We start from the raw sequence: 144,179 nt of genomic DNA, 5'->3' as shown, positions 1-144,179 counted from the left end.
GTTATGTTCATTTTACTGACTAATAATCTAGAGTTTAAAGAGGTTAGGCAAATTGGGAAGGAAAGCTGACACAGAGTTGGTTGAAGAGCTGGGGTTCTAAGATTTAACTGTGTGACAAGAAGTCCTGATTCTGCACTGTGCAGTACTGCCTCCAAACCCTGAATTTAAAGTGATTTAAGGTGTATAACGAACTTTCACAGGTTATTTTTTATTTAATCTTCACAATCTCCTCTCAGAGAGGCATAAACATTCTGCATTGTGTGCAGAGCCCAGACTCAAACCTAAGCCTACAGCTGCCTTTATCTCATCCTGATTTAAAAGAGACAATTTGTCATATAAACACCATTTCCTGAAGTGACAGCTAAAATCATTTCTAAAAAACAGCCAATAGTAAAAGAGGTTACTATAGTATTTGTAACATACTTGATATTTAGATATGTTCGTAATATATCTAAAATATAAAAATGTTTTTCTTAATTTTCTAAGTATTTTTTAAATTTAGCCCACCCATCTTCCTGCCATGACGTATTCTTAAGTAAAATGGGGGTGGGGGGGATTTATTTTTTCTAGTTAGCTAATAAAAAGCATGACTCTTGTTAGTGATGATCATTTCCAAGGTGGGAGGTGTTTATAGACATGTCATAATGGGAAAGTAAAAGTAAGGAAACTATAGCAACATTTCCAGTTTTGCTTTTCATTAAAATTTTAAGTATTCTTAGTAGGTCATCCTTTAATTGCCAGATTTTACTTTATGCTTTTTCAACTTTAAAACAGAAAGGAGATGACAGAATTGAGAATGTTCACAAGCAAAGCTCATAGATCCCATTGTTGACCTCATCTTTTCAAAGCCACTGGGTGGTTTTGTAGAGCCCTGAGGACTGCCTTGCTGAGACCAGTGGTTAAAGCTTAATTAATCAACAAACTCTTACTCTGTATTAACCACACCAAGATAATGTTTATATTCTGTACGTTCCTGCAACACTGACATTTTCCTTTCATTTTATCAGATAATTATTTGGTTTTTCTTGAGAAAATAGTTTCTTCAGATGCATATTTAACTTGCTCAAACAATTTAACAATGATAATAAGTTACAATTGAAATTTTATATACTGTGCAATTATAATTTACATATTTGTTAGGTATTATATTTTAACGTGAACATACATACTTATAAGGGTGTTTACATAAAGCCAGGTATGCTTGCAGTACCTGTGGAGCAGAGAGGAATTTTCAAGCATAATTTTGGCTCCCTGTGATTTTTGCATGCTCAAACTTGAGAAATGAGCCCCTGGTAAGTTGTGGCACCACTGCATTCAAAATTTCATTAAGATGATCAAATTCCAGTTTTAAAACATCAACATTTATTATGAAGAGCCTAGCTTTCTCCATAAACATTCAAATAGAATAATATGCAAATATGTACCCAGTTTATACTGGCCACTTAGGTCACTTTGTATAGAAGAATCAAATGTCATGTATTCAAAAAATTCTATATGCAATTGTTACTCTCAATTCAAAAAACTGAAAAGTCAACTGTGACTTTGGATCTTCTCTCTCTCTCTCTCTCTCTCTCTCTCTCTCTCTCTCTCTCTGTTTTGTTCCTAGAATGTGATTGAAGTGACTGAGGGTGTTTAACATCTTTAACCTTTAAGGGAATCCTAAAAGCATTCCACGCCCTGCGAACATCTCATGTGCTGCCATAAGGTGGGACACCTTGCATCTAGACCACATCTGATTTCCAGCCTACAACCTCTTACTCTTAAGCTTTAACAGTCTCAGAAATTGCAAAGAAAACAATATAAAAGCACCTCATAGATTAACAGACCATTACTAGTCCTCGACACTTCAGCAGATGAAACCTCCTTGATCCCAGACTATAAAAACGCCTTCTGAAGGCTATTGAGCTCCTCTTTGATTCTCGGCCCAAGTCTTAATTTTTTCACAGTGCCGAAGCTCTGTATTTCATTAGCGATATCTTCTTAAATCCCCGTGTGCCCCTACTTGTTTTAATGGGGTTTCTCTTCTACTGAGTCATCTGTATTTATTTTAAAGTTGAACTAATAAATATCAAAATATATTTTTAGAAACTATTGATTATAAAGATTGGGTTGGGTTTGTTTGTTTTTTAGACAAAACACAATAGTTAGGAGCCTGACCTTTTCCCAGTCCAACCTTACAATCACTTCATATGGAGTCCTCAGGTTAAAAGCCCACCTATTAGGTCCAGATTTCATTCCATAGTCATCTAACTTTTCTTGCACTTTCTGTCTCAATTAAATTTATAGAATCTCAAATGGTAATAATCAAAAGTCATAAGAATCTTTTCACTCCCCACAAAATAAATAATATTATCAACAGAATTGGGGTTCATAGTTCCCCTGTAAGGGCAAAATATGAAAACTTGAATTTTAGTACAAGCGTAACCCTTAGTGTGTGGAATGTTGTTTATTCTGTATTCAAAGCTGTTGGTATGTGGAGGTGTTGGTCAAAGGGCACAAACTTCATTATAGAATGAATGAATTCTGGGGATCTAATATACAGCATGGTGTTTGTAGTTAATAATATCATATTATATGTTTGCAAGTTGCTAAGAGAAATGATCTTAAATGTTCTCACCACAAAAAAGAACCAGTAATTATGTGACATGATGGAGGTGTTAACAGTAACCATTTTGCAAAATGTAAGTGTATCAAATCGACACATTGTACACCTTAAATATATACAATGTTATATGTCAATTATATCTCAAAAAAAAACTAAAGAAATTAATTGCAAAGGATGGAATTGGAACCTGAGATTAAAAGAGACTTAAGCATTGTATCAATTAATCACAATGTGTTAAACTTATTTGGGTCTTGAGTCACATAAAGAAATTACAAATATAAAAAGATATGCTCGGTTTGGTATATCTAGCCTACTCTTTAGCAATGGTTACAGAGCAGAGTAGTTGAAGGCATTTTTGTTTTATATATAACTTTATACAATAACTTATTTAATATAAAACAATATACTTTAGTTTAACATGTTGCTTTTCAAGTATCTTGAACATCTGAGAAAAGAACAAATAATTATATTTTCAAAAGAAGCATTGAAGAACAGTCTAAAAGAAAAAAAAGAAATTATCTCAAAAACTCACAATTCAACTAACTTCCAAACACCTATGAGGCACATAATGTTCTTTAAAGTTTACTTGCCTATGAAAAACAAATTATAGTGTTATTTTTAATGATATAAAAATATTGCAGATTCGTCCTAGCCGGTTTGGCTCAGTGGATAAAAATATTGCAGATTCGAGTGGAGCAACATGCATACGTGCTTAAACACATTCACATTAGACTTCGCAATTGCAGTAATAGATGCACTAGGCTTAGCAGTGCTTTATGTTAATACTAGAGGCCCAGTGCACGAAATTCATACATGGGGGAGGGGTCTCTCAGCCCAGCCTGTGCCCTCCCAAAGTCCAGGACCCCTCATGGGATGTCTGACTTCCAGCTGTGGCTGGATAGCCTTCTATTACTGAACAGCCTGCTGCTTGAGGTTCAGCAGGTGTTGCACGTGCACGGACTGGGCCACCACGGTCTGTCCTGCAGACACCATCGAGTGGGTGAGTCAAGCTTGGAGGCAGGCTCACCCTGAGTTCCCTGTGCTTCCCTGAGTCACTGAGTTGTTTAGACTGACTGCCTTCTACAGAGAACGGCACCGGGATTGGGCCTAAGCCTGCAGTTGGATATCCCTCTCTCAGTCTGAGACCCCTCAGGGGATATAGCAGTGTGCCAGATGGCAGGCAGCCAGGGAGGAGCCCGAATCCGTGCTGGGCGCCACATGGCTCGCACTCATCCTAGCCTGCTGCACCTGCTGTCGCCACTCGGCCGTGCTGTGCTCACCAGCCGTGAGCCCAGCTACTGGCTGAGCGGTGCTCCCCCTGTGGGAGCGCACTGACCACCAGGGGGCAGCTCCTGTGTTGAGCGTCTGCACCCTGGTGGTCAGTGCACATCATAGCGACCGGTCGTTCTGGTCATTCCACCATAACCATCACTTAGGCTTTTATTATATAGATGTAATGAAATTCATTAATAGGAGTTGGGATCTAAACTCTATAACAAAGACTGAAACCTGGCTAAATAACCATAATATGCTGGGTCAGCCGAAGGCAGTGTTTAAGATTAGGAAGAAATGCTTAACAGGGTGACCTGGATTAAGAAGTTACATGTCATCTTGACTAAAGTTACTATTTTTGTAACATTCATGATAATCAATTGACCTATTATAATAGAATTGATAGCCATACTGTGAAGGATACAAAAACAAAGTGGAAAAATAATTCAGGATATAAAGTAAGCTCCAATTAGGAGGGAATGCTGTGTTTAATAAAAAGTCGGAAGCAAACATTTATTAAGCCTCTATTGTAGGCAAGATACAATGTTTGTCAGTTTACAATTGTTAACTCACTTGAGCTCACCAATACATCTTTGAATTAGGTTTATTTTCTCCATACTCTTCTGATACACTCAAAAGAGTAAAAATACTTGGAGGAATGGCCAAAACAAAATAACCACAAAAGTAATAGGAAAGCAGACCACACAGTAATATTTATCAGTAGAATCTTAGCACAGAGAATATAAGGATAACAGTTTCTCACCCAGCCAAATTCTGCCCAAAATTATACACACAGTATTCACCAAAGCTGACACACTTGTTTTAGGAGAGTTAAAATTTTTTAAAAAACCACAAAACTGAATTTTTGACATAATGCACACTTCCCATGTGCTTGACATGGACAATTTCATTCAATTATCACACCAACCTTTTTTTTTTTTTTCCCCCAGTGGTAAGATTTAAGATACAGTAAAACTTCAATAACCACACAGAATCCTTAAATAACTGCTCTTACTTTTCCTGAAATTTTGGAAGACAGTGGCCAATCTCACACTTGCGCGCGCACACACACACACACACACACACACATACACTTCCAATTAAATTTAGTTAAAATATATCCTGGGCTCAGTATAAATTTAACCCCAAAACCTGTGAATCCTTTATATTCAGATTCATAAAAATCATCCAAAAGTAAAGCTAGCATGCAATAGATATAGCCTAATTTCTGGAGTCAGAGGCCAAGGTTTGAAACCTGGCTTTTCTGCTTGCTTGTTAAATTATTAGGCTTCAGTGTATTCATCTGTGGGAAATGGGAATAATCTACACTAATAAAAGACAAACATGCAAATTGACCATACCTTCACTACGCCTTAAGCCACGCCCACCAGTCAATCAGAGCAACTATATGCAAATTAACCCAACAAAGATGGCGGCCGGCAGCCACAGAGCTGGAGCAAGCAGGAGGTTTGGTTGCCCCAATGATGGAGGAAGCGAACTTTCCTGCCTGCTGCTGCGGGCTCTGAGCTCCACTCAAAGCAACAAAGTTTCAATTATAGAAGGTAAATAAACCCCAGATACCTGCTTTCAGCAGGCCGTGGCCACGGAGCTGGAGCCTTGAGTTTCCCCTGGCGATGGAGGAAGCCAAGCTTCCCTCCTGGGTGGCTCTGAGCTCCACTCCAGGCTACAAAGTTTTAATTATAGAAGGTAAATAAATCCCAGAATAAAAAAAAAAGAAAAGGAGGAGCTGGGAGCTTCCGTCACCGGGGGAGCTTGGACAGCCTGAAAATGGCCCTCAGCCCCTCACCCAGACTGGCCAGGCACCCCAGTGGGGATCTCCCACCCTAAAGGGGGTGTGGCCAGCCTGCAAACAGCCATCAGCCCCTCACCCAGGCTGGCCAAGCACCCCAGTGGGGACCCCCACCCTGAAGGGGGTGTGACCAGCTGCAAACAGCCATCAGTCCCTCATCCAGGCTAGCCAGGCACCCCAGCAGGACCCTCACCCTGATCTGGGACATCCTTCAGGGCAAACCAGCTGGCCCCCACCCATGCACCAGGCCTCTAACCTATATAGTAAAAGGGTAATATGCAAACTGACCCTAACAGCAGAACCACTGGGAATGACTGGTCACTATGACGCACACTGACCACCAGGGGCCAGACGCTCAGTGCAGGAGCTGCCCCCTGGTGGTCAGTGTGCTCCCACAGGGGGAGCTCTGCTCAGCCACAAGCCAGGCTGATGGCTGCCAGTACAGTGGTGGTGATGGGAGCCTCTCCTGCCTCCTCAGCAGCGCTAAGGATGTCCAACTGCAGCTTAGGCCTGCTCCCCACTGGCAAGTGGACATCCCCTGAGGGCTCCCGGGCTGCAAGAGGGATGTCTGACTGCCAGCTTAGGCCCAACCCCCCGGGGAGCGGGCCTAAGCCAGCAGGTGGTCATTCCCCGAGGGGTCCCAGACTGCAAGAGGGTAAAGGGCAAAGGCCGGGCTGAGCCCCATCCCCCTCCTGAGTGCACAAATTTTTGTGCACCGGGCCTCTAGTGGGAATAATAATTACAGTATCTACTCCATAGGGTTGGTGTGATAATTGAATGAAATTGTCCATGTCAAGCACATGGGAAGTGTGCATTATAATGTCAACAATTCAATTGTTTTTTTTTAATTTTAACTCTCTTAAAACGTGTGTGTGTGTGTGTGTGTGTGTGTGTGTGTGTGTGTGTGTGTCTTAGAAATTTTTTGGTAATAAATGCAATCAAGCCAACACAGATTTTTTTTTAATGAATGTACTCTAATCTGAAAATGTAATTAATTCCAAGACCATATTATACAATTCTCTTTTTCTTTAACATTTTTTTCTATACTGAGAAGCATATGTTATGGTAGAAAGAGCAGCTGTTTGAGAATCAGGTGGGTCTGGATTTAAATTTCATCTGTCACTTATTAGCTTGGTGACTGCAAGTTACTTAAAATTTTCTTATTTTAAATTTTATCTTACTTTGACTAATCCTTGATATAAAGATGAAAGGAGCTTGTTGATACAAAGTAGGTACTAAATAAATAGTAGCTCTTATCATATACAAATGTATGTGGTTCTTTACATGTAAATTTTTATTAGAGTACTAACTATTTAATTTTTGTCATAGACAAGGTTTAACATTAAAAACATGCAAAGGATATTTTAAAATCCTTTAATAAAATGTCTTCACCTTACTACCAGTTTTGGTGACTTAAAAGATCCTGGATTTAATTTGGAGAGACAAATGCTTTCTAGTTTGACAAATTATTGACATTTGTTGAGCCATGTGGCCTTTACTCATGGGTGAGATAGAAGGAACATATGATACCTAGATGTTTAGGAAAATCGGTGTTGTCACAGGTTGGTACCGTGGAGCCCTAGCACCTTCCTGATACTTTTCCCACAAGATGCAAATGTAAGAGTTATTTTTCCATTTGAGTCATGTTCAGGCAAGAAAATAATTCAAAACATAGTAGATGTACTTTTCCACTGGATTGCAGAATAGCAATGACATATTTGGGCATAAGGAATATAAAATCAGCTCTGGCCAGTGTGGCTCAATCAGTTGGAGCATCATTTCGTACACCAAGAGGTGGCTGGTTTGATCCCTGGTTAAGGCACGTGCCCAGGTTGTGGGATTGATGTTTCTCTCTCTCCCTCCCTCCCTCCCCTCTCTCTCTGTAAGATCAATTAAAAATATTTTTTAAAGAATATAAAAATGATTATTATATTGTTTTGGGCTGTTTCAGAAAGAACCAAAAAGCCTGCGGTGAACTCCAGCAGTGATGGAGTTTTGAATCAACAGCTGGTTAACATTATCAGACTGAATCGTGGCGCAGAAGTGACAGCTGGATGGGAGCCAGGTAGGCCAAGGCATACCAGAGATCATGCCTGTGTTTTAAAGGGAGATTTCCTTCAGTGCCTCTGACCTGGTGCTACATACATCTTAATTTAAAGTGACATGGTGTGATAAAAAACACAGCACAATTATAGCATAAACTCAAAGGACCTAAACAATTAGAAGTATCTTAAAGGTGGTATGTTTTCCAACTAGGGCCAAGCGTTCGCTTTGCTCAAGAGCTCCTGGCTAAACGCTAGAAATAATCTAGTGCCCTATTTAGAACCGTTTCATGTTTATTTTTTTTTAAATAAGGAATAAACTGTATCTGTTTTTGTGGTCAAGTTAAAACAAGACTCCTACCTATAAGCTTGACAGGTAAAGCCACACCAATCTTTTCAGCTTTAAAACCAGTCAGGGAAAAAAAAAAATCTGTTTTATGCTCCTGAGACTAGACAACAAAGTTATGAGAGGGTTTCCCCTTCAGATTTAGTGTAGCTGTCCCCACCTGACACAGAAACGCCGAACTATCAAACAGGATGCTGCTGCTGCTGTTCCACACCTGCGCCTTCAGAGCTGCCAACAAAGGGAGACGGGCCTTCTCCTGCCTCCACACCTGCTGGATGGGTGACGCCTTTGCCCCTGCTGCTCTGAAAGCTCCCCCCCCCTCCCGCCCCAACCCAGGTGGAGAAATACAGTCTTCAAAGGCTGACACTGAGAGCAGGTGAACGAGACTGCTCCATTACAGGTTTAAATGCTGATTACAGAATATGCCTGGCAGTGTGCTGGGGCGGGACCATATATTAATAGGAAAAAATTAATTTGCTCCTAATGAATGCTCGAGATAGGGGGTGAGGGGAAGCGGGTTTCTAAAAACACCAGAAGATAAACTATTTAAAGCAAACTAAACTTACAACATCTCAATAGGATTTATGGTAGCCAATTTTTATGTTATTATTAGGAAATGTATCAAGCATAAAGACAGCCTATACATATTACTGAAAAAAATAGTTTTGAAATACAAAGCGATCTCCCAAATGCCAGACATGTAATTTATAGACTTTAAATGGTTGCATACTTAATCAGTGTAATGCCATATGCATTCACATTATTTACTTTTTAAGTGGTATATAATTGTTTTAGTCTAGTGAGTTGATAAGTAGATTAGCATGAAGAAATGAACAAATATAGCATTTGTTTGGGAAAATGTGTAACTCAATTACTTATTTTGAAGAAAGAGCAAAATTGTGTAACTTGAAGTATCACATTATAGAAAATCCAAAAGATTGGACTTTGCAGCACTGCTTAAAATGATAGTATATGTAAAAGATAATAAAGTATTGTGACTTTGTATATGTTAAAGCAATGAGGACTTAATCACATTTAAAAGTATTTTCAAACACTAGGTTAAACACCCATGTAATCCATCAAACAGCAAGATCTTTTAAATATCTCGATTTATACATAGTAAATATATATAGTAATTTTTAATTACTATATATACTTAAATGGTTTTTACAGAACAAGATTGTTGACAAGTTTTAATAGTTAATGGTTTGGATGCCAGAAATAATTATTTTCACTGATAAAGAAGAAAAAACTCACACACAAAAACCAAAAAACGGGCATTCAGGTACACCACCCACATTTGTAACTGCAATTTGTTTCAAGGCTTGAGTGGGGGGAGTGCAAAGGTCATGTGTGTGGGCCCTGTGTTAGATGTGGGCAGGAGCAGAATCCCTTTGGAGTTCCTGGAAGATGAAAGAATGAACAACGTCCTCTCATGCTCTTTTCTCATCAGAGGAAAGTATTTGGGTAGGTGAAGCTCCCACCTACCCAAATACTAGTCTGAGTTCTGAAATTCTTTGCAAAAGTTATGAGTAGGTAAATTTTTAGTTCAATAGAGTAATTTAGTCATTAGTCTGATATCACCGTTCAAGAGAGCAAGTCTACATACCAAACCGGCACATCACTGGAACAACCTGCATTCCCGTGGCCGTCCTTCTCACCCAGGCTTGAACTTTGGCAGTAGTTAAAATTCAAATTGGATTGTCCACTCCCTATAAATGAAGCTAAAAAGTGCTGACAGAGTGAGGATAAGGTTCGAGCAAGCTAATGGTTTTAGTGTCTGAAACTTTTGATAATATGGCTTTAAGTGTCATGGGTCTTTCAAGGTGGATTCCATCTGTCCTGTAAAGTTATGTATTGAAACATAATGCACCCCTTTGATCTCCTTTGTGAAAACCCTATGAAGTCAACAAAATGCCTCCATCGACTCAGCAGCCAGATCCCCAACCTGTTGACATGAAAGATTTTCACACTTGTAAGTGTTAGTAAACAGTAAGTGAGCTGTGTGTTGAAAGCTTCTCAGGAAAATGATTCAGGGATGGGCTGAGTCTTGCACCAGCACAGGCTATCCCACTGATATTTTGTACCAAAATAAAACAAAAGAGCCCAGCTCAAGCCAGGATTAGGCCTGCAATGTCCATTGATATAAATTTTCAAAGTTATTTCCTAGTAAACCATTTATTTTTAAAAAGCATAATATATTTTATTCCCAAAGCACTTATGTTAGTGGGCAAAACTATTTCTACATTGGTGCATGCTATGGTAAAGAACATAAATAAGATATGAGTGTGTGTATTCACTTATATATATGTATTTATGTTTGTATTTATGTTTAGAGTTCCTGGAAGATGAAAGAATGAACAACTTCCTTTCATGCTGTTTTCTGGTCTATATATTTTTTGGTTCCTAATACTATGCATTTGTGTGTACATGTATATTGTATACTCAAGACAGGTGCATAGAGGCAACAGCATGCAACGCAAATTACATTGACTTTTGCAGTCAGGAAGATCCAGGTCCAAATACTGGCTATTAGTGTTGAGTGATCTTAAGCATTTTTCCTGTCTTTAAAATGAGTAAACAAAAGGAGACATATGTAATACTTTAAACAAAAAGGTAAAAAGGAAAAAAAGAAAGAATAAACACAGTGGCCTGGTAGCTCAGCTGGTTAGAGCATCATCCCAACACGCCAAAATTGAGGTTTTGATCCCTGTCAGGGCACATACAAGAACCAACCAATGAACGCATAAATGGAACAACAAATCAATGTTTCTCTTTCTCCCTTCCTCTTTCTCTTAAAAAAATAAGTAATGCCTACGTTGTTGACTTTGGAATTAATTGAGACCAGCTATATTATGGACTCGGTAAATAGTAGCAATAAACACATATTATTTCTCCTGTCTTTTCCCATATCAGCATTATAACCAGACTTAGGTCCAAGTTTTTAATGTAATTATAGGATTTATTTAGTCTGCTTCAGCATTAACATATGTCCTCAAATTTTTGAGTTATTGAACACAAACTCAGTCGGCTCTTTTTGAATAGCAAGGAAATGTGGTCTGTCCGAGGCCTGCAATTCCCTGTTGACATATCTCCTAACAAGGCAAAATCTTGTCCATCCTTCAACAGCCAGGTCAGATGTCACCTCCTCTGCGAAAACTCCCACAATGCTGCAGGGCAGCAATAATTAATTGTTCTTTTCACTGTTGTCCCAGAATTTGGCTCATGCTATTCTTGTAGTACTTATTAAATTGCATTATAATTAGTCCTTATCCTGTCTGCTTCCTCTTTGAGAAATTGAGTTTCATGAGGTCAGGATCTTTGTCTTAGTCTTCTGGCTACCCCCAGCATGTCGCATGCAGCCTGGCAGATATTGGCACATAACAGACGGGAACAGGGAAGCAGGAAAGGAAACCGGAGGTAATATTTGCCTACTTTCTTACATTGTGTCTTTGGTCACGTACTCAGCAATGAGTGAGGCTTAACCAGAAATAAACAGTGGTCATGAACAGGAAAAAATAAAAAGCTGTGCTTTCCGATCTTGGGAATACCATTCTACATTATTTCAGCCTCTCACTCTTCAGCTGCCTTAAAATCTGCTAATTTCCTAACACCAACTAGCCAAGCTATGACAGATGGTTCTGAGATCCACACTGAATTTTTGTGTTGTGAACCAACAAATGTTCTATCTAGTGACATATGTGTACACATATTAACAATGTTAGACGCTTTGAGTTTGCAAACATCCCTGAGGAAATGTGAATTTGTATAAATACATAAGCCTTTTATTTAATTCAAAATTAGTACTTATTTATAGCTGCAATTCATAAGTGTATCCCCGTTTCTCATCTAGCTAGTCTTACTCAGCTTCCTTTCTGGGTATAGCTTTTTTCTAAGCATTTCCATTTACATACATGTGCAAGCACACGTGCACGCACACACACACACACACACACACACACACACCTATGTACATACATATGCATGAGTGCCACTTTTCTCAATCTTCTGCAATGATTGCCACCAAAGTGATATGCCTTAAGCTCAAATCTGAACATTTCACTTTCTTACCAGAGATTCTGTATCACCAATGATAACGTCTAAACTAAATATACATCAATTTTAAATATATTTTTATTGACTTCAGAGAGAGAGAGAGAGAAACATCAATGATGAGAGAGAATCATTGATCAGCTGTCTCCTGCACACCCTCTACTTAACTAAATATACACCAATTTTACCCAAACCATCTTCTCCTCATCAAATATACCATGCTTACTATTGTTACCAATTAGGGTTACCAGCTAGGACCTCAGTTCTTTTCATCAATAGAGAAAAGATTTTAAGATAACAAAAATAAAGCAAAATGGGGTTTATTGAAGATAAATTCCAAAGAGGAACAGGCCAGTCGAGAGAGACAATGGCTGGAGTCAAAGAAAAAGGGCCTTGGAGACAGGTTCAGGGAGTAAGCCCGGGATGAGCTGTAGCTGCCATTGCTCCCCTGGTTGCAAATCTCTTGAGGTCCCTTAGAGGTTGGGGTATACGTGTCTGTGGCGGAAGGGAAGGGAAAAGGGAATGGCAAGGACCTGCTTGCAGAGCACGTGGCCCCCAACTCCTGGGTTTAAAAGAGGGATTTTATTGGTGGAGACTTTTATTTGCATTCAAGGATGATTGACAGAAACTGTATTTCTTCTGGGCATGCCTTTACCCATAATGTATACAGAAAAACTCATGGGGTGTGGGGTCAAGACTGAAATGCAAATTTTGTTATAATTAGTCCAGGGCCCTAGTAAGGTCACAATGGCATGACGTCATGTTGTTTCCTTCTTAGCTTGTGCCAAGAACCGGCTGGCTCCGAACTTGCCTGCTGGCTGCCCGTAGAGAGGGGGTCTGAAAGCAGTGTTGGTCCGACCCCTGTCCAGGACCCCAGGGCAAGCCCCGCTCCAGCCACTCATATCTAACTTCCTACCTAACATTTACATTCCTCATTCCTATGCAAATATTGTATCCTAATTCTAAAATGCCATTTTCGTGCTTCTCCTATTTTAAAAAATATATATTTCCTTTACTCTTGGTTTTAGATCAGTTGTCAACTTTGCCGAAAATCTGCATCATAACACTTTCTCCCCTCAACCACTGAGGAGCTGGGTGCCCATTCACTGCCCCAGGACACTCCATGTAAATGTATGGACTATGACTCATACTAATGCATATACGTGTTTACACATACACTTGCTTCACAGTTCTTGAGAATAAGAACTAAGTTTTGTTCATTAATTGTATATTCATTACCTGGAACACAGCACATGCTTAATTATGTGTTAAACAAGTAAATTACTATATGGATATCGTCCATGAAGGATTCAGAGTAACTTCATATAAACATACAGGAAATTACAAAGTTTAAATAAAACACTGGGAAGTGTATTTGAAACCTTAGGGATCAGGACTGTAGAGGTTAGCAGATTAGAGAGGGATTGGAAATGATGTTTGAAATTGGATCAGGTTATTTTTATAAGATCGAATCAATTAGGAACCTTTACATATCCTTTTACTAACCAAGAATTTCCTGAGAGTTCCAGTTAGTAGAAGACCTGCATTGCACACATTTTCATGGGGTGCATTTTTAAAAATGTTTTTATTGATTTCAGAGAGAGGGGATGGAGGCCACAACTGGACATGTGCCCTGAACGGGAATCAAACCATGACCTCCTGGTTCACGGATTGATGCTCAACCACTGAGCCATGCCAGCCAGGCCACGGGGTGCATTTTTATCATCATAGCAATATTCAAATGCCATAACTCAGGGCAGCAAGACAATGGAATAATCACAAGAGTAGAAGATAAAAGGTTGTCCCATGACTGTGGTCTGGGCCGCTGCTGGCAGTGTCAGAAGAGCACAGCCTTCTCTGACCCTCTGGGAAACCTGAAGCAGCAGCTCTCAGAGCAGTGGGTGTCCTGCAATGCACAGGGACAAAGGTTGGCACTAAACCATGCATCCCCTACTTCTGCCTAAGACACATTTTCTAGGTGTTGATGCATGCCATGAAGTTGTGTCAATCAGTCTTGCAATTACAGGATTAAAGGATTCACTGGATTGCTGTTTTGTCACAAGTTTATCATTTTTGCCTCCCCGAAAACTGACCAGCTAGACCAGAAGGGAAGTTAGGAACAGAGAGAGACAACCCAGGTAGCCAGCACAGGAGCAAGACTGATTGGTTACTCCTAAGGTGTTGCATCTTTGGGGAGTGATAGAGAAAATAGACAAATGAAAACCAGAGCCAGTGAAAGATTATTCCCAGCATGGGATATAGAGTATAAAGTCCAGCATGTACCAGCAGGCTTGCTAACTGAAGTATCCCGACTGGATTATCCTGGTGGCAGTGGAATTCTACATTGCTCATTCCATCTATTCTTTTTTCTGAGTTTCCTAAATTCTCGTGTTTCCTAACTTTAAGTTTTTTATTGGATGTCAAGTTCTGTAAAATAGCCATCATCTCTAGTTGCCTTCCATTTCTGCAAAGGAAAACTCAGATCTCTGTGTCTGTGGTTATTGAAAGGTGTGTAGCCCACAATGATCTGTAAATAGTAAAAGGCTGTACATGTAGTTCAGCCACTTCATTTTCAGGTGAAGGAAGTGAAGCCCATGATAGTTAACTTACTTGTTCTGTAGACCATTGTATGCATTAAATAGGATAGATGGAACAATAGTCTAAGCCTGCTGATCATTTTCCATGACACCTTGCTTGTTCTGTGGGCACTACCAAATTAGCAATGTTCTTATGGTTAAAAGATTCTCTTTATTGTTCTAAACTAGTGGCCCAGTGCATGAAATTCATGCACATTAAAAGGGAATTAATTAGAGGAAATATTTTAATATTGCTATTTGCCCTTTCTCTATAATAGAAGTATCAGAGATGAAAGAAAATTAGTAAAATGTATATGAAAATCTTCCTCCCTGTCAGAGTCTGGGGCACGCCTCAGGACCCAGAGTCAAGTCCCCGCCCACCCGAGTGCACATCAGACCTGGCCGGCCTATTGGACAAGATCCAGACGCGGCTGGCCCCACCCTTGTCAAGCCCCGCCAGGCAGGGGGCACAGCCTCAGGTCCCCCGTCCCAGCGGTGGTGGGGGTGCAGCCTCAGGTTCCCTGACCCAGTGCCAGGCGAGGGACGCAGCCTCAGGTCTCCCAGCACACCCTCAGCTCCCCCAGGCCAGTGCTGGGGCTGGGGGCACAACCTGAGGCCTGGTGCCTGGGTGAGGGGCACGGCCTGAGGTCCCCCATCAAGCCCCACTGGGCAGGGGGCACAGCCTCAGGTCCTCCGCCACGGCCTGGCATCATGCAGCCTCAGGTCCCTGCTGATCGCTCGTTACAGCTTGTTATGGGAATCCCATCTGCACTGTGGGCGCAGCCATCTTATGTTACGGGAACCCTGCCTCCATTGTGGGCACAGCCATCTTGTGACTGCGTGATGGAGTGGGGTTCAATTTGCATATTACATCTTTATTATATAGGATTATTATAAGCAAAGAAGTACACCATTATTTCTCTTGGAACATGTTCATACCCTTATTACTTCACATCTGTATTATTTTCTGAAATGGAGTATGGAATGAGAGAATTCAGATTTGAACCTAAGCTTTGCTCATCACTGGACTTCAGACATGTCTAGTTACACTACATTGTTCCACTGAATAAAGTGGTCTGGATTTCTTGCATAAAATAGTTTAAATAAATTAGTACTTCATTCCAAATACAAAACAACAGTGTAAGACACAACTCAATTTCTACAAGAATAGTCAGGACTTTTGAATTACTTAGAGCAGTGTTTCCCCCATTCATATGACTTGCAGGTTCTTATAATTCTCAAAATCAGACTCCAGGCATGAGACAGGAAAAGAGTGATGAAGGTGAAAATAGAATTGAGCTTCAGGCATTTAAGTAGATAAAATAAATTATAGAGGAAGAAGGACCACTAGAGCAAAAATTTAGCCTTGTGGCTCTGTGGTAGAAACAGTAACCTCTGGGTTCATCATACTATGAGAATTACAATCAAAATGCCAAAGGATTTGGAATTACATCCAGATTTTTTCTTAGTAAATTCATTTGTAGATTCTTGATAAAAATATTTAGGAGAGAAGAGAATTATTAAAATTCATTGAAGTAGCCATTCCAGTATAAGGTTTGTTTTAGCCAAGATGTTGATTTTCCACTTGGTATCTGATGCCACTAAAATTGTCAAGCAGAACACCACTGGATAAATCCTCTAAACAAAAAATCAGCAAAGAAACATCAATCCTAAATGACTCACTACATCAGATGGAATTGACATCTTCAGAACATTTCACCTCAAAGCCACGGAATATACGTTTTTTTCAAGTGCTCAAAGATAGACCACATATTGGGGCACAGGCAAAGTCTCTTCAAATTCAAGAAGATAGAAATCATATCAAGCATCTTCTCAGATCACAATAGCATAAAATTAGAAAGCAACTAAAATAAAAACAATGAAAAAAATCTAACACCTGGAGGCTAAATAGCATGCTATTACACAATGATTGGGTTACCAAAGGTCAAAGAAGAAATAAAAAGCATCATGGCAACAAATGACAATGAAAACACAACAATCCAAAATCTATGAGACACAGTGAAAGCAGTGTTGAGAGGGAAGTTCATAGCTCTACAGGCCTACCTCAAAAAACAGGAAAATATGGTAATAAATAATCTAACCCTACAACTAAAAGAGTTAGAAAGAGAGCAACAGGAAAAGCCCAGTGTAAGCGAAGGAAGGAAAATACATTCCTTCTTCTGATAAAGATCAGAGTGGAAATAAATGACATAGAGACCAAAAAACAATACAAAAGATCAACAAAACCAAGAGCTGGTTCTTTGAAAGGATAAACAAGATTGATGAACCTCTAAGCCAGGCTTACCAAGAAGCAAAGAGAGAGGACCCAAATAAACAAAATCAGAAATGAAAGAGGTGAAGTAACAACAGATCCCACAGAAATACAAAGGATTATGAAAAATACTATGAACATCTCTATTACAACAAAATGGACAACCTAGATGAAATGGACATATTTTTAGAAAAATACAAGCTCCCAAAACTCAATCAGGAAGAATAAAAAAACCTGAATAGGCTGATAACCACCGAAGAAATTGAAGCAGTCATCAAAAATCTTCCAGCAAACAAAAGCCCTGGTCCGGACAGTTTTATAGAGGAGTTCTACCAAGCATTCAAAGAAGAACTAAAACCTGTTCTCCTCAGACTATTCCAAAAAATTCAAGAGGAAGGCACACTTCCAAGCTCTTTCTATAAAGCCAGCATTACCAATTCCATAACCCGATAAAGACATTACAAAAAAAAAAGAGAACTAAAGGCCAGTATCCTTGATGAACATAAATGCTAAAATCCTCAACAAAATTCTAGCAAATCAGATCCAGCATTACATTAGAAAGATCATACAACATGACCAAGTGGGATTTATTCTGAGGATGCAAGAATGGCACAATATCCGCAAATCAATAAATGTGATACATCACATAAACAAATTGAGAGACAAAAATCACATAACCATATCAATCGATGCAGAAAAAGCATTTGACAGAATCCAACACCCTTTCTTGATAAAAACTCTCAGCAAAGTGGGAATAGAGGGATCATATCTCAACATAATAAAAGCCTTATATGACAAACCTACAGCCAACATCATATTCAATGGGAAAAAACTAAACTCATTTCCCCTAAGAATAGAAACAAGACAGGATGCTCACTTTCACCACTCCTGTCCCACATAGTACTGGAAGTGCTAGCCACAGCGATCAGATAAGAAGAAGAAATAAAAGGCATCCACATTGGAAAAGAAGACGTAAAACTGTCCTTATTTGCAGATGACATGATACTGTACATAGAAAACCCCAAAGACTCCATTAAAAAACTACTAGTCCTTATAAATGAATTTGGCAATGTAGCAGGATACAAAATTAACACCCAGAAATCTAATGGCCTTAAGAGCATACAAGGGAGTCAAGACAGTTCACCAATAATGAACTCATAGAAAGAGAAACTAAAAAAAAAAAATCCATTTACCATTGCACAAAAAAAAAAAAAATAAGATACCTAGGAATAAACTAAAGCGGTAAAAGACCTGTACTTGGAAAACTACAGGACATTGAAAAAAGAGATAGAGAAAGATATAAACAAATGGAAGAACATATCATGTTCATGGGTTGGTAGAATCAACATCATTAAAATGTCCATACTACCCAAAGCAATCTACAGAGTCAGTGCAATCCCCATTAAAATGCCAATGGTATATTTCAAAGATCTAGAACAAACTCTCCAAAAATTCATGTGGAATAAAAAAAAGACCCTGAATAGCCACAGCATCCTGAGAAAGAAGAACAAAATTGGAAGGATCACTACCAAATATCAAGCTATATTACCAAGCCACAGTTCTCAAAACTGCCTGGTACTGGCACAAGAACAGACATGTAGACCAATGGAACAGAACAGAGAACCCAGAAATCGACCCAAACCACTTTGCTCAGTTAATATCTGACAAAGGAGGTAAGAGCATACAAGGGAGTCAAGACAGTCTCTTCAATAAATGGTGCTGGGAAATTTGGTCAGGTACATCCAAAAAAATGAAACTAGATCACCAACTTACACTCTACACAAAAACCAACTCAAAATGGCTAAAGCACTTAATAAGACGGGAAACCATAAAAATAGCAGACATATGTTGTAGCAATATCTTTACCAACACAGCTCCTAGGACAATGGAGACTAAAGAGAAAATAAACAAATGACACTACATCAAAATAAAAAGCTTCTGCTCAGCAAAATAAACCATCAACAAAACAACAAGAAAAGCCCACTGCATGGGAGAACATATTTGTCAGTGCTATTTCAGATAAGGGTTTAATCTCCAAAATTTACAGAGAACTCATACAACTTAACAAAAGGAAGATAAATGATCCAATCAAAAAATGGGCAAAGGACCTAAGTAGACACTTTTTGAAAGAGGACATACAGAAGGCCCAGAGACATATGGAAACATGCTCAAAGTCACTAAGCATCCAAGAGATGCAAATCAAAATAACAATGAGGTACCATCTCACAGCTGTCAGAATGGCTATCATCAACAAATCAACAAACAAGTGCTGGCAAGACTGCGGAGAAAAAGGAACCCTGGTGCACTGCTGGTGGGAATGCAGACTGGTGCAGCCACTGTGGAGAACAGTATGGTGTTTCCTCAAAAAGTTAATAATGGAACTCCCATTTGACCCAGTCATCCCACTTCTAGGAATATATCCCAAGAAATCAGAAACACCAATCAGAAAGGATATATGCACCCCTATGTTCATAGCAGCACAATTTACAATAGCTAAGATTTGGAAACAACCTAAGTGCCCATCAGCAGATGAGTGGATTAAAAAACGGTGGTACATCTACACAATGGAATACTACGCCGCTATAAAAAAGAAGGAACTTTTACTATTTGCAACAGCATGGATGGAACTGGAGAGCATTATGCTAAGCGAAATAAGCCAGTCAGAGAAAGAAAAATATGACATGATCTCACTCATATGTGGGATATAATGATCGACATAATTTGATGAACAACAATGTATCCAGAGACAAATGGCAGGGAGTTGGGAAGGGGGGGTTAGAGAGCAACCAAAGGACTTGTATGCACGAATATTAGCATAGCCAATGGACACAGACACTGGGGCGGTGGGGACTTGTCCGGTGTGGGAATGGTTGGGGGTGGGGGGAGTCAATTGGGGAAAAAGGAGACATATGTAAAAATAAATTAATTAATTAAATAAATAAAAATAGTCAAGCAGAGATATTTCTGTTAAACTAATTTTTAAGAATAAATGAGCCAATAGTCTTAACATTGCAGATTATCATAATAAAAAATAATAATATGACCTTGTGGTCTATCAAATAAAGATGACTTTTTAAGATCCAATTCTTATAAATGAGAAAATGTAAGATGTATATTCTATATATACATAGTTTAAGTAAGAAAAAAACTAAATAGAACAAACTCTTAGCAAACAAAAACCAAGGTTGAGAAACAACTTCCTGGGAGAGAAAAAATGTATGAACTAATATAGATAGCCAATATACTATGGAACATTTTCTAGTCCTCAGGAAATCCTTACATAGGCATAGCATGCATAAAATGACAAATATTGAATCCACAGTAATACTTTTTATATCCTATTTTAAGTTGTGAGGGGGTCTTCATTTAGTTGCCTCAGCATAATGTTACATAATCAGTCAAGATCATCGGATAGGTTTCTGTGCCTCAACATCTCCATTTGTTACAAAGTCCTTACAGCATAACCATGTCTATGGTCCTGTGAGATATTTCACGCAAGGTGGATTTTGAATGAAATCCATTGTGGTTCACTCCCCAAAAAATCCCAGCCCCAGGTGAGCTGTTCTTGAGTCCCAGGTGTAAAGAACAAAATATTGTCCTTGACTTGACACTCTCAAGTCAATTGCAAACTTTCCCTTTTAGCTTCATTATGGTAAAAAGAAAAATTACACATGATTTAGGTCGGTACAAGGTCAAACCAGAGGTTTATTTTTGTAAATAAAAGTGTGACCCTTAAAATAATCTGTTTCATTTTCCTGTGCAAATGTTACTTGAAGTAAAGATAATACATTAGCAATTGATATATTTCCCTCTGCATCAGCTTTGAAAAAGCTTTAACAACAGTGGAAGAAAAGCAAATTTATGTAATTTATATTTACCTCATTAGATGGCAGCAAAACCTCCCAAACCAAAGTCTAACATTTTGGTGAGGAATAGATCTCTTAGAAGTTGTGAAGGAGAATGAAATGTATTGAACATAAGTATTACATGAGCTACCTCTATCATATCATGAAGGATTCATCTAAACTAAAAAATAAGTTTTGAAAACAGACTTAACATCACAAAACTACATGAACATTGATTAAGTTAAAAAATGTATTGAGCACCTATGTTAAGTGACAGGGACTATTCTAGATGCTTCGATTAAACATGTTCTAAACTAAAGGCTTCAGTTACACATTTGAATAAAAGAAAGACCTCTGCTTGCCCAGAGCTTACATTCCAAAAGAGGAGGGAAGGCATTTAATGGAAATGGAAATGATACATTAGTAAGTTATCTAGGTTAGAAAATTTACTAATTTTAGTAAGTTATCTATGTTAGAAATTTATTATGCAGGCCTATAGAGAAAGTAATGTGGAGGAAGGTAAGGAGAGAATTCAGAGTGCTGGGTAGGAGGTCAGAATGTACCATGAAATAGGAAGATCAGTGTAGGTCTCACTGATAAAATGTCATTGAGCAAAGATTGGAGGAAGATGAGGAAAGCTGTCATGTAGAAACTGGAGGAGACTTTAAAACAGGAAATGGCTAATACAAACGGCCAGCATATTGCTGAAACAGACTGTAAATCGGTAAAGGAATCATAAATTAGATAAAAGAGATGAGCATGTGGAGAGAGGGAGCAAATAATATAAGGCCTTGTAAGTTATTAAAAGAACATGTCTTTCATGGAGTAAAATGTGGATGTGTCGTAAGTTTTGAATAGAGAAAAGATCGAATCCGAGTTAGATTTCCACAGCACCACTCTGGCTGCTGTATTGAGAATACATAGTGCAGCTAGGAGGTGGGGGCAAGTGTAGAAGCAGGGACACCAGTTACGAGGCCAGTGTGTCATCCATTAACCAAAGGACAGTGACTCAGACCAGGAGTATAGCAGTGGAGCTGGTGAAGAGGAGTCAGATTTTAGATATAGCTTGAAGGTAGACCCAGCAGGATTCTGGACAGATTGGATGGAAGGTGTGAGAAAGTGCGGGGAGTCCAAAGTGAATACAGCGTGTTTAGCCTGAGTAACTGGAAGGATGGAATGGTCATTACAGAAGAAGGCAAAGGCTGTGGGTAAATGTATTTTGTGGGAAAAAGTCATTTCGACATGTTGAGCTTAATATTTAAAAGGGAGTTACATGATTAGCCTGGAGTTCAGAGGGAAGATCCAGGCTGGAGATTTATGATTGGGAGTCACCAACATATATGAATATTTAAAGCTGCAACAGCAGAAGCGATCATCAAGGGTGTGAGAGTAGAAATGGAAAAGAAGGTAAATAAGGTCTTCGCACTGGGGGCACTCTGCAATCAAAAAGTTAGGGAGGAACCACCCTCAGGGAAGACTGAGGAGGAAGGATAAGTAAGGTTGGAGGATACCCAAGGGGGTAGGAGGTATCGATGTCAATGCAAGGAAGAAAATGTACTGTTAACTGGTGGGAGAAGCAGGATGAATGGAGTTTGTTGGTTGGGGTTTTAAGATGAGGAAATAACAGCATACTTGTGTGCCAGCTGGAGTGATTCAGTAGAGAGAGGAAATGATCATGCAGGAGAATGAGTCGAGAATTCCCAGAGCCATGTTCTTGAGCAGATGAGAGAAGATGAAATCTCATGCACCAGGGAAGACAGCAATGTGGAAAGTTCAAAAGGCAGAAAAGCAGAGAATTTAAGTGAAGATGCCAATAGGTGGAAAAGGTGTCTAAGAGAGTGTGGTAGCAAAGGCGCTAAGGAAGTATCATGTGATTGTCTGGCATTAGGAGACCACTTGAGATTTGTGATCATGATTCTAAAAGTAAGACAGTGCATTGGGGTATCTTTCTCTGGCCTATTCTGCTTCACAGGTGTAGGTGGAAAGTAGGCAGGGTTGGTACCAAAGCGGTGATTTTGGCAAGTGAGTACACAGTAAACAAAGCAAGAGCAAGACAATGAAGTCATCATAGTACGTGGCCATGAAACTTAAGTCTCAGAGGAAGAGGCGTCAGCCTGCAAGGACTGCGAAGGAAATTACTGGGTCTTGGAGTCCCTGCTTTTCTGTGCTTATTTACTTGTCATTTGGTCTAGAAAACATTGCATCCTCCCATTTAAAGATTTCAGAACACAGGGCTTCTTTAAATGTTATCTTATTGACCCAGAACAGACCTCTGATTTTAACAACACTTTTAATCATCTGTTTTCAAAATGAGTGTGTAGCATATTAACTCATGATGCCTGACATTTTCACCTGGAAGCAACCTGATTTTCATGCATATACACTCTATTAAAACTTAAAGGTATGTGTCCTCTTCTCCCCAATTCCTTATAAATTTTTCTTGTTGAAGAAACTAGTTTTTACTTTTTCCTTTCCTATTGTTTTTAGATTAGAGCATGATCATTTTCTAGAAACTGTGTTTCTTCTTACACATAACATTATTATAAACTAATTTGGAGGAAGTGCAGTATTGTCCATAGATAGAAGTATTATTTCCAAATGCAAAACCTCATTTCCTTTACCAGATATAATTTGGTTTGTTGCTATTTCATTAAATTTACATGAGCAAATAAACTTATTTTATTTCAATAAATTTGGACATACTTATATGTCTTCATGTGTACAAGCATTATACCTTTTCTATAAATGAATAATAGAATAATGAAATTTAAAATAGAGAATTAACTATGTAATTCTACCACTATGGAAAGGATTACAAAGAACTTTATATTGGGGCCCTAGCTGGTTTGGCTCAGTGGATAGAGCATCAGCCTGCGGACTGAAGGGTCCCAGGTTCGATTCCAGTCAAGGGCACATGCCCGGGTTGTGGGCTCGATCCCATGCAGAAGGCAGCCAATCAATGATCCTCTGACATCATTGATGTTTCTATCTCTCCCTTCCACTCTGAAATCAATACAAAAAAAATTATAGTGGAAAAGGCACAAGTCCAGTATGGTTTCCTGGAAGAGTCATACAGGAGCCAAGTCCCTAAAGGGTGAGCTTACTGAAGAGAGGAGGGAAGACATTCCCTCTGCTTAGAGTTACTTGGATTCAATAGATTGTCAACACATCTGCATTATCTGAAGGCCATAAATTTGTTCTTAGAAACGTCACTCCAGAACTATCTGGAAAATAAGTAAATTGCAAAGGGGAAACAGAAGATAAAAAGACTGATGAATTGCTATATGTGAGAGATGAACGGTCCTGTACTGAGACAAAAGCAACAGCGATGGAGTCATTTCCCTGGTGGAGCTGCCTCGGCTTTTGCCTCCACAGAACACTGAATCCTCATCCTGTCTTCAGTGGTCCTTCCAATTGCGTCATCTTATGAGCCTGCAGAGGACAAACCAAAGAACTGAGGATGTCAAAACAGGAGTGGGGATGCAAACAAGTCAGGAGGGCTTGGTACCATCACACAGACTTCTTCTACTGTAGCTTTTCCCACTTGTTGCACATGGCACTGGTGCCTACCCTCTTACAGGGCTGTCCAAGGAACCTGGCTCCATGTGTGGAAAATAATACTCCGTCTTCTGGGCATGAGATGATATCCATGGCCATGACTGTCAGGGTATGCTAATGACTATAGTCAGGCGCAGCTTTCTTAACAGCTCAGCACATTGATACTGCATTGAAAGAGTCTAGATGTTGAAGAGGGAAAATGCAAGTAGCAATTTGCTTACAGTTGTACCCTTTATCATTAGTGACTACTTTAAGCAGCCTTGATGAATGATATTATAATGTTTGCAAACTTACATAACAATAAATGTGGCATCTCCTGTAGACCAAAAGTGTCTGCCTACTAATCTAAGACCTACTAGATTTTTAATAAAGTTGTCTCCACCTTGTGTTATTTCTAAACCATATTTAGGCCTTGTATTTTATGTGTATTTTATTTATACTGGTGATCTGCAGCCTTTCTGAAGGAAATTTTTTGCTCCTTTATTCCTTTTGTTTTCTCTCTTAGTCCCTTTTTAGTGGTCTCAGAGTTTTTTGCATGTTTCCCCCAGATAACAGCACAAATTAACTAATACTTGGTATGTAATTTTTTATCATTGATATAAAAAAACTTTCAGAGGTGCTTTGAGATTAAATAACCCCATAGATGTGAGTTATTTGTTGAGCAGTTTTAATCCACATTTTAGTATAAGATTGATCATGTCATGAATTATTTGGAACACACGGGAGAATGAGAATGTGGCTTTGATGGGAATCAAGCTGTTTGTACACAACAGACTCCCCCTCACCATCTTCATGTTACTTCCAGGGAGTGAATCATTTTCAATTGCATCGTTGCAACAGGAGATGTTAAGTAACCTGTTAATGTTGAAGGATGGCTGGTCGAAGTTTTCAGTTACCATGTGATACTTGGTCATTTTAGGTTGCCCTACAGGGTCTGGTAACACAAGGAAGACTTGAATTTCCTTGACCCTTTGGTTCCGTGTCAGGTTGAGTCTCTGAATTGATGACTTTCTGGGGTTAGAACAATAGAGTTTCTTTAGGAGGTTAACACTCCTCCCCTTTTTATTACCTTCCCCTACCCTAGTTTCAATTTCTCACCTGTCAGTTTTGTTTTCTCTGTGTGCTCTCTCGGGCCTCCTGCAAGTTTTCTCTGTGCCAGGCATGTAAGGTGGTCTACCCAGCAAGTTGTTAGTTTGACTTAGAGCTCTGTTAGAATGTTGTAAGGGAAGACACCAGTCAATACTGTTCTGTGCTTTGATGGTTCCCTAGCAATAATTCAACCCATAATCGCTTGACGTCATCACTACCCAAAAACATTCCTTGACATGAGTACACAGGTGAATTTATTTTTCAAATGTGTACCTAAAATAGCAAAATAGCTTGTGGAGTCTAGCAATATGCATGCAGATAAAATGTTTTTGTTTTGAGTTTTAAGGTTTTTCAAAGTAAGTTCCTTTGTTTCCTGAGTTTCTGATGAAACGCATATAAAGTTAAAATCTTATATATAAAAGGATTCTTCAAAACCTTTTGTGATTTGAAAAACACTAAAATTTTTATTTCAGCCCAAATTAATTTTAGATTTGAGACCATTATTGATGTGTCTTTGAGACTGGAACAGCATGTAGAATGATAATGTCAACTTAGATATATGCCTGAAAACACAACTAAACAGCACTCTACCATCTCTTCTAAGATATATTTTATTGTAGAAACTTTAACTTTTTCTTTTCTGATTTAACATTAGCAACGATAGTAATTATACTCCTTATAGAAAATGTGGAAAACAGACTAAAATTAAATGAAGGATAAGGGGAAAATATCATTGGTTGGTCTTCTGGAAAAGAGGTAATATGCCTGGCTAAAATTTGGGGTCTTATTAATAAGGAAGAAGAGAAAAAAAATTAAGAAACAATTTGGAATCTCTTTTACAGTAGAAAAACAAGTAAAAAGGTTGTCATAATTCAGTATGATCAGACAATTGAAATTACTATTTTAAAGGCTTACCATACACCAGACTCTAGGTTGGATAATTTACAGACATAAAATCATTTAATCCACAAAACGACCCATGAAATGATATACTAGTTTCTTTGGGCTGCTGTAACAAAGTACCACAAAAACAATAGAAATGTATTATCTTACATATCTGAAGTCCAAAATCCAGGTGTCAGGAGGGCCCCACTTCCTCCAAAACCTATGCAGGAGAATCCTTCCTTGCCTCTTTCTAGCTTCTGCTTGGTGTTCCTTTCATTCCTCACTAAAGAAGATAATGAGCTGGCAAGCACTAAGCATATGAAAATATGCTCCACATCTTATGTCATGAGGGAATCACAAATTAAAACAATGAGATACTGATACACACCTATTAGAATGGCCAAAATCTAGAACACTAACGCCAAATGCTGGTGAGAACACGGAGCAACAGAAACTCTCATTCACTGCTGGCAGGAATACAGTTTAGATGACAGTTTTGAGATTTCTGGCAAAACTAAACATATTTTTATATGATCAAACATGCCCCTTGGTAATTGCCCAAAGGAGAAAAGCCTGAACATGATTGTTTTATAGCAACTTTATTTATAACTAGAGGCCTGGTGCATGAATTCATGCATGTGTGGGGTTCCTCGGCGATCAGGGCTGATGAGGCCCATCAGGGCCAGCTGGGGGGAGGGATTGAGGGAGGTTGACTGTGGGAGCACACTGACCACTAGGGGGCAGCTCCTGCATTAGCGTCTGGCCCCTGGTGGTCAGTACACATCATAGTGACCAGTCATTCGGTCATTTGGTCGACAGGTCATAATGGTCGCTTAGGCTTTTATATATATAGATTACCAAAAGTTGGAAGCACCCTATTCAGTGGCAAAATCAGAACTCACAATAACATTTTTTACTCCCAAATCTATGCTCTCTCTCTTTTTAAAATTTATTTCTTCATCACAGTTGGACATAAAGTATTATATTAGTTTCAGATTACAACATAGTGATTAGACATTTATATACCTAATGAAGTTACTACCACAATAAGTCTAGTGCCCACCTGACACTGTACATAATTATTACAATACTAGAGGCCCAATACATGAAACAAGGGTAGGCCTTCTCAGCCCTGGCTGCCTCAGCCCTCACAGCCCCGGCTGTCTTGCAGCCCTGCAGCCCTGCCCCCTACCCACTGGTTGTTCCAGAAGGTGGTTCCGCTGTCTGGTCTAATTAGCATATTTGCATATTAGCTCTTTATTATATAGGATTATTGACTGTAATTCCTATGCTGTACTTTACATCTTTAAGACTATCGGTATAGCTGGCAATTTAAAATAAAAAAGTTTTATTTTATTGTTTAAAGTATTACATATAGTATTACATATACTTCTTAATCATTTTCAGCTTTTATGCCCATCCTCTTAATCCCCCTCCCTCCTATAATCTGTAAGTGCACAAAGAATACCTTGTCCAATGTCTAAATCTTTTCAGACAGCAAGTGCATTATAAACTAGGGAAATATACCTCCAAAAACTCATGTTAATTTTAAGCACATAGATTATGAGAAGGCAATCAATTTAAATATCTCAAGTTGCTTTAAGTTGAGTTCCAACTTAAAGAAAGTGGAAAATAGCCATAGCCCATTTGACTCAGCGGATAGAGCGTCAGCCTGTGGACTGAGGGGTCCCGGGTTTGATTCCAGTCAAGGACACATGCCTAGGTTGCGGGCTCAGTCCCCAATAGGGGGTGTGCGGGAAGCAGCCAATCAGTGATTCTCTCTCATCACTAATATTTCTATCTCCCTCTTCCTCTCCCTTCCTCTCTGAAATCAATAAAAATATATTTTAGAAAAAAGTGGAAAATATATGCAAAGTTTGCAAAGGCTGTTTTTATCATTCAAAGGAATTTTAGCATTAGACAGAGTAGAAACAAGGCACAGAGAGTTGTGTAGATAGCCTTGTCATATTACTTAGTATTTCTGGTCTCTGTTTACTCATTTGTAAAACTGGCTACCTCATTGGTAGTAGTATTATTAAGTATCATAAAAGTGCATGCAGTTAACATAATGCCGGGCATGTAATAAGCACTCACACATGTTACCACTTATCACACTATGAACTCAAGTATTTGTTGGTTAAATTAGCAATGAAAATATAGAAAAAGCCTATGAAAAGTCACTTCTAAATAATTTTTAAAAGAAATGTGAGCAAAACTACAGGTATTTTAAGGCTTATAGATCACAGACAATTTTTGAAGCTTAGGCTCACTCTGATTTTTCTCATGTGGATTAGTACCATCTAAGTCTGCCCATCTAAGTCTTTTCGCATAAAACAATCATTAGAATTTCTTGCCAAGAAGAGAAAACAAAGCACATGTATTCCCTTTCCTTCAGTCGCCTTTTTTATTATTGTTGTTGTTAATCTCCACCCGAGGATATTTTCCCATTGATTTTTAAAGAGAGTGGAAGAGAAAGGGAAAGACAGAGAGAAATATCGATGTGAGAGAAACACATCAATTGGTTGCCTCCTGCACATGCCCTGACCAGGGCCTGAGCCAGGGAGGAACCTGCAACTGAGCTACATGCCCTTGACCGGAATCCAACCCAGGAATCAAACCCAGGACCCTTCAGTCCACAAGCTGATGCTCTATCCACTGAGCAAACCAGCTAGGGCTCCTTCAATATCCTTGTAAGTACTTCTTGATTCTGTAAGTTAGTCCTACACTGTCTGGGGTTTTCTTTCTATTTGTTCACTACAACATCCTGAATTTAAATTTGGACTCTGCTACTTATTGTCTATGTGTCCTTGGGCAAATTATGTTAACCATAGATGAGGATAATAATACGCATATCGTAAGGTTGTTCTAAGGATTAAAAGTAATGTATTTTAAGCCTAGCACAGACACTAGTGCATTGAAACTTTAATTAACTTTAGTCTTTCTTTCTCTCTTAATATTTGAGACCAGAGTACACCTTCCACTATGTATTTTTTTCTCAAATTAAGGTATATAAGAATCACGTGGAGTTTGTGAAAAAGACAAATTTCTAGGCAAAAATCTCCCAAGATTTTGATGCCAAGATTATGAGGCCAAGAAATTTTCATTTTCAAGAAATCAACTTAGGTGATTTCATGAAGTATCATACTTTTTAATGTTAATTTAAAATATGATATATAACTCAGAAAACATAGTAAAAGAAGCAACATAGGAATTAACTATGATAAACTAGATAAACTATGATAAACTATGATAAACTAGAAAATATCTATTTAGAACAGAAACCAGTAATGAAGATATAGAGGGGGAAATAAGACATAAGAAGTATAGGAAATAGTAATATGGCAAGCATGAGTATTATCAGTAGTTATATTAAATGTAAATGAATAAAACATTCCAAACAAAGGTATCTATTGGCAGAATGGATTTTTTTAAATCAATAAATATTAAATACCTGGCAGACAGATTTTTTTAAAATGATCCAACTTCGTGCTGCCCATAAGGACACATCTTAGATTTAAAGGCACAAATGGGTTGAAAGTAAAAGGATGGGAAAAGTTATACCACTCAACAGTACTTAAAAGAGAGCTGCAGTGGCTATACTAATATCAAGACCTAATGGATTTCAAGACTATAATCATTGTTAGTGACAAAAAAGGACATCGCATCACGATGAAAGGATCAATGCATAAAGAAAACATAATAATTATAAGCATATTAATGTACCTAATAAAAGAGCTCTCTTGCCTGGCTGGCCTGGCTCAGTGGTTGAGGGTTGACCTATGAACCAGGAGGTCATGGTTAGATTCCCAGTCAGGGCACATGCCCCAGTTGCAGGGTGGAGCCCCAGGGTAGGGCGTGCAGGAGGCAGCCAATCTATGATACTTTCTCATCAATGATGTTTCTATCTCTCCCTCCCGAGGACTGAAGGGTCCCGGGTTCAATCTGGTCAAGGGCAGGTACCTAGGTTGCAGGCTCATTCCAGGTCCCGGGCAGGCAGGGTGCATGCTGGAAGCAAGTAATCGATGTGTTTCACTCACAGCCATCTCTCTCTCTCTCTCTCTCTCTCTCTCTCTCTCTCTCTCTCTCTCTCTCCCTGCCTCCCTCCCTCCCTATCACTCTATCAAAAAATCAATGAAAAAATATCCTCAGGTGAGGATTAACAAAATAATAAAATAAATGCATCCTCTAAAGCACTTTACAAATAAATAAATAAAAGAGCTCTCATATAAATGAAGCAAAATTAAAGGCAGATATTGACAATTCAAAAATAATATTTGGAGACTTAAACCAAACTCCATAATCCCTCCCTTATGTAGTCAACATGAAAAGGCTCAAGAAACGAATTATCCCAAGTCAGGTCTGAGTTAGCTCCCTGAGCCCTTTGTACCAAGGTTGTCCCCATGTTTAAATCCAGAGTGTTCCCTCAGATATTATATGGTAGGTTACATCATCTCATTCACATCATTATTATTCATACTTTTAAAAGGGTAACTTTTAAATAAGATTAAAGATTTCAATGATAGGCATTTAGAAACCAATGTATTTTTTAAGCAGTTTTCTACACACACACACACACACACACACACACACACACACACACACACACACCACCTAACAACTGACATTTACTGTCTCTTTGAATTTTCTACTAACATTAGTCAATCAGATCCAGGAGCACTTCTAGGCTGTAGCTATATTCAGTACAAAGAGTACTTATGATTCACACACTGTATCTTCTCAGGCTGATCACTGTTAATTTCCAGCTGACCTTTCCTAGTATCTCAACCACTTACCTTTCTATTTCTGTATTAAATACTCAGTTATGAATTTACATCTGAAATATATCTATCACTTCAAACTTTTCTTTGAATTAAAATAATCTTCAGGCTAATCCTTTATACAAAAAAAAATTTAAGGACAGTTTTTAGTTGTAACTATAAATCTCATTATCAATAGGTACAGATTATGCATTGTGTAGCATATGCTGTGTGTGTATTTTTTATAATTTACCTTTTATTTCTATAGGTGTCTCTTTGTCATGATTCTCTCTCTCTGAATATCTTCCTTATTCTCTAGATGTTTCTGCTGCTTACCTTTTTAATATTAGGGTTTCTCTGAATTTCATCCTTGACGCACTTTTCTTTTTGTTTTGCCTTTCATTGCTAAGAAATCTAAGCCTCTCTTATAGCATTACAGATCTATAAGCCAATGATTCCTAAATCTCTGTTCCTTTCCTGAAAAGTTCTTCTGTTCCAATCGTTATTTCCACATTCTTACTGTATAGTTAATTTGCATGTCCCATAGGCATCAACTCAACATCTCCCCAAAATATTCAAATCCAATCTTCCTGGCCTCTTCCCAACAAATCTTCCTGTTCCATTCATTGCTTCAATTAATGCACCACTATTTACTCTGCCCTTGAGTCATCCTTGATCTTCCCTGTTTCTATTTCCCACATCTCAGGTCCCCCAAATACTATTGATTTCACCTCTAAAATCCCTCACATCATTTGTGATAGGTTAAACATGGACACAAATCATATGCCACTCCTCTCACCATAATTGGATTTTCCCATGCAATTTGATTTGGCCAATTAAACATTAGCAAATATGACACAAATTAGGGGTTTAATAAGCATTTGTACCTTGGGACTTGTCCTCTTGGAACTCTGCTCTGAGACACACTGATGTACAGAAGTCAGCCTTGCTCAAGCATGAGAGCACCTGTGGAGGAGAGAGAGGCCTTAGCCCGCTGTCAGCCCAACAGCCAGACATATGAGTGAGTCCATCCTGAACCAAGCGGGATATCCAATCATAACCTGATTGCAACCACAGGAATGTTCCCAGCAAGACCAGCAATAGAACCATCCAGCCAACTCGTATATTGATAATAAATAATAAATCATTCTTTGTTGTAGCCACTCATTTTGAGGTGGATCACTAGGCAACAATGGTTAATAGAAATATAACCCCTTCTTCTCGGTGTTGATGGCCCTACTATGTCTCTTCTGGATTTTAGAAGTAGCAAGTTAACTAAGCTCCCCAACTCCTGTATTTCCTCTCCCAATTTATCCAAAACCACAACCTTTATTACATTCGCATATAATGAAATTATTTCTATATTTAGAAACTTTCAATAATCACATTACATGAATAATGGCCACACTCTTTAGAATCTTTAATCTTTAATGGCCTCATACTCTCCACCCAATTTACTATTCTAACATCTATTTACAGGATCTTATATATTTAAGCATTTGTTGCACCATCAGTAGTAACCATAGTGACCATAGTACCCTAAATACAATAAGAATTAATTTAATTAGGTACTATGAATAAATGTTTCACCATGATCAAAAACTGGGTTTTGCTTTCTTTCATTTAAATTTGAATCTTGAAAACAAAGCAGTTCTATGTCCATTTTACTGATGAGGAGACAGGTTCAAAAAATGCTCAGGTCACAGAATATTAGAACCTTTAATAAAAGTGTGGTTATCTGTTTCCTAGCAAAGAACATTTTGTACTAATTATATACTCTACATCTTCAAAAACACTATGAATTTGCATAATTTCAAAAAGAAAATTTAAATATTCTACCAAAATCAGGCTCTCTGACAGTGCTGTATCATTTGATATGATACTAGAGGCCGGATGAACGAAATTTGTGCAAGAGTAGGCCTTCCTTCCCCCAGCTGCCGGCACCGGCTTCCCTCCAGCTCTGGCTTCATCCAGAAGATCATCTGGAAAGATGTCTGGTCTAATTAGCATATTATGCTTTTATTATTATATATTTCTTTGATTCCATGTTATAAATATACAGTGAATTCTGTTCCTTTCATCTAATGTCAAGTTGCATGATAAAATATTTAATTAATGCTTTTTATTATGGTCAGTACTTAAATAGCCCAATCCCTCCCCCAGTATTGTCAGCGAATGCTTATCATTTTAGTAAGGTCAGCCTGGTAAAGTCAACATATTTAATCTTCACGTGTAGTACTTGGCTGAACGCCAGTAGAATCAAAAAGGTAGGTCTGAACAAGGAAGAAAATTTGCAAGTGTAGACAAGGTAAAACATCCTTTCAATAGATGCAGTAGAAAGTGTGTTATATTCTGTAGGAAATGAACAATTCTAATGGATTGAATACACCATTGGTTGCCTCTCCCACTTACCTGATTGTGAACTTGGACACTTAATTTCCTTGTCTTGATTTAACTTGTTTGAAAAATAAGAGTAATTATGCCTCACAAGTTGTTGGAAGCTTACCTAAAATAGTATACATAGAACACATTGCACAATGTTTGGCATAGAGCAAGAGAGAAATAAACTGTAATAATTACAACTGTTCTTATGTTAGATAATAAAAATGTTCATGATTACTACTGGGGTGTTGAAAATTAAAGCTCTTTTCTTAACTGTGATAATGTTTTATTTAGAATGTTAGTGTTGTCAGAAGATAAGACTGGGAAGAAGATATTGGTCAGAATGTAAAAAATGCTCATGGCTAACCCAATCACATGGCAAAGTGAATGAGACCACTATGGTTAATTTGGACAATATCAATTCACTCCCTTAAGGAACTTGCCCACTCAGATACCATTGAAAAAACTATTACAATTCTATTTCATTTGGAGAATTCTATTAGCATTGGGAAAATAGCTTCTGGGTAGCCAACCAAGGATGGCTACTGCAGTTGTCTCTCCCATCGTTTATCCGCTTCCATCTCCCTTTCTTTCTTTCTTTTTTCATATATTTTATTGATTTTTTACAGAGAGAAAGGGAGAGAGATAGAGAGTCAGAAACATCGATGAGAAAGAAACATCGATCAGCTGACTCCTGCACACCCCCCAGTGGGGATGTGCCCGCAACCCAGGTACATGCCCTTGACCGGAATCGAACCTGGGACCTTGCAGTCCGCAGGAAGACGCTCTATCCACCGAGCCAAACCGGTTTCAGCCCATCTCCCTTTCACTCTACAGTCCACTCCACTCTAACATCTGTCCCTCTTGTTCTTCCAGTCACCTCCTGAAGCAACTATTGACTTCCACATTCTGAAATGTAAACAACATTTTTTTAGTTCTGATCTTACTTCATCTCTTAATAACTCATGACACATTTGATTCTCCTCCTGGAAATGCTCTTTTCTTGGCTTAAGTAATGCAAACCTTTACTGACTTTCTTATTTAGTATCTCCCTCCCTCTCTGTAGAGGAGCTTTTCTCTTCCACTTGACCTGACATGACTCAGAACTTTCATTTTTTCTCAGTACATCTGTATGCCAATTACTCCTAAATTATATCTCTAGCTCACACTTCCAGTCCTACATGCTGAATTGCTTCTTTGACCCATTCACTTGATCACCTCACCAGCATCACAAGATTAACAATTCCAGAACTGAAGTTTTTTTTTTTATCCCAAGATTGTGTCTCCTCCAGATTCATATTTTTTAAATATATCTTTATTGATTTCAGAGAGGAAGGGAAAGGGAGATATAGATAGAAACGTCAATTATGAGAGAGAATCATTGATTGGCTGCCTCCTGCACACCCCAAACTAGGCATCGAGACTGAATGTGCCCTGACCATGACCTGCTGGTTCATAGGTTGATACTCAATCACTGAACCACGCTGGCCGGGCCAGATTCATATTATTTTAATAAATAATACTATCATCCCTAAATCACCCACCCATCTGCTCAGGCCAAAAATCTGGGCACATCTTGACATCTTTCTCCTGTCTCCACATTTAATATATTTTTAAGACTCGGTGATCCTACCCTCACACTATCCTGAATTTATTTATTACTCTCCATTTTCACCACCAACACCCTAGTGCATGCTATTCCAATTCTCACCTAGATTAATTAAATTGTCTCCTTACAATGTCTATCTTCTTCCACTTCATTGCCCCAATCCAGTGCAATGTTCAATTGTAACCAATGTTGTTTTTTAAAGATATAGATGAAATTATGTTGCTCTCCTATTTAAAATCTTTCTCTGACTTCCCATTATACAAAAATATGACTCAAACCACTCAGTATGGCCCACAAGGCCATGCCTTCTAGATGTGGATGTGGTCCATCCATGCCAACCTCTTCACTCTCATCTCATGTTCTGCTTGTCCTCACTAACTGTACTATGGCCATTTTGGCCTTTTAGTTTCTTAAACACCCTTTTCCAACTCCAAGAACTTGTTCATGTTCTTCCCCAGATTGCCTGTATTGCTGTCCATACACATCTCCCTCTCACACACAAACTGCACAAATTCTTTAACTCCTATTCATCCTTCACAAAGGCTTTTTCATGATTGCCTCAATTAAAGGCAGTGCCCTTGTGTTCTTTTTTATATCACCTTGCTCTTTTTATTCATAGTATATATCACATTCTGTAATTTTAAATTTTATTTTAATTTTACAAACAAATAACAAAGATGTAATTATTAAAGTTTATTTCATGCTTTTGCTGCCTGGTAGAAATTATGTGTACTTTAAAGTATTTGTTAATTTACCTACATATATATATTTTTAATAGATGTTTGGAACCCATATCCCATTTTAGGGACTACTATAAAGAAATATCAATATACACACAAGTGTGCAAAAGTTTCTTTAGAACTCTGGGTGCTAATGAAATTCTAAAATTTGTACATACAGGTATTGAGTTCTAACTGCTATTTTAGCCCAATAAAATTCAGTCCTTGTTAAAATTTATTTCATTCTTGCACAATGTTAGATCCAAAAAAAGGAAAGAAAATATAAATTCAGTAAAATAGAGCTTCAAGATTTACTCTCAATAATGAATGATAAATCTCTTATCCAATGAAATCTAGTTTATTTTGATAAGTATATACCAAAAAATACCTCTATGTCTTTATAGACTACTGTCTTGTCCCTGATTTTAACTTATTAGAGTGCATCAATTGCTCTATGTCAATTATTTGTGGGGGAAACATCAGTAATATTTTTTCTTTAACATTTCAAATAGGAAATCCCCATTATTATAATAAATAATGTATTTGTCAAGGAATTGGCAAGCCATCTTAATCAGAAAACTTCCTGGCTGACAATCACACAAAATTGAAACCACAAAGCATATCTTAAATGTTTCAGCACTTGGATTTTCCTAAGTACTTCTTTTAAGTTCTTTCTGAACAACTTGTACAAAGATCAAAACATACTAATTTCATCATTGCTGCCCAAAATCATAAAAGAAACTTATAAAAGCTAATTTATACATTTACTAACTTATAAACAACAAAATGTTTCATGACTTTATTGAAAAGAGTCAGTATGATACAAGATATTTCTCACTTATAGAGACTGAAATAGTTGATAGCCAAAATATCTTCAAACTCTAAAAATACTAATTTTTTTACTCTTAGGCTAAATTGTACATATTTCCCTCTTTTCATAAGGAAAGGTAATAGTATATATGTTTCACCATTTCTATACTTCTACTTTATACTTATTAACTAGAGGCCTAGTGCACGAAATTCGTGCACTCATGGTGGGAGGGCCTCAGCCCGGCCTGTGCCCTCTCACAGTCCAGGAGCCCTTGGGGGATGTCCGACTGATGGCTTAGGCCCGCTCCCCCCAGCAGTCGGACATCCTTAGCACTGCCACAGAGGCCAGAGAGGCTCCTGCCACCGCCGCTGCGCTCACCAGCCGTGAGCCTGGCTTCTGGATGAGCTGCACTCCCCCTGTGGGAGTGCACTGACCACCAGGGGGAAGCTCTTGTGTTGAGCATCTGTTCCCTTGTGGTCAGTGTGCTTCATAGTGACTGGTCGTCCCGACATCGGGCTGAAACCGGCTCTCTGACATCCCCTAAAGCAATGGTTCTCAACCTTCCTAATGCCACGACCCTTTAATACAGTTCCTCATGTTGTGGTGACCCCCAATTTCATTGTTACAAATTGAACATCATTAAAGCATAGTGATTAATCACAAAAACAATATGTAATTATATATGTGTTTTCTGATAGTCTTAGGCGACCCCTGTGAAAGGGTCATTCGACCCCCAAAGTGGTCGCGACCCACAGGTTGAGAAACGCCGCCCTAAAGTGTCCTGGAATGCAAGAGGACACAGGCCAGGCCAAGGGACCCTACCCATGCATGATCGGGGCCAGGGAGGGACGCAAGAGGTTGGCCAGCTGGGGAGGGACCACAGGAAGGGCTCCAGGACATATCCAGCCTGTCTCACTTAGCCCCGATCGGCCAGACCCCAGCAGCAAGCTAATCTACTGGTTGGAACTTCTGCCCCCTGGTGGTCGGTGCATGTCATAGCGAGCAGTTGAGCAGTCTTAGCATTCATTAGCATATTACTCTTTGATTGGTTGAACAGACAACTGGACATTGGGACATTTAGCATATTAGGCTTTTATTATATAAGACCAGTCGACTATCTGCCCCCTAGTGGTCAGTGCATGTCATAGTGAGCAGTTGAGTGGCCTTAGCATAGCATTAGCATATTACGCTTTGATTGGTTGAACGGACGACTGGACACTTAGCATATTGGGCTTTTATTATATAGGATGTGTAGTGTACTGAACTGGTGTACTAGAGATCTGGGCTCAGTCTTGCCCCTCTGAGAAGTAGAAAAACAATAATAACTCATTACCACTTCTTTCCTTGAATAGACAGTTAATTTGGAGGATTTTCTGCCACCCCTCCACTCTCTCTTTCTATATCTTCCTTTTCTATTAAACACATATACATGCTGCCACCCCATCACCACTACCACCACTACCACCATCACCACCATCACTACCACCATCACCACCACTGCTACCACCAACATCACCACTGCCATCACTACTACCACTACCACCACCACTACCGCCACCACCATCACCATCACCACCACCACCACCACCACCACCATCATGGTACCTTGCCACTTCAGCCAACATATCTGCTTGTATCATAGGTATCAGGGGTAGGAAAAGATACTATGTGGAATGTATGAGAAGTCACAGTGGGAAAATCACAACATTGGCCCCTGAGGTACTAGAGCAAGGACATAAAATTTGCAATAGTGAATATATGTCTTTTGAATTGCAACTTCTGTTGTGGTATTGAGCTGTGGTAGAAATTGAAAGCTTGACTATGGGATACCAAGGGATCATATGGCTATAATTTCCCACATGAGCTGAATTTTTCCTTATTCATCAATTCAGATAACTCAGACTCCTTTCCTGCACCATGGCTATACTGGCACCTTTTCCTCAGCTCAATCCTATGGCCCAAAAGGGGCATCTCTGAGTTTTAGCTAATGAAGCATGAAAATACCCAAGCTTGGTTTACAGATAAGTCTTCTCAGTATGTAGATCCAAGCCACTACAGCCTAACTCAGGGGAAATCTTCCTAATTGGGAAAGTTTGGGACAGTGCATCTCATCATCTACGTTTCATGATAAAAAGTTGCCTCAGATTAGCATATATAAGGATTCATGGGTAGTTTGGCTAGTTTGATCAAAATCCTAGAAGAAAAAATATTGAGATTAAAGACAAAGATGCCTGGCAGAAGCGAATATATATGAATAAATAGAAGTGGGTATAAAGCATGAAGACCTTTGTATTGAAAGTTAACACCAATCCAAGAGCTCCCACCATGGAGGAGTTACTAATCAACCAAGTAGATAGAATGGCTCAGCGATTTTGACAGCCAGCTGTCATTGGCCAGTCCAACACTGGGACAATGGACATATTAAAAAGCAACAGTGATGACAGAGATAAAGGTTAGGCATGCCCAGCAGCTGGTGGGCACTCACTTTCCACAATGTATCTAGCTACTACTCCCTCTGAATGTTCAACCTGCCAGCAACAAAAAACAACACTGAGCGCTTATGTGCACCATTTCTTAAGGAGACTATCTGTCCACTTGATGGCAAGTTGTCTACCCTGAGCCCCTTCTACCCTGAAAAGCTCTGAGATTGAATCAGATAGGAAGAGACCTTCTAGATATGAATTGCCTTTACTGTCCATAGTGTCTCAGCAAACATCACTACCTAAGAGCTTGTTCTACCTGCACAGGATCTCAATACAGCAGAGTAGACATGAGAGTAGGTCCATGACAAATGGATTCAATGGTCATATCATGTTCATGAAAATGTGGATCCAAGCAATGATGAGTGGATGGTTATGAACATGGAGATTCATTGTCTATACCTCTTCGCAAGAAAGGATTTATGTCTCCAAATGGCCAGGTGCTGTCAGCCCCTTCAGGAATTTTCTCAGCTTCAGAAACCCCACTTCCTGTGGAAGTACACATCCAGCAACTGATCCAGGTATGAGTTAAAAGTTTCAGACAACTCATCACAATGAGTTAGGGCCATTTTAGCTCCAGAGCTCAATCAAGATGACTAAGTCTGGCATCACATATACATCACAGCTCAATTTTCCCTGCCACACTTTATTGCCTTGCCTTTTCTTCTACAATTGTTCATCCCAAGGGCACTGCCTAATAAACATCTATGCTCTAAGCTCCACTTATATGGGTTCCTAGACTGGTCAAATTCTTAGAAAGGTATGTAGAATGTTAGTTACTAGGAGCTGGAAGGAGAGGGGAAAGAGGAATTAGTGTTTAATGGGTCAGAGTTTCAGTTGGGGGAAATAAAAAAGTTCTGGAGAGAAATGACAGTGATGGTTGCACCACAATGCAAATGTACTTAAATGACATAGAATTGTACATTTTAAAATATTATGTATATTTTACCACAATAAAAAAAAAAGAGAGAGAGAGAGGTAGTGAATACAATATGTGAGGAGAAGAAAAGTGGAAATTTCTTGAAATTAATGCTTTGTTTCTATTGCGGAAACCAAGGTGGGCTGATTTGCAAGGAGTGGTGGAGCAACCCTAGTCATGGAAAACTGATAAACGGGATCCAGAGTTTAGAAAGGAAGAATATCTAATAACTATCATCCTGGCCAACAGGATAGGAGAGCCCAAAGACCCAGATGATTATCTTTATGCTGAAATGCAAAGAGAAATAGGCATCTTCGGTCTCTCTCAAAAGGTTCTGTTTCTTCCTCCCAATAGCTTTTCATGGAAGCATGAATTTCATGGGAAATTGCTGGAGAACTGGCTAATGGAAAGGTTTGGATTTGGACTAGGCTGCTTGTCTGCGCAACAATGTCACTGTGGGCTAAGACAAAGGGTCATTAGATTGGAGAGAACTTTCCCCATTTCATAAGAGGAACACTGGCAAGTTGCTAAGATTCACAGGCAATCAATAGGACACAAGAATCAACTAAACTTGCTGGCACAGCAGCCATAGCAACAACCTTGGCAAACCCTCTGCACAGATAGCAACAAGCCACTTCAAAATCACTGGGAGCTGGGCCAAGAGAGGGAACACTGAGACAAGGACTTTGTAAATCTTAAGGATAAACTCCCTACACATGAAAAACAAAGAACAACTTCCAAAGCGTTTTCTTTGATTTCTTTTGATCTCCCTTAATTTAAGAAGCCTGGCCCTAAAGTCTGGAGATCAGGCCCAGTCTTTCAAAGGGAAGGACAAATTGCCCCAAAGTCCTTAACATGCAAGCAGGTCCATTATAACGTGAGATCTGCCTGGAAAGTCCTGTTTTGAACAAAGGATAACATTCAAGAATCTCAGGGACCTTTATATACAGGATCAAAAATAACGTTAATTCTGGTAAACTAGAATATAAGTAGAGAAATCATTTTGACTATTGAAGGATATGGATGTGATAATTGCTGGATACAGAAGACCAAAGACGTTTTCCTGAAGTGATATCTCCTTCCCCTGAGTATGTAATTGCAAGTGATTTATTCCAATTCTAGGAATGGAAAGAACATTCAAAAGGTTAAAGGGTAGGACCCAAACATTTGGGCATACCAAACGGGAGCCTCTAGAACAGCGGTTCTCAACCTGTGGGTCAAACAACCCTTTCACAGCGGTCACCTAAGACCATCCTGCATATCAGATATTTACATTACGATTCATAACAGTAGCAACATTACAGTGATGAAGTAGCAATGAAAATAATTTTATGGTTGGGTCACAACATGAGGAACTGTATTTAAAGGGCCAGAAGGTTGAGAATCACTGCTCTAGAACAACTATATATCACAGTTGCAAATATCAAATATTACCAAAGTGCATTAGGAGTCTACCAAATTACATAACAAGGGTGTTGAAGGAACTGAGAATAACCCCATTTACCACTTACCCCAGATTTGACTAGTCTAAAATAGAGATGAACATTAAATCAACCTTTTAGTAATCCGTGGTCCCTGATGGAGCAAATGCATTTTTTAGATCCCTATTAACTTTGGTCACCAATCTAGTTTGACTTCATTTGGACAGAATCGTACCTTTATTGTCCTACTATAGGGATAAATTCTCTACCACTAGAGAAAATAGGAATTACTTTATCTTGAAGATTATTAAACCATCTTTACTACTTTTTACATTCATAAAACCAAAAGGTTTTAGCTGAAACATTTCTCTCTGTCTCTCTCAGCCTGAATACACTCAAGTAGACACACACACAACTCCCCCAACACATACACATTCCCATGTAGCTTTATTAAAGTTATATGTTAAACTTCCTACCCTCACCCCATATATCACCATTAATTTATTTAAGCAACTGGAGGATGAACAAATAGGAATAACACCAGAGCAGAGCGTTAAAGCCAGTCTTGCCACTCAAAGTGTGGTCCGTGGCCTAGCAGCACCAAGCAGCATCTGGGACAGTGTTAGAAATGCAAAATCTTATCTCCCTCTCCTCCTCCTGAAATATAGATGAATGAATTTGTCCTTTAACAAGACCCTCCAGTTGATTTTGTGGGTCCTTTAAAGTTTGAGAAACACTACTCTACACTAGTGGTTCTCAGAATATGGCCTCCACCCAATAGCATCATTATTACCTGAGAACCTGTTAAAATACAAAGTTTTGGGTCCAACCCAAGACCAACATATCAGAAACTCTTCAGCTTGGGGCCCAGCAATCTGTGTTTTACCAGGACTTGCAGCTTGAGACCAGGTGGCAGCTGCCACCATTATCATTACCATATCCCCAATGATGATTGCTCACCTAACAGTAGTGACACTGACAACTGTTGCCAAAAGCGAACAGACCTCAGAAAGGCCCTTAAGAACCTACAGGATTTGTATCTGCATAGCTTTCTAAACTCATCTGTGCCACTCTCCCAACTGATCACTAAGCTCCAGCCACAAAGCTTTCTTGCCTTTGGGACTCTGCACTCGCTGTCTCCTCTTCTAGTAGGATTCTTATTCTCCATTTCTGGTGTCTGGCTGTCTGGCTCTTTCTTACCCGTTAGGACCCATTAAAAATACCCCCTGTTGAGAGAAGCTTTCTCTGGCTCATTCTATCAAAATGTGTTCTCTTCTCCCTGTGTCTGAACCTTGTTTTCCTCATAGAGCATGTCACAATTCACAATTATGGTATTTGTTAGCTTATTTATTCACCATCTATTTCCTTATTAGACATTAAACTCCATGATGCAGGGCCCATCTGCCTTGATCACCACATTGTGCCTAATAGTATCTTCTGTATAGCAGGCTTCAATGGATATTTACTGGATAAATTATTAAATAGGAGCTATTCCGGAAAAGATACCAGACGCAGATAAGTAGATGGAGCCTTACCATTGTTAGTGGTGGTACCACTAAGATCAATTCTTTCTGTGATCATAGTGGGAAAAGAAATGGTCTTTTCACACTGAATCAAGAAAATACGTCAGTTGTCCATAATGTTTGATAAATTTCAACATTACAAGTTCTCTAAGTACTGAAGGTTTTTTCTAGGGAACTTAAAATTTTGTCATTTAAATGATTATGTTATACAAGTAGAATAACTTTCACCTGAAAAGGAATGAAACCAAAACATAAAAAAAAAAAATGTTTAATTTCCTTTCGAATGTGTGTTGAATTCAATACAAATTGTTAAAGCATTTTTCTAGGTCAAAAGAACCAATGTTACATTTAGAAGGCAAATGGCTGCAAAAAAATATAATCTATGCTCTACTTTATTTTTAAAAAGTAACTCAAGATCTTATTCTATGTTTAATTGTTGTAATAATGATGTCTTCTTTACAGACAAAGATACTACAACAAAATAATGGCACAATAAAGGAATTTTTGTTGTTGTTTTTTCTCTTTGTAATATCTTCATATACCAGTAAAAAATAAACTCTTTAATAAATAAATATATAATAAATATTTGAAAATTGAAAATGTATAAATAGGTCCATCCTTTAAAAAAAATGTTCCATCTTGGTGTGGCATGTTTCATAGTCCACATTACACTCAGGTTTTTTACATAGAATTTTTTACATAACCTGCAAAATCCTTCAAGGTCCTTAAAATATATGTAGCAGTAATCCTGGCCAACCATGTCAATCCATTTCTTCAACATGAAGTATCTATTTTTAATGTAACTTTTAGAGTAAACATATTCCAGAGAGGTGAGGCACCAGAGCAGCAAACTAGGTAGAGTTCCCATTATCCACGTCTTAGAGATTTTCAGCTTCAATCTAGCATTAAGGACTGAGCCAGTGTACGTAAGGGAACTTAATCCACTTATAAAGAGAGATCTTGAGCTATGTCCAGCCAAAGTTTTTTTGTTTGTTCCTAATGTTCTTTCCAAATTCAGTCTCTGAGTGGAAAATAGGCTCTGAAACATTCTGAATGTCTTCCTGGGTTATTATTTTACTCTGGGAACTATAATAAGAAAAAATGGTTGCAGTTTGGTTCTTCAGTAAAGACACGATCACAGTCTAAGTGTATATTAGTATGTCCTTATACAATGCAGGAACTCTTTCTGGATCCACTGGTCTAGGCAGGAAATGCGTAAACTTCTGATGTCTTTTGGACCTGGCACCATCTCTTGGAGTTCCGTCTTTGTTAAGTGCCACAAAATACCTGCGGCCAGTGTCTCCGTGTTTATAAATGTTGGATGAATAGGTATTATACCAGTTCTCTTCAAATTGCTCCCTAAAGATGCATTCAGAAGTCAGTTTCTCCTAAAAGAGAGAAGATAACTGTCATTAAAAAAAAAAGAAAAAAACCTTTGAAAATATTTTTTTAGAAAAATCTCAACTCTCTTTTTAGTTCTTTGCCTATAATTATATCCTTGCCAAGGAAGGAGAAAGATTGAATTGTTTTTACTTTATTTTGCTTTGGTTCTTATGTAACTTGGAATTCTTTCTCCCAGCAGTTAAATTCAAAGAACTTTGTTTCATGTCAATTCTCAATTTTATTTTCAAATACTTAAAAAAATATTCTGAACTTTCTCATGCTCCATTTTATTTCCCTCCTAATACTATCACCAACAAAGAGGCCTGTAGTTTATGTTGTTCCATCATTAGATGCCAAAGTTCTACGTAGAAAATCTCTACTACATCTTGAAACACTTCAGGTTCTTGCTAACATCCAAATTCTTAATTTAAGATCATCACTCCAAACCATATATATTTGCTTTATGAATTTATTAATTTATTACTTGTTGATACATTCCCCATGACTAACTTTGATCTGGATGTTACTTTTAGGTAAATGCAGGAAAAGCCCAGTAACTTCTTGTCTCTTCAAAATGGACTGTATATTATTCTAAGAGTTGATTTTTTTAATACAACATATACATGAAAAAGGGAAATTATGTGCATGCTTTTCTCCTTCAATTGTAATTCTACTCTTGTGATTATTACACATGTAGTATTTCTCTTCTAAACAGACAGCCTGGAAAGAGCAAGGTTTGCTGTTATGAAGGACAGAAATAAGTGGAATGCCACTTACTGAAATATTATAACCAATTTTTTCTGTGTATATGGAGTTTCTAACTGTATATGTGGTCTCAGTTGAGATTTTAAGGGAAAAAAGGTACTAGACAGTACCATCAGCTAAATCATAGCGTAAATTGTCTTTGTAACTTGTTAGAGACTTTGACTTTAAGAAGTGATTTTGGCTTGGCCGGTGTTGCTCAATGGTTGAGCACCAACCATTGAGCCAGGAGGTCATGGTTTAATTCCTGGTCAGGGCACATGCCCACGCTGTGGGCTCCATTGCCAGTGGGGGACATGCCAAAGGCAGCCAATCAATGATTCTCTCATCATTGATGTTTCTCTCTCTCTCTCTCTCCCTCTCCCTTCCTCTCTGAAATCAATAAAAACATATTTTAAAAAATAAAACAAAGACAGCAAGTGATATATACTTAGCTATAGAGGACGATAATGAGTAGAAAATTTTTACATTAAATGAATGTAAAGGCAAAAAGAATCTAACATGGCAGAAAGAAAATGCTCTCATTTTCTTTATCTCTGGTGGGAATGACCAAAATATGAAGAAAAGTAAAAAGACCTAAGATAATGGGCAGGAAAGCCTAGTGAGCTGAAAGCAATACGGGTTTAAGCTTTGGAAAATAAAACTGAGCTACTATACTATTGCTCAGACACATAGAAACATATCAGAACATAAAATTTGTACATAAATATATTTCTTCTTAAATGCATTATTAGTATTTTACTTACAAAATGGATAGTCATTATTTTATGAATTACATAATTTTTTAAAAATACGTACTGATCCATAGAGTTCTCCTTTGTCATTCATTCCAAGGTAGAGACCACTGTCCACACCTCTAATACTGACCAGTCCCACTGCCACACTGATGAATTCCAGGATACCTAAATTCATTAACAAAATAACAATTTGTATTTATTAATGAACATATGACTAATAAAAATCTTCCAAACAGCAGTAGACCAATGTTGCTAGCTATAAATATAATGATGTACATGATAGTCCTATGTAAACTGAAAAGTGCTGTACAACTGACTTAGTCTGATGGCTCTCCTATTTTATAGATGGGAAAAAAACTAAAAAGAAAATAATCTCATCATTGTATAATGTTAAGGGTATAACACCTTAAACCAGACAGGCCTGGGTTTGAATGACAGTTCAGGAATTCACTGGCCATTTGAACTATGCAAATCATTTGTCTTCTTTGAGCTTCAGTTTCCTCATATGCAAATTAAGGGAAATGCCTCCCTACAAGAGAGAGGTAAGAACTAGCACACACATTAGGCATTCTACAAGTGGAAGCTATTGTGATCATAAATTACTATATAATAGAGGTGTTCTTAGCTCTCTGTGATCTCATTAGTTAATTATAACCATGTTCTATTAATTATGCCTTTGTGGGGTTTTTATTGCTGTTTTGTTGTTGTTGTTGTTGTTGTTGTTGTGCCTTTGTGGGGTTTTTGTTGTTGTTTGTTGTTGTTGTTGTTGTTTTGCTTACCATGAGTCAAGTCAATCTTTTTCTAGCTGCAACCAGTATAACTTATACAGCTATGTTGGTATTTTATATTTTATTGAGAATCTTCTATTTACATTTTCTATCTGGTCCTCCAAAACAGCCCTCCAGCATAGGTATGGAGATATTATCATCCCATTTACATATAAAGAAACTGAGGCTCGGGGAGGTTTACTGACTTGCCTAAGGACATGACATTTGTGATCAATAGAGCCCATACTTGAACTCACACTTCTGAACCTTAATCCAATGCTTCTACCTGAGAACACTGTTTCTTGAATGCAATTCAGTAGTTTCAAACTTTATAGATCCTATAATATGCTATTTTCTGTCACATGATTTTTAAAAGTAAATTTTATAGTTCAAAGAACTATAATTCATTAAATGTGATAGCCAAATACCAAGAATTTAGCATGCAAATCAATTTTCTATTAATAACTTTCTAGAATTACTTTCATTTACCAGAAGGTAAACTAGTGTTAAAAACTCTCCACTTAATACACTAAAATACCATAGTAAAGAAAAACAACAACAAAACACCACAAAACTTAATGTTTATGTCTGCAACATGCTTTTTCTAACCTTTGGACTAATGTCTTTGTCTTGTTCTTCCTCTTAGATTTTGCAAGTATATAGACATACTTTCTGTACTTGGGACTTCCTTCCTCAATAGCTTTCTACCTTTACCCATTCACCCCCTCTTAAGCTCTACAAACAGTGTAAATGTGCACCATTTAGTCTGAGTCTTGCTTTTAAGTCATTTTTTTTATTGTGCAAGTTTCTATTTGGACACATGATATTCCCAAGTCCAGGGGAAAGTACAAAATCTAGTTATTTGCCTATACGGAGGGCTCTACTCTGTCCAGAGCCTACTTCATTCTTTGGCAAAAACGCAGATTCTTAAGCTTTAATGTAGATTCTTAAGAGCCCAAAATGAATGTTTTCAAACTATTAGAAGATCATGTAGAATACTAGAGCTATCAAGGATCTTACAGCAACAATACATTACTAAATAGTCTATAGTGGCTTAAAAGAGTCAGTGTCCCTAAGGCAGAGAGAAGAGAAGATATAGCAGGAAGATGCAGACTCCATAGAACAGCTATTATAATGACAACTTTAGAGGTAGGGAGTAAATGGCAATTAAATTTGCTGTCAGGCTCATTAATGATGGATTCATATTAGAAATAAAAATATCGGGCCAAATCATGTTGGTAGAAGTAGATACGTTAATGAAATTTCATCCAGGATACACTTACAAATGTGTAATTATTGAAGTTGTATTGAATGTTAAATTTACATTGAAAAGGATACTCTGGCTCACGTGTAACTTAATTTTCTTTAAGTGTCTGCTTTACATTAAGATGCTCCTGTCTTTCAAAGAACAGGAACTGATTAACTGATTAGGATGCATAATAGAGCCAGTTTTCAAATCCAATAAAATGTTTCATTTGCATATAGACCAATTATATAACAGATCTTATATTCATTTTTCTTGCAAAACTAAAACCACCTATTCTTTAATTCTCATCTTAAGATATTGCTATCTTGTCAAAAATATGAAATTGTGGAAAGATAAAAATTACACATATTCTTAAAATAATTCTATTAGATAGTTTCAACTTTATTAAATAACATCCAAAACTTCATACATAACCAGGTATAAATAATTTTGTAATGGCTCATAGGGTTGATGGGAAAAGGGATATGTGTGGGTTTTTTTGTGTGTTCCTCTTAAAGATTTTAGCCACACTTTTTAATTCTGATCCTTTTTCTCCTCAAGGAAATAGTATACCACCTAGTAATTTGTAGTCATTAGATTCTTAAATGAGATCTGACAAGTCTTTTTTTATTTATAATATGAGGTGGCAACTAAGCTAATTCCTTCACAAAGAGTAGACATGAAAAACTTTCCTTAAGAGGTAATCGCAGATTTTAGATAGATTTTCTAATGCCCAGTGTCCCATAAAAAGACTTGGAGGTACTTTGTCTTTCTGGTATCATTTTCAAAGCCAGCCTTCTTTAAAATCATAATAAACAGGTGAGTCAACCCACAATGCAACCACATCAGACAAATCTATGGAAAATAGGGGAGAATAAAGGAAAAGCCTCTAAAGAAATATGTTTGATCTCAGTTAAGCTCTTTTTAAAGTAATGATTCCATGTTTAGGTATTAGGTAAACTCCTACTGTGCAGAGAAACTCTATTATAAGTATAGAGCTAACTCCAATAGGAAATTATTTTAACCTCACTGGGACCTTTCTGCTATTGATGTGGTTTTGCAATTTTAAAATCGAGAATTCTGATTTTTTTACTTAATTGTGACCAAATCAGTATAAATTATCAAACATGTTAATTTACTTTAACATCTGAAATATCCAATCTTAAGCTTTTTCAAAATTAGTTTTTTGATGACACAGAAATGAGTTTTTAAAAAAAGTAGCAAAATAATTTCATAATTAGGAATTAAAACCCTAGGAAAAGAAGGCAAGTAGCGAAAGAAACATATAAAATTATACATGCTAAACATAAGTTTCTTCTCACCTACACTCCTTTGTAGTAAATTATGATGTCTTAGCTATCAGAGGCCACTAGGAGGCACTGTAATGCATTGTAGAGTCTGTTCATTCTAGGCTACCAGACCAATCTGGTTATCTTCTCTTTGTGACAGTAAATATTTTATTCTGATAAGTAGCCTCCCACCATAGAGTGACAAACGAGCACAAAAATCAGTCAAAGTCATATTTTTGCAATTACTAAACAATTACTCAAAAATTTAGCAAAAAAAAAAAATTACCCTAAGATAGTAATTCTGATATGCAATCTTCATTTCTTGAGGAATGGATTTAAATACCAGTTTAATGAGTGTTATCAAGTCTACAAATATTTACTCAAAGAAGCAACTCTTGTCATTGGGGAGATTACATGAATTGCAAGTGTTCCCAAGGCTACGTTATGTATCAGAGGGGGAAGTCTGAATATTACCTAAGCTTAGCTTCCACCTGCTCTACTTATAAGCCTTAATACATTTGTGTTCATTTCTAAACCTCCTGGTAGCTGCAGGGTTTTTCTGTCATGAATGAAGTGCAACAATTCTTAGAGGTGAGAGAGCTGAGCCACCTGGTGTCACCAAAGTTCATGAGAATCAGAATCTCAGGCTCTTCCATTTAGAACCCACTTTCCAAAAGTGACCCCAAGGTTGGCCACTAGGTCATGACACGTTTGACTCATAGTCACTGGGAATTCGGAAGAGATCAGCGGGAGCTGCAAACATACGGGTTTTAAAAAGTTCATTTTCTAGGCCTTGGAGTGCTACCAAATGACCACCCCATGCTCATTTCTACACTGAGAGTGACAAACGCCACTCAGCCCAAGATTTCCACTTCTCCAAAGTTTTAATGAGTACTAGGGCCAAAAAGGGAATGAGAGTAAAACAAGGAGATTAGAACAAGGTAAGAGAAGGCCATTTAGAGAAGAGATTCTCAGAGAATCCTACAGTGCTGAGGAAGGTGAGGGAAACCTGATCCCGTGTTGGGCCCCTTCGCATTGCTGCTGACCAGTAAATGGTATCTTTGAGAGAAAAACAACAACAGTGAATCTCTCCAATGATGTCCCAAATTTGATGATCAAACCCTTTGAGAGTGCTAGGCAGTTAACTCTAATATGATGAACAGTTCTGCAATGGGGGGAAAGGTCCCGGGGTGTCAGAACCTGAAAGCGTCTTAAAGCGATCACCTATTCAATCCCATCCTTGTACAATCAAGAAAACCACGGCTCAAACTGGTGCGGGCACTTGCTAGTTGGGGAGGAATTAACAGCAGAGACGTTCTGATTTCCCAGTCTAGTGACTTAAGGATCTGCCTTCACAATCGCCCACTTGTTTCTTTCCCTTAACCCCTGCGGCTCCCAGCGCCGCGGAGGTATTCTGAAACCTGTCCCTGGGTGTTCCCACCCATATCTTCTTTCGCTTCCCCACTTCCTCTTACGTGCGGTCAACACCGAGATCTTTGCTTTGGGGTTTCGCAGTTTGTAAAGAGGAGCCTAGCGGAAGGACTGGGCATGCTCAGTAGCCATAGGCGCTCGCTCTCTCTCTCTCTCTCTCTCTCTCTCTCTCTCTCTCTCTCTCTCTCTCTCTCTCTCTCTCTCTCAAATAGCACTTTTAAACGCGCAGAGGACTGCTGCCAGGTGAGCCTGACAGGAGCGACGGTGCCCACGGAAAGTCCACCTGCTGCCTCTGCAGGTGGGCACTCGCTGTGCTCTCGGTGGGCAGGTAAATGCTCGCACCCGCACAAGAGCAGAGCAGCCCTGAGTGCTAACTGCAGGGTGTGTTAAAGAAGCGAATGCTTCCTGTTCCTACTTTTTGCTGATAAAACGGTGGGGGGCGGGGGGGTGGAACGTGACAGGAAGTGGGAGGAAATAGTGTGGGGATTTTAAAAACAAAAACAAACAACTGCCTGCGAGGTAGGCGGTGCGAGGGAGACCCAGGCAGCAGAAGGGCTGGGAGTAACGCGCGCGCGGAGCCCCCCCTTTTCCCCCTCCCGCCCGGGCTTCCGGAGCCGCGGGCCCGACCTCAGTTAGAGGACCAGCCCTCGGGGGTCCCCGCGCTGCTCCCTCGAGAGCCAGCCCCGTCTCCCTGCGCCGGCGAGGAGGGCGGCGGCCGGGTGCGCAGAGGAGCCGGGCGGGGGCGCAGGTACCTACCGAAGAGGCTGTGGTCCTGCCGGGTGCCCCGCACGCTGCCGTCGGGCAGGATCTGCAGGTGGAAGCCGGTGCGGCAGTAGAGCTGCCGGCGGCGCAGGATGCCGTGCAGGTGCGCCAGCTCCGCGCCCCCCGGCCCGCGGGCGCCCCGCTCCGCCGCGCCCCGCCGCTCGCCCAGCAGCGGCGGCCGCTCCCCGGCGGGGGGCAGCAGGAAGTGCGAGCCCACCTGCTGGCCCAGGCCCTCCAGGCCCCCCAAGAGGCCCCCCACTTCGGCTAAGGGAGCCATGGGTGGAGGGGTCAGAGGGAGAGGCGGAGGATCGGCCGAGCAAAAGACGCCCAATAAAAAGGACAGCTGGGGTGGGAGGGGAGTGAAGAAAAACGATAGCGAACGGAGCGCAGAAAGTTCGGACCCGGCTACTCCTGCGGGGTCGCGGGATGAACTTGGCGCTGCGGGGGCTGGGAAGCGGCCGCTGGCTCGGCGCGATCCTCTCTCCGTGGGCAGGTGGGAGCGGGCTGCGGGCCTCGCAGAAGCATCTAGGGCTGCGGCTGCCGGCACTGGGGCAGGGGGCAGGGGCGCCCGCTCCGCAAGCCGATCAGAGCCGTCCTGTGTCCATACACGCCGAGTATATAAGCGGGTCCTCTTGACATATGCTAATCGAGTCCTTTCAAGCGCGCTGGGGAGGTTCTGTTTGAAATCTTAAACCGGCCTCCTCTCAACACGTTTTCGCTCTTCGGAAGTGACCAAAGGGGGCCCTGGACGCTTCTCTGTCCGTGCAATCGCCAAAAGCATTCCCACACGTGGCCAGAGCCGGCCAGCAGCTTCGGGGAGGCGCAGTCAAGGCCCCTCTTTGGGGCTGGCTGTCTTGGGAACAACCTTGATGCAGCTCCGCCGCTGCTGTGCAACGGCCTTTGATGTGCGCTCCTCTGCAGTGATAGATGGCTGCTAAAAGGAGCCCAGCTTGGCAGGTATATAGGAGAAGGGGAAGTGGGGCGGGAGGGGAGGCCGGGAGGGGGAGGGGGAGGGGGAGCAGAGGGAAAGGAGAGGAGAGGAGGCGAATTGGACTCCTCCGGAGCTGCTGGGAGAGCCTGCAGTGGACAGGTGCAAAGAAAGGTAAGAGAGGGAAAAGGGAAAAAGGGCGTTACCTGAGGCTTAGACCTGCCCAGACACACATGAAAGGAGAATCAAAGCTTTGACAGTTTAACTCGCTAATTTTAAAACACTAATAAAATGTACAAGCATTACTCTTTTCTTTTATCATTTAGATGGGGGATTTTCTTTACATAATCAGGGTTAGGTTAGAAACACACGGGCTCTCCCTTCCCAGGCCCTCTTTAATGTTAATCGTTACTCAGCACATGATATAACCAAGATTGTCTTATAGCTACCTGGAAGTTTTACATTGTGTGCTAAGGTCATGAACTGTTAACCAATATAATATAATAATATAATAAATCCTGAGTCTAGGGATTATGAGTAAATCCAAATAGGCGGGAAAAAGGTAGCGTTCATCCTTATATTTGCCACGAATAGAAAATGAGTATCTGTAATAGTGTCATATGTAATGAGTCGCCTCCCGGGCCCTTCCTAACCCAAGAGCACCCCCCTTTCTTCTTGGTTGCGTTTTCTTTAAGGTTAGATTTTTTTGTTTGCTTTTAATTATAAAAACAGAGTTGATTCTTGACATGTTTTTGAGATATGAAAAGTTACTGGCAAAAAAAATGAAAGAATGCCTGTATGTATTTATTAAATAAAAAATCGTTGAAGTGAAGGAGTTGGATACATCTCCATTTGAACTTATAAACTCTCGGTTTGGACCACTAGTTAAATTCAAGATGTTTCCATTACTATTTTTTCAGTGGTAGAAGCATTGAGAATCCATCTTTTGGGGGATTTATGCTTCCTCTGGGCAAAAAGTTTTAGGGAATCACTAAAGATTAGTTTTCCAGTCGAGTTTCATAGTCTTTTCAGCAAAAGCCTAAACCAGGGAGCGCAAGGGGATGGGATCGCTTTATTTTATTTGGTCTAAAGGGTTGGGGGCTTTTTGCTAATTAATTGGCAGGTGCTTTAAAGCAGGTAAAGTTACACCTTTTCATCACGATGGCCCTAAGTACTGACCCTTGTGCCACCAAGTTATAAAAGAGTCCTTAAAACAAGTGATTTACTGTTGATAGATATGAAATAAAACAAAAACACTGGCTAAAAACAATAAACAGATAAATCACTTTAGAAATGTATACTGCCAAGTCTGTTTTAAAGGTTGTACCAGGTAAATGTCATATTATTTTACCTTTCAAACAGCAGCAGTCTGTCTTGTGGTAGGACCCCCAAATCCACCATAATCAAGATTTCAAAGGACATCTGTGTAAACATTATCACATCAGTGTAAAACACCAACCAATGAGCTTTTACTTTGAACCAAATCTTCTTAATTGCAGTGTTAAATCAAAGAAAGTTAGATCAAAGTTGTGTGAATCTCATAGGGGGATAACTAAAATAGCCAGTACATACATCGAACACTTTTAAAGAAGAGATACTTAAAGGTTTAAAACAAAGATCAAGTACCTTTTAATGAGGTTTGTTTTAAGGTCTAGGTTCTGCACAACATATAATACTATTAATTATTCCACGATGGATATATAACATCGTCACCTGTTCCTTGAGTACTAGTTTGGTACAAAATGAAATATTTTAATTCTATAAAACATTTCCTCACACTTGGAGTCTTGCTGTGCGAGTTACAGCTCTAAGACTGCTTAAGTCTTATATTATTTACATATGCAAAAATATGGGGACATTTTATACGTAGTCACCAAAACCCCAATACTTTAATAATAAAACTACCTTCTCTTTGTGCAGCGTTGGCATTTTCCAGTGCATTGTCTTACTAGTATTTGATCACCACAATAATCCTATGAGATAGGCACATTCCACATTATAAGGGGAAAAAAATTCTTCCGGATTCTAGTTCAGGGTTTAGTCCTACATCCCAGGGCAATGTCCTTAAGCTCTCTGAAGGCCTGTTGTCTCTTTTGTACAATAAGAACAATATAACTCCTGCCTAGTTCACTACATCTAGGATTGCTATGAGTTTTCAATGTGAACTTGTTTAGGAAAGTGTTTTTAAAACTGAAATTTCCCATGCATACAAGATGTTAGACACCTTCAGTTGTTGGGGGGAAATCTGCTTTATAATTTAACAAATGCAATTCATTTGAAATACAAAATAAATCTTTTTTCCCCCAACCAAACCTGTAATGTGTAAGTTTTGAATAGTGCTTAATGCCATTTTATAAAGGGCCAGAATAGAAACAAAAAGATAAGGACTTCTTGTGTTTGCACTAGTCATGTGACAGGAAAAGATAACACTAAAGATTTTTTTTGCACATGCTGTGATGATATCATGGGAAGTTAAATAATTTTGAAGAGTGTTTTACAAGAGTGCATTATTCAACTTTTAAGTATACACTGCAATCTAATCAACTCTACCTATACTTCCTAGAGACCACACTTGCCTTGCTGTTCTACAAATATGTGGTACAATTTCTACTTCCACAAATGTAGTTACAGTTTTCCAGACCATAGAATTTCCTGCTAGCTTTTCAGCAAGCATATTGCCGTGAATTTTTGTTTTACACATGAAAAAAGATGGGTTTTGATACTTCTACATGTGTTTAACTTAAGAAAAAGAAAAAGCTGACTTAAAAGTCATGACTTTTACCCCCATAAATAAAAGTACACTGGCTCACATTTTTTTATTTGTAATTACAAAATATTAGCAACAACATAAATTTCCTTGCATAGGAAACTGATTGAGCACGTTATGATATTTTCACACAGTGGAGCATTATACAGCCGGGAAAAAATGACAAAGATGACTCTAAACTAATATGGAGTATTTCGAGGATATATTCTTAAGTGAAAAGAGCAAAGCTTTAGCATACTTTATGTACAGTGTATTACCTTTTCTATAAGAAAGAAGGAAAATAATAAACTTCTACCTGTGTATGTTCATTTTTTCCCAAAAATAAACATAGATGGAAAAACCAGAAACTAATTGGTTAATTGACTACCTGGGTGAACGTAAGAAGAGAAAGGAAAGTGACACTTCTTTGAGAACAACTTTTTATAGAGTTTTGACTTTTCGAGAAATGGAAAGGTTATAATTTTTTTAAGTAGAATAAAATAAACAAGAATGAGGGGGAAATGGAATGGGACCAGAAACAAATGAACCTAACTGAATTCAAATAAATAACATAACCACACAGAACGTAATAATAATATATATTTTTTAAAAAACTAAGTAACTTTCAAATACAGTTCTTTGGCTATATAATTAAGGTCTAAAGAGAAAAACAAACATAAACATTGAATTTCAGTTACAAAGACTGATTTCCCCAGTGGTAGGGGTTAGATTAGTATATTGTAAGATTGAGCAAATAATGACATACATTGACAATAATGAAAGCTAGGTGTTTCAGTTTTAAAGAATGGAGCTATAGACATGAAAACAGGGTAAGATTAGAATGAATCGTATAGTATGAATTGAAATTGCAGTTATTGGTATGAACGCATAGGGGTGTGTGTGTGTGTGTGTGTGTGTGTGTGTGTGTGTGTGTGTGTTTCATCTTAGTTCTGTCCACTAAAGGGGCCTAGCATCAAGGATACACCACAGACAGTTGAGCACACCTAGCGTCTAGATCTTTAGTTTCTCAATTCAATCTACCATTAATATAACCCATAATTCCTGGAAAATATCTGATTTCAGGACTGGAGCTCCTTTTTCTTTTTGAGACTATTTTTAAGAGCAGTTTTAAGTTCACAGCAAATAAGAGGATACACACTTGCATAGCTTCCCCATCCCCTACCAGGCGGCACATTTGTCACAATTGATGAACCTACATTGACACATCATCACCCAAAGTCCATAGTTTACATGGGGTAACTCTTAGTGTTGTACAGTCTAGGGGTTGTGACAGATGTATAATGATACGTGTCCATCTTTATAGTATTCTTTCACTGCCTTGAAACCCTCTGTGCTCTGCCTATTCATCCTTCCCCCCACCAAACTCATGACACCACTTATGTCTTTACTGTCTCCATAGTTTTGTCTTTTCCAGAATGTCACATAGTTGGAATCATTCCCTTCTTTCACTTAGCAATATGCATCTAACTTTTCTCCATGTCTTTTCATAGCTTAATAGCTAATCACGTTTTAGCACTCAATACTATTCTATTGTCCAGATGTACCACAGTTTACTTATTCACCTGCTGAAGGACATATTGGTTGCTTCCAAGTTTTAGTAATTATTAATAAAACTATAAATTTCCATGTGCAGGTTTTTGTGTAAAAAACTTGGAAGCAACCAAGCAGTGTGATTGCTGGATTGTATGGCAAGAGTATGTTTAGTTTTGCAATGAACTGCCAAATTATCTTCGAAAGTGGTTGTTCCATTTGCATTCTGACCAGCAATGAATGAGAGTTCCCATTGCTCCACATCCTCACCATTATTTGGTGGTGTGGCTTTTGGTGGTGTGTTTTGGATGTTGACCATACTAATATGTGTGGAGTAGTATCTCGTTTTAATGTGTGATTCCCCAATGACATATGATGTGGGGCATCTTTTCACATGTTTATTTGCCATCTAGATATCTTCTTTGATGAAGCAGTTCTAAAGCTCTTTGAGCCATCTTTTAATTTGGGTAGTTTGCTTTCTTTTTGTTGAATTTTGAGTTATTGGTATAGTTTGGATAACAGTCCTTTATTACATGTGTCTTTTGCAAATATTTTTCCCCAATCTGTGGCTTGTCTTTTCATTCTCTTGACTTTGGCAGAGCAGAAGGTTTTAATATTAATGAATTCTAGCTTAGCAAATTATATACAGGGCGAGGCAAAAGTAGGTTTGCAGTTATCAGTACATGAAACAGAGTTTATTCTTGTATTATTTATTATTGTATTTTTTTCAATATGAACAACTGTAAACCTACTTTTGCCCCACTCTGTATTTCATGGATCATGTCTTTGGTGCTATATCTAAAAAGTCATCACCATGTCCAAAGTCATTTAGGTTTTCTCCCATGTTATCTTCTAGGAGTTTTATAATTTTGTATCTCACATTTAGGTGTGTTTCATTTTGAGTTAATTTTTGTGAACATGTAAGATCTGTATCTATATTCATTTTTTGGTATGTGGATGTCCTATTATTCCAGCACCATTTATTGAAAAAGTATCACATTGTTGCTTCATTGACCTTTGATCCTTTGTCAATAATCAGTTGACTATATTTATATGGATCTATGTCTAGGATCTCTATTCTCTTCCATTGGTTTATTTGTCTATTCTTTCACCAATACCACAGTATCTTAATGCCGTAGCTTTATCGTAAGTATTATGGTCAAGTATTGTCAGTCCTCCAACTTTATTCTTCTCATTCAGTATTGTACTGGCTAGTCTGGGCCTTTTTTAAAAATATATATTTTTATTGATTTCAGAGGAGGGAGGGAGGGAGAGGGACAGACAGAAACATCAATGATGAGAGAGAATCATTGATTAACTGCCTCTTGCATGCCCCCTATTGGGGATCGAGCCCGCAACCCAAGCATGTGCCCTGACCAGGAATTGAACCGTGACCTCCTGGTTCATAGGTCGATGCTCAACCACTGAGCCGCGCCAGCTAGTCTGGGTCTTTTGCCCCTCCATATAAACTTTAGACTCAGTTTCTCCATTGCCATAAATAACTTTAATCAAAATAATAATAGGAGCAAGATATTCATAGTATAAAATAAACTATGAATGCAACTGTTCAAATAAATAACCAATCAAACAAATAAAAACAGTAAAGGAGAAGGGACCACTTTTCCTTATGGTAGATTCCTACTAATAAATACTGAAAGAATGATGGAATTAGGAAATGATGGTTTTGCATCTATGATATAATCATTGCTAATCCAGCAAAGTCATTAATGCATGCTAAAACTATAAAACAAAAAATAAAATAAATAAGAAAAAAGAAATAAAATAAAATCAATGGGTTAAAGTTTGATGAAGAAGAAGCTATTTATAGTCTCCAATATTCCCTCCAAATTATTTCTTAATCACCAAGAGAAAATTATAACTTTACAGTGAATTAAATCTAGCAAATACTATCTTAACCGAATAATAAAAGTAAACAACAATAATGGGATAAACCATGTGCCTCTTGATATCCTAGGAAGGATGCAATGTCAGTTTTGTGTGTGTTCCTGTCCAAAATGCATAACCTGAATCTAATCATGAAAAATCATCAGCAAACCCCAATTGAAGGACATTCATGAAAACAACTTGATTATAGTCTCACAAACTGTCAAAATCAAGAAAGACAAAAAAAGAAAAAAGTTAAGGCGCTGTTCTGGGTTAAAAGAAACTTAAGAGACATAAAAACTAAAGGTGATGCATGATTCTGGCCTGAAGCCTGAACCAGAAAAATATAAACTGTGTAAGAGACGGTTATTGAAACAAGTGACAAAATTTCAATATAGACTCTGAATTAAATAATAGTATTGTATCTATGTTAAATTTCCTAACTTTGACCATTTTACCATGAATATATAAGGAAAAGTCTTAGGAAATACAAAATAAAAATGTTTGGGTAAAGAGGCATGATTTCTATTAAATTATTCTCAAATGGTTCAAAAAAATGTATACACAGCCATATATAGAAAAAGAGAGGATAGATGATAAAGAAGATGGGGTGAGATGTTACCAATTGAAGAATGTGCTGGAAGGGTATGTGGAGTTCTTTATACTATTCTTATAATTTTTCTGTAAGTATAAAATTATATCAAAATAAAAGTTTTAATATGAAATGTTGAAGGTCACAACTTAGATATTAGAAATACTTTAATTATGGGAGAGAAAATCTAAATACAGCAGTTATTATATAAGGTAATTGAGCTAGATCAGAATTCCAGAATTTGAACTATGCATTTGCATAGGCGAGTTCCAGTATGCTCGAATCTCAAACCGGGACCAGAACAAGTTGTATATCCTCTGTGGACCGTATTGAACACATGTGGAAAAATGAATATTAATTGACCATAAAGACATATAAATTGGGGGACCAAAATCAGGCAGAAGGAAAATTTGACACAAATTGAACATAGTTGTTATTACCTTCTTATTTCAAGAATGTCAGCTACTCTAATGCAGTCCTTCTCCTCACTTTACCCACCACCAAGAGCAAGAAGAGTAATAAACAACACAGTTTGATTTTTGCCTTGTATTGTTTTCTTTCCTTGTTCATCTTACTAGATACAAGCAAGGTATTGCCACACAGTAGGTATGAGACCTTGGGAAAACTACATTACCTCAGAGTTCAGTTTCTCCTGTGTAAAACTGGGATGAAGTAGTATTTGTATCCAACCTGCTGAAGTGTTGTAGGAATCATGTGACTAAATATCTATGAAAATCCTTTAGTGCTATAGCATCTAAGATATTATTTCAGTGACAATAATCATTATCCATTTTCTCTGGGTTTTAGGCCACTTAAAATTCCACTCACGCTGGAGTGAGAAATGTTAGTTCATGGAAGTCAAGTGATGCATTTGTACGGTGAGGACCAGCTTGGGGCTAGTACCAGCTATGCAAGTGACGTATGTCAAGTCACCTGCAACTTGCCCGCAAGGCAGGTTAGAGATGATAAGACAAATGTCAACCACATTTTATTGTAGACGTTAAGAACAGGCATCAATAATGTAGCTCCTAATAGCACAGTTACTGAAATGTTACACGTGTGCAGTAGCCTGGTTTGAATGTTATCCTCAGGAGAAACACGTTCTTGGGCGTAGTCCTCATACTCGAATGTATGTTCCATGAGGGCAGGGATCTTTGTCTGTTTTGTTCATGAATGTATATCAGGCACTGACAACAGCACCTGGCATATTTTTATACTTGATACATATTATTGGTTGATTGACATACACCTAAAGACTTTTCAGAAACCTGAGTACTTGCTTTGATTTTTTAAATTTATTTTTATATTTCCCCTAAGAATGGTTCTGGGTCATAGAATGTATATTCAAAGACTTACATTTAACTTGACTGTTAGAAAACACATGCACACTGGGCAAAATATCCTTCATCTTAAAAAATAAGAACTCCTCGGCTTAAAATCCACGCACTGAGGGAAAGGACAGCCACTAGAGGACGGTGTGGGCACACCCGCTCCCAGACCCCTGAGAAAGCCAAGAGGGACCTTGATAGACGGGAAGGAATGCTGCCAAGTTTCACTTCTCCAGCTTCAAGTCATTGGTAAATTCCTCGTGCAAGTTTCACTTTCGAAAACAAAAACAGAATAACAGCCCAATGATAATGAGTAGGTCACTGGCAAAGATAAAAGTCGGAAAAATTGCAAAAATGTCAATAATCCCATGAGGAATGAAATACAGCTCAGCAGATTTTTGTGCAGCTGTCAGGACACCTTGAAAGTGTTGACGCTGGAAATACTTGACTCCAGCTATTCCTGTGAACTAGGCTATAAGTTTCTAGCTGGCAGTGAAGTTGTGAACTGCGTTCAAGGACAAGGAGCTAAGTCAAGTGCATGCAGTAGCAAGGAACTGGATTCGGAGTACTTTGTTGTCATACAAAACAAAGAGCAGTTCTTTGAGAAATGCATCACCCATAAAACAGCATGTACCAGAATCGGCAACAAAAAGACATGATCACAACAGCAAATAATCTCTTTGTGGATTTTTTAAAAAAAGAGAAGAAAGTTTCAGACAGCAACCTTTTAGGAGTGAGTTCAGTCAACTCAGATCCACTAGTATTTCCTCAAAGTTATCAATATAATAAATTACAAATATTTTCAATGAGCTGAAACTATTGAAAAAAATACTTTTTCAGGGCAATCATTTTAACCTAGCAGTTTATTGGCTTGTGTTTCTGAATTTTGAACAATAATTCAATGCATCGCTTTATCCTTCTGAAGAAAGAACTTATACCCATGTTAAATTTACATTGATTCTCAGTCATTTTATAAAAGCATTACTTGTCTCTCAGTCAAAAAATATGTGACTTCTTACTGTAGAACTGGTGCTGTCTGTATTTGTTAAAAGGCAAAACACAATCTCTATCTTCCTGCTGCTTACAGTCTAGTTGGCAAATACAAACAAGTAGAGAACATTATAGTGGTGGTGCTATGACAGGGAAGTTCAAAGTAATTTGTTAAAGCAGGTAGCAGGGTAAAGACTAAGCCAGCCTTGGAATGGTGTGAGCATTTTGGAAGACAGTTTCATCTAAGCCAGCGGTTCTCAACCTGGGGGTCGAACGACTCTTTCACAGGGGTCGCCTAAGACCATCCTGCATATCAGATATTTACATTATGATTCATAACAGTAGCAACATTACAGTTATGAAGTAGCAACAAAAATAATTTTATGGTTGGGTCATAACATGAGGAACTGTATTTAAAGGGCCAGAAGGTTGAGAACCACTGAAGCAGAGTCCCATTGGGAGTGAGTGCCAGGAGGGGAGGGAGAGCAGACAATAGCCAGGTCAGGACTGTCTCCTGGGAAGGACCATTCATTCACCTTCCTCTGCTCTAAGATGCAAGCCTCAGACTCAGTCATCTCCATGGTCCCATCCAATCTAACATTTTATGATGTTCTATCCAAATTTCAAGATAAAACTTAGTTGGAAAATAGAATTCAGTAACTTTGCTCTATAGACTAATTTTCACAAACCTCTGTCTTCAAATCATTTAAATTCTCCTTCCCTTAAAACCAGGACTTTAACAACGATAAGGAAGGTTCTAAGGATGACACTCAAATATTGATATTTTATAAAAGCAAATATATAAATAAAAATGTTTATGTATACATGAGCTTCCAACATCTGAAGTTCTCTTAAACATAACACAATATTTCTGTAGCTGTACCTGCAAGTTCCCATTATTATGTAAATGCTATATAATTTTTACTCTAACATAACCCACTTATAGCATATGTACTGGTAAACTATCTTTCAAAGTATGGTATTTTACTAATTTCACATAAAAGCCCAAATCAATTTCAATGTAAAGCCGCGTAGTGGTCAGTTATCACCTTTAAGACCTCTGTCCCAAGCCTTTGTTTCACATCTCTGCCTCGTTACCTCTTCCAGTAGAATGCATATCAGTCCTTCATAATTATCAGAGAGGGTTATAGGAACTTTTAATTTTCATCTACAGACTGGAAATAAGAACAAAAGCACATTCACAGTATTTTCTGAAATTCATCTCTCATTTGTTTCCACTTGTAAAAGACTTAAAATGACTAATTAATGTTTAGCTCCTCCTTCTTCATTTGTTTTATTTTCAGTCTGAGAGAGCTCCTGGTTTGGATAAAGATCTCAAATTTCAAATATTGGTTTTATCATTGCTCAGTGTTCCTCTTTACGTAAAAATCACTTTATGGACAAATTCTTCACGGGCACATAGGCAGGCACTAGAGGACTTGCTCAGTTCCTTAATAAGTAAGTCCATGTAATATATTTAGCCATAGCCAAGAGTTCAATGGTTAATTCTAGATATAGAACGCAGACTCCAGTACATAGATTTTGATCACAGCATATGCCCTGAAACAAATGCCACATGCAGTAAAATCCCAATCAAACATGGTTCCTTGCCTAGCACTGCAAGGGTGAAGGAACAGACCGCCCTATTCTGGAACAATTTGTTCGAGGAGACCTGTGCACCTGCACGATGATGTTGGAGTAGCTCACTTAGTGGTTTTTTAAAAAGTCTTATCATCAGGGGAAGGTTCACTTCATTCCCCTTGATGTGGTGGTCTGAGGTTTACAGGTTCCTGAACATAAGATTTGAGACAATCTTGAAAAAAATTACAATCATTTCCAAAGTGCAGACGAGTTTTGATATGCTTCAGTTGCCAAGGAATTCATGAAAACCCATACTTCAGACTTTTCATTTTTAGATCAATCTCTCGTGTTTGAGGCAAGCTGATTTATTTTAACAGGAAAAAAAAATTGCATAGTGATCTAAATCACTTGATTTATCCCTTTGCCTTAAGAATGACTACTTTGCTGTGGACAAGATAAAACTTTTAAGTGTAATAAATTTCAGTATTGCTTAGATGCATTATATCATTGTATTGTCAATTTGAAATAATCTATTTTAATCAAACTTAAAAGTCAACATTAGCATAAAGCAACACTTAATTAGCCTGCAGTATCCAATGAGAGCTGGGTCCTGTTGGTTACCGGCTGGTAAAGGCACAGTCTTTAACTGGCTCACTGCAGACTCGGGTCCAGTCTCCACTGGATCTGGATAGGCAGTTATTTCTGTCCAAGCCTGAGATGACTTTTTTAAACTCTAAGTCTTTGGAAAAACAAATACAATTATTTGGAAAGAGTAAAAGTAATTAATATTAATGTCTGTATATAGGTTGATTGAAACCAATTAACCCCAGAAGGGATGGGATGTTGTTAAATTCCTTTCTTGATTAAAAGATAGGTAAATTTTTGCCATTTGTAGCTAAAGATTTCTTTCGACAGTTTTCACTAAAGACTCCCCACCCCACAAAAAACAAACAAGCCAAAAAACCTTTAAAAGGTTAAAATTTTTTCAGACTTAGCTATCTCTAAATTATTTTCTATTTTTACAGGGTAAATACAACATGTTCACATGTATACTACAGAAAATTTAAGTGTTTTTTTAATTTATCTGTTCCTGCAATTATCTGCACTGTCTTCTCTAATTGAAGAGTTGCAAAAAAATAAAAATAAAAAAAACAAAACCTATGGTGGCTCAACAATGCAGCTCAGCTCAGTCTAATAGCCTGCTCTTAGCAGATATATTCATCCACCAAGGCATTTTCCTATGAATTCTGGACCCGATCTGAAAATTTTGCTCATCACAGTGTTCTGGGTAACCAATACCAATCAATTGGAGTTGGCAAGAAGCGATACTGGTTTGCCATCCTATAAGCTTCATGCAGGATGTACACTGACTTACCTTATGCTATGCTTGATTTCTCCTCTTGGTGCTGAGCTGTCCATCTGCTCTGAAGACGGCCCTTCTGTTTGGTTATCTGTCCTTAAAGCAATTTCTCATCCAACACCTGGCAGTCTGGGGTTAGAGCCAAAGACAAGGGTATATACTGGTTGCACTAGGCCTTACTACTAGGTACCTACTGGGTCTAGCCATATGGACATTACAGGAGAACGTACTACAACTCAAAGAAGACAAGACACTAGGTAGTTGCTTAAAATATGACGTTCCTTTTGACTTTTCCTTAATAAATAAGGAGAATAGCTAACGAGCATCTTCTTAGGGGTTTTTAGGTACCAAAAGACTTTTATTAAGGTGCTCCTTGGTTAATCTTTCAAAGCTATAACAAGATTATCTACCTTTTCCATGAGTTTCCAACTCTTCAACTTTTCACTCTTAACTCTTCACAAGTTCTATACATTCCTTCTAAGTTGTACAGTTCAGAACTGAGCAAGTCCTCTAGTAAATAACACATTAGTATAAGAGCACTAGGAAGAAATTCTATTTTTTATTTTATAGAAGCTTTTTATTGAAGTATAACATACATGAACAGGGATTGTGAGTTTTCCCAGAGTGAATACACTTGTCTAATTGGTACCTAGATCAAGAAACAGAACATGAACAGAACTCCAGAACCCCCCTTTCTCCCTTTCAGTCACTATCCTCTACCCCAGAAAAACACTGTATTTCTGAAATATGTGTCATTTTGATTTTAAAAATATAATAATACAATTGGTTCTTTTGTGTTTGCCTTCTTTAACTCAATGTTCTGCTTGTGAAATTTACTCACAGGATTGCATGTAGCTGCACTTCAGCAATTTTCTTGCTGTAGAGCATTCAGCTATATGAATGTACCATACACACACAGAAAATCCATACCAGTGTTGATGGACATGTGAATACTTTCTAGTTTGGGGCTAATTACAAACATTTCTCCGTGTCTTTTGGTGAGCATAAAGTAATCAATTTTGATGAGTATTCACCGGGGAGTGAAATTGATGGGTCCTATGGTATGTTTATGCTCAGTTCCAGCACTTACATTTTTAGAAAGATTGTTTTGCTACCCTAGTGCTATTCTTGCACAAAAGATGGTCATTGTATTACTCTGAAGCTATTCTCCACCAGAAAACAGCTTTGAATGGGCACAGACACTTGAATCACTATCAGGCAGGAAAAAAAGGACCTAACAACTGAAAAAGGGCTCACTTGTTAGACAGGAAGCTGCACTAGTAGCAAATTTGAGCTGCTATTCCTTGTTTCCCAAATATGTAAGATAAGAGGTTCCTGCCTCTGAATGGAGGACAAAGACAACAGTAAGAATTAAACAGAGAGACACTGTCAGCAAAGGCCCCAGAAATTATATAAACTCAGAAGTTGTGGAAGTCAGACTGGACAGATGTAATGGTCAGATTGTTACTGGTCTTGAAGTCAGATGGTTAAATGTACACAACTGGCAGCTTGGTGGTTGTCACTAGTGAGACGTGTAAGAACAAAAAGGGAGGGAGCTGTCAAGGTCAAGTCAGTGACCTTTGGCGGTGGATCATGCTGGCATTCCTCAGAGGCCCATAGGTGGAAGCCTATTGCTTCGAGGCTCTAGGTCCAGCAGGATCATGCCAAAGTACATGTAAGATTGGGCTCAAGTAACAAAATCACAAAACTTCTTCCTGTGTGAACCCATCTCCATGACCACACCCTCTGGTCCTTCCTTACCAACTCCTCGGCTCTCTCCTTTCGGCCTCCCATGTGCATTCGTTTCATTTCCAGATGTGCTGCCTGCTTTATCATCTCCTTTAGTGGCCGATGAGCTACTTTACATTCGTTTCTCTCCTGATTTGCCATTTCTATCTTGGCCTCCCCCACACACAATAATAATAAATTCCTCTCTCCATTTAATAAACATTGAGGCCCCACTATGTGCCAGGAACTGGGCTAAATACTAAGTAGCTCTGACTTCTTGGAGCTTAGACACAGCTGTTTGAGGGAAAAGGGCAGGGTGCAAACCACCGTCAACCTGTCATTGGGAGCGGGAGACCATCAGATGGAAAACGGGTCCTCGGTGGCTGAATCACTGGTTCCACAGCTCTGGATTCTGGAAGTTGAGTTCCAGACCCTGGTGTCCAGTGTTTCTCTCTCTCTCTCTCTCTCTCTCTCTCTCTCTCTCTCTCCACTGACAGTGTAACAGACAAGTAGAACAAGAACGAAGATGGCACAATACACATCAGTTCTTTATTTTATATTTAAACCCAACAGCTTCCCTCCAAAAGTAAGGGTATTCTTAAAGACAGTTCTGATTTGTTGAATTAAGTGGTCTAGGGTATGGTAATGTTTTTAAATATATATATATATATATATATATATATATATATATATATATTCAAACGGTAACTAAAAAAGCTAAACAGCATTAGCTTTCCCCGACCCAAAGTCCAGGAGCTTTCATTGTGTAGTAAAACACCCTTCAGTTTAATTTGCCGTTTGTATGGCTTGAGCCTAGGTTTCTGCCTCATTTCTGTTGGGCTCAAGATACAATACACACGATTGGAGAGCTCGCGTGGGAAGATCAGGAGACCGTTAGGCGATGGGACCTCCTCGGAGGGGCGCTGCTAGCGACCGCAGACCACCCGGTACGGCAGGGGCGAGGGCGCGGTCAGAGGGGCGCCCGGCACCCCGCACCCCGGGCTCCCCCGGCTCCGCTGACCGGGCCGCCGCGGGGCTGGTTCCCGCGACAGGTGTCGCCGGGGCAGGCGCAGTGCTGTCTGCGGGGCTGGCTGCGAGTGCGGGCGAAGGGGCAGCCGTCCGTCCCCGAGGCTCCCCCTGACCCCGACGGGAGACCCCGCGTTCTCGCCGCGGACACCGCCCCGGGGTCCCCCAGGCTGGCCTCGCGCTCGCAGGGGTCGCTCTCGCCCCGCGCGCGCCTCCACGCTCCGACTTCTCGCGAGATTTTCCCCCCAAACCGCCCCCCTCCCGCCCCCTCCAGCTCGGGGCCGGCGGCTCCGCTATGGCTGCACTGCGGAGGCTCCTGTGGCCGCCGCCCCGGCTCCCGCCGGCACCCTCCCCTCACCAGCCCTTCCCCGGGCCGTGGGGGCGGCCCGTGGGGACAGCCGCGGGCCCTCCCGGCCGGCCCTGCCCCTGCCGGGAGGAGGAGGACCGGGCTGTGGCGGAGGCGGCGTGGAGGCGGCGGCGGCGCTGGGGGGAGCTGAGCTTCGCGGCGGCGGCCGGCGGCGGGCTGGTCGGCCTCGTGTGCTACCAGCTGTACGGGGACCCCCGGCCCGACTCCGCGCGGGCGCCGGACCCCGGGCGCCCCTCCGAGGGCGCCGACTTGGAGCCGGAGGACCCGCCCCGCGGCCGGGGGCTGCTGCCCATCCCGGTCGCCGCTGCCAAGGAGACGGTAGGTGCGCGAGCGCGTGCGTCCGCCAGGTGTTCCCCCGAGTGCGGGGCGGGCCTGCGGGGTGCGGGCCCCGTGACCGCGTGACCCCGGCCGTGGGAGGTGGCGGCGGTGTGAGCTCTGCGGCCGCGGCAGGGCCCTCCCGCCACCGAGACCGGCACCTTGTAGGCCGGCAGCCCCCGTGCGCATGCAGCTGTTGCCAAGGCTCGGAAGGCGCTGTCACTGATGATGGAGAACCTCGGAGGTTGCTGCAGCGACCGCGTAGCAAGGGCAACCCCAAACCAGGACAAAACAGAACGAAAACCAAGGTCACGACCTGCAGAAAGCGGAGGGTGGCCTGTGAGAGGAGGGACTCACAGGCTGGGCCGGGCGGCCACAGCAGTGATCCAGGAGGCCCGGGGCGGGGCGGGGCTGCGAGGTCTTAAAAGACATTATTGTTCATCAGTCGCAAAGGACCAAATGCCAAAACTGTAGCTTCGGTATCTCAGGTCAGAAAGAATGAAGATGTCACCAGATAGGGAAAAAAAATACACACACAAAAAACCTAATCAAAGGAATCCAGCCCACCCACTCCACCCGTTTCCTAAGGTAGAATCTCCTAAATAGGGACAATAAGTGAGAAGATGGATGGACAGGACAGCGAAAGTAGGAGACTAAAGGAGGCTGACGCCTACAGAGGAATTCGCATGAACATGTTCCGGTATCGTTAGTACTTAACACAAGGTAAGGATGAGTAAAAGGGAAGAGTGAGTACAGGGACCTGATGTTTTTGTTGCATCAGTATACTTAACAGGCACGTAAATGACTAGGAAAATCGTCTAGGAATGTTTTCCGTGCAGGACTAGAGGAGTGTGAAGGGCCCAGATGACAATAATTTAGAAAAGAGGCAACTGTTTTTAATGAAATGTATGTACCCTTTATTCTTTGCACGAGATACACACTGGCGATCTGATGCTGTAGGTGTGTCATTTCTTTTGGTGGAGGTTGTTGAGGCGTTTAGGTAAAGGAATCTACTTAATTGTCCTTCTAGCAGCAAATCACAAATTCTTAGCATAAAGTACTTTTATACAGTGAATATTTAAAACACTAGCAAATACTTCAACCTGCATCCTCCAAACCCCCCACACATCTATAATAATAAAAGCGTAATATGCTAATTAGACGAGACAGCCGAAGGACCTTCCAGACAACCTTCTGGATGAAGCCGGGGCCTTCAGGGCCGAGCCCCTTGCACCAATTTCGTGCATTGGGCCTCCAGTATATATATAATACATTAAACTTGTGTTCTGACGGACAAAGACAGAACTTTTCATCAACCACAGTTGATCTGGGAACAGAATAGGAATGTAGGAAACATCAAGTATTTTGTTTTCTTCTTTAAAAAAAAATAAATTTTACTTTTAAAGTTAAGAGACAGGATCATGCAGTTTTAATTTAAAAGACCATACTCAGAAAGCCAGGACTCTGAGTTCACGACTTACCGATTGTATCGTTACTCAACTTCTCAAAGCCTGTTTCCTCACCTGCAAAAGGAGGTTGATAGTGTCTTCCTCATACCATTATGAGAGTTAAATGAGATAATACATTTTTAAAAAGAATGGTACCCCTAGCACATAGTGAGCATTCAGTCAATTTGTTTAATTTTTTATTTGTTCATTTATTTACTTTATGGCTCTATTTATTTGCTTATGTTACTGCTAGGAGCCCAGCACACGATTTGAAATCGCCCAGCACCACCCACTCCCTCTCCAGCCCTTGAAGCAGCCATGGCCGCTGCTGGTCAGGCCCTCCCCCAGCGCAAGCGTGGGGAGGCCCCTGCCGCCCTTCCCCGGACGCTGCCCCCAGCGCTGCATGTGCAACCTCCTCCTGTCCAGTCAACTGTTACTGCATACCGGTTAATTAGCATATTTCTCTATTTCTGTATATACATATATTTACATATCTATATCTGGTTTATTGTTAATGAAAGTATCTATACATTGTTTTAGAAGTCAAATAATTACTAAAGTCTGTATCTTACCCTTCCCAAGTTTTCAGTTGTACATTTTGATCATTATTACTTTGGTATTTGACTTTTTCCCCCCCTCTGAAAACTTTTATAATCTTCTCTTTATCCTGGTGTTTGAATAATTCACAACAATAACCAGTGGTGTGGACATTTTTTCATTTATTGTGCTAGATACTTTAGGGCCCTTTCAGTATGGAAATTCATGTCTGAAAGTTCTGTATACTTTTTAAAAAAAAATAGGTTTTTATTGATTTTCAGAGAGGAAGGGAGAAGGAGAGAAAGACATAAAAACATTAATGATGAGAGAGAACCATTGATTGGCTGCCTCCTGTGCGTTCCACAGTGTCGAACCTGCAACCTGGGCATATGGCCTGATCTGGAATCCATCCCTGACCTCTGGTTTATAGATTGATACTCAACCACTGAGCCATGCCGGCTGGGCCTATATATTTTTCTGTATTATTTCTTTGACAGTTTTCTCCATTTTCTGTTTTCTTTTTCTGAAACCTCTATTAGTTTGAAGTTACATCTTCTGACAGTTCCTGATCTAATTCTACTCTTTCGTTTGTTCCAACTACTTCATTTTTTTTGTTGGTTTGCTTTTGTGGGAGATATCTTTATCTCCAGAGATAACTTTATCTTCTAGCCTTTCTATTGAATGTTTTATCTCTGTTATCCTAATTTTTTAATTCAAAGAACTATTCTCTGTTCCCTGATGTTCTTGTGTTATAGTGATCTATTTTGTTTTATGGCTGCTACATGTCTCTTTTTACTATAAGGATATGAATTATGTTTTTAAGTTGTCTCCTGCTCCATGCATTGTGTTATCTCTTCCAGGTCCTTTTTTATATTTTATTTTCAGTGCTTTCACTATCATTTTGAGGTTTTCTCCACATATCTGTGGTTGTTGCCTATCTATAGTTGAGGCCTCTCAGAAGCTCTTTTTATAGGAACATGGCTTTTTATTTGGTGACCTGGGCTTTTCATTAGAGTAGCATCCACATCCCAGTATTTTATAAATATTTTTCTCTGGTCTCATTGAGCTTCTCCAAAGAATGGGAGAGGTGGGAGGAACAGTAACCTGGATGCACAGCACATTGCATGTATGTGCGAGAACATGTGTGTTGGGGGAATATCCAGCGATGTACTTACATATTGTTATCCTCTGTTTTCAGCCTCACAGCTTTCTCTGCCAACACAGTTCCTTGTGTTCCGAAGGCCTTATCCTTTCTGAGCTCTGTCACCGAATTAGCTTGCTTCCGTTTGGTGTCCTCCTCCACGGCACCCAGGTTGTGCCTCTGCTCCTCTGGTCAATTGCCTTCCCCCCATCTATTCAAGTTTATAAAAAATTAATGAATTCTCTTGAGTGTCCTTTTCTCTTTCCTAGTTTTTGTATGTTTATACCTTTGAAGAAATATTTTATTGTGATTTTAATGTGGTTTTGGGAGGAAGAGGTTGAAAGAAACTCATAAGGTCAGCCTGCCATTTTTTCAGAAGTATTTTAAACCTGTGTTGCCACTTCATTTATTATGCTTATTTGATTTTCCTGAAGTGGTGGAAATGTTTCCTTTTGATGTTTAAAACTATGGCAAAAATATTTGATTTATAAAGCCTCTTTTAATTAAGCAGTATGTTATATTGAACATAGCCTAGCATATAAATTACCCTGTGTGTGTTATGAGACTAATTTAACTGATGGCAGTATGCAGCAGTAACCCACAGACATGTAGCATGTTCTATTACTGTAGCCTCGAAAATTTTTAAAGACATTGCCTCTGAACTTCCAGACGGCCTTCCCCAACTCTACCATATACTCCAAGATGATGACTTTTTGCAGTTATTTATTAATTGCCTGTCTTTTCTGCTTGTCTTTGCCCTTTAAGGAGAGGTCTTGTGTTGGTCTTGATCACCTTTATATTATCATTGCCTGGTATGGAACATAACCCTGATAGATATGCAATAAATGTTTGTCAAATGAATAAGTTTATATCAAATACTTGCATGGAACCTGCATATTGAAAAGGCGCAACCACAGTCTGTGAGAATTAATAACTTAATATCTTGTTCAGCTATAGTCGTTATTTATAGCATTGGAATTGGGAAGACTTCAGTTAAGGTCAAAATTCAGGCTTTGGGAAACCAAATCACGTGACACTATATTTATTTTAATTGTGCAAGTTTATCTTGCCAAAATTTTTTTAGTAAACATGGCCTTGAACTTTATTAATATTATAAAGAGATGTTGACAAGATTCTGTTTAGAACCTTTTAGTTTTAGCCTTAAAGTATTATTTTTATTAATGGAAAAAAAGTTTTGTTCTATAACTGCCTTTTTGTTTCAGATCCAGAATTACTTTACTAGATTGCTTAACATACTTTAATCCATTGTTTTACTTATTATACAGAACACATGATCTATTTTATGATTTGTTAATCTTAAGAAGCTCTAAGCAACTTATTTTTATTCTCAAGTAAAAAAGAGAACAGTGTTTGTATCTTTCTTATTTATTTCTATAATAATTGCCAGTAATCATTCATTTTTAAGTTTCTTTCACTTTATCTTTTTTCCAACTTCTTTTTAGGACAGCACATTTTGAGACAAGGCTATGCTTCTTCTTTCAGAATATCGAAGATTTTGCCAGATGTTTAAAATACAAACATTACAGAGTGAGGGAAGTCACATAGAAATTGAAGATAGGTTAATTTTGTATAAAATAACGTTGTATAGGAAGCTAAATTAGGCAATCACCTCTTTTGGTTTTCTGAATCACTTTGTCCTTCTAGTGGCCCGATCATGGTGTAAATTCACATATGACAATTTGTAGTGTGTTTTTTTTCCTAAGTAAATCGCAGAATAAAATTTGAATGAATTTGGAAATAATATTCCTCCTCTGGCTATACAAAACCTGGAGTTATAGAAATGCATGCACCTGTTGTCTGGGTTGCAGTGAACGATAGTTACAGCATTTTATAGGTATCCTTTTATTTAGATTCACACAGGGAATTAGGAAATGAAATTGTCATGACCTTGAATTTAAATTTAAAAAAAATTAACATCTGTAATTCTCTTCCAAGACTTAGAAATTGTCCAGAAATGCATATTAATCAATTTGAGTGAAAGTGTATGTAATGGTCAATGTAATTTCCACATTCAAAATAAATAAATAAAAATACTAAATTGTATTTCGAATTGGAATTCAGGTAATACTATTGGGATTTAATGTAATTTCCAACTTGATTCTCATAGACCTGGGTCGGGGATCGAGCCTGCAACTGAGTTACGTGCTCTTGACTGGTAATACTCAACCCTTTGTCTGTGGGCCACTGCTCTATCCACTGCACAAACCGACCAGGGTACTATTACATCTTTTAATTTGCTTCTGTTTTGCATTTTCATGATTAAATAGGAGTTTTAAATGATAAAATGAATTTTTAGCTTACTTGTGAAATGTAGGTTTTCAATGAATATTTTTACATTGTCACAACTTTTATTCTGGGCCAGCTTTAGCTCTGAGGCCTCGGCTGCTGAAAACAGGTTTCTGGCCTTTGTTTACCATCTGTATTTGATACAATGTTGCGGTCCGGCTGGCTGAAGCCCCACTGAGTAAAGCAGGTTTCTGGGGTTTTGTTTAGCTTCTATATTTGCAACATAGTTGCTTAGAGTTGCAGCTGAGAAGCCGGCAAGTCAGGTGGAGAACGTTGGAGTCCTCCGTCACTGAAGCAAGCAAGCCTTCCTGTTCGCATCAGCTGCCTGGCTGCCGGCCGCCATCTTGGCTGGCAGTTAATTTGCATATTGCCCTGATTAGCCAATGGGAAGGGTAGCGGTCATACGCCAATTACCATGTTTCTCTTTTATTATTTAGGATTCCTTTTTTTGAGATGTATAACCCTTAGTAATATGATCTGATTAGTACTTTTCCCCCATAATATAATATTTAACTCACATGGGCAATATACAAACTTATACTACAGATTTTATTCTTTTGTGTAAACTTGATAGGCAAGTTTAAACTATAGAATATTAGTTCTAACTGATCTTCTGTAATTGTGCCAAACCCTGAGAATTTGAGTAACTTTATTTTGTGTAGTGTAAATACTCTTGTGTTAGAGAAAAATGTGTTTAAAAAAGTCAAACAAGTTCTATTTATAGCTGTTTATCTAGCATTAAAGAAAATGCCTAGTCACTTGTGTACTAAGCAGAAATTTTGAAATATATTACTTTTTTATCTTACTCCTTTATTCTCTCAAGTGTTGATAGATTATATAAGCTAAGTAAAATGTGAAAGTTTAGTGCATTGTCATTAAATTGACTAGCCTAGGACATTTGTTTGCTCATTTTCCCAAATTGGGAAAATAGAATCCAAGTGTTCTGCTTTTTTCTCCATTCACTAAATTGTCTTTTAACTATTTTAATATTCAACTCCACCTCCAAAATTTAGGCATAGGAAGTGTATATAAAAGAATTTAAAATAATTCCATTTTTTTTCTGCCTCTGATAAAGATAATTCTATCCAATTGATACTATAAGTATTGACTAAGTGAAATATTTGGATTATTCCTTTCCCTGGAAGTAATATAGTAGATTATTCAAACTGCTTGCAATAATTCAAAAGTGAATATTTCTAACAGGCTTACATCATGTCAGAAAGGCTGTCATAGATTAGACCCAGTTTAAACTAGTTCCAGCCCATTAGTTCTGTACTTCTTCCAACCACTTTAAAGTTATTCTTACAACTCTAAAGATGAGATATGGTTTATAATTCTCTCTCTCTCTCTCTCTCTCTCTCTCTCTCTCTATATATATATATATATATATATATATATGAACATTCACTCATTATCCCCAGGAGATTAAGAAAGGTTTTGAGATATTAATACCACAGGATCAATGATGGGATCCTAAGGACAATAATAGGCAGCTTGTGGTCTAGGGTTTACAGTGAAAGTAAATCATTGTGACTCGAACTTTCACCAATCTTTGTTGTCTCATGGCTTCCTCCAGACCGTTTCCTGTACAAGTAAATGGGTCACAGCAGGATTTTATGTCCTAGTAAAGAATATAGTGTTAGTATTTTATAGCACAGACTTAGTCAAAGTCAAGACATCCTATTTAGGGAGTAAGGTTAAAATCTATACTTCTTATTTGGATCTAATGTTCTAAATATTATTGGTAGAAGTACAAATACTGGATGCTATTGTGAACTAAATATTTATAAAAAATATTATACATATATATCACCAAATAATAAAATTTAGATCTTATCCTGAATTATTATAGTAGTTATTTTTTAATTTTTATAAAACTGTAGGGAGCAGGCCAACTTCTCAAGGTTGCTGCCATTTCCTGGCAAATTATAGGTGCCCATTGTGTCTTTGGTCTTCTACTGCAACCATTACCCAAGAGAAGTTGGAACATGGCTACAGCCATAAATTGGGTTGAACATTGATTTTCAATAAAATGGTGAAAATTAGGAGGATATGGAGAAGTGAACCCAGAGAGGGATTATCTGAATGTCAGCTATGTAAGAGCAGGAGTTACTCAGGGAATAAGGATATATTGTTTGATTACAGGCAGATAAAGAAGTTCTAGAAACATATCTCTTCCATTTTTTGGTGGTATATTTTATTCAGGAAGTTTTCCTAAGTGGCATTCTTTAATGTACTGTATGATACAAGTATCTGCAGTTATGCTTTCTTAATTGTAGGAGAACAGAGTGATGCCATAGGGACTTTAATTCATTTGGAAAAACAAGGTACTGGGGGCGGGGGGAGGGGGGGAAAGCAGAAAGATCAGAGGTACCTAACCTATATTATTTGGTTAAGACACTGTAGTATACCTACTGATTCATTCACCACACTACATCCTAATCCAAAAGCAATTTTATCTTCACCGACTAGTAAATATTTAGCATATGCTTGGGAAAATATAGATCTTCCTCATATCCTTTCCCTCATGTCCTCCCTCTACAATGATCTCTTTGCCAATATCTACTTATGATTGCCCTCTACAATGGCTTTAAACTCAGTGATTAACGTGATTATGGAAATAATATAGTGAAATAGTGAAGCAGGGTACAATAAAGAGCTTTGGGAACCAAGATGGCGGCATAGGTTAACGCCGGAGTTTGCTGCTTTGAACAACTACTTCAAAAGTGAAACCAAAAAACGGAAGGGACATCACCCAGAACCACAGGAACGCTGGCTGAGTGGAAGTCCTACAACTAGGAGGAAAGAGAAACTCATACGGACACTCAGAGGAGGCGCAGTGCTGAAGTCAAATTCTGAGGTGCGGAGTGCGCGGAGCGGGCTGGCGGCGGAGGGCGCGGTTGGCGTTTTCAATCGGGAGGGAGTCGCAGACTCTGAGCTCCAGATCCGGGCGAGTCTTTAGGGACCCAGACTCAAACGGGAGAAGCGGGACTGTCTGGCTTCGGTCAGAGCGAGTGCAGCTTTCTCTCTGAGCTTTGCAGCGGGTGCTGGGACTCAGAGAGGCAGAGCCCCTGGGGACAGGACTGAGAGCCGCCATAACTGCTCTCTCCGGCCCACCCTGTTGATCCTGTGCGACCGGCCCCGCCCAAGCCCTGCACAGAGGCATTCGCCGGATAGCCTCAGGCAAAGGCTAGATTAGCACCTCCCTAGAGGACAGAAGTTCTCTCACTGCTGACACAGCTGATTCTCATAGCCACTTGGCCTGGAGGTCAAACCCTCCCTGGAATTAGCTACAACAATCAAGATTTAACTATAAGACTGCGAACAAAGACCACTAGGGGGTGCACCAAGGAAGCATAACAAAATGCGGAGACAAAGAAACAGGACAAAATTGTCAATGGAAGATATAGAGTTCAGAACCACACTTTTAAGGTCTCTCAAGAACTGTTTAGAAGCCGCCGATAAACTTAATGAGATCTACAAGAAAACTAATAAGACCCTCGATCTTATATTGGGGAACCAACTAGAAATTAAGCATACACGGACTGAAATAATGAATATTATACAGACTCCTGACAGCAGACCAGAGGAGCGCAAGAATCAAGTCAATGATTTGAAATGCGAGGAAGCAAAAAACACCCAACCGGAAAAGCAAAATGAAAAAAGAATCCAAAAATGCGAGGACAGTGTAAGGAGCCTCTGGGACAGCTTCAAGCGTACCAACATCAGAATTATAGGGGTGCCAGAAGATGAGAGAGAGAAAGATATTGAAAACCTATTTGAAGAAATAATGACAGAAAACTTCCCCCACCTGGTGAAAGAAATGGACTTACAGGTCCAAGAAGCGTGGAGAACCCCAAACAAAAGGAATCCAAAGAGGACCACACCAAGACACATCATAATTAAAATGCCAAGAGCAAAAGATAAAGAGAGAATCTTAAAAACAGCAAGAGAAAGAAACTCAGTTACCTACAAGGGAATACCCATACGACTGTCAGCTGATTTCTCAACAGAAACTTTGCAGGCCAGAAGGGAGTGGCAAGAAATATTCCAAGTGATGAATACCAACAACCTACAACCAAGATTACTTTATCCAGCAAAGCTATCATTCAGAATTGAAGGTCAGATAAAGAGCTTCACAGATAAGGAAAAGCTAAAGGAGTTCATCACCACCAAACCAGGATTATATGAAATGCTGAAAGGTATCCTTTAAGAAGAGGAAGAGGAAGAAAAAGGTAAAGATACAATTTATGAACAACAAATATGCAACTATCAACAAGTGAATCTAAGAATCAAGTGAATAAATAATCTGATGAACAGAATGAACTGTTGATTATAATAGAATCAGGGACATAGAAAGGGAATGGACTGACTATTCCTGGGGGGGAAAGGGGTGTGGGAGATGCGGGAAGAGACGGGACAAAAATCGTGCACCTATGGATGAGGACAGTGGGTGGGGAGTGAGGGCGGAGGGTGGGGCGGGAACTGGGAGGAGGGGAGTTATGGGGGGGAAAAAAGAGGAACAAATGTAATAATCTGAACAATAAGATTTAATTAAAAAAAATAAAAAAATAAAAGCTTCCAAAAAAAAATAAAAATAAAAAAAAAAAAAAAAGAGCTTTGCCTTTGTTACGGGTTCCTTATATAGCTGAGTCAGAACCTTTTAAATGGCCTTCCAGGAAGTCTCAAAAAAAGACTTTAATTTGCATTTCACTGACCAAAACTTAGTCTGTTGACCCAATCTAATTGCAATAAAGCCTGAAAAGTGTAACCTTTATTCTTTGTGCTATTGTGACAAGCTAAAAGTCAGAGTTCTCTTTCTAAGAAAAACTAAAGAGCAGGTAATATATTTATCAGTCTTTCTTAGTCTTACAGTTGTGTTGGGAAAATGGCTTTGAAATGAAATTAAAATGCTCATGAATAAATTATGGAATGCCCATTTAATAAAATAAATGGATTAGATTTCTGGTTCTACAAATACAGCATATCAGTCATAAAAATATTTTAAACATCCTTTTAAATACCCTATTGTACTTACAATGAATTAAGGAAAATTGCCAGGGGCAGAAATAAAGAGGAAACTAATAATAGAACACTGTGAGGTGTAGCTTATTTGGGAGAGTGATGGGTCATCATTATTCATGGAATTCTAGGGACTACGCCTATGTGGGGACAGGAGATAAGACCTTTGGAAGTTAAAACTGAGACCTTTCCTTTCTAAAGCTATAGGACTTATCAAAAGAATGAGCTAGAAAATAATCATCCATCTAGTAAAAGTTGATGACAAAGAAATCTGAAGATGTCTGTCTGAGCTCTAAGTAGGAAAAAAAGACTCTCCTGAGACTGTATAAACATGGTCCCATACTTACTACCTCATATGGATTCAGAGTTAAAACTTGTGTTACCCAAGCTGAGAAAAGCTGATGTTGCTGGAAGAATGAAATGCAAAACTTCTTTGGAAGGAAATGCCCTGAACACTGGCCATATCTAAATTCTATAAATAAGTTATACAAGAGGATAAGTTTATAATCCAAAAGTATAAAATATAAAGTTCTATAAGAAAGAGCCAGCTGATTAGATTCCTAACAACTTAATAATAGAATAATTTGGTTGAGTCTCTAAGTTAAATATATGCAAAAAGATTAAATACACAATGAAAAATAATAAATAGATTATAATAAAGACTCAAATAGCACTAGAAATGTAAAATATGGTCATTGGAGGTTAGAAAGGTTAGGCAGGATATAAGATGTAACTGAAGAGGCAATTAGTAATCTGGAAGGTAATTTTAAGTAAACTACAAAGAATTTAATAGAGGAGATAGCAAATATTAAAGAGAGTTTATGAGAATGGAAAATAGACTGAGATGATCTACAATTTATCTAGCAGGGATTACAGCTAGGAGAATAGAGAGAATGAGAGAAGCAATATTCTAAGAGATAATGAGTTCTTAAAACAAACAAAGACGTTGGGAAATATAAACAGTCCTGATGCAGGATAAATAAAAATTAATCTATATTTAGTTAGATTCTAGTGAAACTAAAATCAAAGATAAAGAGAGAGAGGGCAGATTTCCATAAAGGGATAGCTTTTGGCCTGATTATACATCAGCCATGGGCAAACTACGGCCCACGGGCCGGATTCGGCCCATTTGAAATGAATAAAACTAAAAAAAAAAAGACCGTACCCTTTTATGTAATGATGTTTACTTTGAATTTATATTAGTTCACACAAACACTCCATCCATGCTTTTGTTCCGGCCCTCCGGTCCAGTTTAAGAACCCATTGTGGCCCTCGAGTCAAAAAGTTTGCCCACCCCTGTTATAGATGAATCTATGGCAATGGGTAGAAGTCAGAAGACAGTAGACTATACCTTCAAAATGCTGAGGTAAAATAACTGCCGACATAGATTTCCATACCTAGATAAATTATCATGTAGGAATGAGAACAAAAATTTATTTCCATAAGACTGAGAGAATTTACAAGTCTCAGATCATCATTAAAAGAACTATTAAAGGGTGAATATCAGGAAGAAATGAACATAAAAAGAAAGATGAAATTCAAGAAGTAATGATGAATGAAGAAATTGGAAAAAATGGAGTAATTCTTAAACAGTGGCTATATATTACACCAATATTAGTATTATTATTTTGAAAGGAGTTAAACTAAGGTGGTTCTTAAATATTAAACAATAATAATATACAAGACAGTAGGGCTTGATTAGAGTTAAATGCTATGAGGGAAATAAAAATAAAATTAGATGCCTACTTTATGACATAATCAACTGGATTAGAGTTTTAAATGTGATAAGTGAAACTTTAAGGTATTTAGAAGACTATATATGAAAATAAAATTTTGAACTTAAGAGGGGGAGGATTTTCAAAACAAGACAAGATTTTTAAAAAGCACAATCCAGTATGGTAAATACTGCTACATTTCACTTCATTAAAACAGAATCCTATCTAATAATAGACAAACATGGTAATTAACCGTACCTCCGACATGCTTCCCATTGGCTAATCAGGGTGATATGCAAATTAACTGCCAACCAAGATGGCGGCCGGCAGCCAGGCAGCTGAAGCGAACAGGAGGCTTGCTTGCTCCAGTGATGGAGGAAGCCAAGGTTCCCCGCCTGCCGCCACCGTGCTATGAGCTGCACTCTAAGCAACTATGTTGCAATTATAGACGCTAAACAATTCCCAGAAGCCTGCTTTCAGCCAGCCGGACCTCAGAGCTGGAGTTGCAACAGTGTTTCAATTATAGAAGCTAAACAAAGCTCAGATACCTGCTTTCAGCAGCTGAGGTCTCAGAGCTGGAGCCGAGCCTCAGAGCTAAAGTCGGCTCTCAGCTCCAGTGACAGCCATAGAAGGTAAATAAATCCCAGAATTAAAAAAAAAAAAAGAGAGAGAAAAGGAGAGGTTGGGAGCTTCAGTCACCCGCCAGCCTGAAAATGGTCCTCAGCCCCTCATCCAGACTGGCCAGACACTCCAGTGGGGACCCCCACCCTGAAGGGGGTGTGACCAGCTGCAAACAGCCATCATCCCCTCATCCAGGCTGGCCAGGCACCCAAGCAGGACCCCCACCCTGATCCGGGACACCCTTCAGGGCAAACCAGCCGACCCCAGCCATGCACCAGGCCTCTATCCTATATAGTAAAAGGATAATATGCAAACTGACCCTAACAGCAGAAGGACTGGGAATGACTGGTCACTATGTCACACACTGACCACCAGGGGGCAGATGTTCAATGTCAGGGTGCTCTCACATGGGAGGAGCTCTGCTCAGCCACAAGCCAGGCTGACGGCTGCCAGTAGAGCAGTGGTGGTGGGAGCCTCTCCTGCCTCCGCAGCAGCGCTAAGGATGTCTGACTGAAGTTTAGGCCTGCTCCCCGCTGGCAAGTGGACATCCCCCGAGGGCTGCCGGACTGCCAGAGGGATGTCTGATTGGGCCTAAGCCAGTAGGTGGTCATCCCCTGAGAGATCCCAGACTGCGAGAGGGCACAGGCCGGGCTGAGGGACCCCTCCTCCCCCCCGAGTGCACAAATTTTTGTGCACCGGGCCTCTAGTATCTAATAAAATACAAAGAAGTCTCCGAATGGAAGAAGATAACTTATAGTATACTAGAGGCCCGGTGCATGAAATTTGTGCACTAGGGGTGGGGGTGTCCCTCAGCCCAGCCTGCACCCTCTCCAATCTGGGACATCCCTTTCACAATCCAGGACTGCTGGCTCCCAACCGCTTCTGCCTGACAGCCTGATCTTCTCCTAACCACTCCCCTGCCAGCCTGATCGACACCTAACTGTTCCCCTGCTGGCCTGATCGCCCCCAACTGCCCTCCCCTGCTGGCCTGGTCACTCCCAACTGCCTGCCCCTGCCAGCCCCATCACCCCTAACTGCCCTCCCCTGATGGCCTGATTCCCCACAACTGCCCTCCTCTGCAGGCCATTTTGTGGTGGCCATCTTTGACCACATGGGGGCGGCCATCTTGTGTGTTGGAGTGGTGGTCAATTTGCATACTGGTTACTAATTAGCATATCAGGGCTAAATAGTATATCCCTCTCTTATTGCATTGGAGGGATGGTCAATTTGCATACTGGTTGTGACTAATTAGCATATGGAGGCTAATTAGCATATATCTCTTTTATTATATAGGACTAGAGGCCTGGTGCACAAAAATTTGTGCACTCGGGGGGGGGGGGTGTCCCTCAGCCCAGCCTGTGCCCTCTCACAGTCTGGGACCCCTCAGGGAATGACCACCTGCTGGCTAGGGCCCGCTCCCCGGGGGATTGGGCCTAAGATGGCAATCAGACATCCCTCTGGCAGCCCAGCAGCCCTCGGGGGGTGTCCACTTGCCAGTGGGGAGCAGGCCTAAACTGCAGTCGGACATCCTTAGCGCTGCTGAGGAGGCAGGAGTGGCTCCCACCACCACTGCTCTACTGGCAGCCGTCAGCCTGGCTTGTGGCTGAGCAGAGCTCCTCCCATGTGAGAGCGCCCTGACCACCAGAGGGCAGCTCCTGCATTGAGTGTCTGCCCCCTGGTGATCAGTGTGTGACATAGTGACCAGTCATTCCCAGTCCTTCTGCCGTTAGGGTCAGTTTGCATATTACCTGTTTACTATATAGGATAGAGGCCTGGTGCATGGGTGTAGGCCGGCTGGTTTGCCCTGAAGGGTGTCCCGGATCAGGGTGGGGGTCCCGCTTGGGTGCCTGGCAGCATGGATGAGGGGATGATGGCTGTTTGCAGCTGGTCACACCCCCTTCAGGGTGGGGATCACCACTGGAGTGTCTGGCCAGTCTGGATGAGGGGCTGAGGACCATTTTCAGGCTGGCGGGTGACTGAAGCTCCCAACCTCTCCTTTTTCTCTTTTTTTTTTTTTTTATTCTGGGATTTATTTACCTTCTATGGCTGTCACTGGAGCTGAGAGCCGACTTTAGCTCTGAGGCTCGGCTCCAGCTCTGAGACCTCAGCTGCTGAAAGCAGGTATCTGAGCTTTGTTTAGCTTCTATAATTGAAACACTGTTGCAACTCCAGCTCTGAGGCCTGGCTGGCTGAAAGCAGGTTTCTGGGATTGTTTAGCTTCTATAATTGCAACATTGTTTCTTAGAGTGCAGCTTAGAGGCTGGCAGTGGCTGGTGGGGAACCTTGGCTTCCTCCATCACTGGAGCAAGCAAGCCTCCTGTTCGCTTCAGCTGCCTGGCTGCCGGCCGCCATCTTGGTTGGCAGTTAATTTGCATATCGCCCTGATTAGCCAATGGGAAGCATGTCGGAGGTACGGTTAATTACCATGTTTGTCTATTATTAGATAGGATAGCACTTGCAAGGAATAAATATGCAGAATATATCATGATCTACAAATCAATAAGAAAATAAAACAGTATAACTGAAAAATAAGCAAAGGGTCTATACAGGCAACTCAATAGGAATATATTTAAAAAAACCAGTAAACACATGAGATGTTCAACATCACTAACTATAGGGAAATATGATAACCAGAGTAAAGCACCAATTGTTATTAATTAAATTGGTAAAATTAAAAATACAGTAGTGTTGGCATTGATGTAGAACCACAAAAATTCTTATACTCTGGTGGTAGGGGTACAAATCTTTGGAAAATAAATTGACAATGTGTGTTAAATTGAGCATTCACATACCTCATAACTCCAAAATTCTATCTAGGTATTATATACTCTTGAGAAACTGAACTGTGTTCATAAAGACACATGTTTAACAATACTTTTTCATGTCCCTGGTACCTCCATTTCTCATTCCACAAAAGCTATTCCAAAGTATTGTGTTCCGCTGTAACTGCAGCACACCCCACCTTGCCCTATCTCTGGTAAATGACCTCCATTTTGGATTTGATAGTAAATTAATAATATGTAAAACCTAGATGAGATTTTCAAAGAAGTAATTATAGATTAAAATAAGAGAGGAGGTTCATAGGACACTGTGGGTGAGTGAAACCACCATAGGGCACTGTGTAGATGAGAAGTACCAGCAAAAGTATTGGGAAGGAAATTCCAGGGGAGGAGGACAAAAATCAGGAGTTCTCCCCTCTATCCCTCCACTAAAACTGTCAAGGTCATCGATGAGTTATCAACAGTGTCAGATGCTGTAAGATGAAAACTGAGAATTGACCTTTAGATTTAGAAACAAGGAGGTCATCGGTGACCTTGACAAGCAGTTTTAGTGGAGGGATAGAGGGGGGAACCAGCTGAAGTAGCGACATCAGAGACAGGAAATGTAGGCAGCTCTCTCCAGTAGCTTTGCTGTACAGAGCAGGAAAGAAATGGTGTGAAGAACCCTATCATGTAAGCTACTATTACAGTATAGTGGACACTTGAACATCATAAGTGATCGTTCTCTCCCCCCCCCCCTCCCGCCCCCATTTTACAACTTTCTTTTTCTATTTGATCTCAGCCAGGGACATACTGTTGGCTGGTCGTCAGCTGTATTTCCACATAGATACATTTACTAAGCATCAAAACATTTCACCTAGAGTACTTAGGGATTTTCCCACACTGGGAATTTGATGTTTAACCTTTCGACCACCCAACAAGTAAAACAAATGTTACTCCTTTTATCTTCGTAGAAGCTTTTAAATAAGCCTGAAGCCATTAGAGAAAGCAAGTGTAATACTTCCATGAACATTTTTTTTAGCTAGAGTAAAAAATAGATGTGAATTGAGTCTCATATACATCTCATAGGTTTTTGCCCAGAAAATGTAAAATAAAAATCCACATTTAAGAGATATGTGCTTTGTAATGTTTCATAAAATTTTGGTACAGTTACCAATATCAGGGCATAAAATTCTAAACTTCCTACATATAATCAAGTAAACTTTCTAATCATTCATTTTAAAACATTAATACTGATTTAATTTAATATAAAACATATTTTTAAAAAGAAAGTAATAAGGATGAATAATCTAAACAATTTTGGTTAATACAAATGGTTTTTATTTTTCCTTTTTCCATTCTTCATTTTCATGTCTGTTTCTTGGCTGCTAAGAGGTAATGAATGCATTATACAGTGTTTAGATAATTGATATAATTGTCTCGAGTTACCTCTTTGGGATATTATTAGCTTGTAGGCATCAGTTTCTCTAATTGTCAAGTAGTGAATCCTTTATCTGGCATTTAATCTTGCCTCCCCGGCAAAACCAGACCTTACCACAGAGTAAATTTTCAAATTGCTGACCTGAAGTAACACGACACTATGCCTTGGCAGTGAACCTTTGCTTTCTGTTATTCTTAGGAGGAATAATGATACACTCTGTTGCCGGAAGGCCCTGGTTTCACTACCTTCAGAAGTAACATCTAAGTACAAGTTACAAAGATCTGAGTTTGGAAATTCCAGATAATATAATTGCATTGACACATATTTTTGTTTCCTTTGGAAAGATGAGATAATTTTTAAAGTGTAATTTTTATCATTTCTACCACTTCTTAAGCCACTGCTCTTATGTCAGCATATCCACAAAGTACCTAAAAATGATCCCTACTCAATTTTATGAATAAATTGTGTGTGTTAGTTTACAGGTATGTTTAAAATGTTTATATCCATGAAATTCTCCATTTTTATAGGTAAGGAAACTGAGGTTAAAGAATTAGAATGCAGTTCACAATTTCTCAGTGTAACAAAAAAGATAGAGCTTTCTGGAGCTGGAAAGATTTCCTAAACATTTGTTTAGCATACTTGAAAAGAATGTTAGTAAGTACCATAAAATAATTTCCTAGAATATGTAAAATATAATTTCCTAGAAGGAGTAAAAGAAAAAGACAAATTTAAATTCTCTTCTACCTCTAGAGTTCTGTGATTTCATTTTTCTGTTGTGTTTTCTTACACTTAGAATAAAGATAATTGATGTGCCAACTCTGAAACCCATGCTTGTATAGTTCTCAGTAGCAGTTTTGTGAGATCTTTTTGATATGAAAAATTCCATTTCCTCTATGAAATTTGCCACATATAAAAATATTGCAGTAGTACTTAAACTTAGATGTCTGTATTCTCCTTTTCTCTGAAAATAACACCATAAAAATGTTCACATATCTAGTTAGAATATACCCACATGAAGCCAAGAAATCATAATGAATTACATTTAATAAGATAATATTTGTTGAAATCACACTTATAATTTCATTTTTAAAAGTTTGATGATACTTTATTTTCAGAGTGAATTTTACTTTATTAATGAAAGAAATGAACTTGTTAGAATTTAAACAAGTTTATATATATAACTTTTGGGTAATTTTATATATTATTTGTTACTTAAATTTTAGAGTTTTTAGTTCTTTTATTTGGATATTTTGAGTATAGCAGTCTGTGAACCAAATTTAGTTCAGGATCAGCTGTTTTATAATCGCATATCAAAATTTTAAAGGTCATCACTCCCTTTTTACCTATAGACAGTTCAATTCAGTTTTTGTAAGTTAAACTTTTGGACAATAGTTACTGTTCAGCCTCCCATAGATACTGTGGATAGGTTTGTGAGATGGAGCACAAAACATCTATTTACACTCAACTTCTCTCAATATTCAAGGATGGAGGACCAGAACCAATGTTTTCTTAATCTCACTGATTTTGTTTAGTGAAAAGGTCAGAGTTATCAAAGCGTTTTGCCAAATTTGGAAAAACAAAGCCGGGAGAGTGCAAGTGCAAGCATTACATTTCAAGTGAGTAGTGGCTGTGTTTAAGAATTTGGGAAGAAATACAATAAGCGCAGGATAAAATGTGTGGAAGTGTCAATTTAAGGTGAATCACAGTAGTCTAGTATTTCCTAAAAAATTAATTAAGGTCATTTACAAGTCTTACCTCCCAAGAGGCTACAGATGTGGTTTGTTTTGGAACTGTATCTCTCCAAGTCTTTGTTAAACATACTATATATAATTCTAATGTTTTTCCCCCTAGTCTTTATATTTCATGAGCCCTTGATGTTGTCACCAAAAGTTAGTGTGATAGAAACTGCAAGCTGTTGACCATAATCTCTTCTCTTACCCCATAATAGTTAGAGCTGTGGATGCCGGATTCGTTATCCATTATCCTTTGCACTTAAGTGACTAAATTCTCTTCGATTGACCACTTCTAGGCCTGGCCTATAAAAGCTCCTCACATGAACTTCTTCCATGCTGCCCTGCCCCACCTTGGTTGATAAAGGCAGTCATCATCACCCTGGGTCTCTGAATGAATGTGTGAATCAGCTTCCCGCTCCACCCCACCCCCCTCAAACTGTCCCATCACACCCTGCAGACCTAGCATGTCCTTTTTGGAAATAAACACATTTCTGTTGTGTTTGAGCAATTACATTTGAGGAATTTAGCCCACCCTTTCTAATGTACTAGAGAAAGAAAGGATTATTTGGTGAAGGCCTCGAGTTTTGAGAAGGAAAATAATTGTTTTTTGTTTGTTTATAAAATTTTTTATTCAAGTAGTCACCATACAATGTTATATTAGTTTCAGTTGTACAACCTAGTGACTCAACATTATTATAGGTCTTACAATGTGATCACCACACTAAGTCTAGTAACCATCTGCCACCATGCAAAGTAATCACAATATTATTGACTGTGATCCCCTTCACTTTTTCATCTATCTCCTCACCCATCTTCCCTTTGGCAACCACCAGTTTGTTCTCTGTTTTTGTTTTGTTGTGTTTGTTCATTTGTGTGTTTTTTTAAGATTATACATATAAATGAAATACCTTCTAGGTTGATCCATATTGTCACAAATGGCAGGATTTCATTGTTTTTTGTTGCTGAATGATATCCCATTACATATATTACTAGAGGCCCGATGGATGAAATTCATGCAAGGAGCTCGGCCTTTGCAGCCCCAGCTGTCTCAGCTGGCCCTTGCAGCCCCGGCTTCGTCCAGAAGGTCACTCAGATGGTCGTCAGGACAGTTGCCCTGCTGTTCAGTCTAATTAGCATATTAGCTCTTTATTATATAGGATAATGTGTGTGTGTGTATGTATGTGTGTATGCATGTATCACATCTTTATCCACTCATCTAATGATGGAGGAAAGTGATTGTTTTTTTATAATGGTGAATTAAGTTTGTCAGCTGGACTGATCTGTATTCTCCTGGTATGAGAATTCAGCTGACCACCCACCTGTAAGTTTAACCTCTCCATAGACAGACACTAAGACCAATAGGAGAATATAAGTTTAAGATTAATGGGCAATTGGCCACTTTTGACATTGTTAATGTAACTGATCCTGTGATTTGGCCCCAGTCTTATGGATTCCTGTCTGATACCCCAGTGACTTTATGCCAATATCCAATGTACAACAGCTCTTTCTGAACTCAGGTTCCTCTTGATGTGGTCTATTCCTCTCTTCTTTGAATAATGGATTTAAGCCAATTTTCCTGTTGCTTGAACCTCTGTGTATCCCCCGTATCCTTGGCTGAGGTCTATAGTTTGAGTCTTGTACTTGGTTCAGGATTGAGTTAAATAAATCATATGCTACCTCTTCTATACCTTCCTGTTCTGGCTTCTGTCCATTGCTGCCCTTCCTGAAATTTTCCTTGTAGCCAAAAGAATAACCTACCAAATTTGAGCTTCTTACAAATTATGTTTGTGTTTGCCTTTTTCTCCAACAATAACCAAGGACCTTTTCTATGTTTTAACTCTCAGTCTTCATTCACATTTGAAGTGTGTATTCGCCTCTTCCTGGCTTTCCCTAGTTCATACAATTATAAGATTCTCACCAAGTGCATTTATTCTTGTTATTCCTGTAGTCAAAAGTTAGAAGGACTTATAGATTTCATTCATGTTTTTTTAAAGATATTATAGAAGCAAAAATTACTCTTTATTGTTGAAAAGAATAGGTAATGTCAACCTATAGAAATTAAGAATTTTTCTTAGTGAACATGATTTCTATAGCTTCTGTCAGTCTCTTCCCTATGGTTCACAAATTGTACTTTATCGCTTTGAAAAGGCTTATTTTTTAAGCACATGATATTGAATCTATCTACTAGTATATAAAAGGCTAATATGCAAACTACCCCCTTCGGAGTTTGACCAGGAAACCAGTTTGATCACTCGTTATGTGCCGGAAGCCGGTCCATCCTTGCTGCTTGACACAGTCGCTGCAGGAAAGAAACATCTGCACAGCATATGTTTCAAGGGACCTGGCGTATATAGCATACTGTTCTTAATATGTTTGCTCCCCTTAGCGCTGTGTGTTTTAACCAAGGTCACCTCTCCGAGAAAGATTGTTTCCCCAGGTAGGAATTTTTCCCTGAAGTCAGGGAGGGGATGCCTCTCCTAGAAAGGTTGTTTCCCCAGGTAGGAATTTTTCCCTGAAGTCAGGGAGGGGATGAAACTCCTTAACTAAGTGCCAGGCGGGCAGTTAATCACTACAAACAATCATGCTTAAGCTACATAATCTTTACTCCCTGGAATGGAGATAAGAAACGCCCTAACCTTTGTAATAGAAATTGACAGGATTAAAATCAACTGGGATAAATACGGATGTAACAAGACAATAAACAAGGCAGAACCTCTCTGGAGATCCAGACCAGAACTTGGCTGGAGATCCTGGCTGGAGATCCTGGCTCGGCTGCTGATCAACTGAACGCTGTCTCTGTGTCATTCCTTCTTCGCCGACTCCATCCACACCTTTGGGGACCCCTGGACCTGCTGGGGTTGGACCCCAGCAGTTATGACATGCGCTGACCACCAGGGGGCATCGTGGAACATGGCGGGTGACCAGTGGCGGTGGCAGGGTGCTGAGGGAGAGAGGGAAGGAAGAGGCGGGAGGGGGGGGGAGGGGAGGGAACTTGATCAGCCCTGATTGCTGGCCAGGCATAGGTACCCTACCTGTACATGAATTTCGTGCACCTGGCCTTTAGTTTATAATAGACTTTCATTTTATCAATTAATGTTTTAACAACTACATGGATATAATTCAGGTTTTTTACTTTCAGGTTAACTTTCCCATTCACTTTAGATACATTATACTTACTGATGAGTTTTTATTGGCAATTTGTGATGAAACAAGTATCATTTACTGAGACAGTATATACTATTGAAAGATATTTAGGTTACTTTTATGCTTCAAAAATGAAAATATATAATGGATTTAAGTAAGCAAAAAAGGTATTAAAGTAGATCAGCCAGAGAATATAGGTGTACTTAACCTGCTCCTTATAATATAAGGATTATACCCACATATTCATGCCAGTGTGCTCAAGGTAAATGGCTATGCATACATTTTTTTTAAAGCCTCAGAACATTGATGTGATATAAGATCATTGTCATGTGTAGGTGAGCAAGACTGCCAAGAGGTGGTTCATAAACTGGTTTGAATATAATTTTCCACCTTTATTGATTGATTGTTGGTTTCTGAGTGTTCATAACAGTGATGTTAACACTTCAGAAGGTTTAGATTTATTCAAACTTTGGAAAATTCAAAGGTATATCTGCAGCTTTGAAAGGTCTGAGTTTCTCCTGACATTTGGTAGACTGCTGATCTGATGCTGTCCCCTTCCTCAAAGATTCTAGTATTTCAGGTTAGATCTTCTCAGCTGAACTTCATGGACTGCTGCTCCATATCTGCCTCCTAAAAAACCGTAAAGTTTAACTTGATTAGAACTCTACCACAGTAAAAAAATGTATCAAATTTGTCATTTGTGCTTTTATATCATTAGTTAAGAAAATAGTCTATTCATGAACTATAGGGGACGAAGCATGTAAACTATGGAAAGGTTTGAAATTAGTTAGAAGTGATTAAACCAAGCTTACTTATTGATATTTTTCCCTAAAACAGTTTTTGATAAAGAAGTAATCTTCCAATTGACTATTTTATAATTGATTCATTTGTTTTAAGTAGGCACACTATATTCATTCATTCAACCAAATATCTGTTGAATGAATGAATAAAATCACATTAGTTCATTAGTTGAAATTCATATTGAAACTAATAATAGTCCAAAGTTAATGTAATTAACAGAGTTTTGTCCACTAACTTTTGAGTTTTTCTTTGGGGATTTCTGTTTATGCTTCTACCCCAACACATTTTAATTTTGGTTTGAGGACTCTATTCTGGTAAAAAGGTAAAGAAACAAGAGGACCAAATGATCTCTATGAACAATTCAAACTCTAAACTCGTTTATTTTTGGTGAACAAAGGAGACTCAGTAAACACCCATTCCTAATTTAAGGTAGAAGATAATTATCAAAACCAATAGCAAACATTGTATTTAGTGGCAATTCATTGGAAGCATTCTCTTCAAAACATGGAACAAGATAAGCATGCTTAATATTACTGATGCTATTCAACATCATTTTTAGAGACCTAGACCATTAAGTAGGTGTGGCAATGAAAATGAGATATAAATATTATAAAGGATAAGCTACATATCTGTCACTATTTTGAAAAAACTTATGATTCTCTACTTAGAAAATCCAAGAAGAAAGTTATTAAATTACTGAAGGAATTTAGTAACAATAGTTGGATACAGAGCAAATATACCAAAGTCAGTTGCTTCGCCATGGAACCTTTTTCCAGTGAAACCTTTTATTCCTATTACATTTCAGTTGGTTAGAGGGAGAACAACTGAAGTGTAATAGTAATAAGAGCTTCCATTCCCAAGTCACAATTACACAGAAACAATATAAGATATAAGAGTAAATCTACAATAAATATCTAAAACTTGTGAAGAAAACTGAAAAACTTTACTGAAAGACATAGTTGAAGACCTGAATACATGGACTTCCACATTCCCAATTTGGAAAAATCAAGTCTTCCTAAATTATACCAAAATTCAGTGTCATTCCACAGAAAACAATGTTTTTTTAAAATTTGACACATTGATTTTGAAGTGTACTTTGAAGAAAAAATGCATTTCAATCATCATAAATATTTTGAAAGGATTGACAATAAGATGGCATTTTGCTTTACTAATGTCAAATATATAACCAAAAGCTGTGTTCATTTAAAACATTATAGCCCAGCCAGTGTGGCTTAGTGGTTGAGCATCAGACCCATGAGCCAGGAGGTCACAATTCGATTCCCAGTCAGGGCACATGCTTGGATGGCGGCCTTAATCCCCTGTAGGGTGCGTGCAGGAGGCAGCTGATCAAATGGTTCTCTCTTATCATTGATCTTTCTATGCCTCCTCTCTCTCTGAAATCAATAAAAACATATTTAAAAAACAATAACACTATGACATTTGAGTAGGAAGAGACAAATAAGTAAGTGGAAGAGAATAGAGAACATAAAAACCTACCCAAGTATTGATTTCCTGTTATGCTCTTTATCCCATCCATTCTCCCACCAAGTAAGCCAGATTATCCTACGAGATGATAACTAGACTGATCTAGGATCAGGCGAGTTTAATGGGATTTCATGAGAAAATTGATTTTTACTTTTTACCAGACCCGGTTTCATTTCAGCAGTGCCAGTGTGTGTTATTACACTACTAGAGGCCCGGTGCACGAATTCATGTACGGGTGGGGTCCCGAGGACGCTATTGGCCCTCTGAGCAGGCAGTGGGATGCCCTTACAGGCCCAGGATCTGGATCCCTCCCACTGACATTCGCACTGGTTGTCAGGAGCCACCTGGTGGCCGCTTTTATATCCTTTCTTCCTTGCGGAGTGTCTAGGGAGGGGAAGCTGTCGTGGTACGCAAGGCCAACTTCCAGGAGGCCAGCGGCACTGGTCCATCAGTGCCTGGCCCATTCTCTGGAGATTGGACATGCAGGACTACTGAGGGAGTAAGTGGCTGCTGCCGGGTTGGTGGGTTACTGGGATGGGTCTGTCAGCTGAGCTGCGCTCCCTCTGTGGGAGCGCACTGACCACTAGGGCACAGCTCCTGCATTGAGTATCTGCCCTTCTGGTGGTCAGCGCATGTCATAGCGACTGGTCCACTGTCTGCCCCCTGGTGGTCAGTGCACGTCATAGCGAGTGGTTGAGAAGCCTTAGCATATTATCAGTATATTACACTTTGATTGGTTGAACGGACGACTGGATGACTGGACAACTGGATGACCGGACACTTAGCATATTAGGCTTTTATTATATAGGATCATATGCTTCCCCTTTTAATCTGGGGAACATTTAATTAAGGTGGTGCTAAATTGACTTGTGGTCACTTAATGCTGTTATCAAAAATGATGGTTGCTTTTGCTGAGGCCATAGTGTGTAGAATTTATGCAGTAGAATTTTAATGAAAACCTTTAACTCTACTTGGTAGATTTCTTCTGATACTCATTCTCAGGTAGTTAAAGAATACAAAATTATTCTACAGTTCTGCCCATTTTCTCTTACTTTCTCTTACTATAGGATGGGTTAGAGGCAAACATCACAGGCCATTACTGTAAAATTTTAGGGAAGAAGAGCGTGTTTGAAAAGGTAGTGGGCATGACTGTATGTGAAACATTAGCAGTGGTTCTCAACCCTTCTAATGCCACGACCCTTTAATACAGTTCCTCATGTTGTGGTGACCCCCAGTCATAAAATTATTTTCATTGCTACTTCATAACTGTAATTTTGCTACTGTTATGAATTGTAATGTAAATATCTGATATGCTATATGTATTTTCCAATGGTCACGACCCACAGGTTGAGAACCGCTGCATTAGAGGGAGAACAACAGGATTTGCTAATTGATTGTTAGAAGTGAAGGAGGAGGAGGAGTTGCCTGCATTAGCTCATAGAAGGGGGATCACATTACCAGTTGCAGTGGTCCAGCAGGTTTGGCGTGCTCCGGCACATGATAGACTGAGCCTAAGGAAGGGCAGCTCAGTGAGAAAACAGGCACTTGTGAGCACCAAAAGTCATAGATCAAGCCCATAGTAGGCCATAGCAAACATAGAAGATATAGGCAAAAATTGTGGTTCAGGATGTTAGACTGAGGCATGGCTTCAGATGCTGGTGCAAAAACAGCTTCACAGGGAGAGGTCCTCTAGGAAATTCACTGGAGAAGAGGTGTCTGGGGCCACGGAGGCCTAAGGAAAGGGCCAGCAAGCAGAAGCAGGAATGTAATTTGTGGTCACAGACGAGATTGGGCTTCCTGCCCTGGGATATAAGTGTAAAAGGGGACTTAGGATAGTAGACTGATCCCTGAGGAGTGTTCAGGGAGATTACTGCCCATTCTTGATACTGAGTTGTTCATTGTCTCACTTCTCACCCTTGGCAAAGCAAAAATAATTTCCTAATTCTTATGGCTTACCTGAGCATTGTTATTAATATACTGCTGAGCTACTTGCCTCTGGTACCAGGTTGCTTTATCTCTCTGAAGCACTATTTTAAGAATCTCCCTAAAGCCATTTGTTTTCTGTCAGATTAAGTTCCAGTGCTTTACTCTAGAACTCAGAGATTATTGTCAATTTACCTATCTTTTTCTATGAATGCAAATCCTATGCTCCAGGAAGATTATTGCTACAAACATTTACTATGAAGTAGCATACACTTATTAAAAATGACCTACTGAACTATTTAGTGACTTGGGAAAATGGCCCTGAACTATAATAATAGAAGTGTAATATGGTAATTAGACCAGATAGCCAAATGACCTTCCAGATGACCTTCCAGACAAAACTGGGGCTGTGAGGGCTGAGGCAAGCTGCCGCAGCTTCGAGGGCCAAGCCCCCTTGCATGAATTTCATGCATCGGGCCTCTTGTATAGTAATAAGTTAAGAAGATCAGATTGCTGAACAGTATAGTATAATCCTTTTTTTTTTTTTTAATATATATTTTATTGATTTTTTACAGAGAGGAAGGGAGAGGGATAGAGAGCTAGAAACATCGATGAGAGAGAAACATCGATCAGCTGCCTCCTGCACACCCCACACTGGGGATGTGACCACACCCAAGGCACATGCCTCCGACTGGAATCGAACCTGGGACCCTTCAGTCCGCAGGCTGATGCTCTATCCACTGAGCCAAATCAGTCAGGGCAGTATAATCCCTTTTTTTTTTTTTTTTTGCCAAAAAAGAAAACAAAAAATTTATATCTATAAATTTCTGAAGTTCTGTCTTCTAAATTATATACAATAATTATCTCACTTTTATAATCAGGAATATAATCCTTCTGTTAAAAAATTAATTTGTTATAGTTAGTTCAGAGAGAAAATAAAAAACAGTGGACAATTATTTATATACAGGGTAAAGACAGCAAATTAAGGAAAACAGAAGAGACTTCCTTCTCCTGCTACGCACACTTCTTCTAATTCTGTTCATCTTAACCCTAGAGAGAATTCAGAATGACTCTTGGTAGTAACTGTACTATAGTGATCTAGAGTTAGCAACTTTAGATGGTGTTACCACTAAATGGTGTCTTTAGTGGTAGTCATGAACACCCTATCAGGGTTTCACTTTTTAAAGAAAACTAATAACTACAATGAATAACTTTCTAATTAAATAAATATGCCTATATTAAGAGTGCATAGTAGGCATTCTACCTTTAGAATAGTGATTTTCAACCTATGTGCTACAAGAATTTTTAAAACATGCAATATCTGACCTCTTTTCCCTTAGATTGTCACATGAAAAAAATGATGACAGCTCAACAATAGCCATCTGGTGTGAATGAATCAAAATTATACCTTTTTTTTTGTCAGATTGGCAAAAAATATATTTTTTGGTGTGCCACAGATTTTAGTAACTAGTTTGTGTGTACCATGAGATGAAAAAAGTTGAAAATCTCTGCTCTAGAGAAACCTCTAGCTCAGAAATTTAATGTTCTTTAAGACTAAAACTGAAGAAATAAATTACACGTCCTTCAAAGTTCCAGTTTAAAATCTTCAGGCTGTTAATAACATTCATTGTAGAATCTTTGAAGTATTAATTCATTGTACTTATGTGGACAGTCTATAATAATAAAAGGGTAACATGCTAATTAGACCAGACATCATTCCAGACGTCCTTCCTGACAAAGTCAGGGCTGCAGGGAAGCCAGCCCGGATCCTGGGTGCCTGCGGGCAGCCCGAGGAGGGAAGCCAGCCCAGGTCCGGGGGTCCACAGGCGGCCGAGGAGGGAAGCCAGCCCAGTCCTGGCAGCCTGCGTGCGGCCAGAGGAGGGAAGCCTGGTCCTGGGTGCTGGAGGGAAGCCGGTGCCAGCAGCCCAGGGAAGGAAGGCCTACTCTTGCATGAGTTTTCATGCATTGGGCCTCTATTTAATTTATAAAATGATTCAGTTCTTCAAAAGACAATATTTTCAAATTTTCATTTACTCTGTTAATTCACTTTTAGCACAATTAAAAGCATTTACAATCTAAAAGGAGATGTTATTTCACATAGTTGAAACTTTTTTACTTTCTTTAGATAGCAATTGGCAGAACAGACATTGAAGACTTAGACCTCTATGCTACATCTCGGGAAAGGCGGTTTCGTTTGTTTGCCTCTATAGAATGTGAAGGGCAGTTATTCATGACTCCGTATGATTTTATTTTGGCTGTTACAACAGATGAGCCCAAACGTAAGTATATTTTTAAAAATACCTTAATAATTTTATAAGATTGTTTAATCTCTAGTGTGGAGCAGTATAAGTTTTTCAGAACAACTAACCAAGTAATGTATTTAGAAGACATTATGCTATACAGTGTTACCAGACTAATAGTTCTTACAAACTCTTATTGGTATCTCTTCTCTTTTTCAGAATTTTTCAGTTGTTCCCTTTCTCAGTACATTAAGCTTAAACACCACCTTCACTCTTAAAATGCTTTATAACTTCATATTCTTTAAACTTATATTCTGCCTAGTCAATTTTTACATCCAGCCTAAACAGAGTAATTCAGAGGACTGGCTTTGAAGTTAGACCTGGGCAAGAATTCTGCCTATATCTTTTATATTTGTCATGGCTCCTGCAGTATAAGTATAGGCTGATTGTTTTTCACCTTTCCATGTGCTGGGCAGTGGCTCTCAAACTTTTTGGCAATATATACATTTTTGCAGACTTCTTTAATATCTGACTTAATAAAGGATAGTTGGATTCTCATATCTGCTTTTGTATTCAGTATGTTGCAATATGTTGTTTTTCATGAAGTATGTGAGCAAAATCTGCCTCACAGATATAAAAGTAGCAAAAGTATATTGAAATTAGACTGACTAGTGTTTAAACTTTGGCATTCATTTAGTAGCTTTGAGAACTTGGTTAACGTATTCAATCTTCTGTTTCCTCGTTTAAAAAGCTAAAAATAAAAATAGCCTTGTGAGGTTTTTTGAGGATTAAATATATCAGTTGTACTTAGTGTAATACCTGACACACAATAATCCTATATAATAAAAGCGTAATATGCAAATCGACCAAAAGGTGGAACAACCGGTCGGCGGGGGGGCAGGGCCAGCAAGCAGGCAGCACCAGGCCAGACAAGGCACGTGCAAGTGGGCAGAGAGAGGGGCCGGCGATGGGCGGGTCGGCGACCAGCGATGGCAGAGGGGTGATTGGGGGGGACGGGGACGGCCACTCGTTGGCTGGTGCCGTCCCCTGATCAGCCCTCTGGTCGCCTCCCACAGAGGGAGGCCAGGCTTAGGCCCCCTCCGGGCCTCTAGTTGCTTAATAAATGTTAGTAGATATTATCATCATCATTATCGCTTGAATTTGTAACCATGATTTAAACACTTTTTTAAAATATATTTTACTGATTTTTTACAGAGAAGAAGGAAGAGGGATAGAGAACTAGAAACATTGATGAGAGAGAAACATTGATCAGCTGCCTCCCACACACCTCCTCCTGGGGATGTGCCCGCAACCAAGGTATATGCCCTTGACCAGAATTGAACCTGGGACCTTTCAGTCTGCAGGCCAACGCTCTATCCACTGAGCCAAACTGGTTAGGCTAAACATTTTTTTATATATAATTTTATGGTGATATCAATAGGAAGAAAAAGGTATCCTATGTAAACATTTGCTCAATAATTATAGTACAAAGTAAATATCAATTGAGGTATACATCTGATTGTTGTTGATTATAACTTTGTGTTTGAAATTGAGAAAATTTCTTATTTTATCTACTTAAATGGAACCTAAAAGGTGAATGTCCCTTCTAGAACTAAAATAAGTAATTATTTTTCTCATATAGCTTCAAATATTATTTTAATTTTAGTTTTAAAAGATGTATTATTAAAAAATTAGACATACATAAAAATACTAAAAATACAATGAATATCAACCTATAGCTTTAAGAAATAAAATATATCCAATAGAATTGAAGTCCCTTTTCATCCAAGTTATATATATATATAGTAACTACATATTAAATAAGGAGTTTAGAAAATCAGAAAATCCTTTGAAGAACAATCTTAATAGCTCTTTAGTCTTTATAAGAAAAAGCTAATAATATTGGACATGGTGACATATCCGGCAGAATGAATATGTCTTTTGTGAATAATTTACCCTGGAGATCTCATAAACCCTACAAAACTCAAGAGTGTTTCTAACTTCCTCTTTTGATAAATAGCTTCTGAACATTACATCAGAGCATGTGCATGTACTTTTGTGCCATTTATTTTTCTTCTTTTTTTTGTTATATTTCAAAAGCAACAGAGTATTAACATTGTTCTGCTTATTATGAAAAGGAGGATGTCTTTTAAAGTGAATGCATATAGTATCATAATTAAGGTTAACTGCTGAATTCAACTTTATAGGCCTATGATTTTAATCACTTGATTATATGTTTGTATAAACTATCTTGAGTAAAGAAAGGATTTTGTTTCTACATAGAGAAGAAATCTATCTGCCTAAAAATCAGATTGCTAAATTTTAAAACATACTTCTTTGTATTTTAAGATGATGTATTGACTAAGAAAAAGAAAAAGAAAGTTATGTAGCAAAAAAAAAAAAGCCTTTCTTATAATCTTGAATTTGATTTATTGTTTACATTAACTATGGTTAATTATATAGAAATAACAACATCGCCATGTAGGGATATTATTGGTTGTCATTATTGTAATGTAGTTAGGATACTTAATATTTACCAGTTCCTAATTAAGCTGTTTAATAGGAATTAATCCCATATAAACATGAGGTTAGTCATTAGATATTCACAGTGTTTAAATCTGAGCAAAGGAAACAGCAGTATGACTCACATTTATTTCAATATTATAAGATTCATAGTTTTTGATATCTTCAGGAGTGTGAAGAGGAATCAGAAAAAGAAAGTGATCACTGGTATTTTATTCAACTACTAGAGGCTCAGTACACGAATTTGTGCACCAGTGGGGTCCCTCAGCCTGGCCTGCGGGATTGGTCCAAAACTGGTTCGCCAACATCCCCCAAGGGGTCTTGGATTGTGAGAAGGCACAGGCCAGGTTGAGGGACCCCACTGGTGCACGCTCGGGGCTGGGGAGGGACACGGGAGGTTGGCCAGCCACAGAGGGACTGTGGAGGGCTCCAGGGCATGTCTGGCCCATCTCACTCAGTCCCTATCAGCCGGACCTCAGCAGCAAGCTAACCTACTGGTCAGAGCATCTGCCCCCTGGTGGTCAGTGCACGTCATAGTGAGCAATTGATTAGCCTTAGCATATCATTAGCATATTACAGTTTGATTGGTTGAACAGCCAACCAGATACCTTAGCATATTATGCTTTTATTATATAGGATAATATTTTTAGCGGAGAAGAATGGAAAACAGGATGAGACTCCCTACCTCACATTACTTGCTCTCTCCTTCATCTCTTTTACCTTTGTCCCTATCCTTCCCACTCACCCTAGAGAGACCTGACCTTTTAATTATAATCAGCGATAGTAACATAGTAGACAGCATGGGTAATGCCTTAAAATTATAGTTTATGTTAATATTTTATATTCTATGAATATTTAATACCATTATTTGTGTTTTTAAGACCATAGGATGTTTAACATTAAGTTAACTTATTTTATAAATCTAGAAATGCACAAAGTTAGATAATAATTATGGAAAACGTGTTTCCTATTCAAATTATTTATTATAGTTTATAGTACATGAAACAAAAAAACATACCATAAATAAAATACCTTGGATCCAAATCTTGAGAAACATTGCCTTTTAGATATAAAGCTGGGTTTTAGGAGTTATGGTTGTTGATAGTTACTGAATTTAGATCTATATGACATTAAGTATTATCTAATTCTTATATATTTGTTTATTATAGTTGCTAAAACATGGAAGTCACTTTCCAAACCGGTAAGTTAAAGCTCTTGGTATACATACACATTCATTCATTCAGTCTCTCTCTCTCTCTCTCTCTCTCTCTCTCTCTCTCTCTCTCTCTCTCTCTCACACACACACACACACACACACACACTCACTCACTCTCTTTCTCTCTCTCTCTCTCTCTCTCTCTCTCACACACACACACACATACAATTTGGTATATATATTTTCTAGAAATTAAATCACATCCAGGAACCATTTGAAGATGTGGATCAGTGGTAACTCTCATGTGTGAATGTAAGTTGGCATACCCACTTTGGAAAAACAGTTTGGCAGTATCTACTAAAACTAAAGATCCACATATTCTATACCTAGCAGTTCTACTCCTGGGCTTAAGTTCTACAACTGTGCATGCATATATACCTAGTAAGCTTACACTTGAATATGCCCTATGATCCAATAATTTCACACCAGTGTATGTATCCAGAAAAACTTCCATATATGCAGGAAAGATTGATAGGAATGGCCATAGATTGTTCATGTTGGCCAACAAGACTGTGATACAATATCAACAGTAGAATTGACAAATGAGTTTTGATATAGTCATACAGTGAATACTATATTAACAGTGAAAACAAATGAACTATAGCAATGCTTTTACTAGCTGAATCTCAGAAACCATGACAAAGTAAGCAATTCAAAAATACATAAAGTATAATTCCATTTGTATAAGTTTCAAAACTGGGGAAATGAAACCATACTGTAAAGGATACATTCATAGGTGGGAAAATACCTACCTGAGGAATGATAAACTTAAAATTAAAGACAATATTTATCTCTGGGAGAGATGGAGGGAATATTATAAGTGAGGGATGCTGAGAGGCTACTTTGAAATTTTAGAAATATTTTCTGTAAAGTTAGATATAATGCAAATATGTGTCCTGTCACAACTACTACTTACTGACTACAGGTGTAAGCTAATGCAGTGCGTTACTTTGCTAAGGCTGCCATAACAAATACCACAGTCTGGGTGGCTTAAACAACAGAAATTTATTTTCTCATAGTTCAGGAGGTTGGAAGTTTAAGATCAAGATGTTGGCAGGCTTGTTTTCTCTTGAGGCCTCTCTCCTTGGCGTGTAGATGGCCATCTCCCTCTGCCGTCTTCACATCTTTCCTCCTTGTGTGCCTGTGCTAATCCCTGCTTATAGGGGACCAGTCACATTGCATTAGAGCCCGCCGTAATGACCTCATTTAATCATGTTTACTCCTCTTTAAAGGTTCATCTCCAAACACGATCATATTCTGAAGTGATGACAGTTAGGACTTCAGATGTGAATCTGAGGTAGACACAACTTAGCCTATAACTTATCGTATGACCAAAAAAAAAGGCTTTAAGGATTGGAACTGTAGCAAACAATATTATTGAGAGAAACATATAAAAATGCATAGATTTCAAATTTATTCAAATTTAGTACAAGTTTAATAAGGTTGCTGCTGCATGTAACATTCTTGAACCAAAGTGAATAAAATATTTCTGCACCAGCAATAGCAACTGTATTATCAAATAAGACACATTTTACCGTAGCAAGAAAAACTGTTAGATACTTAGTGTACCTGACAGAGGTACAGATGGATATATATATAAATAAATGTATTGGGGTGAGATTGGTTAGTAAGGTTATATAGGTTTCACGTGTATGTTTCTGTGATACGTGATTGTATATTGCATTGTGTGCCCATCACCCAAAGTCAGATCAACTTTTGTCACCATATACTTGCCCCCTTTACCCTTTACTACTCCCTACACCTCCTTCCCTCTGGTAACCATCATACTGTTGTCTGTGTCTATGAGTTTAAGTTTTATATCCCACATATGAGTGAAATCATATGGTTCTTAGCTTCTTCTGACAGACTGACTTTGCTTAGCATAATTTTCTCAAGATCTATGCATGTTGTTGCAAATAGCAGTATTTCATCTTTTCTTATGGCTGAGTTGTATTCCATTATGTGTATGTACCACATCTTCTTTATCCAATCCTCTATTGAAGGACACTTGGGTTGTTTCCATGTCTTGGCCACTGTGAATAATGCTGCAATGAGCATGGGGGTGCATATATCTTTACGAATAAAAGTTTTCAAAAATTTTAGGGTAGATACCCAGAATAGGGATTGCTGGGTCATATGGTAATAACTCTCTTCTTAATTTTTTGAGGAACCTCCATACTTTTTTCCATAGTGGCTATACCAGTTTACATTCCCACCACCAGTGAATGAGGGTCCTTTTCTCCACAACCTTTCAACACTAGTTATTACTTGTATTGTTGATAATAGCCATTCTAACAGGTGTGAGGTGGTATTCCATTGTAGTTTTGATTTGCATTTTCCTAATAGCTGGTGAAGTTGAGCATATTTTCATTTATCTGTTGGCCATTTATATGTCTTCTTAGGAGAAGTCTTTGTTCAGGTCCTCTGCCCATTTATAAATTGGATTGTTTGTTTTTATTTTGTTGAGTTGTATGAGTTGTTTATATATTTTAGGTTTTAAACCCTTGTCATGGCTGTTGTTTGCAGATCATCTCCGATTTGGATGGTTGGCTTTTTGCTTTGTTGTCACTTTCTTTTGCTCTACAGAAGCTTTTTAGTTCAATATAGTCCCATTCATTTACTTTTGCCTTTACTTACTAATTTTCATGTAATGTATGTATATTAACTGTATAATAAGACAAAATTATACTCATTTAAGAAAATTATATGAATCCTTTAAAAGGCAACTATAATTCTAGGTAACTGAGTTCAATCCATCAAGTATTTATTTTGTTCCTATTTGCAATGCTGCAATATAATTCTGACACTAACTACCCGGAGTTATTGTCAGACTCAACAGGTTTAAGGACCCAGCCCCCAATAAGACTGCCTTCATTTCAGATGCCAGCTGCAAACTCAAGGTTCCCAGGCCACCCATACTTCTGACCAATTGGCTACAAGTCCATGCAGTTCCCACAACTCACCTTAAGTTCAGTAATTTGCTAGTCTGCCTCATTAGGACTGTGGAATCTTCTACACTTAAAATTACAGTTTATAATTATTATAAGGGACACAAATAAGGACCAGCCAAATGGTGATCACATAGGGCAAGGTATGGGAGGGCCTCAAACACAGAACTGCTGTGCCCTCTCCCCATAGTCTCAGGTATGTCACCCTCATGTCACATCAGTGTATTCATCAACCTGAAAGCTACACTGAGCTTGGGAGTTTCATTGCATAAGTATGATTGATTGGATCATTGGCCACATGATTAAACTCAGTCTCCAGTCCCTCTCCCTCCCCCTCAGAGGTTGCCTAGCTTAAAGCCCCAACGCTCTAATCATATGGTTGTTCTTTCTGGTGATCAGCATCTTAGCCTAAACTCAGGTGTGACGCATGGATATAGAGTCTCCCTCCCAGGAATCTGGGACAAAGGCATCAACTTCTTTATTATACAACACTACTACATATAAGAGACTAAGATAGGTACCAGAGAGGGGAGAGAGATTCCCAGCCTGAACGGAAAATAGATTTTAATAAAATTTAATAGTGTTTAAATTTAACAGAAGACAAAAAATGAGTGTGTCCGTTGGATGATCTATATCAGAAGAAATTAAATTATTACTAAAATAAACTGCTTAAAGTCAGTCAGGATCTACCAGTCATTTACTAGTTGTGTGATCTCGGGTGAGTTACTTGTGTTTTTTAAGACTCAGTAAAATACACAAAATGAGGATTGTCTTTTAAAATTAAATGAGATCTTGTAATAGCCCCATTGAGGGCACTCAGTGACAGGTAGCTATGCTTTTGTGGTCTTAAACGCTGGCCAAATACATGGAAACAGTTAAAATGAAAGAGAAGTTAATATATAATAGAGATGATAAAAAAAGTAAGTGTAGAAAATGCATTTAAAATGTTTTTAAATCTCTTGCTCTAACAAAAATATTTGTTTAGTGTTGTGTAAACAGTAAATACCCCAGCTTTTCATCATTATTCATACCTGAGTTTTTACCTCTCTGCCATTGCTACCAATTACCTGCAGTGCAGAGACCACACCATGAAGGAAAGGAAAGCCAGGATTCACAGGTGGACTTCAGAGAGTCCCTAAAGCCCCTAAAAATACCTCTCCTGTCTTTGGCATCCAGGGATTTCTAATTTGCATGCTAGCCCCACTTTGTAATGAAAAGGATGATTTCTAAATGTCACAGAACATTTTCAGGTAAAATTACATCAGGAAGGGTTTGTCTAAAGTGCTTCTAAACTCAAATATGCATAAAAGTCTCCTGGGCATCGTGTTGAAAACACAGATTCTGGTTCAGCAGGCCTGAGAGGGAACTGAGCGTCTGCATCTCTAACAACCCCCCGTAATGCTTGGGCTACTGGACTTTGAGGAGCAAGAATCAGACCTAGAAACAGAAGTGGTTTCTAGTGTTTTCTTCAGTGTGTTATTTAGCAGACTAATTTTTAAATTTCAAATTATTTCAAGTTATCTCTACAAATCCTTTAATAATTTTTCTTCACATTTAACCAAACTATATTTTCACTTAGTTGTTTTCAACACAGTATATAAATACATTTAAAATTGTTTTAGTATATAAAGAGTAATTCAAATGTTTAAATTTTCCAAAATAGTTTTCCCCCCACCAGCTGTGATAGTTTGATTTTAAAAAAACAAACAAACAAACAAAAACCAATTGAAGTCTGTGTTCTTTAATGACTAAGGTAAAATTAGAAAAAAATTGAAAGTGTACACAATAATTTAATGTCCTTGTCCCGTAACTTCATCTAATGTCATAATTCTTTGAGTCACTATTAAAATATTCTTCATTCCTTCCTGATATAAACCTTTGTCCATTTACTTCTACCACAAAGCCCCCTAAATACAACACGCCTACAGAGAACAGTATGTGAAGCCAGGGGATCACCTCTGACCTTAATTAGGAAGTCCACCTTTTTCAATGGCTTCCATGAAAATGTACTTTTCTAACTGGCTCCACAACTTACTGTTTTATCTTAATTTGATTACCATATACACATTAATCTAATTATTAAATTTATTTGCAATTTTTGGTAGCTCTAATTGAGCTACCAATTGTAGCATCTTTATCATTTATTTTATATTTAAACTCTGGGCAAATGTTGGCTTTTGTGGTGGTTGAATGAACTATGGGTAGAGAATAGGATAAATATAGCCATATCTCAGATCTTCTAAGTGAAGAATTCTTTTTACATAAGCATTTAGATATTTTTTATCTTGTTTAGAATTAATTTACCTATTAATCAGCATTATGATACCTTATGTCATAGGAATTAAATCAAATGCTCTCAGAAACGCCACCAGTTTGGAAAGGATCATCAAAGCTATTTCGAAACCTTAAAGAAAGAGGTAAGTTAACTTTAGTATTTATATATTTGAATATTGACACAATATTGACACTTATACTGTATATATACAGATTTTTCTCATACTTCAAGTAATTTTACAGCTATGTGTACATTGAGAAAACACTGAAGAGAAAAACACAGAAATATAATAATGGTTATATCTGGGTAGTGGGATTAAGGGTGGTTTTAATTTTACTTTTTATATATATTACTAGAGGCCCAGTGCACAAAAATTTGTGCACTGGCGGGGGGAGGGGTGGGGTTGTCCCTCAGCCTGACCTATGCCCTCTCACAGTCTGGGACCCCTCGGGAGATAACGACCTCCTAGCTTAGGCCTGCTCCCCGGTTGGCAGATGGCAGGCCGGATCCCAGGGTTGGGGTGGGCGGCAGATGGTGTGGCCCTGCCTCGCCGCCCCGGGTCACACAGGGCAGGCCAGATCCCGGGGTTGGGTTGGGTGGCGGATGGCGCTGCCCCGCCCTGCCCTCCTGCAGTATGCAAATTTAACGGCCATTTTTGTTGGGTTAATTTGCATACTCTTCTGATTGGCTCATGGGTGTAGCGAAGGTATGGTCAATTAGCATCTTTGTCTTTTATTAGTGTAGATTATATTGTCTAAATTTTTAGAACAAAATGAACTTTCACAGGTTTAAAAAAACATTTTTAACCATATTGAAAAGTGTAGGTTATATTTACCTATAGAAAGCATTTTTCCAAAATACTGATTTTTAAATGTCTGTTACTTCCAGGGAATAATAGATTTTTCTTAAGTTTAATCAATATGAAAAAAATTATTGAATCTATGGTTGGCCACTCAATTTGAACATGTTTCTTTTAAAAACAACACTTCCCACAAAATTCACTTATTTCAACTTATACTGTTACCCATATCTGTGCATCTAACTTAACTCACTAATTCATACATACAGTCAAATTATATAGTTTTTATTGCAATTTTTGCAATGTAATTTTTGTACATATTTATGCAAAAACTAATAAAATCTTTAAGATTAATTTAGTCTTAAAAAAGAATGTTTTTTGTAATATTCTCAACAATGAAAGTATATGATATAAAAATATTAAAGAAGTGACATAAAATTACCTTTTTCTTTTTCATCATTTTTAACCAATACTGGTTGGAAAATGTATTTACTCTAGTATGAAGACAAATAGTTTAAAGGAGTAGTTATAATCCATATATCTTGTCTAATAGAATTAGAAATTCATACTGCTTCCACCTGGTTCTCATGGAATCTGAAAGGAGGAACACTGTACCTTTTATTTTAGGCCTTTCATAATGTAGGATTTTTACCTCTTCGCAAAATCTGGCCCAAGGTATCTTTAAAGCTCTTAGAAATTTTTTCCTGGAAGTTGTCTTAAAGATTGCTGTTCAGATCTTAGGGTGGGATGATAAGGTCAGGAAATGTATTCCACTAGATCAATTTGAACAACAGTCAGTAAGATGGGACTGTGGAGACAGCCCGTTTCCTGATCCCATTTCCTTTTTCCCCTCCTGCATTTATTCTTTCTTTTTCACTTTTTGTTTTTTTGAGGGATCCCTATGGAATCTAGGTATTGTATCTTTATATACATTGACCATTCCAGAATCTTTCTCCCATAGCATTCATGGCAATCAACCAGAACTATGTCTATAGGTCACAATATTCTAGTATAAACAAAAGAGGGGAATGCTTTCAGGGCCTCCTGGCTCAGTCCCTTCATGTCTTCTGACAAACTGCCTGACAGTGACTCCTCTTCTCTTTGTTCTATAACAAAGAGGGTAGCTTCAGAGAACATCAGGTAAAATGGAGGTTTAAAGTTCACAGTCTGATTGTGTAAGGATTTTTTATACTCTTTAACCAAACATCAGGACTACCTGATAGCTGATTAAGTGTTATTGGCTTATTCCCGACTTTTTCTCAGGATCTACTTAGAAAGTAAATTAATGCATTAATTCTAGTTTTGGGTATTATAGTCTAAAAGAAAGAATTTGAGTAACAGGATGTATATTTTTATTTACCCCACTCTAACTCCTTTTAAAGTTTGTGATTCTGGGATTACAGAGAACTCATGCTTCAGTATACAGAAAGTATAAGCCATTTAATTAAAATATAAACTTCTTAGATTACATTTAATAGAAGCATTAAGTTTACAAATGATAACTTATGTCAGCAAAAGGATAACTATAGAGTTTTGTTTTTTGAATGTAGTACAAAAATCGAAATTCTAAGCAAGAATTGTTTTATAAACTGCTACTAAGAATTAAGCACTTTACAATGTTAACCATTTCCAACCTTTTTGTTTTATGTTTGATTCATACACTGAAAACTAGCCATAAGTTTAAAAGTTGCAGCATAAGTAAACATTATAATAATTATTTTTATTGCCAATATATCTGGAAGCATTATGGTAATTTTATATAGGTTTCTTTAGAGACATGAAACAATGAAAGTAAAATTAGTTTTGCTGCTTTTTTGAGCTGTGATTTAATAATAATAGTTTAGTCTCATTTAAAACAATGTTTAGCATCTTCTTTAAAACTGTAAGTTCTTTATTAATATTACTTATTGCTATATAAGAATATTTTACTTGATAAATATGAAGAAAACATAATATTTTTATAGAGCATAACTAGTACTGTTTTTCTTCTAGGTGTGATTTCTTACACAGAATATCTTTTTCTCTTGTGTATTTTAACAAGTAAGTGTACTCATTAAATTTATTTCTGGATGCAATTTTTTAAAATTAGAATTTGTAGAAAACAAATCTTCCTTTTATTCTCTTAGATTCTCTTAAAATACTTTAAGTATGTCTGTGCTGTTTTGCAAAATTCATGTCAAAATAGCCACGGAAAATGCTAAGAATGGTATATCAAGGGTCAAAATCATAAATATTATGGCTTATAATATATTAGTAAAATGTTCATAAATTGTAAACTAATATCCTATATCAATCCCTGTATTTTAGTCTACATGGGAGCCTAAAGGTAGGACATGTAATGATTTGTAAATTTCCTGCTACACTTATTTGAATCACATTTTCTGCAAGACTAATGTGAAAGAATGTCTATCAAAATGTACATCATTCATCCTGAAACAGCTTCATTTTTTTCTTCCTCTTATGTGCAGCAATTCTTATGAAATATATGAAGGGTCTACTAAGGTTTTCAGTTAAATTTCATTGCATTTAATGGTGGAACTATACTCCAGCCACCTGACCTTTCTATTCCTTTATTCCCATCTCAGGAATTTGTACTTTCTGCTCCCTCTACCCTCAGTGCTTTTCTTCAAGATCCTCATGATAATAAACATTATTTAGTTTTCCTTTGGAATGTGAAGACTTGGAGAATTCTTACTTGACCATCCTTTCTAAAATTCCTTGTATTTCTAAAATAGCTCCCTCTCTCATCTCTTCCTTTTTATCCCTTTACAGTGTTTTATTTTCTTCATAGCACTTAAACTATTTGAAAGTACTTGTTTTTTGGTTTACATATTCTTGTCTGTCTTGCCACACTTGACTGCAAGGTCCATGATGGTAAAGATTTTATCTTTTTTGTCCATTTCTGTATTAAGAACAGTGTTCAACACGTGGTAGCCTTTTAAATCATAGTTGGTGAATGAATGAAGACAGGCATGAATGAAAGAATATTGGTGGTGGAATTTCCCATTGTGGGGATTTGTGGAGATATATGGAAACAAGAACTCTCATGATTTAAGTTCAGTCAATAATGAATGTTACCATGAAAATTACAGGAGGGGTGCCAAAGAGTATTTCAAAGACTTGTTAAAAAGTTATCTTGTTATCTAGAATATATTCTGCAGATGCAAAATTTGAAGTTAATATGTACCTAAACCAGTAGAGAAAAACTAAAACAACTAGGTAAGAAAGCCATGTGTTGAGATGGGACAAGATATGGTTTAAGGGTGTTAGAAAAAACACAGATGGTGGGTTTTGCTTACTATGGGAAGATAAAGACCTTTGGGTGCTGTAAATCTTCTTTTGCAATTAAGGACCCCTCTTAGAAACTTTTAGGAGTTTGAATTTTAAATTATGGATATTGTTTAGGTTAGAACCAAGAAAAATGTGAAAAGAGGTCTAGCAGGAGGTAGGTTAGATCACCTATTACCTATCTATAGTTTTCTTCTCTTTACTTTTTATTATTTTAACTTTATTTTCCCTTCCAAATAATGCTTGTAAGGATTTCCTTTTTACATATATTTTTATGATCTTTTTAAAGCTTAAAACTTGGTTATCAGAGATGGTGTAGCTTTTTATTTCTTTCTCAAGTGGATAAGAATGAAAGTGTAAGTTTAGATTCCTAAAATACATGCAAGAAATGAAGTTGCATAAAAGATGGCTTCCATTTCCTTTATTTTCAGAGATAGCTATTACCAGTTAAGAAAGTAGGTCTCTGTACTTCTCCTTTGCTAGATTCAAAATTTCACAACAGCTAGTGGCAAGTGTAGCTGTGGGAGGTCCCTTTTTAAACTTCTTGCCAGTCATCTCAAAAGAGTAGGTCAAATGTTTTGAAAAATGCATGTACACTGAGCTCTTTTAACAACATGTTCAAGTTTTCTTGTGTCCACGTTTTCTTGTTTATGCTTTAGAAGTGAAAAGAGAAAAAGGATTGAACCTCATTGTAGGGTTCATAAAATTAAAGCAGTTCATAGTGTGCTAAAACCTGTCTTTTTCAGAAAATTAATTATTCTTTGTATTTTGGGGACAATTGAGAATTAATTATGTAAGCGTCTTATTTTATATTTCTGTTTTTGAAGTTTAAACTCTAAAAGTTTCAACCCAAATATGCAATCGCTCATGCTTGACTTTTATTTTCATAGGTCATTTCCATTATAATTTCCTCCAGAATTTGGATTACTTTATTGTGTCATATTTATTTTTGGAAGGAAGATAGTGACATTTTACTATCAGTGCCATGCAGCCAGTATCACACAATATTTTTAAAGTATAGTATCAATTCTGTTACTAAATATGCTAATATATGAAGCAGAAATATGTGTATTTCTATACAGCTTTTATTATATTTAATAGCAACATGTTGCTTTAATTTATTGCTTAAAGAAGTTATTTCTGTACTGAATATAAATAACTGTTTACAACTAATATGGACTATGTACTTTAAAGTCATTTCCCATTTCAAAAATACTTCTCTGTCTTTTCTGGCAGAGCCTCATGCAGGGTTTAGAATAGCTTTCAACATGTTCGACACTGATGGCAACGAGATGGTGGACAGAAAGGAGTTTTTGGTGGTATGTATATTATTTGCTGAATTTTTATCAATGATTAAATATTAATTCCTTATATTTTTATGTTTTGTATTATTTGAAGTAACATCGTAGAAGCAAGAGTGAAAATTTTATGCTTTCATGTATATTCTCATATTCTTTGAGTAATTTTTACATTGTAAAAATAAATTATATTCCATGTATAAAGATGGTTACAGTTGTTTACACATTTTCTGGAAGTTTGAAATAAACATTTTCTTTTGAATGGATGCCCAGTGAGTGCTCATTCCCCAACTTATTAGCCACCCAGTCACAGTTCTGCGGAGGAACTTCCTTCTCATTACAGGATTTACAATCATTGTTCTTCCTGTTCTCTTTCATTCACCTCTGCCTTGCATTCCAGTCTTGTCCCCATTTTCCTGTTCTGTTCTCTTGTCTTTGACCAAAGGCTGATCTAAAGAGGAAGAAGAAAGATTGCTTTTTAGATATTTGTCCTTTGATCTTTCTCACCTGACGGGTCCTGTGTTGTTGCTGGTCTAGCAACATCATTTCATCACCCCATGCTGCTTCCGAAATTTTTAAATTTCTTTTTACCCATGTGTTTCTGCTCCTACTTCTGTGGCAAAATAGCTCTTACATTTTTTTTCTCCTAAATAGAGATTAACATTAATTTATTCTTTACATTAACAAGGTCTACTCTTAGCTTTTATGTTCAAGTCTATATTTACCTATATTCTCCTAGTAAAAAATGACATATACATATATATATAGCCATTTTATTTTTGATTTTTCCTTTGTAACAAGCCATTAAAAATTCCTCAGGAAACCTCTGTACTATTTTCTTCGGAGGCTGGAACATGGAAGAGAAACCATGAAATCGTTTTTTTCCATGGTAGGAAAGACAAGAGATAAAAATCCTCATCAAAAGCTAATTAGTAACCATTCGAAAGGAAGCAAGCAGAATAATTGTTGGTATCTATCAAAACGCTTAATCTAATGCCCATGTAGTCCTCACTCCTGAGTACAGTCCCTGAGCCACACCTTTGGAGCTGGAGCCATACAAGACCCCTCATTTTCAGGATGGTAGGGCAGTGAGAGTTTTCAATATCATCGCAAACACAGAGCTATGTTCTTAACATCCTCAAGTGGACAGATTTCGTTTTAAATATAGTTTTGTTGTGATAGTGTACAACTGTATTTTAGGAATTTCCTAATGGGCCTAGTAATCTAAATAACTATCATTAGGCTTTCTGTGGCAACACTGCCAGGTTCCACCCCACTGACTTAAAGATTGACTTTTAGAACTCAGTCCATTGGAAGTTGCCTATATAGGTGTCTTTTGGAATACTATCCATTTGTGGAGATGGGAGGTAAAAACATTTATGTAGAACTTCTGTTTCCACTCTAGACTCATTAAAGCTGCCCTCTCTTTAAAGCTGTGGTTTACTCTTTGCAGTGGCAGTACTGCTTCCTCATGTATGATGTTGGTTTGCAAACAGCAAGAGTTCTGAAAGCAGAAGGTGGAGTTTGGCAGTTATTTATAGAGGCTTAAAGTCCAATTCCCGTGCCTGTTTACAAAGTGATTATTAACCTTTGCTAAAAAAAACAACAACAAAAAACAACAACACTTTTCACTAAGAAAAAGTGTGAAAATGAATTTATATGTTAATAAATTATATTTTGTACTGTGTTTTTATTTCATATTTTGGAAGATAATACATTTTTTTTGACTTTCAACTACTGCCATACAAAATGAAATGGAGAGTTAAGATAGCTGTGTACATTACAGAGACAAGAACAATAACCTTACCAGAAAACTTAGGCTTCCATTTATAAAATAGGATTTTAGAGAAGAAATAATCCTATCTAATAAAAGAGAAACATGGTAATTAGCGTACGACCGCTACCCTTCCCATTGGCTAATCAGGGCGATATGCAAATTAACTGCCAACAAAGATGGCGGTTAACTTGCATACATAGGCGCAATGATGGGCGGCCATAGGGGAAGAACAGTGATTGGAAACACAGGTGGCAGGCAAGAGCCGGAGGCACTGCCCCTGGCCCTGAATCGGAGAACCGGCCGTCTTTGCCTGTCCCCCTGCTGGTGATCGGAGAAGCCAGAGCGGGCACGGAAGAGGCCGGCACCAGCCTCTTCCCTGGCCGCCCCTGCCAGGGATGAGCAACCGAAGATCCCACAGCAGGAAAGGGGGGCCTGCAGCCAGCCCCCCTGTGCCACTGCCCCTGGGTCGCCTCAGTGATCACGGAGCAGGAAAGGGGGTTCTGCAGCCAGCCCCGTGTGCCCCTGCCCCTGAGTTGCCGCTGTGATCCCCGAGCAGGAAAGGGCGGCCTCTGGCCAGCACCCCTGTGCACCTGCCCATGGGATTGCCCTGGAGATCATGGAGCAGGAAAGGGAAGCCTCTAGCCAGCCCCCATGTGTGCCTGCCTGTGGGATCACAGCGGCGATCACGGAGCAGGAAAGGGGGGCCTGCAGCCATCCCCTGTGTGCACCTGCCTGCCCATGGGATCGCAGATGGGATCCCACAGCAGGATAGGGCAGCCTGCCCCTGGGTTGCCCTGGTGATCCCACAGCAGGAAAGGGGGGCCTGCAGCCAGCCCCTGTGTGCACCTGCCCCTGGGTCGCTGCTGCAATCCCAGAGCAGGAAAGGGCGGCCTGCAGCCAGGCCCTGTGTGTGCCTGTCCCTGGGTCACCATGGTGATCCCACAGCAGGAAAGGGTGGCCTGCAGCCAGCCCCTGTGTGCACCTGCCCCTGGGTCGCTGCTGTGGTCCCAGAGCAGGAAAGGGCGGCCTGCAGCCAGGCCCTGTGTGCGCCTGTCTCTAGGTCGCTCTGGCGATCCCACAGCAGGAAAGGGTGCCCCACCCTGGCCACAGCTCAAGGGAGAGTACAACATGCAGTGGAGGCCAGGAGCCTGAGAGATCAACAGAGAGGGGCGCCTCCCAGGTGTGGCTGGGGGCAGGCCTCCAGCAGACAGACAGACAGACACACACACACACACACACAGGACGCCTGCACCGAGCCTCTGCTGCTAGACTGTGGCCATCAGTAGGACATCTACTGAGGGCTCCCGGACTGAGGGGCTGGCTTGGCTGAGGGAACCCCATCCCCCAGTGCACGAATTTCGTGCACCGGGCCTCTAGTATTTATAATAATAGCTAACACTTAGAGTTACTGTGTGACAGGCAATGTGCTAAGTAATTACTTAATATTTACTCTGCACACCATTCATATAAGACCTGTCAATTATACCTCCATAAAGCCAGAGGAAAAAAATTTCCCATAAGGTATGGCATTACCTCTATGTTCCTGATGTGGAAAACAAGCCTTAAATAACAAGAGTAACTTTTTCAAGGATTATACTTGCAGAGCCCATGCTCCCATCACAATGCTCAGTTACCTGAAAAAACCTTAGAGGTCATCTAGTCCATCTTAATTTAACATATGAGCAAGTTGGAGCCCTGCGAAGGTTGAGTGGCTTGTCCACCACCTTAGAATTGGATGTGTGACAGAAGGTGGGCTCAAAACCAGAGACCCTGTGTTCTACTCCAATGTTCTTTATACCCCAGTGGGCTTCCTCTCTCTTTATGTTTGTGCCATAAATTCCATGTCTTTGTGCCTTAGAGATAAAATAAAACTATAATTTTGTACATTTTACTAACTGTGGGTTGCTGGTACCAAAGGTTGTATTTTCTTTGGTATCAGCAACCCACAGATAAGTAGGTGGGTACCCAGAAACTCTTGTTTGATATTGATTGGTTTTCTTTTCAGCTTCAAGAGATATTCAGGAAAAAAAATGAAAAGAGAGAAACTAAAGGAGATGAAGAAAAGCGTGCAATGCTGGTAAGAATAATTTATAGTAGTTTCAGGGGGGTTTCTAGATAATTACTTATGTTGAAAACAATAAAGTCTATAACTTTGGGGCTGTTCCTTTCTTGAAAACTTTTTAAAGTTCTTATATAGAAAAATTGCTGCAGTATTACATGTATTGATACCAACATTTATATCAAATATTGTTATTACATTTCTGTAGCCATAATTACATTCATTAAATAATTTTATTCATATTGTGGTATTCCATGAGATTCATTAACAAGTTAATATAAATCATTATGCATATACAATTTAAAGGAGAATTGCAAAGATTTCATTACCCATATAGAATTTAATGGTACTATAACAATATGGATGTTGAAGTAAAAACAAGGAAATAATATGTTATTTTGCATTCTTAGAAGTATATATTATAGATTTTTCTTCTGGGATGATGTTTTCATCTTACTCCGAAGGTAGAGTTAAGCAACATTTCACTCCATTTTCCTACCAGTTTTCTTTTTCTTGCCCCAAGTATTTCAACCTGACAACATCCCAGGTCCACATAAAAAAAAATAATAGGTACTGCGTCCTTATTACCAGGCACCATACTAGATGCTTTGCCTGCATTTCTCATTTAATCTACCCAGCAATTCTCTTATAGATGTACTTATAGATGTGGAAACTGATTGTTGAAATGGTTAAATATCTTGTCCAAAATTGTATAGCTACTAGAGGCCCGGTGCACAAAAATTTGTGCACTCAGGGGGGTGGGAGGGGTGGGTCCTTCAGCCCGGCCTGTGCCCTCTCACAGTCTGGGACCCCTCAGGGGATGACCACCTGCTGGCTTAGGCCCGATCCCCAGGGGATTGGCAATCAGACATTCCTCTGGCAGCCCGGCAGCCCTTGGGGGATGTCAACTTGCCAGCGGGGAGCAGGCCTAAACTGCAGTCGGACATTGTAGCACTGCTGAGGAGGCAGGAGAGGCTCCCACCACCACCGCTGTACTGGCGGCCATCAGCCTGGCTTGTGACTGAGCAGAGCTCCTCCCATGTGAGAGCGCCCTGACCACCAGAGGGCAGCTTCTGCATTGAGTGTCTGCCCTCAGTGGTCAGTGTTTGTCATAGTGACCAGTCATTCCCAGTCCTTCTGCTGTTAGGGTCAGTTTGAATATTACCTGTTTACTATATAGGATAGAGGCCTGGTGCATGGGTGGGGGCCAGCTGGCTTGCCCTGAAGGGTGTCCCGGATCAGGGTAGGGGTCCCGCTTGGGTGCTTGGCCAGCCTGGATGAGGGGATGATGGCTGTTTGCATCTGGTCACACCCCCTTCAGGGTGGGGGTCCCCACTGGGGTGCCTGGCCAACCTGGATGATGGGATGATGCTGTTTGCAGGTGGTCATACCCCCTTCCGGGTGGGGGTCCCTACTGGGGTGCCTGGCCAGCCTGGATGATGGGATGATGGCTGTTTGCAGCTGGTCACATCCCCTTCAGGGTGGGAGTCCCCACTGGGGTGCCTGGCCAGTCTGGGTGAGGGGCTGAGGGCTGTTTTCAGGCTGATGGGTGACTGAAGCTCCCAGCCTCTCCTTTTATCTTTTTTCTTTTATTCTGGGATTTATTTACCTTTTATAGCTGTCACTGATGCTGAGAGCCGGCTCCAGTTCTGAGGCCGTTGCCGGCTGAAAGCAGGTATCTGGGTTTGTTTAGATTCAATAATTGAAACTCTGTTGCCATCACTGGACGCTCTAAGCTCTGAGGCCGCGCTGGCTGAAAGCAGGTTTCTGGGGTTTGTTTAGGTTCTATAATTGCAACATTGTTGCATCCGGAGCTCAGAGCCCAGCAGCGGCAGGCGGGGAACCTTGGCTTCCTCCATCACTGGAGCAAGCAAGCCTCCTGTTTACTTCAGCTGCCTGGCTGCCGGCCGCCATCTTGGCTGGCAGTTAATTTGCATATCTCGCTGATTAGCCAATGGGAAGGGTAGCGAAGTTATGGTTAATTACCATGTTTCTCTATTATTAGATAGGATTAAATGACAATTCCAAGATTTGAACCCATGGCTGACCAGCTCTAAAATCTAAACTTTTACCCACTGTAGCATATTTCTTCATCTAGTACTTAGATAGCAGAAACATAGTGAATTTTGTTGGCATGTAAATGGCAATTGTTTCATTTGCAAATTAGTGATTTGCATTGGTCTACCAGGAATTCAAATAATTAACATACATCATTTAATTAGTGCTCCTGAAATCTCATTTACCTAATATAGCTATCAGGCTATTTCTTAAAACAGCCTTACCATTCTATGATAATACAGTGGGGCCTTGACTTACGAGTGTCCCGACTAACGAGTTTTTTGAGATACCAGCTGTCTCTCGGCCGATTTTTTGCATTGAGTTGATAGAGTAATTTGAGTTAACAAGCTCTTTAATGAGCTCGGCGCTCGGCCTCGGAACGAATTAAACTCGTAAGTCAAGGCCCCACTGTATAGCTCTCTACAAATGTTTAATTAGTGGTAACTTATTGTTAATAGCCATCATATTTTAAATAATGCAAATATGAACTGATGAGATTTTTGAGTTTTGAAGCTATTAAAATTCAGTTGAGAGTGAAAATATATGGATTAAATTAGAGAGATAGCATAGCACAGGGTTGGAATATCAGCTCTGTCCTTAATACCTGGGTGACCTTGAATAAGGTCCTTAACATCCCTGTGGCTCAGTTTCTTCATTTTTACAAAGGGGACAAGAGGAGTAATGGTCACATGTGATTCTTATGGGGTTTAAATGAGCTAAAACATGTAGCCACTTAACAGTATGTAAAATAAACACTCAAAAAGGAATTAGTAGAACCATATAGTTACTTAAACCTGAATATTTATATACCCAAATAAAAATTAAATCAAAACCAAATGTAAAAATATTTACATGCCAAATAAGATTAACTATATTTCAAAAGGAGAGAGGAAAATGAACATAACATTCTTGAGACACATTATTTGCTAAGCTCTGTGCTATAGCTGTTACAAATTTTACTTCCATTTAGTTCTCATTATGTGTCTCCCAGATAAGTACCATGCCTGTTTTACAGATGAGAAAACAATCCTAGAGGGATTCATTAACTTGCCTAAGGTCATGGCAATATAAGAGCAGAACAAGATTCCATCACAGGTCTCTCATACCATTTCTACTGCCATGATGCTACATTTAGATCCCCCTGTCGCATATAGAATTACTGAAGCATCCTCTCTAATAAAGAGGTAACATGCAAATTGACCATCACTCCAACACACAAGATGGCCACCCCATGTGGACACAAGATAGCCGCCACAAGATGGCCTGCAGGCGGAGGGCAATTGTGGGCAATCAGGCCAGCAGGGGAAGACAGTTGCGGGGGACCCAGGCCTGCAGGGGAGGTCAGTTGGGAGGGACCAGGCTTGCAGGGGAGCGCCATTGTGGGTGACCAGACCTGCAGGGGAGGGCAATTGGGGGGGGGGGGACCAGGCCAGCAGGGTAGGGCAGTTGGGAGCAACCAGGCCAGAAGGAGAGGGCAGTTGGGGGTGACCAGGCCTGCAGGGGAGGGCAGTTGGGGGTGACTAGGCCTGCAGGGGAGGGCAGATGGGAACGACCAGGCCTGCAGGGGAGGACAGTTGGGGAGGACCAGGCCTACAGGGGAGGGCAGTTGGGGGCAACCAGGCTGGCAGGGGAGGGTAGTTAGGGGGGACCAGGCCTACAGGGGAGAGCCATTGTGGGTGACCAGGCCTGCAGGGGAGGGCAGTTGGGGGCGATTGGGCCGGCAGGGGAGCAGTTAGGCATCAGTGAGGCTGGCAGAGGAGTGGTTAGGGCAGCGGTTCTCAACCTGTGGGTTGCGACCCCTTTGGTGGTCGAACGACCCTTTCACAGGGGTTGCCTAAGACCATCCTGCATATCAGATATTTACATTACGATTCCTAACAGTAGCAACATTACAGTTATGAAGTAGCAACAAAAATAATTTTATGGTTGGGTCACAACATGAGGAACTGTATTTAAAGGGCCAGAAGGTTGAGAACCACTTGGTTAGGGGGTGATCAGCCTGGCAGGTAGAAGTGGTTAGGGGCAATCAGGCAGGCAGGCAAGCAGTTGGGAGTCAGCAGTCCCGGACTATGAGAGGGATCCTAGATTGGAGAGGGTGAAGGCTGGGCTAAAGGACACATACACCACCACCACCACCACCACCACCACCCCCTCCCCCCAGTGCACAAATTTCGTGCACCTGGCCTCTAGTCTATCTAATAATAAGATAATATGCAAATTGGTCGGGACGCCGACACTTAATGACCAATCAGCAGGCTGCGTCCCTGCCCCCTGTGCTGGCCTGGAGACATGAGGCTCACATCCCCGACACTGGCAACAGGCCTGGGATGTGAGGCTCACGTCCTTTCCCATGTGCCGGTCCGGAGATATCAGGCTTGCGTTCCCGACCCTGGCAACAGACCCTGGGACGTGAGGCTCACATCCATGCCCCCTGCACCGGCCCAGGGGTCCACAGGCACGCGGAGGTCCTCAGGCCTCCACCACGCCCATCCCGAGGGCGGGGCCATGGTGGGACCTCTGTGTGCCTGCGCCAGGTGTCCGCAGGCCTCCGATGGCTTTGGCCTACCTCTTTGGGGCAATCCATTGAGGAGCCCCGGATGGGTGGGCAGGGCCTACCTCTTTGGGGCGATAGATCATGGGGCTCCCACACTGCACTGGGCCACTGGTGTCTAAATAAAGTCACATACTTTGGAGGAACAAGTTTTACTCAAAGCAATAGCTCCATCAGAAAGTTACAATTGAAATGATTGAAATGAGCACATTATAAATAATGTTTAATTATATGAGATTTTTTAAACTTTGCTTCTCATCTTTAACATTTATCCCACTTGTGTGTATGCACTGTATATAGAATGTAGCATAATGATTTGCCCTTCCTAATTGATTATTTTGTCATCTTTTTCTTTTTTTCTTTTGCTGTACTTGGGTTCATTCTGAAATGTGACACTTCATTTGGCCCTTTGTGCTCTATGTCAGCGTCTTCAACTGTATGGATACCATTCACCTACTGATAGTGTATGTACAATACTTTAAATATTCTTTATGTGAATATCCCTCCCCTGTTATACTTGATAATGTTATTTTGTTATCTAAAACTATATCTGCTACTGAAATGTTTAGGAATTTATTGAATATGATAAGATGCAACCAAGCCAAAAATTTTTTTATTTCCTTCCTATATTTATGAGAAGACTAAAATTTACAGAGTAATTGTATAACTTTAACTTTAGATTGAAATAAAGAAAAGATGAGTGAACAACAACCAGCAACTCTGGTAAACAATTGAAATTTTAAAATTTTCAGCAGTTTTTGAAGAGTTAAATACAAATTATGGAGCAGATTTTCAGACTATGCTCCTGCAAACACAGGCATTTTAAGAATTAGGTCTACGTACCTGACATACATTATTTTCTCAATTCTAATACAGAGTTTTGTTAATGGATAGACTTTTCTTAGTTTTCAGTATTTCTCCCAATTTTTTTTTCTAAAACCTTTGATACCTGCCTATCACCTATGTTCTATACAAAAGTCTGGTATAAGATGACATTAGATATGTTTAATCTGTCAATGTATCATGTTATTTCTCAAAGAGGATTATGATTTTCAGACTCTTCTTTTCCTGATGAAGTTAGGAGTTCTGTAAATGATCTTCCAATATACTCTTCTTATGCTAAGCTTTCTTCTTTGCTTTCTCCTGGAAAGTTGAGCTTGTTGGTTAGCCCAGCTACTAAACAACTAAGAGTAGGCCATGCCCCTTTTAAATATAAATATGCAGGATTCGCCGAAACCGGTTTGGCTCAGTGGATAGAGCGTCGGCCTGCGGACTGAAAGGTCCCAGGTTCGATTCCGGTCAAGGGCATGTTCCTGGGTTGCGGGCATATCCCCAGTAGGAGATGTGCAGGAGGCAGCTGATCGATGTTTCTCTCTCATCGATGTTTCTAACCCTCTATCTCTCTCCCTTCCTCTCTGTAAAAAATCAATAAAATATATTTTAAAAAAAAGCACATGCAGGGTTCATTTAATTTCCCCAAGGTTAGAAGGATCCCTCAAATTACATAAGTTCCACCTGAGAGTAGGCCTTTGAATTCAGGGTGATGGACTCAGTATAATGCAGGTCAGAGAGTTCAGTTATAGTGTGCAACTCTGTAAGCAGCTGTGCTGCCTCCTGTGTTGGACAATCAAAAGTTCAAGGCACAAAACCTGACTCTGTTCTAGATTTGAACATATGCTGGAGGCCAATTCGGCATAACATAAACCTCTGATACCTTGCCAAAGTCGCAAGGAGTGGACCTAGAATGGGTTGGCGAACAAGCCAAGTCCATGGGACCCTTAGGACGGACTAGTTATTTTGATTCTTTACAAGATACTTAAATTTTTTCTAAAAAATTCATGACTGTTTGTCTTTAAATATGGTCTATCATTTTCTTAAAATTTTGAAAAGATTCCTCTATTAATCATTTCAAAAATTGGTAAGAAAATGAAAGATAAATATAGTTTATAATACCATATGTCTTGTGAAACTTAATAAATGTTAATACTTATGTCTTTATTATTTATTTTTCTAATCTAATATGTCATTGCATGAGCCATTTTCCAACTATGGCAATTTATAGTTTTCCTTTAAATTCATAATAATTTTTTTAATAAAATGCAAGCAAACAAGAAAAATTTATTTAAAATTAGAAAAATTCAGATAGCCTAAAAGTTTATATGAAATATGATTGGTGTATGTATTGCACAAATATATTATTATAATAATATGAATTAACTGGTAATTATCTGCTAGTTTCCGGAGCTGTAGATGAACTGGAATGATCAAGTAGATAATTTGAGTACAGTTCATGGAGCTGAATATAACCTAAGATTCTACCCTTAGAAAGAAGTTCCTCAGTAAAAGCAGAAGCCCTCCTGACTTGACTATAGAGACAGAGATTCTGTGTCCTCTGTTGGACCCTGTCCCAAAACTTAACTGCTCCTGCAGTAGGTTCTACCTGTATTCTGTCAAGTTACTGTTTACTTCGTTTCTTGCTTCGGTATTTAGGAGGATCATTACCTATACCTTTCTGTTCCAAACAACCCTGATTCTTTTCATATTTCTGATATAGCCAACTCTTGATTATCTGACCATTGTAATGAAAAGATATATTTAAAATTCAAAAAAATAAATAATGCAAAAGTGAAGTATATTTGATTTTGGTATGCCTTATGTGACTTTTTAAAGTACTTAAAGATTATCTTAATTACCCTATATCCATTGTAGTAAAAAAATGTACTAGCTTTTATACAATTTTTTGACACATGTTGAGGTGTGTTTTATGAACTAAAACAATGTTAATATTTACAAATGATCTGTGTTTGAAAAAAATGTGTATGTTCTAATTTGGGGTATAGGGTTATATTTTTAAGATAGATAATATATCAAAACATATTAGAACAAACTTATTAATTAAATGTTTTAAATCTGTTATTTCTAATGTTTTTGTCTGCTTAATCTTTCAGTTAGTATGTTAAATTATATGTTACAATGATAGACTTGTCAATTTCTACTTATAATTATGTTATTTTTTATTTTACATACTTTTGAAACATTGTTATTGCCTATTTAAGAATATAAATTACTTATGTCTTTTTAATGAATTGACTCTTCTATAATATACTAGCCCTAGATATCTAGAAATGTTTTTTTCTTAAAATATATTTTATTGTTAAAATAAATATACCACCTTTATTTTTATTAATATTTTGTTATTTTTGTATTTTGTGTTTTTTATTTTCTATTTTTCCCTCTAATGATGATGAAGCTTTTCCTGATTTTCAAAATATATTTTTAGTTCAGAAATTTACTGTAAATAAAATAAATAATAAAAGTTTGACCACAATATAGCTAAAAAATAAACTTGCCATGCCCCCAAAAGCTCCTTCTATTGTCTCTCTAATGATGATTCTTTCCTCTTCTCCAAAAGATAACTACAAAAATGACTTTTATGTAAACCACTTCTTTGTCTTTTCAGTTTTACCACCTACTTATGTATGCATCATAAATCATATAATTTAGTTTTACCCATTTTAGAACTCATATAAATGGGATCATATTATATGAGTTTTTCATGTTTCTTCTTTGACTCAACATCATGATTGTCCATTTCATTTTCATTGTTGTATCTAGGTCTAGTTCATTCACTGTTATTGCTGTAAGCAGCAGTTTTCAAACATTTTGGTCTCAGAACCCCTTTACATTGTTGAAAATTATTGAGGACCCAAAAGAGCTTTTGTTTGTATTGGTTATATCTATCTATATTTACTAGTATTTACCATATTAGAAGTTACAACTGAGAAATTTAAAAATATTTATTATCCTTTTAAAATAAAAACTCACATGTTAACGAACATTTTAATGAAAAATAACTCCAAAAATGTAGTGAGGATAGTGGCATTTTACATTCTTTGCAAATCTATTTAATATCTGGCTTCATAGAAGACAGCTGGTTTCTCATAGATGCTTCTGCAAGTCAAGCTGTTGCAGTATGTTATTTTGGCAGCAAATACTCTCAATTGCTTCCCTTGGAGTGACCGGCTCACTTGGTTCACTTAAAAAAAAAATGTCTGCCAGATACCAAAGTCTAAACAACCATAGTTTGTCTATCAGTCATTCTTTCAAGTAAAAATGATTGTTCATGAAAAAAAGTGGCTACTTTTCTTTGCAACACAAACCGTCACACACATGTTTTTTCTCTGAAGACAATCATATGACTTTAGTAGGCAGGAGAAGTGCTTTACGCATGCTTCCAGGCTCACCACACCAAATATTGAAAAGATGTATGCTCAAAGGTCAGTTTAACAAAATTGTAAGTTTATTCTTCAGCAAGTACATTCTTTTTTTTCTTTCTTTTGAAATTAAAACTTTTTAATTTAAATTCTTTATTGTTTAAAGTATTACATAATTCTCCTTTTCCCCCCATTGACCTCACCCCAGCCACTCCCACCCCCCCACCCCCACCCCCAGCTTATGCCCTCATCCCCGCCCCCCTCCACTCTCAGTGTCCATTGGTTAGGCTTATATGCATGCATACAAGTCCTTTGGTTGATCTCTCCCCCTTATTCCCACCCTCCCCTACCTTCCCTCTGAGGTTTGAGCATCTGATTGATGCTTCTCTGTCTCTGGATCTGTTTTTGTTCATCAGTTTTGTTCATCAGTTTCTCTGACTGACTAATTTCGCTTAGCATAATGCTCTCCAGCTCCATCCATGCTGTTGCAAATGGTAGGAGTTCCTTCCTTTTTAACCACCTTCACCTACTGCCCATTCCTTCCCCACCTCAGGCAACCACTCATCTGTTAAGTTTCTATGATTTCGGGGTGGTTTTTTTCTGATTTTTAATTGAGGTATGATTGACATATAACATATTGGTTTCAGGTATACAACATAATGATTCAATATATGTATATATGCCCTTATTTTGAACGATAATTTTACTAGGTATATTGTTATAGGTTGACACTTATTCTCAGCAAATTATGATAACATTCCAGTCTTCTGATTTCTATTATTGACATTGAAAAGTCAGTTCTAAGTCTAAGTATTACTCTTTTGTAGATAGTCTGTTTTCTTTCTTGCTACTTTTAAGATTTTTTTTTTTGCCTTTGGTGTTCTACAATTCTATAACATCCTTTTTGCTATTACCTGTTACAAAATTTATTGAACCTCTCAAATATGAAGATTGTTTACTTTTATTCTTTAATATTCACTGAACTATCTATCTTTTACCTCTTTTAATAAAGGCATAGACCTACCTTACACTCTGGTAAGGAGGCCTAAAGGTCACAGAGTCATCAGAGACACTAAGACTGAAGAAATTCTTTGCCAGTTTTTCTACTGTTTGCATATCAAAACATTATAATACCTGTTTTATAATCACAGCACACAGTTATATTTGGGCATATTCCCCTATCAGTCTTTCCTTAGCCTGCATGTGTTTGTTCTGATTTTGTTTGCTTTGCATTTCTTGCTATTAAAATCTATTCTAATTGTTATGGCTACCTTAAGTTTATTTTAAATATTCTATTATATTTTTCTGGTATTAAAAATTTCTACTAGTTTTGCATGTTCTGAAAATTTACTCTTAATTACATCATCCAAGCCATTAATTAAATAATAAAATATTGGCTCCTGAACAGACACACATATAGGAATCTATGACTGTGCCAGGAAAACCACTGATATATTAGCCATATTTCCCTGCAGTTGCATGCCATATATTTATTTAACACAAGGCATGACAGTAGTTGCTGTGAGAACATTGTCCCTTCCCTCAGAAACTTTATAATTTAAAAGACTCTTTAATGCAGCCATTCCGTTGTATATTCTAGCAAAATTTAACCTGAAGCTAAATAAAAAGTGGGGAAGCTTTCTGCAGGAGGTGACTATTAAGCTGTTATGTTCTAAATAAGACTTTTATTTTCTTTTAAAAAGTGATATATATATATATTATCTTCGCTCTAACCGGTTTGACTCAGTGGATGGAGCTTTGGCCTGTGAACTGAAGGGTCCCAGGTTCGAGTCCGGTCAAGGGCATGCACCTTGGTTGTGGGCACATCCCCAGTGCGGGGGGTGCAGGAGGCAGCTGATGGATGTTTCTCTCTCATGGATGTTTCTAACTCTCTATCCCTCTCCCTTCCTCTCTAAAAAATGAATAAAATGTATTTTTTAAAAAGTGATATATTATCCTGATAGATGAATACACATTCTTATTTTAAAATATAGCAACGCGAAAAGGAGAAAATAAAAAATATTCTAATGCCACCATTCAGAGGTAATCAGTATATTGGAGTATACTTACCTCTTTTCTATGCGCAGGAAATATGTTTTTTTCGATAGAGATCCATGTCAGTAAAGTTTATAAAATTGATTTCATCCCTTAACAGGTTGTAAATATTTTTCTAATGTCATCAGTGTGTGTGTGTGTGTGTGTGATGTTGACAAGTGTTTGGAAGTAGGGAAGAGGCTTCACAAAGCAAGTCATTCCTGTAACCCTCCTAAGAATAATATAGTAAGTCTTATTTTCTAGCTTGATAGATTTAATCATCCTTTTCTTTATCATATATTAACCTTCTAAGTTACAATTTAAAAGTATATCCATGTTCAAAATGTTTAGATAATATTTGCACACTATTTAATCTGGCTACCATTTATTGAGGTTCTACCATACCTATATAAAAGAAAGTGAACTGTGTTAGTTCTATATTCAGCTCATTTTACTTATTTAGCTTATAATTTTAGTTAAAGCTTGTTTAGTTACTAAAGGGGGTGATGAGCAAAATGTCATATGGCTAAACTTACACTTATGGTAATAAATATGTCCATGTTATATACGTGACTCCTGCTGAATAATACTGTACTATTAACATGTTTAAAGATTTTATTCAAATACGGGCAATAGGCAGTGCTTTCAAGTTAATAATGAATTGAAACTTGGATCTTTGAAATAATTCTCAGATGCGTTATAATTTTATTAGCGGCATCAGACTTTTAAAAATTAACACACACACACACACACACACATAAATAAAAGTGCTCTTGTCATCAGCTGCTACTCCTAAGTGTACCGTGCTGCATTTTCTTCCCACGATAATCAAAGAATCCCAAGCCCAAGAACCTGGGAAGCCTTCCCTGGTAAATCTGGACAGAAACTTACATTTAATTACTTTTGAGTCTTTATAAACTCTTACGCTTGTAGTTCTGCATTTTCATATGAAGATTAGACTACACTTCTTAGTCTAGATATCCTCTTCTTCAAACTAGCCAATACTGAGGTAGAAGCTAGTGTTCTCTCCTTATGGTAAATAGCAAGTATCATAGATATATGTAGTATATATCGACAGACACACCTATCAAATCCCTGAAGAGCTTTGAGTAAACTGGCTTATTTCTTTTTGACAAATTTCAGATTAGTTTAAATTTTGTTTCTCTAAAGTGTGGATACGGTCATTTTGATTCTTTGATGCACTAACACAATGTATGCCAGCCAATAATAATTCATTTTTAAATTAATCATGGTTTTTATTGGTTGCTACAAAATTCCCCAGATCTTCTACAAATGAATTGACTTCACATCAGGCATGAATAAAATTTTTATTTCACACTTTCTTAGAAGTTACACATGTTTCAGTAGAAGGGCTTGGGGGAGGGGTGAAGAATATGATTCTTTTTGACAAAGCCACATTGTACTTAGAAAGAGTGGTTATATACCATTACACCTTTGAAAATACCCAGGGTTTACCGGCAATGTAATATAATACTGTTGTGTGCAGCAGAAAACAAAAGAAGGTAAGCTAATGTGTTTTCTTTTCAAGGTTGGGTGAAAAGATTTAAAGTGTATAAATTGTCATTCTTTGTGACTACCTTTTAGATTTCAGTTGTGCTTCTTAAAACTTCTACAGGTACTTAAACCAGATGCTGAGGAACTTGTCTCCAGAAGCTACTGGGATACATTGAGACGTAATACAAGCCAAGCACTGTTTTCAGACCTCGCAGAGGTATAATTAAACCTCGACCAGGTCGTTGTATTATTTGCCATTTTGTTAATCTCGGCCTTGTTTTATTTTAGAGTCATAATGATGGAGCCAAAGATATATTTTATCTTTTTCCTTTCCTCCAATAAAGCAGTAATTTCTATGTGTAAGTGGTGTATTTGAGTATGTCAGCTATGCTGGCAGAGACTGCAAGATCACCTATATCTATGTTAAATCAACTTGCTTGTTGTAGAAAACATGACTTTCCAACTTAATTAAAAGGAAGTATTGTTATTTTTAACTTGAGAAAATTTGAAAATGCTATTTCATAGTTTCACAGATTCTTCTAACCTTATAACTTGAAATATTTCATGAAATGATGAAACTTAACTTTGGTAAAAGATAGCTAATTGCTAGAGTTAGATTTAAACAATTAAGTTTCCTAATATCAATAGAGAGTAGCTTAGTGTGGAGCAGGTGTGGTAGGAGCAGTCAAGGAAGGGAGAACATTTCCTCTTGACATTGTTTAGTGCGTGGAAAATAAAAAGCACACCAACTGTTATTCATGCTGGTTTTGAATTTTATTGAGACACAAACCTTATTGCTGCACTCAGACTGCTCCAGCACCCCGCTCTGATTATGCTGCTGTTCATAGGGATTTGTCATTTTAAAAGATGGGCTGTGTCTTGTGGATTAAACACTAATTTATGTTTTTTAAATAATCTTTTTCTTGTTGACTTGAGAGACAGAAACATCAGTTTGTTGTCCCACTTATTTATGCATTTATTGGTTCATACATGTTTGTGCCCTGATCAGTGATTAAACCTACAACCTTGGTTCGATCAGTACGTTGCTCTAACCAACTGAGCTACCTGGCCAGGAGTTATTTTATGGTTTCTATTGAGATTTTTTAAAGAACTTTAGAGATGGCTATCATCTTACAACAAAGGACTTTTTAGTAAATACTAACAGATATATCTCTCATTAGCTTTTTCTTTGTAAAGTTGATTTCTCATTTCTTTTTCTAAAGTTTGACTTTTAAAAGTTACACGTAAAAATATCTAGAGAAGTAAACTGGATTAGGTGTAATTTCTGTCATTTATATATACAGTGTTACTCAAATGATACCTTTAGATTAGGGCAAACACTTAGAAATGTTCGTTTTTTGTCAGTTATGTTCAATTTTAAAGTCCCAAAAGAAATAAAGCTTTCCCCCTATCTCTAAACTGTGTTTGATATATCAATATGGTATAATTATGGTGAGCAATTACTCTTTTAAATTACCTTTTAAATTCGAACTATTTTTAAGCATGAAGTGGTAATAGATGTTCCACTTATAGATAATTTAGAGGTACTTAGTTCTAATCATCTGTGCAGACACACATTGGAAGTGCTTAATTCTGTGATCATTTGTGCAGGCACAAAGCGAAGGCACTACTGTGAGCCTTTACTTTCCAGAGCCTAAAAGTAAGAGCCACTTGGGACACCAGCCCTTTGAGCCTCTATGAGCTACTGTGGCCTCGCTTCTAGTCAAGTCTAGTCAAGTCACTGTTGTCCCTCCCCGTTCTAGTCTGACCACCTCTCAGCCTCCAGCCTATCTTTAATCTCATTTAACTCTTTTAGAAAATCTCAATTCAACACAATCTGTGCATTAGATGTTTAATTTAATTTATATCCTGGAGGTTTAGTATCAGAAGACCAGGAAACTCTTACGTACACTCAAAGATTGTGATTATAGGTTCTTTTGAAGGTGTTTATCACTCTGGCAGAGGTGTGCTGGAGCTGGTTTTTTGGCTTCTCACAGCTAGTTCTGCACAGCTCTTCCTAACTCATCATCCTGTTAAATCTCATTGGTACCTTGAAAATGCCCATGATGGGAGTATTAATACCATAGAAATGGGCAAACACCACCCATTGGGCTTTTTGTCCAGGAGCACCAGTTTACTAGCACACTGTTGGTTGTAGCCAATCCACACTATAATCAGCTTATGCTAAATTAATGAATGAATTTATTCAAGCATCATGAAAGTAAATCTTATGGAGAAGAGAAAGTAGAAACAAAAACAAAACAAGCTATATTCCAAAGGAAAATAATTATTTGGGGATTGTCTGTTACCACCTTCCCACATTAGAGAGGATAACAGAATTAACTATGTTAAGTTACAACTCATTCTAATTACTTATAGGTTACTACTGATGCTGGTGTAACACTGACTTGTTTATAATATCAGTATTTCAGGATTCAAATTGTTTCAGAAAGAAAGCTTAGAAATCTATTTTTATTTCTTTGTTTCTTGTATATTTAAAATGTAAATCTTCAGATAAGCATTTTTCTTCAAATATTGTAGGTAAATTTGAGATTAGCCTTTCATATTCTTATGCCAGAGCTGTTTCTAACAATAGATGATTTTCAATTATAGTAAAACCATATTATAATGAATTTAATATGCCACAGCTAACACTACTTTCTAACCAAAATAATAGATAATACATTTACGTAAGCCTCTCAAACAACTGTTGAGTACAGTTTGAATATCAAATTATAAAAACTATTTTGAGTTTTATAGATGAAATTAAAAATTTTTTGTTTGCTTTAAACTTTACTCGTCCTTACTAAATTTCAGTAGGTTATTCAGAACCTCTGCCAACAATCCCTCCAGCCCTGGGATAAAGCTTGATAAGATTATCACATTGGAATCAGTAAAAATATGTTGAAATGATATCCTTAAAACTCTTTATTTTAATAGTTGGATATTTTTATTTCATGCAAATTTACTAATTTATTTCATTTTTTATGAAACCATTTAAAGTAAGTTTTCATCAAAACAAAGTTAGATAATGGCCTTTCATGTAAATGACCCCTGGGTTTCTTTTGTGGCAGTTTCTTGCTTTCTTATGAAAACACCTGAATTCATTTTAGTTTAACAATGAGCACAAGAATCAAAGGGATGAAGTCTCTATTTTTGTCCCAGCCCTCCTGTGATGCAAGTTATATAACATTGTTAGGATACCAAGGACTCTGGTGTAGTTTTCGGTGACTCCCAACAGTACTCCGTTTCATTGAAGGGGGGCAGTTTTCACCATCCCCATTTTCTAATTTTTCTCTCTAATGTCAAACTTTTACTTATGCCTCTGTGGCTCTGGATTATCTGGATAAGTGCAACCTAAGTCTAATAAGATTTTCATGATGAAAGACTGTAAATGAAGATCCGCTGTGCTCTGTGGGCATGAGAAAAACTGGCTGAATGAGGTCATTATTTAAACCTGTGTAAAACAAAGCCATCTTATTCCCGTGTGTTAGGTCTCGAGGTAAAGGACAGCACAGCACTACAGAAAGCATTCCATAATGTGTTATCTGAGTTCACTAACTTTGGGTCTTTCTGTAACCTCTCATTTTAAGGCATCTTTTTTTCAGATCTATATAATATTATATGTGTAGTTTCAATAACAAGTTAAAGTGTACCACGTAAAAATCTTTTTTTTTTACATTAAGCTTCAACATTATTATCTTTTCTATCTAAACTTCTTAAAATACATGGATTTGGCTAAAATAATAATAGCTAACACTTATTGGGCCTTTACAATATGCCAGTTAAAGTGCTAAATGATTTACATGTGTTATCTAATGCAATAATCCTTTATAGTAGACTGGAGGCTCAGTGCACAAAATCCATGCACTGATAGGGTCCCTAGCGGCTGCCGGCCAGGGCCTCCCTCCCTTCCCCCAGCTACCCCCTGGTCGAACTCCCAGACGAACTCCCGGTCGAGGGGACAATTTGCATACTACGCTTTTATCATATAGGATACTTTGTTATTCCTGAGGATAATATCCTCAGAGAGACTGACTTCACCATAGTCACTTAAACTAATGAAAAAAGTCAGGACTCAAAGCCAGACTCTGACTCCTACGCTTCATCGTATTTGCTCACCACACTACTGCTTATTTTTGAAGTAAACAGCTTTCTAAAACACCAACCCTCCTCCTCTGACCTATTTTGTCCTTCCACGTTCCGTTCTTTTAGCTGCTAGATGGCTAGCCCAGTTCTTCATGCTGACTTCTGATTGGCTAGGTCCTTCACTCTTATGCTCCTTTTAGGCATGCCTTCTCAAATATTTCCTTCTCCTACTAATTTAAGCTGTTCTATGGGTAATAAACTGATTAGACTTGATTGTATACTATCACAAAAAATGTCTATAATAAACATGAGATATCTCTCCTGCCACTCCCCTCAAGGTCTTATGCTTTTTCTCAAAGCATCTTACGGCTGCCAATCAGAATCTTTGTATATTTCTTTTAAACACATATTCTAATTTTATCCTCAGAATTGTTATTATAGATAGGGTTGTTCCCATTTCACAGAAAAGGTAGTTGAAAGTCAGAAAGTCAGTGAACCCAGGTCATCTGATTTTAAATCCTGCCGTTTCCATTCCAGCAGTCTGCATTCTCAACCTACAGCTACTGGTGAAGTAGTAGTCCCTTTTGAGCAGTACTCAAAATTACACTAATCTGTCATATATGGAGCCCTGAAAAGCTGGCGGCACTAATCCTATATAATAAAGAGGTAATATGCAAATTAACCGCCACACCCTCACAAAGATGGCTGCCTACGACCAGGACAGCAGGGGGTTAGTGAGGGACGACCAGACAACTGAACAGCAGGCTGCGTGGGGCGACCAGGCCGGCAGGAGGGCCATGAGGGGCAACCAGGCTGGCAGGGGGGGAGCAGCTGGGGGCACCCAGGTCAGCAGGGGGTGTAGTTGGGGGCAACCAGGCAGGCAGGCAGGTGAGCGATTAGGAGCCAGTGGTCCAGGATTGTGAAAGGGATGTTCAGGATCAGGCCTAAACCAGCAGTTGGACATCCCCCAAGGGGTCTTGGATTGGAGAGGGTGCAGGCTGGGCTGAGGGGACCCCCCCCCCCCCCCGCTTGAATTTCGTGCGCACCAGGCCTCTAGTATGGTATATTTAAAAGGTGGTATATGACACCTGTTTTTCGGGCTGTGTTATTTTCCCTCTAGCAATCAGATCTTCAGAGAGGTTGGTTGTACTGTAGGGAGCTTCTTGATTATTCCAACTCCTGAGAATACTTGGGACTACTTCTCAGCAAACTAAGCTGAGAAATAGTAGAGATCTTCTATACCAATTAATAAGGAGTTATATGCTAGAGATCATTTTGAAAAATTCAAACTAAATTACTTACATACAAATAGATTAGATTACTGAGAATGTCAACAATTTTAGATCATATAAAGCTGAAGATATCCTACATGTCGGAGTTTCTAGAGAGAGAGGAGTGATCAGTGTAGCAGAGAAGCCACTTTAGAAAAGGTGTCATGGATTCAGAGTGGGCATGCTGGGGGGAAGAGTATGACCCATACTGGTCATTAGAAAAGAAGAATATTTGGTTTAGGGAGAAATGAAATAAAGATCTTATACTAGTAAATGTTATGTAGGATAAAATAGCTATCTTCATGAAAGAGGGCTATAAAGAATCAAAGAATTACCAAAATTTAGAGTGTGGAAGAGGAGAAAAGGACTGATCCTTTGTAAAAGAGTATATGCTTTCTGTTTCCTATGTGTGTGTTTTTTATGGAGTACTTATTGTCAGGGTTCTGGCCAAGAAGTAATACATTTCAAATATGTCCCTTTTAATAGAGAAAATGGTAGTTATTATATAACTCTTAATTTGCAGTATAATATATGGGAAAGGTACAGTTATGTGAAATTTATCATTTTTTACCTGAATTTCTAAGATAGGTATGAGTTAATGGCCAAATGAGGAAGGGAAGAAAAAGAAAGGACTGGAACAGAAGTGGAAGGGGGGAGGAAAGGAGGAATGGTGGGAGGGAAGCAGGGAAAAGAAAGGAAAAACCTATAAAGCTACATAAAAGGAAATAATGAAGATTTTCCACAAGCCATTGAACTTTATAAGGACTATAATTAAGCTATTTTAAGAATACACTTGTTGGAACTTGGTTTATCAAGTTGAATGGGAAAGGAAATACCCTCTGGAATTTTTCAAAAAATGTAAGACTTTTCTTTTAAAAAAACTGTAGATGTTGTAAATTTAAAAGTATTACTACTGTAGTTTCTATTTCAAATTATAGTATCTTCTACCTAAATTACCATAAATATGGAATACAGTAAAGTATTATAGTCTAAGTTCTTTTGTAAAGCTTAAGACCATGTCTTTGTCAGCCCCATGTGTTCTATACATCTGAAGACTGTATCTATTTTGAACATCCTTAAAAAAAGGATTTTCATGTTGATTAAGAAAATTCCACTATAAATTACTTAAGTACAAATAAAATATTTAAGTGATTACTAAAAGAGTTCAACTATTTTAAATAATTTAAAATGTAGGTACCTTTTTTGAATAATTTGAGGTAGGAAACTTCCTAAAATATATAATCATATCTTTAAAAATTTTTTAGGATAAAGATAGGTTTTGTTCATATTTCTATTTTCTAATTTTGAACTTCATTTTAACTGTAGTGGCATTTATTAATACAGTCTTACACTTTTCATTCTAATGTTAATATATTTATATCCTGAATATTTATATGTTGATAAAATTCTTTGAGAGATATTGGGTATCTTCTGTTTGCTCATTACAGCTAACCTTTAAATTGTGATTTTTTTTTTAAGCGTGCTGATGACATTATGAGTTTGGTAACAGATACCACACTTCTTGTACACTTTTTTGGAAAGAAAGGAAAAGCTGAGCTCAACTTTGAAGATTTTTATAGGTGAGCTTAATTTTTATATTTGTGTTGAAAAACAATGTTAACATGCTAAAGTCAGAAACACCTAGTGCAGTGATACCTTTTCTCTGCTTTCATCTTAACTTGAGGTACTATGTCTAACAAATATCCACTTCTGTGAGTACCTTTATACCAGTGGTTTTATTGATAAGAATAATAGGAAATTACTGAATAATAAAAAAATGTGTGGATATCTGGATTGTTATTTCCTATACATTCAGAAGTACTGCAGTCAACACTACACATCACACATTAACTCCTTTAAGTCTCATCACTACCCTGCAAGGTTTTTTGTTATCCCCATTTTACTGATGCGGAAGCCAAAGCCCTGAGAGGCTGAGTGCCATCTGTTACCATCAGCACTCTTCATTTATCTTATCCATTCTTTATCCATTCTTGTCATAGATTCATGGATAACCTCCAAACAGAAGTTTTAGAAATAGAATTCCTTTCCTACTCTAATGGAATGAATACCATCAGTGAAGAAGATTTTGCTCATATTCTTTTACGATATACAAATGTGGAAAATACATCCGTATTTTTGGAAAATGTGCGTTACAGTATAGCTGAAGAAAAGGTATCTAATACCCTATTTTTACTTTATTACATGTGCTATTATCTTGTAATTATGTAAGTCTATAAATATATTGTTCTTTGTTAGTTCTTTTGCTCTGTGAATTAATAGATACTTTGGATATTCTTTTCCTATGTGTCCTAAGTTTTCTGGCTAAATTTTAAAAATGGCTTAATTTAAAATTCTGGGTAGGTATTCATATTTTTCTTAGATATGCTAAAAACCCATAAGGTTGTTAACAATTATTTTATTCAAATTATGAATATCATTTTTCAAGAGAATTCTGCTGAACTACAGGCTGTGACTACTATATAAACATCACCTCATACAAAGCAGTTTATATTGACATCAGTCACACCTGATTCATTTCTATAACATCCTTAGTAAAAGGTCATTTGAAGATGGCCATTGGTGAGTGAATGATCTTATCAGCAGTTGAAGTGAGGTTTTTCAAAGAGTTTGGATGGCATGAATGGTTAAGGACCTGGAACAACTGATTGTCTATTTGTTTAGTAGCAAGTGTTTTGTCAGCAATTCTGTGCAGTTGTGCATTATCTAGTGGTATTTGAATGCATCGTTGCAACCAAATAGAACTGGTGTTACAAGCACCCCGTCAAGCATGGGATGTTTTGGATATATTGCCTTCTATTTGTGTTTGTAGAAGGATCAAGGTAATCTATCCAAGAAAGACTTGCAAATAGTTTGACTTTGTATAAAATGGATACCTGGTGACAGTGCTAACAATTCTCCAGGAGAAAAAAGGACTCGATGTATTTGGCCATTAGTTTTACATAATCTCTCAGTTAGGGGTCTTTTATCAGTTTTACATGTTAAACTGATTTTTTTTTTTATTCATAGGCACTTCCCTAAAAATAAATATTGAAATTGTATTATGTCAAATTACTAGGGTATTTTTAGGGTCTTAAAGAATCCTACAGTGCTGAGGAAGGTAAGGGAAACCTGATCCCGTGTTGGGCCCCTTCACATTGCTGCTGACCAGTAAATGGTATCTTTGAGAGAAAAAAAGAGAGAAAAAAAAGAAAAACAGTAAATCTCTCCAATGATATCCCAAATTTGATGATCAAACCCTTTGAGAGTGCTAGGCAGTTAACTCTAATATGATGAAAACTTCTGCAATGGGGGGAAAGATCCTAGGGTGTCAGAACCTGAAAGCATCTTAAAGCAATCACCTATTCAATCCCATCCTTGTACAATCAAGAAAACTACGGCTCAAACTGGTGAGGGCACTTGCTAGTTGGGGAGGAATTAACAGCAGAGACGTTATGATTTCCCAGTCTAGTGACTTAAGGACCTGCTTTAACAATCACTGCACCAGGCCTCTAGTAATGTATATATTGATACACATTATATGGTGTCCCCAGATTCCTTAGGCTCTGTGCATTTTTCTTCATGCTTTTTTCTTTCTGCTCTTCAGATTGAATAATTTCAATTGTCCTGTCTTTAAGTTCATTGTCTCTTTCTTCTACTCACTCAAATCTACTTTTGAACCTCTAGTGAGTTTTTCATTTCTGTTACTATACTTTTCAGCTCCAGAATTTTTTTTTTTTTTTGGTTTCTTGTTTTACAATTTCTGTTTAATTATTTTGTTAATACATAGTTTTCCTGATTTCCTTTAGTTCTTTGTTCATGGTTTCCTTTAGCTCTTTTGAGCATATTTAAGACAATTTGTTCAAAGTCTTTTTGTTTTTAGTCCAGTGTCTGAGCTTCCTCAGGGATGGTTTCTGTTGACATATTTTTTCTGTTTCTTTATACTCATTGTAATTTTTGCTAAAAACTAAACATTTGAATATTATAACGTAGTAACTCTGGAAATCAGATTCTCTGCCACAGTTCATTTGTATTCTTTGTCATGTACAGTTGCTAATGATTATGTTCCATTATCTTAGTGGTTAGCCAGAGGACTGATAGAAATTTTCTTAAATGCCCAGAGCCAGGAAGAAAATAGATAGTATTCTCCCTGAAAGTATTGACATTTATATTTACAATTTGCTTAAAATATCCCATCCTCCTGTTTTTCACTTTTACTAGCAATTAACATGTCACCCTGAGACAGAGACTATTGCTGTGGCACTGGTCGCAGCATTCACTGATTCAGAGCCCGAGCAGTGACCAGTTTCCCTGGCAACAAGCTCTCCACAGCAGGACAATCCCCTTCTGGCTCCATCTCCCTAATTGATTCGAATGGTCCTCTCTGGAAAACATGACAGGTGGGATTGGGTCACAAAGCAGAATTCAGGTTTGGAACAGCCGGCCCTGAATGTAAGAAAAGAGAAAGAGAAAAATGTGAAAAGACAGTGAGGATTCTCCTTGCAAATAAAGAGGGATTATAATTAAAGTGGGAATAATGTATATAAAACTTTGATAAGAAACATAATAAATATTATTTTGATAATAAACCACTTAATCAGTAGTTGGCTTGCATGAAAATAGGCTCTTCTGGTTTTTTCTCTAGCTTTCCCGTGCAGCCTTCTTAGTGTGCCTCCCCTACATTCAGGTCAGAATTGGTTAAGCCTAAGCTCTGGGCCTCGCTCTTTTCAGCTTACTTTTTCTTTCAATCACATTAATTTACTGAGTAGAACACTTAATTAAATGCAGCTCTTGATGCCCAAATTTGTATTATCTGAAACATGTGGTACTTATTTTAAATAACTTCCCTATGTAATTCAAGTAATAGTAGTGGCAATAATTGTAGCGTATGTAAATGACATTCCAGAGTCCTGTCCATGATCACACACCAAGCCCTGCATCAGGCCTCCCTGAGCTGTACGTACAGTCACTATGCTTCCTCCTGCTGTGCTGGCCATGCTCTCGCAGCAGGAGCAAGTAAAAATACACTACTGTTGGCTTATTTTCATTTTTCATTGTCATTATAAAGATATTGATGATCATCATACAATGTTAAATTATATTTAATGAGTATATGTACAGTGGAAATTTTTTTTAGGTGTCTTTTTAAAACTATTCTTTTTTCCTTCATCATCATATTTACTTTCAGGGTTTAAAAAATTCAGGCCTGCTATGCAGAGTTTTTGAAATTGAAGCTTTTCTATCCATTTTCATTGTAGCAATTTTTTGGAACTTTGTGCTGATATGAGAGTATTTTTAAAATATTTTCACCTAACATTGCTAGTGATAGCAACACTGCCAAGTTAAAAAAAAAAAATCTGAGTGAATTTTACATTCTATCTGGAGAAAGGTTTCAGAATGTGCCCTAGAAATGTTGACTTGCAAGTTATATTGCACATGCTTAGTCTATTTCTTTCTAGTAAGTGTAGGTATTTATTTTAATAAATTTGGCCACACTAAAATCTATTTACATATATTTTCTCAATATAGGGCATCACATTTGATGAATTCAGGTCATTTTTCCAGTTTTTGAACAACCTAGAAGATTTTGCAATAGCCTTGAATATGTATAACTTTGCAAGTCGTTCTATAGGGCAAGGTAAGTAATAATCTTTCAAAAATTAAAAGCAAAAAATAACCCTACATTGTTTCTAGGGACTTGACAGCAAATTAATTAGATATAATAGCATATTAGCCATCAGTTGCCTGAAAGTTTGTTGTGTTCTTCAATGGGAAATCTGTTTTCCCTAAGCAGAGTTTAGGGAAATAGGCTAAATATTTGTATAACAATATGCAATATGCAGATGATGTATTATAGAATTATACACCTAAAATCTATATAATTTTATTAACCAGTGTCACCCCAGTAAGTTTAATAAATAAACAAAAATGTTATTGCCCTTCATTTCTTACTATGGGGGGAAGCTAATGATGTTTGTAAAAGTTCAAAGAGAAAAGCACCTCATGCCTGCTTGGTAACATTGAAGGATGTGTGTCTACTTATAGAAGAGCCAACTAGTCATGCCTCAGACATCATCACAGGATGATGCATGTTACCCACAATCCCTGTGGCTCAGAAACCTGAATTTTGTCAACAAAGGCCCCCTCTTAGCTATGGACTCACAGTAACCATGTTTTAAGAATGGTATGTAAAATTGAATGTCAATTTTGCTTAATTTTACAAAGAAATACAACTGTCATAGAATCCAGTGCTGTTGACCTCAGAACCAGCTCTTTCTTTCCCTGTAGGTAGACCAACAAGACAAGTCCTTTTCTAGAATTCTATGGCCATAACTACTCTTTCTTCCCTCATGGCAATATCCTTTTTAAATATTCTTGCCATACAAGGACTTTCTGATTTGACCTGTGTCTGCCATAATCCATTTTCCAAATGTAACCTAAGGGGACAGAACTTTGTTTTATTGCCAAGCTCCCGGGAGAGGCCAAACTGCAGCCCGTGAGCACTAATAATGATTCTCTCTCCCAAAGCGTGGAGACTGAGTCCCTCATGTGGCTCCACTCATTTATTCACTGAGGGAGAGAAACCTGAGAATTTGTCATTTTACCTTTGGTTTATTCTAGATGTTCAAATAGGGCATCTTCTCAATTCAACCCATTTCCGTGAAGGAACCCAGCCATTCCAGACTAGCGTTTACTACCATGATAAAACGACTAATCAACCACAAGAGAAAAAAAAAGTCTGGTTCAGAATGGACAGTTACGGTTTCATTTTGTGGAACTGGGAAATGGAAAAAATCGATTGTGTACTTTTGCAGGTGCTAGGAATATATCTATCTCTTTATTTTCTGTTGTCACTGCTAGCACCTTAATTCAGGTTATTATTACCTCTTAAAAGGATCTGGTATTCCTGCCAATACCCACATCCCTCTCCAATATTTCCTAGACAACTCAGAGAATAATCTTTCAAAAACACTGATTAGCCTTTCTACATGCCTGCTATGGCTAAAAATCCACTTTAGTTCCCCAGCTGCCTGTTGAAGAATATACAGGTTCCTCATCTCAAAGTCCCTGTACAGAGCTTCTCCAGCTCTTATATGTCCAGACTGCTCCTTGTTTTCTGAACGTGTTTTATACCCTCCTGAACCCTCCATGCCTTTGTGCATGTCATCTCATCTGTCATTTCTCATCTCTACAAGCTGAAATCTTCTATCCTTGGGCCTCAGCTCGGATACAGAATTGCAGCTTTTTCTAATCACTGCTCTTCTCTCTCCTTTCCCTACTCCACGCTACAGACAGAAGTAATCACTCATTTCCAAATTCTCATAGTGCTTTGTTGGTACTTTGTGTGGTCCTGTGTATGGTTATTTGGGCAGATGTCTCATCTCCTATTGGAACTGTAAGAGAACTAAAGTATCTGTCACTGATAGTAGGTGCTCATTAAACATTCATTGAATATGAATGTATATTAAACTAAAATACAGTTATTCTTGGCCCTTTAAATTAAAACTACGAAAGCTGGATTAAAAAAGACGTGGTACTTTTACACCATGGAATGCTATGCAGCTGTAAAAAAGAAGGCTCTCTTACCCTTTGAGACAGCATGGAGGGACCTGGAGAGTATTATGCTAAGCAAAATAAGCCAGTCAGAGGAAGACTAGTATCACCTGATCTCACTCATACATGGAATCTAATGAATAAAATAAAATGATGAACAGAATAGATCCAGAGACACAGAAGCATGGAACAGACTGACGAATCTCAGAGGAAAGGTGGGGGTGGGGGTGGGTGGGAAGAGATTAACCAAAGAATTTACATGCATGTATGCATAACCCATGGACACAGACAATAGTGTGGTGAAGGCCTATGCAGTGGGGAAAATGGTGGGGAGGGGGTCAATGGGGTGGGGACATCTAATACTTTCAATAATAAATAAATTTTAAAAACTACAAAAAGTTTTTGTCTCCTAAAAGATAGCATGATTAATGAAAAGTCATGTTACATAAGATCATGACCCATGTGTTTAGAAAAAAAAATGTATTTTATAACCTTTTTAGTAATTAATACATATTATAAAAATAATAATGGCTTACTCCTTTTCTGTAACATTTATCTAGATGAATTTAAGCGTGCCGTCTATGTGGCTACTGGTCTCAAGCTTTCACCACATTTAGTGAACACAGTCTTCAAGATTTTTGATGTTGACAAAGATGATCAATTAAGTTATAAAGAATTTATTGGAATTATGAAAGACAGACTCCATAGAGGATTCCGGGTAAACCTATATATTTCTACCCTATTGATATTATTTTTTTTAACTGAAAGGGAAAAATCCACCTAAGTTTTAGAAACAATTTATATACATTTTTCATAAAATCTTATACTTGAAAAGAAAAATATAAGGCCCTACCTACTTTCAGAAACAATTTGAAGTGATAAAAGACAATGCTTTTTTAAATATGAAATCAGTTTGAATATTAATAACTTAATTTCATAATCAAGTAGTTCAATGTCTTTGTCCCAATTTGTGGGGGCAAAAGTTGCCAAATATTTTTATTAATTAATCTGCACACTTGCTATCAAACTTGTTAGTATACAAAGGAATACCACTATTTCTCATTTTACATGATGCAGATTTCCACTAGGCAACTGAGATGCTTAAGTCACCGTATATTCAGCACTTTTCATATAGAAAATAAAGTAAAAACATTTTTTGTCTGTTGATTCTTCCTATTAACAACTTACACTGTAAAGTAATATGAAAAATTCAGAGATTTTTATTCTCAAGTATGTTTTAAAGAATGAAATATAGCATGATCAATAAATGTTTCGATATGTAGCATATTTGTAGGTGGTGCCAAAAATGGGAAAAGAAAAAATATTTCTATTAACAGCTAGACTATGCAGTTATCCCTCTTCGGTAGGAATACCCCTAAGTATTATACATTTAAAAAGAGAAAAAGCTATATATGCAATAAAATCAAGATTCATCATAGACAATGTTTTTAAACATTTTTAATGATTTTTTAAAATCCAAGCTGTTTTGGTAACGATACTGTGTACTTAGCTGCCACCTAGCGGCCAATCATTAACATTTGAAATTATGGCACAAGTACCTAAAAGGGCATGTATTGAAAATTATTTATTTATTTATTTATTTATTTTTAAATATTTATTTTATTGATTTTTTACAGAGAGGAAGGGAGAAGGATAGAGAGTTAGAAACATCGATGAGAGGGAAACATCCATCAGCTGCCTCCTGCACACTCCCTACTAGGGATGTGCCCGCCCTCAAGGAACATGCCCTTGACCGGAATCGAACCTGGGACCTTTCAGTCCACAGGCCAACGCTCTATCCACTGAGCCAAACCGGTTAGGGCTGAAAATTATTTATTCTTCCTCAGAAATTTTAGAGTAGCGATATCAAAGTATAAACTATGCTATAAACCTCTGATGCTGCATTTTTCTCTTAGATGTTGTGTGTTTTATTTTTTGCTTTATTTATTGCATATTTGTGGCCCCGTAACATTTCATTGACTTTTACATTTTTTAATCCTCTGTTCCACAGGGTTATAAAACAGTTCAGAAGTATCCCACTTTCAAATCCTGTCTGAAGAAAGAACTGCATAGCAGATAAGTATGTTAGCTTTTCTGTCTAAATTGTTCAATAACAATAAAGGAAGGGCCATGATTTATTTTTCTGCTGTGACATTTAGGAAATAACTAAGAGAAATACATTTTATTTTTAATTTTTAGGTCACTAATTCACACTAAGAATTACTCTGTTAATGATTTTATTTTAGTAACTTTATTTTATTTAGTAATTCAGTTGATTAATTAATCATTATAACAAAGAACTACTTTGCCTCTATTAAGGTGTGAAATAAGCTGGATTTAAATACTCATCCAATTGCTATTCTCTTGAAATGTCTTGATTGAAAATGATTCTGTTTAACCTGCAACTTTGTATCTGAGTAGACATAAAATAATAACTTCGTATTTGACTATTATAATGTAGAATCATTAACATCTAAGGAATATTTTTTACTATTTTTTAGGATCATGATTCCCAATGTCTGCTACAATAATAGAAGCTAATCTTTGTAGAGTTATTTTAGATGCTTGGCACTATATTAGGTATTCTTCCACCTGTAGACTCTCATTTAATCCTCACAGATATCCCGTTTAACAGCCGAGAAAATAGAAGCTTAATGAGTCATTTGCCCAAGATAACATGCGCTATTAAGTCGCAAACTCGGGTTTGAACCTCATTCCGTCTGATGGCAAAGACATCTTATTATTTTCTAAACTATCCCTGTAGAATGCCATAGGTGAGGAAGATACAGGAGGCTCATTCAGTTTGTTCAACCCAAAGAAATGTCTCATACTTGTTGCAGATCTCCAAAATGAGTGATTTGTTTTTCCTTTTCTCTTCTATAAGTCACCTATAACTATAAAATGTTGGTCGATTATGGGTTCCAATTAGGTAGGTCTCTAATTGCAAAAATACATTTATTGCTGTTTTTTCAAGCTGGAAACATTTATATTTGTTATAGCAGTATTACCAAAATTGTTCCAAGCGATATTGATGCATATTATTTTAAAAGTTTAGTTAAATAAGTTAGAGAAATATAATAAACATAGTTAAATAGGTTCCTTCCTCCTTAGAACTTATGGGATTTTTATTATGCATTTGTGTCTCTAAAAGAAAACGGCAGTATTCTGTATTTCGCAAAGTAGCTTTGAGGCCTAATGTTTTATGGAGCCCATCCTGGGAAATGCTGGTCTAAACTGTTTAGTGGCAAGTAGGCTAATCATTCATCTGAGGTGATAACTGTTGTGACTGAGCTAACAAACCATCTTCCTAATCTCTGTTTTAAAAAACTTGATACTGCCCTGTGAGAACTTAAACTGAACATTAGAAAACGTAGGACCGTACGTACCATGTATGTGTTCATATAGGTAGTGTACTCAACTAATTTGTCATAGTGTCACTCTGACGCTATTGATTCTATGCTGTAGTTCATAGAACCATAGATAAAAAGGACTACATTTTTTCTAGACCTTGAAAAGACTGAGAACTAGACAAGTTACTAAACAAAACACTGAACTTTTAAATTAAAAGAAATGTTTTATGATTAAGTCTTTTGATCCTTGTATTTTCTGTTCGGTGTTTTTATTATGTGCCTTACTGTTTCATATTATTATCATAATAATATTTGATTAATGTCATCACCTCTGAATTTCATGCTAAATAAATATTGCTTATATTTTTTAATTAGGTTCTTGTAAAGCAAAGTTTAAAGAATTTATCTACATAACAAATGCAAGAAGCAGTAATTTCAGAAAACAGAAATGAAGGAAAAGGTGAAATGCTAATTATATTTTTTCTTGAACTGAATTCTTGAATATAAGACAGATAAAATGCATCTTCATACTAACTACAAATGCTGTATGTTATCTGGCTAAGCTTTTGCCTTGATTTACTGAACTTTGCACTTTTTCATTCCTTTCAGAAGTACATAGATACTTCCACTGACTATATAAGAATGTATTTTAAATATTTTAAAATTTATTAGAAATTTGCCTAACCTCAAAATAATGTATGACTCCTGGAATCTAGATCACTTAAAAATGAACAGTGACATATTTTTTTGGTTTTAGACTGTGAACTTATTTCAAGAAAATGAATACTCCTTAAGATTTAGCTTAGGGCCTTAGAATTATTGATAAATCCCTATTATTTATCTAATGTTCAGTTACATTGAAAGTGTTCTGAAAAACAAATAGAAATTAAAATACTATACAACATGATGATTTACACTGTACTTTTATCTTTTAAAACTACTAAATTAACAAGGTATTGTTTGAGTCATATAAAGTTTTTTTTGAAGTTTTTATTCATTTATCAAAGTCAACAGAATGTCTAGTATTCTTTTATGTATACAGTAAAGAAATTTAAAATGTAGATTTTTTTTCTCAAAAATCGTCCTATGTTGGTGGTAGAATGGTGGTAGTTGTAGCATCAGTCACCGTCATTGTCATTATTGTTTTAACATGATGCTGCTCCTGATTACAGATGGTGTACGTTAATAGCACCAGTGAAAATCATATCTTTTTTTTTTCTTAAGTTTTACATATGTCTTCTTTTTCCCCAATTGACATGCCCCCTCGCCCTTTCTCCCGCCCCCCCCCCCCCAACCATT

The 144,179-nt window shown here is 38.2% G+C and overlaps 2 protein-coding genes across 5 annotated transcripts; one reads left to right on the top strand and one right to left on the bottom strand.

Moving 5' to 3' along the window:
* Positions 1-43,656: 43,656 nt before the first annotated feature.
* FGF20 (fibroblast growth factor 20) lies at positions 43,657-51,677 on the bottom strand. The gene is made up of 3 exons (XM_036300063.1): positions 51,346-51,677; positions 45,918-46,021; positions 43,657-44,362 (listed from the first exon to the last, which is right to left on the bottom strand). The coding sequence occupies exons 1-3, from the start codon at positions 51,626-51,628 to the stop codon at positions 44,117-44,119; spliced, it is 633 nt and encodes a 210-aa protein (XP_036155956.1). The 5' UTR covers positions 51,629-51,677; the 3' UTR covers positions 43,657-44,116.
* Positions 51,678-67,338: 15,661 nt separating this feature from the next.
* Positions 67,339-143,303, top strand: MICU3 (mitochondrial calcium uptake family member 3). 4 transcript variants are annotated; one of them, XM_036300059.1, is made up of 15 exons: positions 67,339-67,750; positions 95,950-96,103; positions 99,757-99,788; positions 105,090-105,168; positions 107,818-107,865; positions 110,350-110,432; positions 114,194-114,265; positions 119,282-119,320; positions 126,741-126,836; positions 133,459-133,559; positions 133,980-134,151; positions 137,506-137,614; positions 140,091-140,248; positions 141,542-141,610; positions 143,256-143,303. In XM_036300059.1, exons 1-14 carry the CDS (start codon positions 67,361-67,363, stop codon positions 141,608-141,610), a joined length of 1,602 nt encoding a protein of 533 aa, XP_036155952.1. In that variant the 5' UTR covers positions 67,339-67,360; the 3' UTR covers positions 143,256-143,303. The 4 variants fall into 4 exon arrangements, with proteins under 4 accessions (XP_036155952.1, XP_036155953.1, XP_036155954.1 ...); XM_036300060.1 differs by lacking the exon at positions 119,282-119,320; XM_036300061.1 differs by lacking the exon at positions 126,741-126,836.
* The last annotated feature ends 876 nt before the right edge of the window (positions 143,304-144,179 follow it).

This window comes from Myotis myotis, unplaced genomic scaffold (genome assembly GCF_014108235.1).
Source record: "Myotis myotis isolate mMyoMyo1 unplaced genomic scaffold, mMyoMyo1.p scaffold_m19_p_3, whole genome shotgun sequence".
Classification (NCBI taxonomy): Eukaryota; Metazoa; Chordata; class Mammalia; order Chiroptera; family Vespertilionidae; genus Myotis; species Myotis myotis.
Note: the sequence above shows the minus strand (reverse complement) of the source record. Positions and strands in the feature narration are given on the sequence as shown.

What these genes read in the sequence shown, in the direction of transcription:
- MICU3 (XM_036300059.1), top strand. Translation starts at nt 67,361, where the DNA reads ATGGCTGCACTGCGGAGGCTCCTGTGGCCGCCGCCCCGGCTCCCGCCG. An exon ending in GGAAGTCACTTTCCAAACCG is followed by an intron (nt 99,789 to 105,089) that starts GTAAGTTAAAGC and finishes CTTATGTCATAG; the next exon opens with GAATTAAATCAAATGCTCTC. An exon ending in ACCATTCACCTACTGATAGT is followed by an intron (nt 119,321 to 126,740) that starts GTATGTACAATA and finishes AAACTTCTACAG; the next exon opens with GTACTTAAACCAGATGCTGA.
- FGF20 (XM_036300063.1), bottom strand. Translation starts at nt 51,628, where the DNA reads ATGGCTCCCTTAGCCGAAGTGGGGGGCCTCTTGGGGGGCCTGGAGGGC. An exon ending in GCAGGACCACAGCCTCTTCG is followed by an intron (nt 46,022 to 51,345) that starts GTAGGTACCTGC and finishes TAATGAATTTAG; the next exon opens with GTATCCTGGAATTCATCAGT. An exon ending in AAGGAGAACTCTATGGATCA is followed by an intron (nt 44,363 to 45,917) that starts GTACGTATTTTT and finishes TCTCTCTTTTAG; the next exon opens with GAGAAACTGACTTCTGAATG.